General features: G+C 45.2%; 1 non-coding gene across 1 annotated transcript; it reads left to right on the plus strand.

The window, feature by feature from the left end:
* Window positions 1-5,010: 5,010 nt before the first annotated feature.
* On the plus strand, window positions 5,011-5,085 carry Trnat-ugu (transfer RNA threonine (anticodon UGU)). The gene has a single exon. It is a non-coding gene; the product is annotated as a tRNA-Thr (tRNA).
* The last annotated feature ends 139,094 nt before the right edge of the window (window positions 5,086-144,179 follow it).

Consider the following 144,179-nt stretch of genomic DNA (forward strand, 5'->3'; position numbering starts at 1 on the left):
CCAGCGTATACTAAAGAACACGTTATGAGATTTTCACTCTGCAGCGGAGTGTGCGCTGTTATGAAACTTCCTAGCAGATTAAAACTGTGGGCTGGACCGAGGCTCGAACTCGGGACCTTTGCCTTTCGCGGGCAAGTGCTCTACCAACTGAGCTACCCAAGCACAACTCACGACCCGTCCTCACAGCTTCAATTCTGCCAGTACCTCGTCTCTTACCTTCCAAACTCAGAGGAAGTCGTCTGCGAACCTTGCAGAACTAGCAGTCCTGGAAGAAAGGATACTGCGGAGACATGGCTTGGTCACAGCCTGGGGGATGTTTCCAGAATGAAATCTTCACTCTGTAGCGGAGTGTGCTCTGTTATTAAAGAACACATTGCCGGAATGCGCCAAGGAACATTTTATCTCTAATAATTGTTCTCCATGACGTGATCAATGACCTCTAGATGTTAGCTGCAAAGACTCTGAAATACCCAATCATTTCTGGCACTTACGGAGGTGAAAATAACCTGGTTAGTGAGTTACCTAACGCGACATAGCCTTTAGGCGGTTTCTCAGTAGGTAAATGCGGGTCTCTTACTCAGGTTCCGTCTCACATATATGCTAAGCAGACATTCAGAAAATGTTCTCGCACTTGAACAAGGGATTAACTGTAGATGCAGACAAGTGGGGTGCAGAGATTATGTCCTCCGGGGTATATAAGAGACTGATGATTTTAGATGGTTAGCCTCTTCAAATCGTTAATAAATAAATAAATATATAAATATGATACGAATAGCAACCTACACTCATCTGGGAATAGCTTACTCTTGATTCCTCCAGAGCAGAAGGATTTAAGGTCTCGTCATCATTATGGACTAGCGGAATCCCGAATAGAGCAAGAATTTGACAAGCAATTGAGGGTAACACCCCGTTACCGACTTCAACCGACTTATGAAAACCACGGAAAACATAAAATAGGTGTAACTGAGCGACTCCCGTGTCTTAGGCTTCGGTTACGTTGCTCAGTCTTGCTTCGGACTCACTGGAAACTCATACATCCAATGTTAAGTCAGGAAATAAAGCTAAGCGAGCACTGTACAATAGGCGTCAAAATTTTGTCGAAAAATTTTGCTTCTACGCTTGTGTACATTGAGCCGTTCAAAAATGATTCAAATGGCTCTGAGCACTATGGGACTTAACATCTATGGTCCCCTAGAACTTAGAACTACTTAAACCTAACTAACCTAAGGACATCACACAACACCCAGTCATCACGAGGCAGAGAAAATCCCTGACCCCGCCGGGAATCGAACCCGGGAACCCGGGCATTGAGCCGTGCCACTTTCCGCTTTCAGTTATTATACACCCTGTGACGCACTGTAACCGACGAAACTTTTGAGCAAAAAAGTGAGAGGGGTGACGAGAAAAAAGCAAACATTTCTTTCCAACCACAGTCAGTCTGTTGCGGCCACCCAGTAACAGAGAGCTGATAAATGCGAGGCGCAGTGCGCCTACCGACACGGGCCGGCGTGCTCGGCGTGTGACGGGTGCAGGTAGCGCAGATAAATTGCGTGAAACGGCGCGGGTGGGCGGCACCCCCTCCCGTATCGATTTCCGGCGCGCGGCTTCCTGCGGCAGTGGGCCGCCTCCTCTGGACCTCCTGGGAGGGCGGGGGCGGGGGTGGGGGTGGGGGTGGGGCACTGCGGGCTGCTACGGCTTACGGCCCCCCGCAGAATCACTGTGTGCGATACTCTGGCTCCGCGCGCTGTAAGAGGAGCACCCGCATCCGTTAGCTGCGTCACTTGCCGCCAGCCGACGGCTTAGGAAAGGGGAAAGGAAGATTAGGTTCAGCTGAGGCGAAACACACGGACGGAGCACAGGAGTTGGTGGTGTTCTTTAAGAGGGAACCTTCATTTATATCTACAGTAACAAAAGTACACTGAGGTGAAAAAAAGTCATGGGACAGTGATATGCACAAACAGTATACAGATGGCGGTAGTATCGTGTACACAAGCATAAAAGGGCAGTGCACTAGTGGAGTTGTCATTTCTACTCAGGCAAAATGTAAATGTCGTGTGACTAGGGCCTCCCGTCGGGTAGACCGTTCGGTGGATGCAAGTCTTTCGATTTGGTTCAAATGGCTCTGAGCACTATGGGACTTAACATCTATGGTCATCAGTCCCCTAGAACTTAGAACTACTTAAACCTAACTAACCTAAGGACAGCACACAACACCCAGCCATCACGAGGCAGAGAAAATCCCTGACCCCGCCGGGAATCGAACCCGGGAACCCGAGCGTGGGAAGCGAAACGCTACCGCACGACCACGAGATGCGGGCTCTTTCGATTTGATGCCACTTCGGCGACTTGCGCGTCGATGGGTATGAAATAATAATGATTAGGACAACAAAACATCCAGTCCCTGAGCGGAGAAAAGAAGTCTCCAACTCAGCCAGGAATCGAACCCGGGCCCTTAGGATCGACATCCTGTCGCGCTGAACACCTCTTTTTTTTTTTTTTGAGATCTCACTCGAACCCGGGATCTCCTGCTTACTTGGCAGACACTCTATCCATTTTTTTTTTTTTTTTTTTTTTGGATGGTCAGGGCGTGATACACGCCGCACTAGCAGTGGGGTCTCTTCACGGCACTGCCAGTGCGTCGAGACCCAAACCCCTCCCACCCCTTTTTTCATGTCCGCTGTTGGGTCATAGCACCAAATGTGCAGAAATCTTAACACAAAACTCCCATTCTCCGACGTAAGAAAGGCAAAGAAACTTCTCTGGGTAGAAACTGAACACTGATAAAACTCAACAATTCTTCTTGAATCACACGATTACTTTGGAAGTCGAACACGAGTAATTCTGAGCAAAATGCTTTGGAAAAAAAAAAAAAACTATTCGTGTACCATAGAAGTTCCGGAAGCAAGGTAATATTAAATTAAAATAAGTACACAAGTGACTTTTAATTTTCTTCTGTTCGTTCTCGTTCAAGGTGTTCCACATATTTAACCAACACCCAGTCTTTCAAAAATGATCTTCAGCATGCTGCCGTAGTGCTTTTTGTGCTTGCGATACGTGCTGATTTTTGCATATTCACACTTCATGTAAACGCGGAATTCTATCTCGTTGTCCGACCCAAGTTTGTTGATGACATAACTAACATATTTTCCCAGTAACCAACTAATGGCGTTGGTTTTTAATTTCGGAAAGTATGTCATGTCTGACTCAGCTACAGGGGGCAGACATTTCTACCCAGGTGATTCATGTGTGATTATAGCCACACGACGGGAATTAACAGACTGTGAACGCGGAATGGTAACTGGAGTTAGACGCAAGGGACATTCCCTTTCGGAAATCGTTTTGGAAATCAATATTCCGAGATCCAAATTGACAAGAGAGTGCCAAGTATACCAAATTTCAGGTGTTAACTCTCACCATTGACAACGCAGTGGCCGACAGCCTTCACTTAACGACCGAGAGCAGCGGCGTTTACGTGCAGTTGTCAGTGCTGACAGACAAGCAACACTGCGTGAAATAACCGCAGAAAGCAAAGTGGGACGTACGACGAACGTATCCGTTAGGACAGTGTGGAGAAATCTGGCGTTAATGGGCTATGGCTTTAGACAACCGACGCGAATACCTATGCTAACAGCATAGCGATTGGGCATCAGACGACTGGAAAACAGTTACCTGTTCAGATGAGTCCCGATTTCAGTTGGTAAGAGCTGATGGTAGGGTTCGACTGTGGCGCACATACAACGAAGCTATGGACCCAGGTTGTCAACAAGGTGCTGCGCAAGCTAGTGGTAGCTCCGTAATGGTGTGGGCTGTGTTTACATGGAATTGACTGGGTCTTCTGATCCAACAGAACCGATCACTGACTGGAAATGGTTACGTTCGACTACTTGGAGACCATTTGCAGCCGTTCATGAACTTAATGTTCCCTAACAACGATGTAGTTTTTATGAATGGCAACGCGCCATGTCACTGGGCCAAAATTGTTCGCGAGTGGTTTGAAGAACATTCTGGACGATTCGAGCGAATGATTTGGCCTCCCAAATCGTCCGACATGAATCCCGCCCAACATTTACGCGACATAATCGACAGGTCAGTTCGTTCACAAACTCCTGCACCGGCAACACTTTCGCAATTATGGATAGCTATAGAGACAGCATACCTCATTATTCTGCAGGACACTTTCAGTGACTTCTTGAATCCATGAAACCGTCGAGTTCCTGCTAGGCAAAATGAGGTCTGACACAATATCAGGAGGTATCTCACGACATCTCAGTGTAGAAAGCGTTATGTCATGAAGCCCACGTCCATTGTTTATCAATCTTTCTGGAGATATTTATCATGTAAAGGGCGTTAACTGATTAAACTTCCATTCAGAACTTTTGCTCATCATCAACGTCACTATGAGCTGTGCTTCAACGGGGAGGAAACACACTGCAAGACGCCACTTTGGTTACGGCTCAAGTCAATCTGATTTGCTACTGACATCACTGAGTATCTCCCGTTAACAATACAAGTCCCCCATTACAGTCCAGGTCTATGTAAAGAAATTGTGGGAAAGGAAACTGGAGGAAAGCGTTGTGCCTAACACTTGGACCGTAGCCGTGTACCCTGTAAATATTAAAAATTATGAAGTAGTGATGGTGACTATCAGCTAATGTAATGAAACAAGGGCTAAAAATCACGTACATTTATTGGTGCTCGGAAGAAATAAGCACCAAATACTAGCAGGCCGTTATGGCCGTGCGGTTCTAGGTGCTTCAGTCTCGAAACCGCGCGACCGCTACGGTCGCAGGTTCGAATCCTGTCTCGGGCATGGATGTGTGTGATATCCTTAGGTTAGTTAGGTTTAAGTAGTTCTAAGTTCTAGGGGAATGCTAGAAATGAAATGATAATTAAATGATGGGCAAACATCTATTGGGCGCACTACGAATGTAGTGGTGTGGACATGTTGGGAATGTGGATCTCACGGGGAGCGTGCAAGGGATAAGTCCCTGCAGACGCACTATCCTCTGTGCCCGCGGTGGCTCAGATGGATAGAGCGTCTGCCATGTAAGCAGGAGATCCCGGGTTCGAGTCCCGGTCGGGGCACACATTTTCAACATGCCCCCAATGAAGTACATCAACGCCTGTTTGGACCTAGGGTGTCCATTTAATTATCATTTCATTTCTAGCAAATCTGCATGGTCATCCACGGTAACTGTTCTTTCGGGAACAGATACTACCGTTATATATAGTTAAAATATGGCTTCCTGGCCGTTGACCTTCTTGTGCGAACGCACACGCTATGCCCGAACTCATACGGGACTTGGTAGATTAATCTGCCACGAGTAATGAGTATGATGGGCAAACATCTAATGGGCGCACCACGAATGTAGTGGTGTGGACATTTTGGGAATGTGGATCTCACGGGGAGCGTGCAAGGAATAAGTCCCTGCAGGCGCGCTATCCTCTGTGCCCGCGGTGGCTCAGATGGATAGAGCGTCTGCCATGTAAGCATGAGTTCTGGGGTTCGAGTCCCGGTCGGGGCACACATTTTCAAAATGTCCCCAATGAAGTACATCAACGCCTGTTTGCAGCTAGGGTGTCCATTTAATTATCATTTCGGAAAGCGTTGTTCCTAACAGTTGGACCGTAGCCGTGTACCTTGTAAATATAAAAATTATGAAGTAGTGATGGTGACTATCAGCTACTGTAATGAAACAAGGGCTACAAATCACGTACATTTATTGGTTGCAAATTCAATGACTGCTCGGAAGAAATAAGCACCAAATACCAGCAGGCCGTTGTGGCCGTGCGGTTCTAGGTGCTTCAGTCTGGAACCGCGCGACCGCTACGGTCGCAGGTTCGAATCCTGTCTCGGGCATGGATGTGTATGATGTCCTTAGGTTAGTTAGGTTTAAGTAGTTCTAAGTTCTAGGGGAATGATGACCACAGATGTTAAGTCCCATAGTGCTCAGAGCCAAATACTCGTTACATGAGAATAAGTGTGCACACACACACGAGTGCGTGATAATTGTGGATCTTCGGGAAGAAGAGTCCAAAAACTTCTCACACAACAGACAGAACGGACAAAAAATCATCTAAGCTGACTACTAATCGTGAAATTAAATTGGTGGTGACTGCATTGGAATGAAAGTAAATAAACAGAAAGAGAACTCCAAAGAAGAAAAACATGGCCAAGAAGAGGCCATGCAGTGACTGATTAATTAATCTTAAACAACGCGCGTGTCATACAGTACGTATCTGGTACGCTGTTTTGCTGCGAAACTTCCATCAATCGCGGGAGACGTGGGATGGAGAGGTCACAGTCGGATGCTGGCTTGGCGTGGCCCATCCGCTCGCAAATCGACCGCTCCTCTCCAAGTCCAGATTTCGAATCTGCATTAGCGCCAGGAATCGACCACCTCTCTCCAGCTCCCAAGGATGAAGTATTCCTCTCTATACCACAAGCGGCGAAGAAATGCCCTGTTTCTTCGCTCCTTCGACGAAAGTGTCTTTTTCGCCTCTCTGAGATCGCGTAATTTATTTCTCCAATCAGAAGAGTCCTAACAAAATTATTCAGGAACATTCGGTGTCGCTTGCTTGGCACATGGCGAGCGCAGACCTACCACAACTTCTCGTTGCAAAATCTTGTGAGCGTCGCCCTACGGCAAATCGCCGCTCCCAATGATAGCGAGCGCCGATCGATTAAAAGCCTTCCCGCCAAAACTTCCTGTAATTTTACCTTCTCTCCGTTTACAATCGATGTGCTAGCGGCCTGGCAGCACGGGACAAAAGACTCGCATGTGGAGAGGCCACATAGCTACTTCACAATACTGAGATGATATCTTACAGGACATTCAGTTTGCTTGGTTGGCCTGATTCCTTTGCAGAAAACTCCGTATTCGGACTCGCCACTGTGGCGAGGTCTATGGAAGTTCATTGAACTCAGCACGCAAGCACTTTCTTCCGAGAGCGCCTCTAATCCCATCAAAGAAGCACGGCGCTCTCCGCCGCAGTGCATGGGACAGAGGTGGCTGCTCCCTGGAACTGGGGCGGCCGTTGTTAACCTCCGTCTTGCGCGTCCGGTCACTCGCATCGTCCATCGAGTGCAAGCCGAGGCGAGCAAAAACTGTGAGGGCAATGCGTTCCGTCACCGCTAACTTCCAAAAGAGTGAATCCAACACGTGTTTTAGAATGAAAAGAAATTCGAAAGAAATCCACTACAATCATCATGCATTCCCACTCGTAATACTACTACTTTGCACACACGTCGGAAATAATCGATCAGTTAGACCTATCATCTTGTTGTGTACATAGTTCTGCGTAGTCAGCGCGTACACAACTTTCCCACTAGAGCGCGCCCCGCTAAGCACAACAGCGCAGGCGCAGCGCTCGTCCGTCTCCGCACTACAAGATGGCGCTGCCATAGAGACGGACCAAATTCTGCTTCCGCCGATCCGCGTATTAATATGTAACGCAGCCAATGAGATTGCTGCTAACGTAGAACCTTTTCTCCTCGCGGATCACAATCACGCAGTAATACATGAACGAGTGTACAGACCTCCGATTAGTCAGTCTTCATTTGTCTAGACCAGTCTATAGTCAAGTTTCAGTCTACGCCTAATACGATTATCATATTCCTGTACATAGCCATGACGATTAATGTATAGACACATTTGACAAGTATCAGAGATATATGTGAGAATAAGATTAACGTATCAATACCAAAGGAACTTCAGATTGTCAATTGTAAAATAGCATCCAGAACCAAGTTAAGTAATTTTTATGCTTGTTATTATTTTAATAAATGTGTGTGAAAATTAATCAAGTTCTGTTTAAAGTTGGTCATCATCAATCTGCTACTCTAAGCGTGCAAGTGGCATTTCTATCGTCTGACCTAACGGCAGAAGATAAACACGCCACGATAAGACCACGAGACGTATTGCTGACACTCGCCTACTTCGTTAGAGCGACAAGTCAAATAATGTGATTGAGTGTGTACTGAAGGTCTTACAGTACGCACACCACACATCTCGAGGAATTAAGTCTGCTGAGTGGAAAAGAATGAAACAAGAGGTTGGCCACAACCTGATGCGTTTCAACCCACCCGTATTTATTGTTACATGGGAGCAAAAGTTTCGGGATGTCATTTTGAGGAATTTCTTAGCATGACTGAAACACATGTTGTGTTGGTTTATCAGATATACTGGCTGGAGGCTTGTAATGAAGTAGAGGTTGTAATAAAAAGATCTGGCCAGACGTTCAGGAAACTTTTTCACACACCGGGGATTAAAATGTATTGGATGGACATGGACCCAAAAACGATTTATTTTCACATTAGAGTTCATTTTCTACTATGAGTGAGACACTTGTTGCGTCGGTTCATGAGACTTGCTGGCTCGAGGCTGGTAATGGTTCAAATGGCTCTGAGCACTATCGGACTTCACTTCTGAGGTCATCAGTCCCCTAGAACTTAGAACTACTTAAACCTAACTAGCCTAAGGACATCACACACATCCATACCCAGGGCAGGATTCGAACCTGCGACCGTAGCGGTCGCTCGGTTCCAGACTGAAGCGCCTAGAACCGCTCGGCCACTCTGGCCGGGGAGGCTGGTAATGAACTACAGGTTGTAGGAGAAAGATATGGCCAAAGTTTCAGGAAACATTCCTTACACACACAGGAATAAAATGTGTTGTGTGGACATGGGTCTGGAGACGATTTATTTCCAGATTTGAGCTGATTTTCTACTTCTCTTCACAATCCCGCTGATCATGCAAAACTAGAAACAACACATACTAGCATGACATGACACGGTCTCCTACAAGAAATGTTCAAAATACCCTCTTGGTGACGTTAGATTCACCCCCTGTCTCGGTTGATTCAGTTGAAGGAAGGTAATGTTGACATGTGACTCACTTCATTGTTTGTGTTGACATGCGACTTACTTTATTGCTCCAATAGCATTAGGCACATAGCATCAACTGTTACAGTGTTTTTTCATGGGCTTAGTTTTTTGGACAGTGCAACGGAAGTGAACTGAAATACAGAGTTGGCAGATGCCCATTTGTTGTACAGATTAGTGGGTGGTAGTGACCGTGGTGCTTATCGTTTTTATCTTGGGACATTTCCAACGACGGTGTCACGACAGGAGGACGTTTCAAGCAATTCATCGTCGTTTTAGGAAGCATGGGACTTTTAAGCCTACTACTCGAGATGGGGGGAAGCGTATATGGACACCTCCACTGGGGGAGGAACGTCTCCCTGCAGTTGATTACAAACCTGGTGTCAGCGTAAGACAATTAGCTGCGACTGATAAAGTTGACCCTATGACTGTATGCAGAGTGCTACATGGCAACCTGCTGTATTCGTGTCATGTACAGCGTGTGCAGGCACCGTCAACTGCTCGTTTTCCCGCAGGGAATGGTTCTTTCAACAAAGTGCAACACTTTAGTGCAAAGCATGCTGTTCACGGATGAGGCTTCGTTTCAAAGTACGAGGCGTGCTTTTTAAGTAAGTACCGTTTTGAAATAAAAAAAAGACGTGCTAAGATATCTCAATAATTTTATTTTTACACGAAAGCCTGTATCTTAATCTACGCACTGACGCCATTACAGTCTGATTCTTCCTTGTTTACGTTGTGTACTGTGTGTTTAAGATGCCTTCGAGAATCGTGAGTCCCGTCCGCTGTGAAGTACGGGCTGTTATAAGATTTCTTAGTTCTAAAGGCCTAAAAGCGATCGATATTCATCGTGAGATCTGTGCAGTTTACGGAGAAAACATTATGAGTGGTGTAATGGTAAGAAAGTCTGTGAGAGCATTTAAAGATGGCCGCACAAATGTGCATGATGAACAACGGAGTACATCTACATCTACATCTACATTTATACTCCGCAAGCCACCCAACGGTGTGTGGCGGAGGGCACTTTACGTGCCACTGTCATTATCTCCCTTTCCTGTTCCAGTCGCGTATGGTTCGCGGGAAGAACGACTGTCTGAAAGCCTCTGTGCGCGCTCTAATCTCTCTAATTTTACATTCGTGATCTCCTCGGGAGGTATAAGTAGGGGGAAGCAATATATTCGATACCTCATCCAGAAACGCACCCTCTCGAAACCTGGCGAGCAAGCTACACCGCGATGCAGAGCGCCTCTCTTGCAGAGTCTGCCACTTGAGTTTGTTAAACATCTCCGTAACGCTATCACGGTTACCAAATAACCCTGTGACGAAACGCGCCGCTCTTCTTTGGATCTTCTCTATCTCCTCCGTCAACCCGATCTGGTACGGATCCCACACTGATGAGCAATACTCAAGTATAGGTCGAACGAGTGTTTTGTAAGCCACCTCCTTTGTTGATGGACTACATTTTCTAAGGACTCTCCCAATGAATCTCAACCTGGTACCCGCCTTACCAACAATTAATTTTATATGATCATTCCACTTCAAATCGTTCCGCACGCATACTCCCAGATATTTTACAGAAGTAACTGCTACCAGTGTTTGTTCCGCTATCATATAATCATACAATAAAGGATCCTTCTTTCTATGTATTCGCAATACATTACATTTGTCTATGTTAAGGGTCAGTTGCCACTCCCTGCACCAAGTGCCTATCCGCTGCAGATCTTCCTGCATTTCGCTACAATTTTCTAATGCTGCAACTTCTCTGTATACTACAGCATCATCCGCGAAAAGCCGCATGGAACTTCCGACACTATCTACTAGGTCATTTATATATATTGTGAAAAGCAATGGTCCCATAACACTCCCCTGTGGCACGCCAGAGGTTACTTTAACGTCTGTAGATGTCTCTCCATTGAGAACAACATGCTGTGTTCTGTTTGCTAAAAACTCTTCAATCCAGCCACACAGCTGGTCTGATATTCCGTAGGCTCTTACTTTGTTTATCAGACGACAGTGCGGAACTGTATCGAACGCCTTCCGGAAGTCAAGGAAAATGGCATCTACCTGGGAGCCTGTATCTAATATTTTCTGGGTTTCATGAACAAATAATGCGAGTTGGGTTTCACACGATCGCTGTTTCCGGAATCCATGTTGATCCTACATAGTAGATTCTGAGTTTCCAAAAACGACATGATACTCGAGCAAAAGACATGTTCTAAAATTCTACAACAGATCGACGTCAGAGAGATAGGTCTATAGTTTTGCGCATCTGCTCGACGACCCTTCTTGAAGACTGGGACTACCTGTGCTCTTTTCCAATCATTTGGAACCTTCTGTTCCTCTAGAGACTTGCGGTACACGGCTGTTAGAAGGGGGGCAAGTTCTTTCGCGTACTCTGTGTAGAATCGAATTGGTATCCCGTCAGGTCCAGTGGACTTTCCTCTGTTGAGTGATTCCAGTTGCTTTTCTATTCCTTGGACACTTATTTCAATGTCAGCCATTTTTTCGTTGGTGCGAGGATTTAGAGAAGGAACTGCAGTGCGGTCTTCCTCTGTGAAACAGCTTTGGAAAAAGGTGTTTAGTATTTCAGCTTTACGCTTGTCATCCTCTGTTTCAATGCCATCATCATCCCAGAGTGTCTGGACATGATGTTTCGAGCCACTTACTGATTTAACGTAAGACCAGAACTTCCTAGGATTTTCTGTCAAGTCGGTACCTAGTATTTTACTTTCGAATTCACTGAACGCTTCACGCATAGCCCTCCTTACGCTAACTTTGACATCGTTTAGCTTCTGTTTGTCTGAGAGGTTTTGGCTGCGTTTAAACTTGGAGTGAAGCTCTCTTTGCTTTCGCAGTAGTTTCCTAACTTTGTTGTTGTACCACGGTGGGTTTTTCCCGTCCCTCACAGTTTTGCTCGGCACGTACCTGTCTAAAACGCATTTAACGGTTGCCTTGAACTTTTTCCATAAACACTCAACATTGTCAGTGTCGGAACAGAAATTTTCGTTTTGATCTGTTAGGTAGTCTGAAATCTGCCTTCTATTACTCTTGCTAAACAGATAAACCTTCCTCCCTTTTTTTATATTCCTATTAACTTCCATATTCAGGGATGCTGCAACGGCCTTATGATCACTGATTCCCTGTTCTTCACTTACAGAGTCGAAAAGTTCGGGTCTGTTTGTTATCAGTAGGTCCAAGATGTTATCTCCACGAGTCGGTTCTCTGTTTAATTGCTCGAGGTAATTTTCGGATAGTGCACTCAGTATAATGTCACTCGATGCTCTGTCCCTACCACCCGTCCTAAACATCTGAGTGTCCCAGTCTATATCTGGTAAATTGAAATCTCCACCTAAGACCATAACATGCTGAGAAAATTTATGTGAAATGTATTCCAAATTTTCTCTCAGTTGTTCTGCCACTAATGCTGCTGAGTCGGGGGGTCGGTAAAAGGAGCCAATTATTAACCTTGCTCGGTTGTTGAGTGTAACCTCCACCCATAATAATTCACAGGAACTATCCACTTCTACTTCACTACAGGATAAACTACTACTAACAGCGACGAACACTCCGCCACCGGTTGCATGCAATCTATCCTTTCTAAACACCGTCTGTGCCTTTGTAAAAATTTCGGCAGAATTTATCTCTGGCTTCAGCCAGCTTTCTGTACCTATAACGATTTCAGCTTCGGTGCTTTCTATCAGCGCTTGAAGTTCCGGTACTTTACCAACGCAGCTTCGACAGTTTACAATTACAATACCGATTGCTGCTTGGTCCCCGCATGTCCTGACTTTGCCCCGCACCCGTTGAGGCTGTTGCCCTTTCTGCACTTGCCCGAGGCCATCTAACCTAAAAAACCGCCCAGCCCACGCCACACAACCCCTGCTACCCGTGTAGCCGCTTGTTGCGTGTAGTGGACTCCTGACCTATCCAGCGGAACCCGAAACCCCACCACCCTATGGCGCAAGTCGAGGAATCTGCAGCCCACATGGTCGCAGAACCGTCTCAACCTCTGATTCAGACCCTCCACTCGGCTCTGTACCAAAGGTCCGCAGTCAGTCCTGTCGACGATGCTGCAGATGGTGAGCTCTGCTTTCATCCCGCTAGCGAGACTGGCAGTCTTCACCAAATCAGATAGCCGCCGGAAGCCAGAGAGGATTTCCTCCGATCCATAGCGACACACATCATTGGTGCCGACATGAGCGACCACCTGCAGATGGGTGCACCCTGTACCCTTCATGGCATCCGGAAGGACCCTTTCCACATCTGGAATGACTCCCCCCGGTATGCACACGGAGTGCACTTTGGTTTTCTTCCCCTCCCTTGCTGCCATATCCCTAAGGGGCCCCATTACGCGCCTGACGTTGGAGCTCCCAACTACCAGTAAGCCCACCCTCTGCGACTGCCCGGATCTTGCAGACTGAGGGGCAACCTCTGGAACAGGACAAGCAGCCATGTCAGGCTGAAGATCAGTATCAGCCTGAGACAGAGCCTGAAACCGGTTCGTCAGACAAACTGGAGAGGCCTTCCGTTCAGCCCTCCGGAATGTCTTTCGCCCCCTGCCACACCTTGAGACGACCTCCCACTCTACCACAGGTGAGGGATCAGCCTCAATGCGGGCAGTATCCCGGGCAACCACAGTCGTAGTCCGATCGGGGGATGCGTGGGACGAGCTGGCCGTCCCCGACAAACCCCCATCCGGACCCCCACAGTGATGCCCATTGGCAACAGCCTCAAGCTGTGTGACCGAAGCCAACACTGCCTGAAGCTGGGAGCGAAGGGATGCCAACTCAGCCTGCATCCGAACACAGCAGTTGCAGTCCCTATCCATGCTAAAAACTGTGCAAAGAACGTCTGAACTAATCTACAGAGAGCGCAAACAAAACGACACAAAATTGAAGCGGTTATTAAAATACAAGATTGCCTAGTAAATGCAGTAATGCTGCCACTTGTGCACTGCTGACACACTGCTCGGCGGCGGAAGGAGACTACGCGATTTAACACTATTCGAGTACTAAAACGTGATGCTACAACTCTCAAATACTATAATACGCCCGAAATTTATGAATTAAACAATGCAAGTACCAAAAACACGCAAAGAAATTAAGAATTAAACTATGTAACAAATGAGTGAGCTAGGAGTATACGACTTGCTGCTGCAGCTGCTTATCCAACGGCGGCAGGGAGCACACTGACTGTGACCAACCGACACTGGCCGTTCAAAACAAAAACAGTTGACAGACGACTACGCGAATTTACACTATTCAGGTACTAAAACGCGATGCTACAACTCTCAAATACTATAATACGCCCGAAATTTATGAATTAAACAATGCAAGTACCAAAAACACGCAAAGAAATTAAGAATTAAACTATGTAACAAATGAGTGAGCTAGGAGTATACGACTTGCTGCTGCAGCTGCTTATCCAACGGCGGCAGGGAGCACACTGTGACCAACCGACACTGGCCGTTCAAAACAAAAACAGTTGACAGACGACTACGCGAATTTACACTATTCAGGTACTAAAACGCGATGCTACAACTCTCAAATACTATAATACGCCCGAAATTTATGAATTAAACAATGCAAGTACCAAAAACACGCAAAGAAATTAAGAATTAAACTATGTAACAAATGAGTGAGCTAGGAGTATACGACTTGCTGCTGCAGCTGCTTATCCAACGGCGTCCTTCGGTCGTTAATGAAAGTTTGGTGCAAGAAGTGGACAATAAGGTGACGGAAAACAAACGCTTTACGATTTCCTCCTTGAGGGATGACTTTCCTAATGTTCCTCGTAGTGTTTTGTATGGCATTGTGACCGAGCACTTGAATTACCGAAAATTGTGCGCACGTTTAGTACCGAACATTTTTACGGATGAGCACAAAACCAAACGTTTAGACAGTTAATTGACTTTCCTTGAGCGGTACCACAGCGACGGTGATGATTTCTTAAGCCAAATTGTTACCGGCGATGAAACATGAGTGGCCTACGTCACATCAGAATCAAAGCAACAGTCCATGGAAATTAAGCAAGGGCATCATTTTGCTGAAAGACAATGCCCGTCCGCATGTGGCGAATCAGACCAAAGATCTCATCACATCTTTTCGATGGGAAACTCTAGATCATCCTCCGTACAGCCCCGATCTTGCGCCCAGTGACTACGATCTGTTTCTGCACTTGAAGAAGCACCTGGTCGGTCAGGGTCTTCAAGACGGTGACGAAGTCAAAACAGTGGTGATGCAGGGGTTAACAAGTCACGCGGCAGACTTCTCTGAGGAGGGTATTCAAAAACTGGTACAACGTTATGACAAGTGCCTCAGTATTGACAAATTATTTAGAAATGTAGATTAAGGTACAGGCTTTCATGTAAAAAAAAATATTGACATATCTTAGCTCGTCTTTTTTTAATTTCAAAACGGTACTTACTTAAAAACACGCCTCGTAGCTGGTTAATCTATTGAAGAGGTGTAGAAACTGAACTCTGCCACGGAAATAAAGCATTTCTTGACCCTTGTACACACAACGTATTTTCTCCTTCACGTGTGAGGAATGTTTCCAGAAAGTTCGCCCATACCTTCCAGTTAAACACTGTATACGTCATCCCATTTTTAAGCGTATCCCTCCAGCCTCCTCCCATGCTGGTGGAGAGCTCGCTATGCGATTTGTTTCGGATTGAGAGACGAGTCAAGTTAGTTGGAGCAAAATTTGGGCGGAGTGGCTGCTTGAATCGAACGTGGCAGACAAACGCATGACCTGTCGGTAATTATGTCTGTTTTGTATCTAGAAACACGTAGGAACGGGAATTAGTGTCATTATAGTGTCTGCGCAAGCTGAGTGCCGAGTAAATAATGTGCAACTGTGAAATTCAGCGCAAAAAAAAATAGTACGTAACCAACGACCAGTAATCATCAACAGCACCGTGAATCTGGACTGAAATAGCAGAATTAATACTGGGGTAGACTGTAAATTTGCTGGAATGTGACTTTAATAGTATTCAGCGACTGTTTAGTTAACTCGAGTAAAAATATGGTACTCCGGAAAATTTTCTGGAATTACACAATATGTCGTAAATGCAGCTGTGTGTTTTGCACGGGTGGACTCACAGTAACATTTAACAACAGTAAACGGCTATAAAAATAGAACAGACAGCCACATTAGCTGCATTTGTTCAAACAGTATGTTAGTTTACCGTTCAACTGTGGCTAATAAAATTGCTTCTCTTGTATGCACAGTCCTCGCGTGCATATGCCAGTATTATTGCTCCGTACAACCACTGTGACTGGGAAGAACAACGCGAACGATATTTGCGGGCGAACCGATGTCACATGGCGCAACTAAGTGTAACTAAGCACCGGTCGTAGCATCTCCATCGTGATACTTAACTTTTGGGAGCGACGTTACTGTGTGGTGAACTATGGACGTGAACTCCTGAGTGGCGTCGTCTACCAACACTGGAAGATATAACCAGTTGTGCCATATTATGCATATTACATCGTTGGATTTTGTGCTTTTATATCATCTTAATCTTCATTTTATTGTTAGCTTTATTATCGTTTCTCATCTTCTGTTGCCATTAAGTTAAAAAAGAAACTGGATATCCTAATTTGGATAAGTGACGTTGCTACCAAGTGTGACTAATGGGGTGTGCTCTAACGCCTCTGCTGGATCATGAGGTGTGATTCCGTACAGCACTGTACCGTATATCCAGTAAATACTCTTGGAGTTTAGACGCAAGTATAGAGGTATCAATCCTTTCCTTTTTAATGACCAACAACTCTACAAAACTTCTCTTCCTATCAACATTAATGATAGGAACGATCCTGTCCATTTCATCAAATTACTGAATTGGGATTTGAATAGGACTTGAGATCAACTTACTTTCATTTATTCCGCTTCTAACAAGAAATAAGAATATAATGATAAATGAATCATCAATTAAGTATGTTATTGTCCAAGTACAGGCCCTTGTAATTCCCACAGGCCCTTGTAATTCCTTTCCCCTTGGAAGATACAGGGTGACAGTTTTTGGACTATATGAGAAAAAACGTAAATTGGTTACAAACTATGGCGTGCAGACACTTTATTCAACATGTAAACGTCAGTGGAGATATTCGGATTTAGGTTATGATATGTAAGAAACGCCTTCCATCATTGGCGATGATTGGCGCAGGCGAATAGCGAAATTCTGCATGATCCGCTGAAGTGTCTGAACGTCGATGCTGTCGATGACCACCTGAATTTCTGTCTTCAGATCAGCAACGGTTCTGGAGTTATTGCTGCACACCTTGTCGTTAATATAGCCCCACAAAAAGGAGTCGCATGTGTTTCGATCCGGAGAATATGGCGGCCAATCGAGGGCCATGCCATTGGCCGCGGCGTACCCCAGTGCCAGAATGCGGTCCCCAAACTGCTCCTCCAGGACATGAAATACTTTCCTGCTTCGATGGGGTCGAGCTCCGTCTTGCAATAATCACATCTTGTCAAAATCAGGATCATTTTGCATAATTGGGATGATATCATCTTCCAAAACCTTCACGTACCGTTCGGTAGTCACCGTGCCATCAAGGAATATCGCACCGATTATTCCGTGAGTGCACATTGCACACACGTTGAGGGTGAAGAGAGTTCTCGATGGCGAAATGTGGATTCTCGGTCCCGCAAATGCGCCAGTTTTGCTTATTGACGAACTCACACAAATGAATGTGGACTTCGTTGCTAAACAAAACTATGTATGCGCATGCTAATTCCCATAATACCCCGCGGCCAACCGTGCAGTTTGAACATCCTTGTCCGCAGCTCGTGGTCGTGCGGTAGCATTCTCGCTTCCCACGCCCGGGTTCCCGGGTTCGATTCCCGGCGGGGTCAAGGATTTTCTCTGCCTCGTGATGACTGGGTGTTGTGTGCTGTCCTTAGGTTAGTTAGGTTTAAGTAGTTCAAAGTTCTAGGGGACTGATGACCAAAGATGTTAAGTCCCATAGTGCTCAGAGCCATTTGAACCATTTTTGAACGTCCTAATGCATACCGTTCAGAAGTTATGACGATTTTATTTCATATAGTTCAATATTGTCACCCTGTATATTCGTTACGTGTGGGGTCCTTGATAGTTTCGCATCCAGTATTACCCCTATATACTTCATCACCCCTTCTATAGGTAGAGCTTCATCGAGAAGCATAAACTTCCAGTACGGGTGCTGTATATTCTTACTCGTAAATAGTACTACAACAGTTTTCTTAGGGCTGCCCCTTACATTCTGTTTCCCAGGATGGTGAACTACTTGCTTACGGACCTCTGTCAACCCAGTTTCAACAAACACCGTAGAGGGCAAACACCCCCGGCCTCTACAATATTAAGGGCATTTATTTAGTATTTTTGCTGCTCTTGCGTTCTCGAATCCTGTCGCGTGACGCTACAGCGCTCGCCCACTTACACAGAATGTACTTCAATATGACCAGCAGCGCTTCGTCCTTAATGGCTGCTACATCGGCGGTGTGTTAAATGTTAAAAGCAACGGCTCCCATGAGGGCAGTAAGTGAAGCGCTTCGCCCGGGGAGAGGGCGGCCGGCCGCAGTTGTGCTCTTGCTATGATCGCGGGCCACCGCTCGCTCGCACGCACGCACGCACACACGCATACACCCACGCAAGTGTGCAGAATAACGCCAGCGTTGTTTGTTGCCGCGCGATCGACGACGCGCGTCGCCACACCGACAGAACGGCAGCGCGCCCGCGGAAAGTCGCGCAGCCAGTGTAGCGGAGTTTCGCCAGTTTACATTTTTTGTTTTGTTTCGTTTTGGCCCCCTGACCGTGGCGCCTTTTTTAGCAGCAGGCGACCGGCGCAGAAACACAGGAAATTGTCATTCGTGTTTGCATTTCCGTGCCGCTAATGGAGGGCGGAGCGGCGCTCTCTCCATAACCGATTACAGCAACAGCGGCGTCGCTGGGGGCTGGGAAGGGGAGTTCCCGGGGACAGGGCAGCCAACAGGCAAAAACAACACGCCGGCCCGCCCCGCTCTTTAAGCACCTTCTCGTCACTTTTAAGCTATAGAATTCCGACCGTTCGATCGCTTTAGAAGGCGGAGAATAAGATCTTCGAAATACAATCTTGCTGGCAGCGGCGCTATGCTGTCTCCTATGGATTTAGAGCAAATAAGAACACGTGACGGAGATGTAACACGAGCGGAATTTCGCGCTCACAGAGGTGTAATGACACATTTAAGTAGAGATATTAACATACATTTAAGACACATAAAGACACGGCATAATATTCGTTCAGCCAGCCGGAGTGGCCGATCGGTTCTAGGCGCTACAGTCTGGAACCGCGCTACCGCTACGGTCGCAGGTTCGAATCCTGCCTTGGGCATGGATGTGTGTGATGTCCTTAGGTTAGTTAGGTTTAAGTAGTTCTGAGTTCTAGGGGATTGATGACCTCAGAAGTTAAGTCCCAAAGTGCTCAGAGCCATTTGAACAATTTTTTAATATTTGTTCGTTTATTTGTTAATTTCATTTAATAATTCATTTTTAGTTTATTTTGATATATGCATCAGAGTTCTGTTAATGTAACAAGTAAGCTCATATCTTAGTGGCATAGGGAATTGTTTGTACGAACAGGCTAATTTTTTATTCGCAAAAGTTGACAACACAGAAGTAATGGAATGTGTAGTGAGAAAAACAAAAGTGTGTAACCATTTTGCCACTTGTATAAGGAAACGGCACTGCGTCAACAGAGACTTCATTTATTGTAAAACCATCGAATAAAAGTCTGGCTCGCTGGCAATATGGCTGCACATGTTACTTAAAACGCTGTGCTATGGAAACGTAGTGTCTGGAAGAAAAGTGTGGCTTTTGATAATTGCACAGACGGTATATTAATGAAGGAAGAAGAAATATATTACCCTGGATGACGACATGTAAATGTGCCACAGAGATGTCACTAAAGTACGCATTGTGGACAAGAACGACTACCGTACCACGCCCGGGTTCCCGGGTTCGATTCCCGGCGGGGTCAGGGATTTTCTCTGCCTCGTGATGACTGGGTGTTGTGTGATGTCCTTAGATTAGTTAGGTTTAAGTAGTTCTAAGTTCTAGGGGACTGATGACCATAGATGTTAAGTCCCATAGTGCTCAGAGCCATTTGAACCAAGAACGACTACGGTCGTAGGTTCGAATCCTGCCTTGGGCATGGATGTGTGTGATGTCCTTAGCTTGGTTAGGTTTACGTAGTTCTAAATCTAGGGAACTGATGACCTCAGATGTTAAGTCCCATAGTGCTTAGAGCCATTTGAACCATTTGAACAACGACGACGTATCGAACCACCTGTTTTTCAAGAAATACGGGTTTTTTAAAGTACAGCGTTTCAGTGATAATTTCCTTATTTAGTTGATTCATTTATTAAAACACAATGTAGTGAACTCGCTTTCTTTCGTTATGCAACCTATCATCATAAAGCAGTAGGATATTTCGCACTTTAAAGTCGTATAAAGTAGCTTCATGAAAATACACCATCTTCGTCATTACCGTAACAATAATAGATTTCATTACTGGTACAGTAGCTTTTGTTCTAGTAACATTGTTGCCTACGCATCATTAGTAATACACACAGAGCGCACGTCTGCATGAATGTATTATTATTATTATTATTATTATTATTAGCCATGTGATTATATTTTCTCATTTTTTATGCCTTGTACTGAGAAAGTGTATCAGGAAAACTGCAAACCGTCAACCTTCAGTTGACCACGTAAAAAGATCCAATTTCTCTCTAGTTTTAAAATTAAAATTTCTAAATCCTGCAAACACACAAAAGTAAGACTCCGTAACCGTGTGTGAGTCCAGCAATTTCGTTAAAACACGGCGTTGGGAAGTCCAATGCATCAATAGTCACATCTTTTAATTAAGCAGGATAATCAAATCGTAAATTCCGACGGTCGCGTTATACTGGAGACAGGCACGAATCTCAACATCTACAAGGAAGCGGTACGGCTAAATTCTCAGCGTTTGCCTGATGATACTAACATAAGACGAGTTCACACACCAGCACAAAATTTTAGTAATCTGTTTCCGTGATTGTTTTAACGCTCCATTTACGTACCGTTTTTTGTTCTCGGACACAGTATTAATGTCAAATATAACCGATGGAAAAGTTTTAGTTTCAAATTATTGCTGAATGATGGGTGAAAGGTGCCAACGGGAAAAAATTCTTGTCATAAATGATTTGTGGAAAACTTTGTTACACATCGTCGACCAAGAACTTCCGAATCGCCAGACAGCTTCGAGTTCAGGGGAATGCAGTACTGGAAAGATGGACGAACTTGGGTTGGAGGCGTGAAACAATGGTCCAACAAGCACAGGTCCACACCTCGTTGTTGCCGAGCAGAAACAAGAAAAATCTTATAAAATGTATTCCTTAGTCTCCACTTTTGTATCCATTTCATTGACATGGTTGAGTTTGCATCAAGCAAGGGATATTGAAATTAAATGATTAAGAGACAGAAACTTTAATTCTATAAGGCGCTGCGCCTGTAATGTTATTTATAGAATATATGCTATTTTGTCCTCAGCAGTACCTCATTTCCTTTATCTTAATCCACATCTCATACTTGCACATCTCCACCTATACGGCTATCTGCAAATCACATAGAATTGCCTCGCAGAAGGTTCACCGAACCACCTCCACACTAATTCTCTATTATTCCATCCTCGAAGAGTGCGCGGAAAAAACGAACATCTATATCTTTCCGTGCGAGCTCTGATTTCCCTTATTTTATTATGATGACCATTTCTCTCTATGTAGGTCGGCGTCAACAAAATATTTTCGCATTCTGAAGTAAAAGTTGGTGATTGAAATTTTGTGAGAAGATCCCGCCGCAATGGTAAACGCCTTTGTTATAATGATTTCCACCACAAATCCTATATCACGTCCTTAACACTCACTCCCCTACTTCTCGATCATGTAAAACGTGCTGCACTTCTTCGATCTTTCTTGATATAATCTATTAATCCTATTTGGTAAGGACCCCACACCGCGCAGCGGTATTCCAAAAGAGGACGGACAAACGTAGTGTCTCTTTAGTATAAGTCTTTAGTAGATCTGTTGCATAATCTAAGTGTTCTGCCAATAAAACGCAGTCTTTGGTTCGCCATTCCTACCACGTTTTCTATCTGTTCTTTCCAATTTAAGTTGTTTGTAATTGAAATTTCTAGATATTTAGTTGAATTTACGGCCTTTAGATCTGATTGGTTTATCGTGTAACCGAAGTTCAACGGATTCCAATTAGCACTAACGTGGATGACCTCTCACTTTTCGTTATTTAGGGTGAACTAAAGTGAAGTCAATTGAAAATATTCTAATTTTGTTTCCAGTATGTAGTTTACCTTTTATTTTTTAATTATCATTAATTTTTGCGTGGAACTGGAAAAACTGCTGATTCTCAGTTTTGCCATTTAGTATACTTCGACGTATTTGGTACTGTTTATGATGTATACATAGCTGGAGTGGCGGTACATTATTACGAGTCAGATGCATGTTCTAGGACCGCACTCACGATTTTTGTGCTGGTAAATTAGTATTTGGGGCGATTTTTATTTCAGGTCCCTAATAATGGCGTCTCACACAAGCCAACTGCATAAAAAGTTTCAACTTAGACTCCAGGTTGCAATTCTTAATCGAACTGTTTAGAAATGTAAGCCACCAGAGCGTCTTTTCAAAATACAAATAAAAACAAAAACGTAACCAGTCACTAAACTTTAAAGTTTTTATTTACTATACGTTTCGACGCCTTTGTTCTATCATCAGGATCAATTCCGGTATTCAGCTCAGATGAATTACACCTGGAATACCAACAAAGTCGAAATGCGTCCATTGTTTTAATCACTTTGATTGTAGAATGCTTTTTTGTGGATTAGTTAAGACACATGAGTTCCGAATTTTGTATTCTTACTAATCCAGCAAAATTACACTGCAATCAAAGTGATAACTATAGTATTGGACCGGATCGCGTCGGAAGGTATGTTACGCAGAGACAGAGACAGAGAGAGAGAGTTCTGGAGAAGAATTACCGAGGGCGCAGTTCTGTTCATGCGTCGTGCCAGAGAGGGCAAAGATACCTCCTACGTCGTCAAGTCTTACGAAATTTTGCTGCAGGCACCAATAAATTGAGTTATATCGGCAATGAGTCAGGAGAAGAGACACTACCGATCTCCAGCGTTACAGAAGGTGATGTGCCTGGAAGAGGACTCACTCTCCCTGGCTGCGACCTCTTGGTGGGGTGGATACGTAGAACTGGATAAAAATAGGCCTCCTTCTGACGAGGCGCGCAGTATCAGCAACTCAACTGTAAGAGAAAATACCAACACCTTCACACATATTCACGTTCCGTAAATGGTTCAAATGGCTCTGAGCACTATGGGACTTGACATCTGAGGTCATCAGTCCCCTAGAACTCAGAACTACTTAAACCTAACGAACCTACGGACCTCACACACATCCGTGCCCGAGGCAGGATTCGAACCTTCCACCGTAGCAGTCGCGCAGTTCCGGACTGAAGCGCCTAGAACCGCTCGGCCACCGCGGTCGGGGTTCCGGAAATCTCGTTTCGATGTGACGAAACTTTAACCCTTAAATACCGTACCTAAGTGCCCCACACGTCAGCGCTATAACAATAAAACTGTATACCACAAATAATGAAAATTACTACCGGCGAAATTCATGTTTTATTGCTATGAAATTATTGTTAACAGTTCAATGAACAGTGAAATCAATTTTCTTAAACTAAACTCCTCCCGAACAGACCACGAGAACCCAACGGTGCCGACCGACCGCCGTATCGTCCTCAGCCCACAGACGACACTGGATGCGGATATGGAGGGGCATGTGTTCAGCACACCGCTCTTCCGGTCGTATTTCAGTTTCCAAGACCAGAGCTGCTACTTCTCAATCAAGTAGCTCCTCAGTTTGCCTCACAAGGGCTGAGTGCACTCCGCTTGCCAACAGCGCTCCGCAGGCCGATTGGTCACCCATCTAAGTGCTGTCCCAGCCCGACAGCGCTTAACTTCGGTGATCTGACGAGAACCGCTGTCACCACTGCGGCAAGGTCGTTGGCCGAAATCAATTTTCAAATAATTTATCCTGCGTGGTGTAAACAAACCTGCCACATATCTCCCATTAAGTCACTGTCTTTCGGTCGTTCTGTCTGGGATAAACACAACACCTTCCTGCCTCTAGCAGTATTCTCTTTTGGGTGTTTATTGGAGGGGGTAACATGAGGTTTTTCCTAAAATATCAGTTCTTCATCGATAACCATATCCTCTTCAACATCACTGCTTCCACCTTCGTCTGTTTCAGTGCTTCCATACTTGTCTCCTCCTTCAGCGTTACTTTCATCACTGACAAGTATTGAGAAAACCTCGCAATATGATAATACCTTTTCCTGAAATTTACAGCAAATGTGATTGAAAAAAAAATTACTACATCTTGGACCAGTATATTTCGTAATACACTCCTGGAAATGGAAAAAAGAACACATTGACACCGGTGTGTCAGACCGGACACTGCGAGAGGGCTGTACAAGCAATGATCACACGCACGGCACAGCGGACACACCAGGAACCGCGGTGTTGGCCGTCGAATGGCGCTAGCTGCGCAGCATTTGTGCACCGCCGCCGTCAGTGTCAGCCAGTTTGCCGTGGCATACGGAGCTCCATCGCAGTCTTTAACACTGGTAGCATGCCGCGACAGCGTGGACGTGAACCGTATGTGCAGTTGACGGACTTTGAGCGAGGGCGTATAGTGGGCATGCGGGAGGCCGGGTGGACGTACCGCCGAATTGCTCAACACGTGGGGCGTGAGGTCTCCACAGTACATCGATGTTGTCGCCAGTGGTCGGCGGAAGGTGCACGTGCCCGTCGACCTGGGACCGGACCGCAGCGACGCACGGATGCACGCCAAGACCGTAGGATCCTACGCAGTGCCGTAGGGGACCGCACCGCCACTTCCCAGCAAATTAGGGACACTGTTGCTCCTGGGGTATCGGCGAGGACCATTCGCAACCGTCTCCATGAAGCTGGGCTACGGTCCCGCACACCGTTAGGCCGTCTTCCGCTCACGCCCCAACATCGTGCAGCCCGCCTCCAGTGGTGTCGCGACAGGCGTGTATGGAGGGACGAATGGAGACGTGTCGTCTTCAGCGATGAGAGTCGCTTCTGCCTTGGTGCCAATGATGGTCGTATGCGTGTTTGGCGCCGTGCAGGTGAGCGCCACAATCAGGACTGCATACGACCGAGGCACACAGGGCCAACACCCGGCATCATGGTGTGGGGAGCGATCTCCTACACTGGCCGTACACCACTGGTGATCGTCGAGGGGACACTGAATAGTGCACGGTACATCCAAACCGTCATCGAACCCATCGTTCTACCATTCCTAGACCGGCAAGGGAACTTGCTGTTCCAACAGGACAATGCACGTCCGCATGTATCCCGTGCCACCCAACGTGCTCTAGAAGGTGTAAGTCAACTACCCTGGCCAGCAAGATCTCCGGATCTGTCCTCCATTGAGCATGTTTGGGACTGGATGAAGCGTCGTCTCACGCGGTCTGCACGTCCAGCACGAACGCTGGTCCAACTGAGGCGCCAGGTGGAAATGGCATGGCAAGCCGTTCCACAGGACTACATCCAGCATCCCTACGATCGTCTCCATGGGAGAATAGCAGCCTGCATTGCTGCGAAAGGTGGATATACACTGTACTAGTGCCGACATTGTGCATGCTCTGTTGCCTGTGTCTATGTGCCTGTGGTTCTGTCAGTGTGATCATGTGATGTATCTGACCCCAGGAATCTGTCAATAAAGTTTCCCCTTCCTGGGACAATGAATTCACGGTGTTCTTATTTCAATTTCCAGGACTGTATTTAGGCCTAATGCTACTACCACTAGTTGGAACTCTGTCAGAGTTTTATATCGCCATAAAGAAACTATAACAACGTAAGTGTGGAAACAAATGCTTGTAGTAACACTATAATGGGGCATGTGGTATCCCAATAACGTTGCTTCTGAAAAACGTAACACTTCAAACAACTTTTACCTGCTAGTGGGGTCGTTTGTTGATGCCCAAAGATAAGTTGGAATTTCAAATAACGAACTGCTGCAATCTCTTAGAAATATTTGAAAGAAAAATGAATACGCTATACAGTAGTGTCCCAGGATTAATGATATATTAGACTGTGTCTGCAAAAAGGTTTCCCTGTGCCACGAAAGAATAGAGCAGATTTCAAAGCTATGAAATTTTTGCCCTGAACCAGTTTAATTAGTGAAAATTGTAGAACATGTTCTGAAAACACATATGGCCGAGTATTAACGAGACTCATTGTTCGAGTTCACTAATAGAGTGCAGCGTATGAAGAACACTGTGGGCGCACACATCCGAACAAGTCAGCGCAGACATTAGCGGACGGCCCGGCTCGCCGAGTTATTCAGAACGGATGAAAAGGCTAAGTTGGGCGCGCTATTGGGTTTTAGGCGCTGAATGTTCCAACAGCTGAGCTGCGGAGACAACACGGCGGGCTTTCACTCGCCGCTAGTTAAGCCCGCAGCACAACGCAGCAACGCCCCGTCGCGGTTCGGTTCGCAGCCGTCCTTGCCGCGTTGATTCACTGCTCTGCAAAACGTACGGATGAAATAAAGTAACATTACATATCACACTGACGCGCCAAGGAAACTGGTGTAGGCACGAGTATTCAAATACAGAGGTACGTAAACAGGCAGCATATGGAGCTGCGGTCGGCAGCGCCTATATTAGACAACAAGTGTCTGGCGCAGTTCTTAGATCGGTTACTGCTGCTGCAGTGGCAGATTAGCAAGATTTAACAAAGTCTGAAAGTGGTATTATAGTCGGCGCTCGAGTGATGGGACACAGCAACTCCGAGGCAGCGACGAAGTGGGGATTTTCCCATACGATCAGTTCACAAGTGTACCGTGAATATCAGGAATCCAGTAAAACATCAAATCTCCGACATCGCTGCGACCGGAAAAAGATGCTGCAAGAACGGGACCAACGACGACTGAAGAGAATCGTTCAAAGTGACAGAAGTGCAACCCTGCCGCAAATTGCTGCAGATTTCAGTGCTGGGCCATCAAGATGTGTCAGCGTGCGAACCATTCAACGAAATATCATCGATATGGGGTTTCGGAGCCGAAGGCCCACTCGTGTACAATTGGTGACTGCACGACACATAGCTTTACACCTCGCCTGGATTCGCCCATACCGATTTTCAGTTTTTGTTGATATCTACTTCTACATCTACATGGTTACTGTGCAATTCACACTTAAGTGCCTGGCAGAGGGTTCATCGAACCATTTTCATACTACTTCTCTACCATTCCACTCCCGAATGGCGCGTGGGACAAATGAACACCTAAATCTTTCCGTTCGAGCTCTGATTTCTCGTATTTTATTATGATGATCACTTCTCCCAGCGTAGGTGGGTGTCAACAAAATATTTTCGCATTCGGAAGAGAAAGTTGGTGTTGAAATTTCGTAAATAGATCTTGTCGCAAAGAAAACCGCCTTTGTTTCAGTGACTGCGACGCCAACTCGCGTATCATATCAGTGACACTCTTACCGCTATTGCGCGTTATAACACGTGTTGGTGATGTGTACATGTAAATTGTTATTGATCGAACCAATAACAGTTCTGAAGTTGAAAGCGATATGATTATTAACTGAGCCTCGGACAACATTTGATTTGAAATTAGATGACTTTCAGGAAAAGATAGTTGTGTTAAGTACAATAGTTGCGGTACACGATATTATGATCAGACATTGTGATCGATACACTGACTTACGGGTTTTTGCTGTCTCTCGGGTAGCACTAACTCTACCAGTTGACAGCTGTAAGTATTCGTTATTTCGTATAACTGGACAAATAATTGAGGTGGCATCCGTGTTTCTTAAATCGAAAACTTTGAACTCCATTATCACTGTTGAAAATAGCTGTGTTAGAAGCTACTACCCACGGAGAAGCATTCCAATGGAGAGAGCGAAACGTCTTTAGAAGACGTGAAGGTAAGGAAGACTTTCGTCCAACAAACCATCAAGTGCAGACTGTGTAACGGAACTGAAATGATGGTGGGCTGACAGTAATTTGGAGCCCGCGCGTCGGAAACGGGCGCGCTTGTGTGAGACTGCCAGGGAGTGCACCCTGATGCCATCTATTGGCGAAACTGGGAATTAGCGCTACCTGTCAGACAATGCACTAAGCTCTTGGAGTCAAATGTATTCTTTTTCTTGGTAATTATAAGTTATTACTGTATAATTTAATGTTGTAAAGCGCTAGTAGTAAATCATTATGACTGGTATGAACTCCAGGGTAATAAATATAAATATTCTTAAATACTAAATGATTTCGGTAAAAAGGTGGTAGGGGAACGCCCCCACTCTTGGTGATACGAGTGTAGCTAGGGGTAGCTGGAGACACAGGGACTGAACAATGGGATGGCCTGGGGAGTGTTGACGTGATCGGACGTGCGTAACTGTGCTCACGCAAAAGTGATTGTGCAACAGAGAAGAGGCGAATATCGTCGCAGTTTTTGGAGTAAAACGCGACGAATGGTTGTTGAAGCCGCCTCTATGCCACTGGGGCTGACTGTAAGAGTTCCTGCGCCCGGATTTTATGGCGGACGTGCAGTAGCTTATACGAGTGCTACAGCTCGTAGTTCCAGCCGCCATGAAGGGCATGAGGCGTGAAGAGCTGCGTTAGCCACATGCATCTCACCACCAGCACCGACACGTCTACCCAAGGCAAGACTGCTTGCAATTGTTAAGTCGAACTTTGTATACATGTAAAAGGAGAATACCAGTTTTATTTTATGCAAGTGCAGAGGACAAAATATAGTAATGAGTAAAATTACGACGCATGTTGTTCATTGTAAAGTGTAGTAACCTCAAACATAGTATAGTGAAATCAGACTGAGGCCACCATCGCCTCTTTCATTTACAATTCTTTTGGTTGTAGAATACTTTAGCGTATAAGAATGTTGAAAAGAGCAATGGTCACACCAGAATGAGTCGCCTATTTATAGTTACTTAAATTTTTCTGAGTAACCTTTCAAGTAAAGTCACTTAACTAATTCTGTATCAATTGTCCAAAGAGTAAGATCCAAAATCATTAAATAAGTTGAAGGATAGAATTTTGTTAACCCAAGTTGCATAAACTGTCTTGGTAGTAATTACCAAGCCAACTCACAGAAATTGAGAGAGTATTTGCTTTGTAGAATCATCTAGAATGATCAGAAATAGTAATATTCAGAATTAATTTTAAATTCAAATCAAGCCATTTCACTTTGAAACGAGCCAAAAATTGATTTATTCTTTTGCTCCTTCAGAGCTGGCGACCGTAGTTATAAGTATTTTCAGGAGCATTCGACGGTAAGTCTGCTGCTCTCGTCGTGCTGATAGGATTATCCAGTGGTGATTGGATACATAAGCTCACTACCAAGTTAAGTGGGTCAGGTAGGCAGTGTTACCGTGTGAACTGTAGGGCACTGTAGGCCGTGGATCGAACCCGTTCAATCATCACAGCTCTTAGGGAAATAGTCCGGTTAGGAGTGTACTAATCATTAGGTAAATACTGGCGAGTAACGGTCAAAAATGTATAAGCAAGTGAATTTAGCAAGGTCCACATAGCACCTAGTTAATGTGGTGCAATGGCGAGGGTAGGAGTGGAGTAAAAGTGAGCTGAGCTTGTGGCAGCTGTGCTGATTCAAATATTAACAACGTGAATTCACTACTACCTCTTACCATTAGGACTGAGCTATTTACAGTTAAAATACGTAGCAGTAAGCGCAAAGGCGTGACAGCTACAAGTCCGTATTGGTTTTATACATACGGAATTAGGAAGCGGGTCATTCCGTCAGTGGAGGGGGTTAAAACAACCGAGTCAGTTGAGAACATACCCCATTTACTGATGGAAAGATTCGGCGGTTCGGTCGCAACTGTTAGGACTGATCTTCACTATCCATCACAGCATCACAGTCGACGATGGGAATGCATCTGCATACAGCAATAATAATAAACGAAATAGTGTCAGATGCAATTATGGTTTTCACAAGTTTTGTTTCATGATCGATTTCAAAACTTCACGTCTCATCTTCAGATATACCCTAGTACACAACTACGTAGTTGACGGTTACCTGTTTATTTTCCAGATCACAGCAGGTTATCGACCGAATACTGGTAAACATATCCTACGTCCGTAACGCCATGAAAGCGACACTACACCGGCTGACGAGAGACAACCCACAGTCTGTGAACCGGTAAGCATCGAATGTGTAGTGCGTGGAAGCGGACAGAGTAAACGTTTAGCGAATCGCAGGTAGACCGGTAGAAGATCGACGGTTTTCGTCGGCACTGGTAGAAACCCACGACATAAATAATTGAAACGGGCTGCATAAAAAACGCATAAATATCCATTAGTATTCGCTTACACGATTGGCAATAAATCATTAGCAATAGAAAAATGCATAAAATATAACGAGTATCCATCCGGAGGAATCTGAAGAGAAACTATCGCATAAACCTAATTGTGAGAGAAGTAGGTGTCATGCTGAGATTCATTGGAAGTATCTTAAGGGAATGTAATTTCTAAGCAAAAGAGTCAGCTCCCAAAACCCTCGTTTCATCTATTCTTGATCATAGCTCGTTATCCTTGGACAGATATTAAGTAGAGGAGATATATGACGCCCAACCAGTGTTTGAGCACTTCGCCGCGGGTTCATTCAAAAAGAAGTGCTAGATCGTCACGGATATATTTATCAAATTCGCAGCAAGAGTGGCGTCAAGCTGCATGGAGAGATTTGCTCTTAAAATTCCGCGAGCATACATTTCACGGAGAGTCAGGCAACGTTTGGCTTCCTGGTACATACAGTGTGGTTGTAAAAGGACTTCCCAACTTTTAAAAGGCATACAAATTTATTCGCACCACGTGCAGACCTAGCACTGTCGTAATTTTGTTGGAAATTTGACCTAGTTTTGGATCACGTAGTACGCTAGTCCCGAATCACACCACCACGAGCGCTAGCGAAAGTTGCAGACAAGTTAGTTCCGAACGTGCTCGCTCGAAGTGTGGAACAACTGCGTAGCGTTATTTTTCTACCAAACACGGTAAACGCCTGCCCACTACGTCTATTATTTGTGTGTGGCGTAAGTATCTTCTATAAGCTGGGTAGTCAGTAACCCATAAAAAATCCTCATGTCGACCGCGTGTGTCTGAGGCGATCTTTGTTGCCAGTCCTAGAAATCTAACCGGTGACCACCTCGTAAGCTGAGCGTCCCACATGTTACTTTACGGGCTGTGCTAAGAAGGCATTTGCGTCCCAAACCGTACAAATTAACAGCTGTGGAAGAACTAAAACTAAAAGACAAGTCTATATAACTGTGCGGCTGGTGCCGGCGGAGGTTCGAGTCCTCCCTCGGGCATGGGTGTGTTTTTGTCCTTAGGATAGTTTAGGTTAAGTAGTGTGTAAGCTTAGGGACTGATGACCTTAGCAGTTAAGTCCCATAAGATTTCACACACATTTGAACATTTTTTGACTCGACCTAACGTGAAATGCTCCCTCGAGTGGAATAAGACCTTTTTTACGAGGGAAAGGAAGGTCTAATGGAACTGTTGGTCAACATAGTCCAGTTTAAATATTTTCTTGGTCCCCTTTCGTATTTCAACGTCCCCTTCCGATGTTTGTGCCCTCGAATTCATTAAGTCCTTCATTATCTTCTTACTCCAGTACTTTTTTTTCACCCGTCACAAAATTATGCCCAGAGCTCAAGCCATGGTTGCCACATTTCAGGTGATGTTGCTTTACTAATTACGTATTATTCTTTTCCATTTTAAATTATTTGAGACATATTTTCTGGCACCTAGTGAAATAAGCAGTTATGATCTTTCATGAAAGATAAAGTAATTGCTGTTATGAGCCATCTGCAATGATGATTTTCTAGCTATTTCAGTTGACTTAAATAAAGTAAACAGTAACCTGCTAATTGGTATACGCGTTCCTTGTTCCCGGTTTAATGACTGAATGTGTCTTACAGAACCGACTCTTACAACAGTGATAGTAATTTCCACACCCCTGATTTTTTAGAGAACCGAATTCCAATACATCAAATAGGTCCGTTTTAAGAAAAGCTGAATGTTTACAGCGACATATCTCCTGAAGTATGTATCAAATGGTATAATTTTGCAGGTACAGCTCAGTGATTTATGTGGGTAGTGTATGTAGAATTTATAGCGAAGTGGAGTTAGCAGTAAAGAAGTAATAAATTAAAACATCATGGCTCTTGGCTCTGAGCACTATGGGACTTAACATCTATGGTCATCAGTCCCCTAGAACTTAGAACTACTTAAACCTAACTAACCTAAGGACATCACACAACACCCAGTCATCACGAGGCAGAGAAAATCCCTGACCCCGCCGGGAATCGAACCCGGGAACCCGGGCGCGGGAAGCGAGAACTAAAACATCATGTCTGACGCTAAAGTTTTATTGTACTAACAACGAAAATGAAGCAATCTATGAGCTTTTTACCTTTCTTTATTTTGTGGGATTTTTGTCAGCGAGGAAGAGTTTCGAAAATTTTGACATTATGTTTGAAGAATGAGATTCTCACTCTGCAGCGGAGTGTGCGCTGATATGAAACTTACTGGCAGATTTTAACTGTGTGCCGGACCGAGACGCGAATTCGGGAGCTTTGCTTTTCGCTGCAAGTACTCTACCAACCTTTTTTTTTGTCTTATTTTGTTCGATACAGTTCGTTGCGTTTGGTTTGGGCGGACGTCACAAGACATCTGTTCCAGTTGATCGTTGATTCTTTGAGTCAGTTTTTTTATTATAGAGAGCACGCAGCCCTCTGACCGAACACGCTGAGCTACCGTGCCGGCTACCAACTGAGCTGCCCAAGCACGATTGACGACCCCTCCCTACAGCTTTAATTCCGCCAGCCTATCCCCCAGGCTGTAGCTAAGCCATGTCTCCGCAATACCCTTTCTTCCAGGAGTGCTAGTTCTGCAAGGTTTGCAGGAGAGCTTCTGTGAAGTTTGGAAGGTAGGAGACGAGGTACTGGCGGAATTAGAGCTGTGGGGACGGGTCGTGAGTCGTGCTTGGGTAGCTCAGTTGGCCAGAATGGTCCACATCGCACAGGTCCTCCCGCTGCCATCAACTACTGGACGCAGCCTCCAGGCTGCCTTCGGATACTTTCTTAGAACTGGTACGCTCTTTAAGGTCCGCTACGACACGCTTACGCTTCCCCCGCGAGCGGGAGGCCTCGGCCTTGTCAATGTGCGATTCCGAGCGGCGTCCTTGTACGTGTCCACCATGCACAAGCAGTGGACGAGGGCACCTCCCTTTCGCGCAGCTTGCTGGAAATTCTTGTGCCCGCGACCATAACACCACCAGTACCAGTCGGACACATCAAGCACCATCCGACGCACATTTCTGATTTCATCGTCTACTTCAGTTATGCTCATACACAATTACCGACCACGCGTTCTCCTCGACCTAAAGATTTTTACACCTCACTGCTTCGTTCTATATCTAGCAACAATATCGAACAGAGGCATCCGTCCAAGCGGAGGCCCATGGTTTGGCGTCATATCCACCAGCCTTTTCTTCCCTCCAACGTCCGGGCAGCATGGTACCAAGTCGCAAATGAAAAATTCGCCACAAATCAACGTCTTCACGCCATCGGACTAACGGATTCTCCACTTTGTTCCATTTGCCACCTCAAGGATGACGATGTCCATCAACTGACTTGTGCTACCACCAGTGACGTCTGGAAAGTTGCCCGACAGTTCGCTGCATGTTACCTCCGCGTTCCGCCGAACTCGATTGACCCATGGACTTTTATCCATCCTGAGGATACTTACTTTCCCGCCACCAAAAATCATGCGATAGTATGGGTCAAGGGATGGACGATCACCTGCATGTATAATGATGGCGACAAATCACGCCTTGATTTCTGGCAGTACTTACAAACCGCCCACAGTGAAGTGGAACACCGACTGCGCTACCGCGCCTTCTTCACCAATTACCTACATGCGATCTTTACGTCACCCCCGCTCAGTTGGATGGTGCCACACGCCGACAGCACTCTCCCCCCCCCCCCCCTGCTGACATCTGTGACTCCCCGCGCTACTTTCTGTATTGTAACCCACAGTGGAGTAGGCGCATGGACAAGCGCCTCCTTTCTTTTATGCACTATACCAGAAAACACTGGCTTTTCCCCAACTACACTGTATATTGCTTCACACCTCTTAGCTTACATCAGTATTATTATTCTTTTTTTCCTACACCTTGTTCATAAAAAAAATTTCTCGCCTTGTACGAGTGTAATGTCTTGTGTTATTTTCGCCGGAAGGATGGCATTTCTGTTGCATTTAAGTTTGTACCAATAAAGATCCTTTGTTCATTTACCCTGTTCCTGGTAAAAAAAGAGGACTGGAAATGCGCTATAATTCACCCGCTACACAAAAAGGGCGACAAGACAGACATGAACAATTACAGAGGAATTTCCCTGCTCCCAGTCGCTTACAAAACCCTTTCCAAAGCGCTTTTCAACAGGATAGAATCCCAAGCAGATACACTAATTGGTGAATACCAGGCCGGATTCAGAAAAGGACGCTCATGTGCGGAACAGATCTGGTGCTTAAAGATAATATTACAAATGAGGAAATGCAGAAACACAGTAGTTACATTCATCGACTTCAGGAAAGCATATGATTCAGTGGACCGTGGAACCCTGTTTAAAATCATGGAAGAATTTGGGATCGACCGAAAGACACAAAAAATCACAGAACAGTCACTTACAGGAACAACGGCCAAAGTGAAATTCATGGGCGAAGTATCAGAACCCTTCGAAATCAAATCTGGAGTCCGACAGGGGGCCGGACTATCCCCAATCCTTTTCAATATTGTTCTAGAAAAGATAATCAGGGAATGGGAACCTCACGTAAAGGGTATCCAAATTGGTATCAAGAAAGAGAACCGAATTAAAGTCAAGTGCCTTGCTTTGCTGACGATATTGCAATTATCACCAATAACAGAACAGAAGCGATTCACACAGTGGAAAAACTACATGAAATTTCACAAAAAACCGGACTACAGATATCTTATGAAAAAACCCAGTATATGGAAAGGCAGCCAGAAAATAAATCCCCTTTAATAACAAAATATGGTAAAATTGCACAAGTCTGCCATTTTAAATACCTCGGTGACACTATACAGTCCTCAGGATTAAACCGAATTGCCAATGAACAAAGAATCACCAAGCTCCAGAAGGCCTACAAGCTAACATGGACGCGTTACAACAAGAAGTGTATTTCGACATACGCAAAATTAAGGCACTATACAACAGTGATTCTTCCAGAAGCAATCTATGCAGCTGAAACAATGGTGATTGATGGTCACTCAAAAATTAAGGAAATAGAAAAGCAGGAAAGAAAAATTCTCAGGAAGATTTACGGTCCAATCAACAAAAATGGCGTTTGGATGAAGAGACCACAAAACGAACTCTATAGAAAGATCAACATAGTAACAGATGAAATCAGAAAGCGCCGAGCCAAATTTTATACACACATCTACAGGATGGAAGACTCCAGAGCAGCAAAGAAATTATTCAATATTATAATAAGGAGTAAATGTGGCACAGAATGGCTGAAAGAAGTCCAGAGGGATCTACAGCAGACCAACATAAAAAATCTCGAACATCGCACCGAGTGCCGGCATAAAATCACAAGCGTGAAGTTTGGGGAAAGAACATCGCGTCACCCGGGTTAAAAATGGACAGAGGAACGGAAGAAGGAACATTCTGAGAGGATGAGGAGGTTTTGGGAAGCAAAGAAGAAAAACATTCGAAGATGAAGTTATGAATTCAAGTTAATCGCTCTCCTAAAGGGGAACAATCGTTATAATAATAAAATAAAAATAAATCAAAAAGCTACTTTGAGGGAGGGATTCAGGGACGGGAGGGGGGAGACATCGCAGCAGCCTAGGGTTCCAACCCCTAACCGCCTTGCCTCTACCTACTCATAACTGAGCACTCTTTAAAAAAAAATGCTAATCGTCTCGAAAAAAAGAAAAAACAAAAAAAATTGGTAGAGCACTTGCCTGCGAAAGGCAAAGGTCCCGAGTTCGAGTCTCGGTCCGGCACACAGTTTCAATCTGCCAGGAAGTTTCATTATGTTTGTAGGTTGTTGGGAGTCGCTAAAAGCTCTCGATCTCAAATACTGGAAGAATACAGTGTGAGTAATTTGCGCGCCGTGAGTTACGCTGCCTAAAGACATACACACAGTTTCTGGCTTTCATACGTGACCTACTAGGCGTAACCCTTAACGTGAGCTTATAACTCTTAATGAGAATATTGCGACAGCCACCTTCAAGTTTTGTTGTCCTGGGAGCCATTAGACAGGCAACTCGTTACTGATTCCTGCCCGTTTTAGCCGTCTAATGTAGTTCATGAAATAAGTTCGTGGCTTGTGGAAAACAATTTGATGCTAAATCTCAGTAAGACTCAGTTTTTACAGTTTCTAACTCACAATTCAACAAGAACTGATATTTTGATCAGACAGAATGGGCATATTATAAGCGAGACGGAACAGTTCAAGTTCCTAGGCGTTCGGATAGATAGTAAGCTGTTGTGGAAAGCCCATGTTCAGGAGCTTATTGAGAAACTAAATGCTGCTTTATTTACCATTAGAACAGTATCTGGAACAAGTGACAGTTCAACACGGAAAGTAGTCTACTTCGCATATTTTCATACGCTATTCTTCTGATTCAAAAAGGGTAATTTTGGCTCAAAAACGGGCTGTTCGAGCTATATGTGGTGTAAGGTCGAGAACCTCTTGTCGACCCCTATTCAATAGTCTGGGTATTCTGACATTGCCCTCACAGTAGATATTTTCTTCAATGTCGTTTGTTTTAGCAATATTAGCTTATTCCCAAGAGTTAGCAGCTTTCACTGAGCTAATACTAGGCAGAAATCAAATCTGCATGTGGAATGCACTTCCTTGACTCTTGTGCAGAAAGGAGTGCACTATTCTGCTGCATCCATTTTCAATAAGCTACCACAAGAACTCAAAATCTTAGCAGTAGCCCGAACACTTTTAAGTCTAAACTGAAGAGTTTCCTCATGGTTCACTCCTTCTATTCTGTCGAGGAGCTCCTGGGAGAGCTGAAAAATTAAGCAAATTCCAGTGTTACATTATTGTTTTTCTTTATTTAAACTTACGAATTGTCACTTGAATACGTTTCTTGTATTTCATTTTATCCGTTTCTTCCATCGTGTTATAATTTCATGTATTGACTCGTTCCATGACCTTGGAGACTTCTCCTTAATTTGGTCCCACGGAACAATAAATAAATAAATAAATAAATAGTCGTAAAGATGCAGCGTCGGCGAAACGCAGAGACGTCGCCCCCCCCCCCCCCCCTCCTTCCTCCGACACTGCAGCCGCACGCTGCCGTAACCGCGGCGCCGGCTACTCGGGTTGCGCCGCTGGGGAAACATCCGCAGCAACTCGGCCACGCAGCGGCGCTCTGGCGTGGAGCGGTGGACAGCACTCGAGCGCCGCGCTGCGTCACACTTTGCGTTACTCGAGCCGACACCGCGCCCGCACTTCCGGTTCCGGTGCTCCTCAGGTTACCGCCACTACGTCTCCCCTTGCTACAATGCTGCCCTCTCACAGAATGCTACAGAAGGGGCCGAAAACTCGACAAAGCAGACACGCTAATACAGCATCTTAACAATGGACAACCACTTTGACAGCCAAGCACTTTAACAGCCTCGCAGTCCTATAGATTTTAGGCAAGCACAACCATGGGCGACGTCTCTCCTCACATCACACAAGTGGTATCACAACTGCTCTCGATTTTATAGCAAGTCATCACTAGGCGGTCTGTTTAAAAATAAAGACAGCAAGGTATTATGTGAAAATACTAAGCAAATAAAGTCTGTGGCTTTCTGGTCTGACCACATGTAGAGTGCAACCTTTCGTTCGCTGTGGCACTACGAGGGGGTGGGTGGCGAGCCCCTCGTCCCGGCCGCCCTCTAACCCGAGGATGATTCAACTGGCTCTGAGCACTATGGGACTTTACATCTGAGGTCATGAGTCCCCTTGAACTTAGAACTACTTAATCCTAACTAGCCTAAGGACATCACACACATCCATGCCCGAGACAGGACCGTAGCGGTCTCGCAGTTCGAGACTGAAGCGCCTAGAACCGCTCGGCCACAGAGGCCGGCTATAACCCGAGGAAAGATGCCCAGTACTCAGTCTGCAGGTACTGTAGCAGGGAAAATACCCAGCAGCTCGTATCCGGAATTGAACTGGGCACTTTTAGGGCGGAGTCTAGCACTCTACCACTACATCACCACGGCCACTCCAGTGATATACTAGAAAAATTAATCACCAATATAGCTCGCTTCTGTGTACAAATGCACATACTTGAATACGTTAGGTATTAATGTGCCGAAGCACAATTGAATAGGCCAGGATAAGGAGGGAAGATTACGTTTAATGTCCCATCGACTTCGAGGTCTGGCCGGCCGCTGTGGCCGAGCGGTTCTAGGCGATTCAGTCGGGAACCGCGTGACCGCTACGGGCGCAGGTTCGAATCCTGCCTCGGGCATGGATGTGTGTGATGTCCTTAGGTTAGTTAGGTTTAAGTAGTTCTAAGTTCTAGGGAACTGATGACCTCAGATGTCAAGTCCCATAGTACGCAAAGCCATTTGAACCATTAGAAAACGCCGCGATGGTTTCCTTAATAGGGCACGGCCGATTTGCTTCTGCATTCTTAATAAGACTTTCCGAACTTGTTCTCCATATACAGAAACCTTGTTTACGACCGCAAGTTAAACCCTAATATTGTTTTCTTCCGCTTTTTTTCTTGCTCTCACTCATCTAATAGTAGCTTGATTTAAAAATTATTTCATATGACTTTCAGTGTTCTCCTGAGAGATATCTTGCCAAATTCTGTCCAATTGGCACGTTAGATAATTAAAATTCGAACTGGTTAAAGGTTCCTGCCCATAATGCTCTAAAGGTGCTCAATTGGGGAGAGATCCGACCGTCTTGCTGGCCAAAACAGGTTTGGTAAGCACGTAGACAAGCAGTACAAAAATCTCGCCTTGTGTGGGCGGGCATTATCTTGTTGAAATGTAATCCCAATATGGATGGAAGACAACAATTCGGGGCGTAGAATATCGTCCGAGAGGGTGAAACAGATGACAACCAAATGGGTCCTGCTATGAAAAGATATGCCTCCAGAGACCATCACTCCTGCTTCTGGGGCCGTATGGCGAGCGACAGTCGGGCTGGACACCACCACTGTCCGAGACGTCTCCAGACACATCTTTGCTGGTCATCGGGGACTCAGTTTGAAGCGGGACTATTCACTGAAGACAATTCTACTCGAGTCAATGAGATTCCAGGCAGGGGTGTTTTTCGCAATGTCCCAAACGACGGTGGGGTACCATTCTGACTGTCGTCCACCATACTGCCCGACAACAAGGAATGGTGGTCTGGGGTGCCATATCTTTCCATAGTTGGTGCGCTTTGGTTCTAATCGGCGGCAAACTTACAGCACAGCGGTGAGTCTAAAACATTCTATAACTAGTTTTACTTCAGCAAGATAATGAGCGCCTGCAGTCGGTTAGAGTTTCTACTGTTTGTCTTCGCACTTGCGAGACCCCACCTCGCCCAGCAAGGTTGCCAGATCTCTCCCCAACTAACAAGGGAACATCCCCATCGCACCCCCCTCAGATTTAGTTATAAGTTGGCACAATGGATAGGCCTTGAAAAACTGAACACAGATCAATCGAGAAAACAGGAAGAAGTTGTGTGTAACAATGAAAAAATAAGCAAAATATACAAACTGGGTCGTCCATGCGTAAGATAGGCAATATTAAGGGCAATGTGGGGCGAGGAGCTATGTGGTCCCGTGGTTAGCGTGAACAGCTGCGGAACGAGAGGTCCTAGGTTCAAATCTTCCCTCGACCAAAAATTTTAACTTTTTATTTTCAGTTTATGTGAAAAACTCTTATGTTTTCATCACTTTTTTGGAGTGATTATTACATCCACAAGAAAACCTAAATCGGGCAAGGTAGAAGAAACTTTTCGCCCATTCGCCAAGTGTACTAGTTAGGTGGGTCGACAACATATTCCTGTCATGTGACGCACATGCTGTCACCAGTGTCGTATACAAAATATCAGACGTGTTTTCCTGTGGAGGAATCGGTTGACCTATGACCTTGCGATCAAATGTTTTCGGTTCCCATTGGAGAGGCACGTCCTTTCGTCAACTAATCACACGGTTTTGCGGAGCTGTCGCAAAACACAGACACTAAACTTATTAAAGTGAACAGAGACGTCAATGAACGAAAGGACAGATCATAACTTTGCGAAAATAAAGAAAGCAAAATTTTCAGTGAAGGGCAGATTTGAACCAAGGACCTCTCGTTCCGCAGCTGTTCACGCTAACCACGGGACCACGGACCTCCTCCCCTCATATTGCCCTTAATATTGCCTATCTTACGCATGGACGACCCATTTTGTATATTTTGCTTATTTTTTCATAGTTCCACACAACTTCTTCCTGTTTTCTCGATTGATTTGTGTTCAGTTTTTCGAGGCCTATCCATTGTGCCAACTTATAACTAAATCTGAGGGGGGTGCGATGGGGATGTTCCCTTGTAAGAACTTTGTAGCATTATGGGCAGGGCCCTCCACTCTCCTCAGAATATTTATGACGTAAAGCCCTAGTTGAACAGAATTGGGCATGATATAAACCAGGAGGACGTCCAACAACTCTAAGAATCAATGCAATCAATGTCGAATCGAATAACAAAAAATGGTTCAAATGGCTCTGACCACTATGGGACTTAACATCTGAGGTCAACAATCCGCTAGAGCTTAGAGCTACTTAAACCTAACTAACCTAAGGACATCACCCACATCCATACTCGAGGGAGGATTCGTACCTGCGACCGTGCAGTCACACGGTTCCGGACTGAAGCGCCTAGAACCGCTAGACCACGGCGGCCGGCAATCGAATAACAACTTGCATCACAAGGGCTAGGGGTGGACCAACGCGTCACTGACTCGCTCATTATATCAGTTTGTGAAGCTCTTTCTCTTAAAAAATTCATCCAATTTTTCGGAGATTGTAATCATTTTTTGTCTGTATATCGTGTTGCCTTTTTTTTAAATTTTTCAGTGTATGTGCAATTTAATATCAACTCTGTAGTATTATGTAGTTAACTGTAGCCTCCATTCACCAATGAAAACAGTTACAACGCCAGCGCCTCTCCTGGTCTACCGAGAGAGTGTCGCAGTTGGGTGCACATTGGGCTCGCAAGCAGGAGGCCAACGGTTCAAATCCGCTTGTGGCGTTTCAGATTTAGGTTTTCTGTGATTTCTCTAAATTGTTCCAGGGAAATCCCGAGATGGTTCCTCTAAAAGGACACTGCCGATTTCCGTTCCCAACCTTGAAGGTTTCCGAGCTTGTGTGCCCTCTCTGACGACCTCGAAGTTCAAATGGTCAAATGGCTCTGAGCACTATGGGACTTAACATCTGAGGTCAACAGTCCGCTAGAGCTTAGAACTACTTAAGCCTAAGTAACCTAAGGACATCACGCACATCCATACTCGAGGCAGGATTCGTACCTGCGACCGTGCAGTCACGCGGTTCCGGACTGAAGCGCCTAGTACCGCTCGGCCACCGCGGCCGGCGCGGCATTTTCATGGCGTAATATAGGAAAAATGACAGAAAACAAAAACCCGGATAGCCGGACGTGGATTTGATACCTCGTCCTTCAGAATAAGAATACAGTGTGCGAACCAATTCGCCACCTCTCTCGGAGTCAGAATAATAAAGTAACTCACAAGGGAACCTTCCCATCGTACCCCCCCTCAGATTTAGTTATAAGTTGGCACAGTGGATAGGCCTTGAAAAACTGAAAACAGATCAATCGAGAAAACAGGAAGAAGTTGTGTGGAACTATAAAAAAATAAGCAAAATATACAATCTGAGTAGTCCATGCGCAAGATATGCAACATCGAGGAGAGTGTGAGCACAGGAGCGCCGTGGTCCCGTGGTTAGCGTGAGCAGCTGCAAAACGAGAGGTCCTTGGTTCAAGTCGAGTGCAAAGTTTACTTTCTTTGTTTTCGCAAAGTTATGATCTGTCCGTTCGTTCACTGTAATAAGTTTAGTGCCTGTGTTTTGCGACCGCACCGCAAAACCGTGCGATTAGTAGGCGAAAGGACGTGCCTCTCCAATGGGAACCGAAAACATTTGATCGCAAGGTCATAGGTCAACCGATTCCTCCACAGGAAAACACGTCTGATATATTCTATACGACACTGGTGACGGCATGTGCGTCACTTGACAGGAGTATGTTGTCGACCCACCTAACTTGTACACTTGGCGAATGGGTAAAAAGATTCTTCTACCTTCCCCGATTTAGGTTTTCTTGTGGACATAAAAATCACTCCCAAAAAAGTGATGAAAACATAAGAGTGTCACATAAACTGCAACAAATGAATGCAACAGTTTCACAGTCGCACAGTTTTCCCTGTGTTCTGTCAAAACTTTTGTTTTTAACGTTTTCAAATTTTTCCCTGTGTAGACCGTCAAATCCTGCATATGTCCAAGCAAATCTGAACATGTCCTGGAATTTTGGAAAACGAATTGATTATGTGTGAGTGCTTGAACTTTGATAATTGTCTGAAAAATAAAACTTTTCATTCGAGGGAAGACTTGAACAAAGGACCCCTCGTTCCGCAGCTGCTCACGCTAACCACGGGACCACGGCGCTCCTGAGCTCATGCTGTCCTTGATGTTGGCTATCTTGCGCAAGGACTACTCAGCTTGTATATTTTGCTTATTTTTTTAATAGTTCCACATAACTTCTTCCTGTTTTCTCGATTGATCTGTGTTCGGTTTTTCAAGGCCTATCCACTGTGCCAACTTATAACTAAATCTGAGGGGGGTGCGATGGGGAGGTTCCCTTGTCAGTAAAGGAAAAAGGCAACAGACGGAGAGAAGAGGCATCAGACAACACTCCTATAAAGACTCTGTCACACAAATGGTCGATTTTAAAAACCTTACAAGACATCCTCCTCGTATTCGTAAGGATACTCCCCTGTAGCGTTTTGCTGGCTTCCACACTGATCACTGTATTAGCACCAGGCTTTTGCGCATAGCTTTTCCTGCCAGCTGCCGTCGTCGTCGCCGTGTATAAGCCGTGCGGTAGGCCGCCACAGTTGGTGCCGCTCCGCGCGGGCTATTAGCGGTGCTCATCCGCGCCACAAGCCGCTTACCGCCGCCACGCCGGCTCCCGTTGCCTCACGCATGATCCTCGCGAAGCGCTCTCACACCTCACAGACGGCGCCGTCTCGACTTACAGTCGCATACGCTGATATCTCGCAAGAAACAACTCTCTCCTAACACTTTGCAGGAACTCAGTATAACGGTTTAGCGCCGCCTGGAGACACCGTCTTGTCTCTCTCTATCGATCAGAACTGCGACATTTTGCAGTGTTGTAATACACTCCATCAGAGAAAGAGCAAAAAATGGTTCAAATGGCGCTGAGCACTATGCGACTTAACTTCTGAGGTCATCAGTCGCCTATAACTAAGAACTAATTAAACCTAGCTAACCTAAGGACATCACACACATCCATGCCCGAGGTAGGATCCGAACCTGCGACCGTAGCGGTCGCTCGGCTCCAGACTGTAGCTCCTAGAACCTCACGGCCACTCCGGCCGGCTAGAAAGAGCAACAGAAAGAATTGTTAATTACGTTTTTCAAGCAGCTACTGAGTAAGTCTATGAAAATGGACTCTCCCACAATTTTGAGAACACACATAGTATTCATTTCCGCACAAGAAATCGAGTCATACGAACAACAGATGCAGCACATCAAAAAGAGTCAGTAAACAGGATAGAATGTTCCAGATTTTTGGGTGCACATATTGATGTAGACTTTAACTGGAAGAAAACTATTACTGAGTCGCTTAAACCGTTGAGTCCTGATGATTTTGCTCTTCGTCCAATTTTTCGGCTTGGATACAAACTAATCAGCCTCCTAAAGTACATTAAAGGGAAAAGATAGCGACACCAAAAATAATTAATGTGGAATAACGAAATTTCGAGAATACATTTAGCTACGTAACATACGCAAGTGATTAACATTGCAGGATCACAGGCCACTGTAAGCGCGAGACAAGACACAACAAATGTGAAGTGTAACCGCCAGAGTGTGTTGTTCTGGTACCGGATGTCAGTTTGTGGGATGGAGTTCTATGCCTGTTCCACTTCGTCCATCAATACAGGGACGGTTAATGCTGGTTGTGGACGACGCTGAAGTTGACGTCTGATGATGTTTCATATGTGCTCGATTTGTGACAGATCTGGTGACTGATCAGGCGAAGGCAACATTTCGACACCCTGTAGAACAAGCTGCGTTACAACAGCGGTATGAGGGCGAGAGTTATCCTGTTAGAGAACGTCCCCACGTATGCTGTTCATGACTGGCACCACAACAGTTCGAATAACCTGACTGAAGTTCAAATTAGCAATCAGGATGCGTGAGCTAACCACGAGAGTGCTCTTGCTATCATACTACATAACATCCCAGAGCATAACTCCAGGTGTAGGTCCACGCAGACAGGTTGGCTACAGCTCTTCAGCTGGCCTAACCGACAAAACCGACGAAACTACTACTTGAAAACTTGCGACTACGGCAGTGGCAATACACAATTAGAGTCTGGTATGGAACGACTGCTGCACGAGCGCTAACATTACAGCGGAGATGCACGAGCAGGCTTCAGTACTAAGTCATTGATGTCACCACGTGTAGTTGGTGTGTCCTTGTACACTGTCTCTTTCAGCTTTCCACATAGAAAAACGTCTACAGGCTTCAAATCTTTGGAACGGGCTGGCCAAGGTAAAGGTCTTCTGCGTCCAATGCAACGATTTGACGATTCGGAAACAATTCGTGAAGACACGGTGTAGTACTTCGTGCACTATGGGCTGGACAGCCATCATGTTGGTACCACAGGTTCCTCCTAGTCTGCAGAGGAAAGAAGAGCCATCGCTATACACCTGAGGATTACTTACGTTAACCCAGGTTGAACTCGCTGGTCTACTGAAGTACTTCCTCTTTGATCGAGCCGTGCGGGGTAGCCGAACGGTCTGGGGCGCCTTGTCACGGTCCGCACGACTCCTCCTGTCGGAGGTTCGAATCCTCCTTCGAGCATGGGTGTGTGTGTTGTCCTTAGTTTAAGTTTGGTTAAGTAGCTTAGGGACCGATGACAGCAGTTTGGTCCCATAAGACCCTACCACATATTTCCATATTTCTTTGATCGAAGTACTTCCTGTTTGACCACTAGTGTGATCGGTTAGCTACTGAACCTCCGGTCTGCCTTTTAGAGCCGACTTCGGATCAACTCAGCCTATCTTGATGACGAGCCATTTCCTTTCCCTACGGCTCGTCATGCCTTGCTGGCCTGGCGAAGCGTAACTTGTTCAATACAGTATTCCCTTTTATGCCTGTCTGTGAGTGTTCGACCACCGTTTCGTTCAAGAAGCCAATTTTCTCCTCATTTCCCAACGCCTCGTAAACAGGAGCACCCTGAAGCTATGCCTCACTTCTACCTGCACCAAGGCGGCCGGACCTGCCCCGTAAGGGGCCTCCCAGCCAATGGGGCCAAACGCTCATTTCCATTTACCATCAAGGATTCATAAACATGATATTTATGTAAAATGTGCTCAGTTATGCCAGTGGCCGCACAGTCACCCCTGGTTTGCTATTTGCTCTGGATTCTACGTAAATAACCCAAATACGGAGTCTGTCCTGCCAGACAGTGCACAAGACCAGCGGTTGGTTCAACGTGAACAATATGGAGTCTCTCCCTGACATTTCGGAAGAAACAAAACAACCGTCTCCCAGTGGCAGAAGAGCCCCATCTCACCGGCCACAAATCCGTAATACGCTCTCCAGTAAAAATACGATTATTTTCACGAGTTCCAACCATTGAATTTAGTTCATTTGGCCTGCTTCACTTCATCCGTAGATGGCAGTTCTTTCCCTGTCACATAGAACCAGTGACAGGACCCCAAATACTACTTGAAATGCACGAGTTAATGTGCCAAATACATTCGAGCAACACAGTAGAACTGTACCTTGTACTCTACGATAGCTAATCTCTCCGTCAGCAGCCTCATTCTATGCAACCTTGCGCTGGCAGCTAGTCTGTAACAACGCCATTTTATTACTTATACACGTGAAAGTGTGTGAATATGCCCCGCACGTGATTAACTCAAACACCTGCCTTCAGCGCTGTCAAAATTTGCGAAGTCTTTATAAGCCAAGTAAAAAGAGCTGAGTTTTAGAACAATAAAAACCTCTGGCATATGTAAACGAGTAAACTGCCAAAACCCTACATAAATTAGAACGGACGTATCTAACATCAGACAATAATCGGAAAATGAGTGACTTATTGATTTTACCACGTTACTCACCACTTGCAGACCAGAAACAAGCTCATGTGTGTGCATGGAAGCGTATTAACAGGCGCTTTTTTTTGTCAGCGTACTTCATCCTTCACTGCAGTAGGGTAACAGGTAAGTGTCTTGTGCAGTATATTCCGTAACGACATTGTACACGCAAATCTGCTGATAGGGGAACACGGGCAGAAGGCAGTAATCCCGATAACGGAAGGGTAATCGATTGGGTGTTCTCTGTGCCGGCGAGACGTCCCCCTCTCCACGAGGCCCTGTGGACGCCGTTGGGGCACAATGGCTGGTAATTGGCGTAGCGATGGTGGCAGCCCTGGCGCGGCACAATGGCCGCAAACGAACCCCAGGGACGACTCAGTGTTGCCAACAGGCGAGCCGTAGTTGGAGCCTCTCGCGTCGAGTACTGTGCTGTCCCTGCGAACAATGGCCACGTGGACAGTACAGCCTCGGCGCCCGACGACGCGGCTGGCGCAGCAGCTTCTGCTTATCACAACACTGGACTTGCTTCATATTTTCCCTTAATACTGCTTCGAACAAAGGGGGATTCGTGTGGGTCCCGCAGACAATATTTACAGGACGAAAGAAAACAGATATCCATCCACTCTAACACCGTCAGAATTACCTTCACCTGTCCTGCTCTGGAACAATTTACCCTGTACTAATAACACAAATGAGTGATCTGTTGGACTCAGGAAAAAGCTAAAGCTCTTCTTGTTGCCAAACTCGTGAGTTTTCTCTGTGAATTAAACGTACACTACTGGCCATTAAAATTGCTACACCAAGAAGAAACGCAGGTGATAAACGGGTATTCATTGGACAAATATATTATACTAACACCGACATGTGATTACATTTTCACGCAATTTGGGTGCATAGATCCTAAGAAATCAGTACCCAAAACAACCACCTCTCGCCGTAATAACGGCCTCGATACGCATGGGCATTGAGTCAAACAGAGCTTGGATGCCGTGTTCAGGTACAGCTGCCCATGCAGCTTCAACACGATACCACAGTTCATCAAGAGTAGTGACTGGCATATTGTGACGAGCCAGTTGCTCGGCCACCATTGACCAGACGTTTTAAGTTGGTGAGAGATCTGGAGAATGTGCTGGCCAGGGCAGCAGTCGAACATTTTCTGTATCCAGAAAGGCCCCTACAGGACCTGCAACATGCGGTCGTGCATTATCCTGCTGAAATGTAGGGTTTCGCAGGGATCGAATGATGGGTAGAGCGACGAGTCGTAACACATTTGAAATGTAACGTCCACTGTTCAAAGTGCCGTCAATGCGAAAAAGAGGTGACCGAGACGTGTAACCAATAACAACCCATACCATCACGCCAGTATGGCGATGACGAATACACGCTTCCAATGTGCGTTCACTGCGATATCGCCAAACACGGATGTGACCATCATAATGCTGTAAACAGAACCTGGATTCATCCGAAAAAATGACGTTTTGCCATTCGTGCACCCAGGTTCCTCGTTGAATACACCATCGCAGGCGCTCCTGTCTGTGATGCAGCGTCAAGGGTAACCGCAGCCATGGTCTCCGAGCTGATAGTCCATGCTGCTACAAACGTCGTCGAACTGTTCGTGCAGATGGTTGTTGTCTTGCAAACGTCCCCATCTGCTGACTCAGGAATCAAGTGGCTGCATGACCCGTTACAGCCATGCGGATAAGATGCCTGTCACCTCGACTGCTAATGATACGAGGCCGTTGGGATCCAGCACGGCGTTGCGTATTACCCTCCTGAACCCATCGATTCCATATTCTGCTAACAATCATTGGATCTCGACCAACGCGAGCAGCAATGTCGCGATACGATAAACCGCAATCGCGATAGGCTGCAGTCTGACCTTTATCAAAGTCGGAAACGTGATGGTACGCATTTCTCCTCCTTACACGAGGCATCACAACAACGTTTCACCAGGCAACGCCGGTCAACTGCTGTTTGTGTATGAGAAATCGGTTGGAAACTTTCCTCATGTCAACACGTTGTAGGTGTCGCCACCGGCGCCAACCTTGTGTGAATGCTCTGAAAAGTTAATTATTTACATATCACAGCATCTTCTTCCTGTCGGTTAAATTTCGCGCCTGTAGCACGTCATCTTCGTGGTGTAGCAATTTTAATGGCTATTAGTGTATATAGCCATATCTCCATGTGATATAGTAAAACAAATGCTTACGTCTTCTCCCAGTACCCTTCTTTCTCCTCTGGTTTCTCAGTTTGTCCCGCCATTTACTTTTCCACTCTCTTCATCATCTGTTCTATTATGTACCTCTTTCCCGCCCTCTCACACACTTTCTTTCACTTTCACTGCTGCCGATGCCCACAATTTAAATCTATACTGTGCGACACAACAAAGGATTACTTTTTTGAAACCACGTAATTGCCTCCAATTCCGCCTCAAAAGTATGAAATTTGGCTCAAAGGTTTCTCCAGTCTTCCTCTGTAACGGCACAAAACAATTCAACGAAATCTGAACGTGTTTCTTCGTGCCCTCCTGTAGCATTTGTACGGGGGTATTCCCCACTGAAACGCACGTTTATAAAACTGCAAAAGGTTCCGCAAAGGCCCTCAAGTTCGGCAACACCATCGGTACCACCTGCACACCTTTGTGGGGAACTTCAAAAATGTCTCTGAACAAACAAATCCATATATCGATCTCTAACAGCCGCCCAGTTAGGCAACAGTTTCGACATCCCTCTGATTTCCTGGGAATCCAGCAGGCGCTATTCTAGAGCGGCTTGCTTGTCCCGCCTGCATGTAGAAATCGGTGAATGAATATCTCTGTGCGGGACATTGTTAAAGAGCCCAATATGGCATTTCAATTACGTGCGTGTCCATGTCGACCCATCTACGCACACGTCACAGGAGGGCGCGAAAAATGAAGGATGAAAAAGCTTAAACACCCTTTTCTGCTCAGGATCACGTTCCAATTTCGTCTAGTGGTTTTGAACGGTCTCCAGTTGTCACACATTGTGCGTCAAAGCGAAACTTGCCGTCACACTGCACTCCGAAGGGATGACATCATGTTGAATAAGGTTGCAGCCCCCACCAAAGACATGTTTGAGGCAAATTTAAAATTTCTGCATTGCAATTAGAGAGATTTATGGCGTATAAAATAAGTGATCCTTTAACTGTACTGCGCACATTACCTTTATCTCTACCACTGTGCTTCTCACAAACGAGTCCTCTAACATATACTAGATACATCCTACATAGAAGTCCGCCGTTCGTGGTCGTGCGGTAGCGTTCTCGTTGATTGATATTTTTCATTATTGTTATTTGTATATTTATTTATTACTCCATAGACAATTAAGTACAATGGTACCGGACGTGTCCGACACAGTACAGAAAAAATGTATTGATATATAAATCATTAACAGAGCAGGATAGGATTAGGTGAGAATAGGGCAGGAAGTCGCCCGTGTCCTAGTTAAAGGAATCAGCTCAGCATTCACCTTATGAAAATTCGGTACATGCAAACAATGTTAGCAGACAGGCTCTAAAAGCCATTTACAGATTTGAGATTGAGAGGACCCTTTTATTTCGAGACTTTTATTGTAGTGGCATTGAGATATTCGCACTTGCCACGCCGTTATTCACTGTTCATTGAATGCGAATGCGGCCGCTGGAGCAAAAGCAGTGTGAATTCCGAGACAACTTTGGAAGGCACGATGTACGCTAACTTCCCCTTTTGAGCCTAGGAAAGTTGCGATACCTCTTCATTACGAATTGGTCAACGTAGCCCTCCACAAGGAACAATTCACAAAGAAAAACTTGAGCTGTTAGCATATCCGACACAGTAATGTTCACGGCAGGAACGGCCCATAACCCTTCCTAATTGGTTAATTAGTTTTGAGTGAATGGGAACCACTACAGCCCCCTCCTACGGATGGTGGGCCAACTCTGACAAAACACGATACAGAAAAGTGATTGAAGTCTGAAGATCGTGGTAACTCCGCATGCTGTGGAGAATTTATTCGTAGATAGATTCGCCTGCTCGGAGACTGAAACTCAGGTAACATAGCGCCTCGGTCACTGCTGTAACCCCGTTGAAAGGTATCTCCGTGGAAGAAAGCAATTCCTTCCGTGAGGCAGTGACAGTGGGACGCAGCTGGTTCGCCAGCGGAAAGTTTGTAGTCCGGCGTCGTAACGAGACGCGACGCCGTCACTGAAGCGGCGTCTAATGGGGCGACCTACACGCTAAGGGCGTGCCCTGCGCCCTCCTGGCCGGCCCTGGCCCTTCCTTATCCCCAGCCCTTAGCCCTCGTCTCGCCGCGAAGCGCTGCGCCTGTACACCGAACGCCTCCCAAGTTTATTCACCTCTGCCGGAGCTCCAGGGAGGAACAATGAGGCACTTTGCTGGCAGTGCCACCAACTTCTGAAATGATTCTCGTCTAGATCTCATATCTTCTGTAACTTCGTCAATAAATCACTGCATAAGTTTCGCAGCGAGGAGGGGCAAAATGGAATCCCTTCTGGAAACAGTGCTGCCTCTGCAGATGCAATGGATGGCAAACTAATAGGTTGCTGGAAGAGTTATTTCCTCCTTTCCCTTGCGTCAAGGAGAGAAGAATGTAACATTAAACTTCATGTGTTAACGCTACGTCATATACGAAAATAAGACTGAGATAACTTTAGTATCCCGCAAACCTATCTTTGAAGGGTTCTACATATCTACATCTACATATCTACATATATACTCCCCTAGCCACCTAGCGGTGTGTGGCGGAGGGCACTATTCTCGTCAAAGTCATATTTGCCCCCCTCTGTACCACTCGCGGATCGCGCGAGGGAAAAACGAGTGTCTGAACGCCTCAGTACGAACTCTAATGGTGATCATGGCGCGATATGAAAGTTGGTGGTAATAATATATGCTCTACATACTCGGCGAAGATCGGATTTTGCAATTTAGTGAGCAGCCCCTTCCGTTTAGCGCGTCGTCTATTTGCGGGCGTGTCCCACTTCAAACTTTCTATGACAATTGTAACGCTCTCGCCGTGGCTAAATGTACCAGACATGAATCTAGCCGCTCTTCTTTGGACATTCTCAGTCTCTTGAATCAGACCCAACTGGTAAGGGTGGCATACAGACGAACAATATTCTAAGACTGGACGAAGTAAAATATTGTAAGCAATTTTCTTTGTCGAAGGATTGCATCGCTTCAGGATTCTACCAATAAACTGCAATCTAGAGTTCACCTTACCCGTTACTCGTGTAATCTGATCGTTCCATTTGAGATCATTTCGAATAGTCACACTCAGATGCTTGACGGATGTTTTTTTGGTCATCAGTCTACTGACTGGTTTGATGCGGCCCGCCACGAAATCCTTTCCTGTGCTAACCTCTTCATCTCAGAGTAGCACTTGCAACCTACGTCCTCAATTATTTGCTTGACGTATTCCAATCTCTGTCTTCCTTTACAGTTTTTGCCCTCTACAGCTCCCTCTAGTACCATGGAAGTCATTCCCTCATGTCTTAGCAGATGTCCTATCATCCTGTCCCTTCTCCTTATCAGTGTTTTCCACATATTCCTTTCCTCTCCGATTCTGCGTAGAACCTCCTCATTCCTTACCTTATCAGTCCACCTAATTTTCAACATTCGTCTATAGCACCACATCTCAAATGCTTCGATTCTCTTCTGTTCCGGTTTTCCCACAGTCCATGTTTCACTACCATACAATGCTGTACTCCAGACGTACATCCTCAGAAATTTCTTCCTCAAATTAAGGCCGGTATTTGATATTAGTAGACTTCTCTTGGCCAGAAATGCCTTTTTTGTCATAGTGAGTCTGCTTTTGATGTCCTCCTTGCTCCGTCCGTCCTTGGTTATTTTACTGCCTAGGTAGCAGAATTCTTTAACTTCATTGACTTCGTGACCATCAATCCTGATGTTAAGTTTCTCGCTGTTCTCATTTCTACTACTTCTCATTACCTTCGTCTTTCTCCGATTTACTCTCAAACCATACTGTGTACTCATTAGACTGTTCATTCCGTTCAGCAGATCATTTAATTCTTTTTCACTTTCACTCAGGATAGCAATGTCATCAGCGAATCGTATCATTGATATCCTTTCACCTTGTATTTTAATTCCACTCCTGAACCTTTCTTTTATTTCCGTCATTGCTTCCTCGATGTACAGATTGAGGAGTAGGGGCGAAAGGCTACAGCCTTGTCTTACGCCCCTCTTAATACGAGCACTTCGTCCTTGATCGTCCACTCGTATTATTCCCTCTTGGTTGTTGTACATATTGTATATGACCCGTCTCTCCCTATAGCTTACCCCTACTTTTTTCAGAATCTCGAACAGCTTGCACCATTTTATATTGTCGAACGCTTTTTCCAGGTCGACAAATCCTATGAAAGTGTCTTGATTTTTCTTTAGCCTTGTTTCCATTATTAGCCGTAACGTCAGAATTGCCTCTCTCATCCCTTTACTTTTCCTAAAGCCAAACTGATCGCCACCTAGCGCATTCTCAATTTTCTTTTCCATTCTTCTGTATATTATTCTTGTAAGCAGCTTCGATGCATGAGCTGTTAAGCTGATTGTGCGATTATTCTCGCACTTGTCAGCTCTTGCCGTCTTCGGAATTGTGTGGATGATACTTTTCCGAAAGTCAGATGGTATATCACCAGACTCATATATTCTACACACCAACGTGAATAGACGTTTTGTTGCCACTTCCCCCAATGATTTTAGAAATTCTGATGGAATGTTATCTATCCCTTCTGCCTTATTTGACCGTAAGTCCTCCAAAGCTCTTTTAAATTCCGATTCTAATACTGGATCCCCTATCTCTTCTAAACCGACTCCTGTTTCTTCTTCTATCACATCAGACAAATCTTCACCCTCATAGAGGCTTTCAATGTATTCTTTCCATCTATCTGCTCTCTCCTCTGCATTTAATAGTGGAATTCCCGTTGCACTCTTAATGTTACCACCGTTGCTTTTAATGTCACCAAAGGTTGTTTTGACTTTCCTGTATGCTGAGTCTGTCCTTCCGACAATCATATCTTTTTGGATGTCTTCACATTTTTCCTGCAGCCATTTCGTCTTAGCTACCCTGCATTTCCTATTTATTTCATTCCTCAGCGACCTGTATTTCTGTATTCCTGATTTTCCCGGAACATGTTTGTACTTCCTCCTTTCATCAATCAACTGAAGTATTTCTTCTGTTACCCAAGGTTTCTTCGCAGCTACCTTCTTTGTACCTATGTTTTCCTTCCCAACTTCTGTGATGACTCTTTTTTGAGATGTCCATTCCTCTTCAACTGTACTGCCTACTGCGCTATTCGTTATTGCTGTATCTATAGCGTTAGAGAACTTCAAACGTATCTCGTCATTCCTTAGTACTTCCGTATCCCACTTCTTTGCGTATTGATTCTTCCTGACTAATGTCTTGAACTTCAGCCTACTCTTCATCACTACTATATTGCGATCTGAGTCTATATCTGCTCCTGGGTACGCCTTACAATCCAGTATCTGGTTTCGGAATCTCTGTCTGACGATGATGTAATCTAGTTGACATCTTCCCGTATCTCCCGGCCTTTTCCAAGTATACCTCCTCCTCTTGTGATTCTTGAACAGGGTATTCGCTGTTACTAGCTGATACTTGTTACAGAACTCAATTAGTCTTTCTCCTCTTTCATTCCTTGTCCCAAGCCCATATTCTCCTGTAACCTTTCCTTCTACTCCTTCCCCTACAACTGCATTCCAGTCGCCCATGACTATTAGATTTTCGTCCCCCTTTATATACTGCATTACCCTTTCAATATCCTCATACACTTTCTCTATCTGTTCATTTTCAGCTTGCGACGTCGGCATGTATACCTGAACTATCGTTGTCGGAGTGGGTCTGCTGTCGATTCTGATTAGAACAACCCGGTCACTGAATTGTTCACAGTAATACACCCTGTGCCCTACCTTCCTATTCATAATGAATCCTACACCTGTTATACCATTTTCTGCTGCTGTTGATAGTACCCGATACTCATCTGACCAGAAATCCTTGTCTTCCTTCCACTTCACTTCACTGACCCCTACTATATCTAGATTGAGCCTTTTCATTTCCCTTTTCAGATTTTCTAGTTTCCCTACCACGTTCAAGCTTCTGACATTCCACGCCCCGACTCGTAGAACGTTATCTTTTGTGCATACTCAACATAAAATCGTACGGGGATACCGTCTGGGCCAGATGCCTTTCTGGCGTCAAAGTATCTTAACTGTTTTACAATCCCACATACACTAAACACTATGTCATACATCCTTGCTTTCGTTAGATAAGTGAAAGGGGCAATGGTGCTGCAGTCCTCTACCGTAAACGAGTTTCTGAAAGCTAGGTTTAGAGTTTCAGCCTGCTGTTTATCATCACTCGTTACATTACCTGTACTGTCAGCAAGAGAAGGTATTGATTTATTTGTAGCGTTCATAGATTTTACGTACGACCAAAATTTTTTGGGGTTATTTTTAGAATCTGCAGATAAAATATTTCTTTCAAATTCGTTAAAAGAATATCTCATTGACCTTTTGACTGCGGCTTTCATTTCGCATAACTTTGGTTTGTTAGCGGGGCAGTGACTACGTTTTAAACGACTGTGCAAAATACTCTGCTTTCTCAGCAACTTCCTAATATGTTTGTTGAACTCCTATATTTTTGCTAGGCACATATTTCTCTAGCATGTGGTGGACAATACCTTTAAATTCCGCCCAAAGATGCTTAAGATATTTTTGTCCCGCGGTGAATGCTTGAAGCTGACTATGAAGGTTTTCATTAATGACACTTTTTTTTGGTTCCACTGACCTACGAGCCACAACGACGTTACATAAATGTTAACAACTCCATCTTTTTCACTAACGGTCTTATTACCATCGCCAGGCTGCATTCTTGTATCTAGTTCGGTCATCACCATCTATTTTCCTGTCTAAATAACAAAACATATGTACGAATAACTATGGCATTTAGTATCACATTTCCTACTTTTTTGCAAAAATTAACACTCACTAAAAATGTAAGGGAAAGGATGTTGACGGTCAAAGACGCTGGAAATGTGTAAAACACGAGAAAGAGCTTCAGGTTTTCAGAAAAGTTTCGTAAACGTAAACTCCGTCCAGAGACCCATCAGTACCGACCGAATGCCGTGTCGTCCTTTGCCAATAGCGTCGTAGAATTCTATATGGAGTTGTGTGGGGTCAGCACACCGCTCTCCCGCCGTTGTAAGTTTCCATGACCTGGAGCCGCTACTACTGGGTCAAGTAACTCCTAGATTGGCATCACGAGGCTAAGTGCACCCCGTTCCAGGCCTCCCACCAAGGAAAAATCCCTGGTAGCACTGGGAATCGCATCCGGGTCCAACATATGGCTGTCAGCTGCGGTAACCACTCAGCTATAGAGCCTGACAGAAAAGGAAAGAAATATAGTTAAATGTTCTAGTCATCTCAATAAAAGATACTCACAATGGCTGGCATTCTAAGTAATCGAAAGTTTCACATGACCGATTGTCAAAGTGTCAGCCGGATCTTAATCAGCCCACTCTACTCCCAGGAGGACAGAGAGAGAATTACAAAAAGAGAAAAAATAACTATAACATGATCTAAATCGAATGTGAAAGGAGGAGAAAGGAAAGGAATTATTGATATCAGCTGCATCGGGATTTCATGCGAAATCAGCGGCGGTGAGTGGAAATGTGTGCTGATCCAGGACTCGCACGTGGGATCTCCTGCTTACAAGACAATTGCGTTAATCACTGCGCCATCCGGACACAGCATTTAATGCAACTCCTCGGAGTTTCTCGGTACGCCTCCCTGCCGCCCAACACTCCCACCAAGCATCACATATCAGCAGTCCTCATGTCAGAAAGAACAGACACCACACATTCGTGTAACTATAACATTGTCTTCAAGTTCGTTTCCTTTGTATAACGCCTCTATACATCCTTGAAACACGTATACTGTATTGTGTGGCGGCGATGGTGAGGCATTGCACAATCTCTGACCAGAGAGCATAGAGTTCAGTTTGTTGCGAGATGCAGTAGCAGTGAGTAGCGAGCCGCGAGAGGAGGCAGTCGGTTGCGAGTTTACAGTGCAGTTGCACGTAAGCCGTCAGTGCTAGTAGCGCGCGAGAGATAGTCGAGTTGTGTGACGAGTCGGCGGACGCGGACATGGCTCTGGTCAAGATTCAGGACGAGGTATATTTTTAAATAAGCTTTACGCTCAGCTAATAATGTATTGTAATGGATCGCAAGTGTAATTAATTTCTTTAAGAATCGCCCCAATAATAATTTGATTTCAAACTAAGCATTTTTAACAAACAATCCTTTTTTGCAATAATATTTCCCTTGCATTTCCTTAAAGAAAAGTTTCCCTTAAATTAAAAAAAAATAATACTTACGATGCATTTCTTCCAAGCCGTGGCCAACAATAAGAGCAGAACTTTGACATGCAGTTTCGAATGAGGTAAGAAATTAATTATGATTTTTTTACACAGGGCCAAAGACCGATATTTCGCTTTAATTGAAATTTCATTATCACTGAGATTTTCTTATCACTGAATTGACTTTGATTTTTGTTTGTTTGTGAGGAACTTATACTTGGGTCAGATTGCTAATTTTTGTCTAATGGTCATTGTCATTGAATTTATTTGCTGGGAGGTTACGTTAGGTTGTATTCTTGTTAACATTCAAATTATAGTCTTCCTACATTTTTGTGGGAAGGTTACATCCTGTCCACTTTTCAGAGCTCTCACACCCAAACCTCCACATGTCAGAGATGCAAAACGGTACCAAACATTGTTTGTCAATAGAGTACCAAGCGAAACACTGATTTCGTTCGTACTGTGTGCTGTCGTCCAGCAGAACCGGCGTAAACGTTAAGCAAAAGTAACGCCGAAACTACGGAGTACATGAAGAGCATAACTGTGAGTTTTTGACACAAGTAGCTTCCGCGGCGAAGCTGGTAGAGTGTTAGATTCAAATGGTTCAAATGGCTCTAAGAACTATGGGACTTAACATCTGAGGCCATCAGTCCCTAAGACTTAGAACTACTTAAACCTAACTAACCTAACACACATCCATGCCCGAGGGAGGATTCGAACCTGCAACCGCAGCAGCAGCAGCACGGTTCCGGACTGAAGCGCCTAGAACCGCTCGGTCACAACGGCCGGCGAGCGTTAGGTCTTCGTCATAAGAGTCTCGGGTTCAAACGTCGCCGACCCGACAGTTCAGAGTGTTCGGTCAGAGGGTTAGCTGCCTTCTGCAATACCGCACTGACTAAATGGTTCAACGATGAACTCAAACAGGTGTCATGGGATGTCCGTCCCGAACAAATGCAACGAACAATAACGAACAAAATGAGATAAAAAAAAGTAACGACAAATTTTTTTACTGTATTATGTAAGAAAGTGTTCAATCGGACAACATGTTGATAACATGTAAAAGGGCTCTTTGGAATTTACAGCAATGTTCTCTTGGCAGTCTGCTTTCGCTTCGTTTGTTTCAAAGTAGTAAACCTATAGAGTACGTTTGTACCTTCACAGAATATACGAGCAGAACAGAAAAATAAAGAAGCTGTTGCACCACACATGCTGAAGTAATAGTATTAATGATAATTAGTAATAAATAAGATTCGAAACTTCCTTTTGCATACCAGGAATATGTTCTCCTATATAACAGTTTCACGCATTAACAGCTAAAAAGAGATTGTCGTCAGTGGGATTTCAACACGGACCTTTGGTACGACGACCGGATCGCGCTACCATCTCACCAATACGGTCACTCACAATACGCTTTTCCTGTGCTCCGTAGCTTTGGTGATAGTTACTGGACGACAGCACACAACACAAACTAAATCGGTGTTTTGGCTCACACTCTACTGTCATACAACGTTCGGCACCCATCTGAGTGTCTGACATCTGGGTGTTTGGGTGTCAGAACTGTGTACGCTGTAATAATTCTGGTATTCGGATGGCTGAGTTTGCTACGCTGGGGTACGCTCAGAACACGCAAGACTGCGCTAGCTCACGAACTGTAAATCCAAGCCACAAGCGAAGTGCTGAAAACTTCCGGGGCCGCTTGCTCCCTGGACGAGGCGCTGTGGAACAGGTTGTGGAAGAGAAGCACCGGCGCCTCAGCGTAACGGGCGACCGGTTTGTGAGTCACCACAACCTGACCTGGCACGCCTATTCCGGCTCCACGCGCCGTACGCAGGTTCCTGACCTCACAGAAACACACACACACGCACACACACACATATCCTACTGGCAGGTGTGGTGGGACGCCCACTCCCGTTCGTTGAATGGTCTGCGAAACTTAAGGACGCAAGTAAGTTTCGCATGGTGCCTCACTGCCACGTAACATAACTCGCTGGAACACAGGCCATACATAGCGTCATGGGCGTTTGGGACAGGGAGAACATGTCCCCTCCCTCCTCAACAAACGCTGAAAATCAGTTTCAATTTCTTCAGTCTTAGGTGACAAAAAATGACACTTTGAACGAATAAATCCAAGCTTAATCAAGTAGACATTCTAAAAATTCTTCTGGAGTAAAGTAAACTGTTTAGGTTTTTGTGTTCGTAACGCCACGTAGCGCTCTGTATGAAAATCACTGGCTGTGCTGTGTGTAGTCTGTGGCTGGTTGGCATTGTTGGAATTTTCGCTATTGTAGTGTTGGGCAGTTGGATGTGAACAGCGCGTAGCGTTGCGCAGTTGGAGGTGAGCCGCCAGCAGTGGTGGATGTGGGGAGAGAGATGGCGGAATTTTGAGACCGGACGATCTGGACGTGTCTGTATAAGAAAGAGTAAATTTGTAATACTGGATATCATTATTAAATGTAAATACATTGAAACTTCCTGGCAGATTAAAACTGTGTGCCCGACCGAGACTCGAACTCGGGACCTTTGCCTTTCGCGGGCAAGTGCTCTACCAACTGAGCTACCGAAGCACGACTCACGTCCGGTACTCACAGCTTTACTTCTGCCAGTACCTCGTCTCCTACCTTCCAAACTTTACAGAAGCTCTCCTGCGAAACTTGCAGAACTAGCACTCCTGAAAGAAAGGATATTGCGGAGACATGGCTTAGCCACAGCCTGGGGGATGTTTCCAGAATGAGATTTTCACTCTGCAGCGGAGTGTGCGCTGATATGAAACTTCCTGGCAGATTAAAACTGTGTGCCCGACCGAGACTCGAACTCGGGACCTTTGCCTTTCGCGGGCAAGTGCTCTACCAACTGAGCTACCGAAGCACGACTCACGTCCGGTACTCACAGCTTTACTTCTGCCAGTACCTCGTCTCCTACCTTCCAAACTTTACAGAAGCTCTCCTGCGAAACTTGCAGAACTAGCACTCCTGAAAGAAAGGATATTGCGGAGACATGGCTTAGCCACAGCCTGGGGGATGTTTCCAGAATGAGATTTTCACTCTGCAGCGGAGTGTGCGCTGATATGAAACTTCCTGGCAGATTAAAACTGTGTGCCCGACCGAGACTCGAACTCGGGACCTTTGCCTTTCGCGGGCAAGTGCTCTACCAACTGAGCTACCGAAGCACGACTCACGTCCGGTACTCACAGCTTTACTTCTGCCAGTACCTCGTCTCCTACCTTCCAAACTTTACAGAAGCTCTCCTGCGAAACTTGCAGAACTAGCACTCCTGAAAGAAAGGATATTGCGGAGACATGGCTTAGCCACAGCCTGGGGGATGTTTCCAGAATGAGATTTTCACTCTGCAGCGGAGTGTGCGCTGATATGAAACTTCCTGGCAGATTAAAACTGTGTGCCCGACCGAGACTCGAACTCGGGACCTTTGCCTTTCGCGGGCAAGTGCTCTACCAACTGAGCTACCGAAGCACGACTCACGTCCGGTACTCACAGCTTTACTTCTGCCAGTACCTCGTCTCCTACCTTCCAAACTTTACAGAAGCTCTCCTGCGAAACTTGCAGAACTAGCACTCCTGAAAGAAAGGATATTGCGGAGACATGGCTTAGCCACAGCCTGGGGGATGTTTCCAGAATGAGATTTTCACTCTGCAGCGGAGTGTGCGCTGATATGAAACTTCCTGGCAGATTAAAACTGTGTGCCCGACCGAGACTCGAACTCGGGACCTTTGCCTATCGCGGGCAAGTGCTCTACCAACTGAGCTACCGAAGCACGACTCGCAGGAGAGCTTCTGTAAAGTTTGGAAGGTAGGAGACGAGGTACTGGCAGAAGTAAAGCTGTGAGTACCGGACGTGAGTCGTGCTTCGGTAGCTCAGTTGGTAGAGCACTTGCCCGCGAAAGGCAAAGGTCCCGAGTTCGAGTCTCGGTCGGGCACACAGTTTTAATCTGCCAGGAAGTTTCATATCAGCGCACACTCCGCTGCAGAGTGAAAATCTCATTCTGTAAATACATTGTTTGTTCTCTATCAAAACCTTTCATATGCTAACTATGCCTATCAGTAGTTAGTGCCTTCAGTAGTTAGAATCTTTTGTTTAGCTGGCAGTATTGGCGCTTGCTGTATTCCAGTAGTTCGAGTAAAGAAGATTTTTGTGAGGTAAGTGATTCATGAAAGGTATAGGTTCTTGTTAGTCAGGACCATTCATTTATAGGGATTATTGAAAGATTGCGTTGCGCTAAAAATATTGTGTGTCAGTTTAGTGTTGATCAGAATAAGTAAAGAGAGAAATGTCGGAGTACGTTCAGTTTTGCTCAGCTCTTCGAAAATCAAATAACGTAGAGGTTTCCCAGCACTGTCATTCATAAATTTATAATTTTCTAAGGGGATGTTTCAATTTTATCCTGAATTTTAAAGCATCGTCATATAAGTTGGATGATGCCAGGATATTTACCTTATAGAACGTTGGCTTAATATTATCCAGCGAAATTTAACATGAAGATGCGATATATTATTGCGAAACGAGTTGTTGTGCCTTGATTCGGCAATAAACGACGATTAGCAGCTAAGAGTGGACTCTAGAGGTATTTTAAAAGATTTTACCACAATTTTTTTAAAGGATTTTTGAGGCACTGTGTTGGTACGACTACGAATTATGAATCAAGCACAATTTAGTTTCAAAAATCATTCAAGCTGAAATAGTTTTTGCAGTCGCTTAGAACGTAATACATACTAATCACACACACACTGTCGAGAAATTTAAATGTTTCAAAACTCTTACACTCTAGGGAAAATACGTTTTTACCCAGGCTTAAATTGGATTGCCCTACGAGTGTTATGTGCCACTGAAGTGTACGGTCTGAGGCATCCAAAATGCTCCAAAAATTGTTTTTAGGTCTAAAGTTTTTCAGATCTTCTCCAAGGGAGTTTCCGTTTCAGACCCCGTCGTGATCTATACTTTATCTGTTGAGTTGTCATCCACCCTTACCCCCCCCCCCCCTCCCCAATAATTTACTGTTTTTGACGCCAGTCCATAGGATGAACAGCTACAGTATAGTACTGAAGCTAAGTGAACGAAGTATGCAATGAGACGTACAGAAATGACACCTTTTATTCAAAGACAATAACTGTCCTGAAGTCGCAAGGATTTGTTTCGTCCCATGGACACTACAAAATGCGACACATGGTTGTCAGTAGGCTGTGTGATCAGCACGAAAGGCAATAAACGTTCTACAGCGTGCTCCCACGACGGCCACAAAGTTAGTAAGGATTTTCGTAGCAATGCTTGCCATTCCTCAACCAGCGTGATTAACAGCTGCTGTGTGGTCAATGGTGCATGTGACGTGCTGCAGAAGGTATCCCCAACGTATCCTATATGTGCTCGGCTATATAAACTTTTGTAAACGTAAATTTATGTAAATTGCTCTATTACTACTATTGTTGTTTTCATAGTAGCCCTTAAAATTTTCCCGTCATGTGACAGAGTTTTATACGGCTTCTGACTCGAGTAAATTAATAATAAAAAATCTATACCTCTTCAACTGTAATCATTGTACAAATTACGCTTAGGCAGGCAGTCAGATGCACATTTAAAACTACACTACTACTAGAACCGACATGTGATTACATTTTCACCCAATTTGGGTGCATAGATCCTGAGAAATCAGTACCTAGTACAACCACCTCTGGCCATAATAACGGCCTTGATACGCCTGGGCATTGAGTCAAACAGAGCTTGGATGGCGTGTACAGGTACAGCTGCCCATGCAGTTTCAACACGATACCACAATTCATCAAGAGCAGTGACTGGCGTATTGCGACGAGCCAGTTGCTCGGCCACCATTGACCAGACATTTTCAATTGGTGAGAGATCTGGAGAATGTGCTGGCCAGGGCAACAGTCGAACATTTCCTGTATCCAGAAAGGCCCGTACAGGACCTGCAATATGCGGTCGTGCATTATCCTGCTGAAATGTAGTGTTTCGCCGGGATCGAATGAAGGGTAGAGCCACGGGTCGTAACACATCTGAAATCCACTGTTCAAAGTGCCGTCAGTGCGAACAAGAGGTGACCGAGACGTGTGACCAATGGCACCCCATACCATAATGCCGGGTGATACGCCAGTATGGCGATGACGAATACACGCTACCAATGTGCGTTCACCGCGATGTCGTCAAACACGGATGCGATTATCATGATGCTGTAAACAGAACCTGGATTCATCCGAAAAAATGACGTTTTGCCATTCGTGCACCCAGGTTCGTAGTTGAGTACACCATCGCAGGCGGTCCTGTCTGTGATGCAGCTTCAAGGGTAACCGCAGAAATGGTCTCCGAGATGATAGTCCATGCTGCTGCAAACGTCGTCGAACTGTTCGTGCAGATGTTTGTTGTCTTGTAAACGTCCCCATCTGTTGACTCAGGGATCGAGACGTGGCTGCACTATCCGTTACAGCCATGCGGATAAGGTGCCTGTCATCCCGGCTGCTAGTGATACGAGGCCGTTGGGATCGAGCACGGAGTTCCGTATAACCCTCCCGAATCAATCGATTCGGCAGGGTTATATTCTGTTAACAGTCATTGGATCTCGACCAACGCGAGCAGCAATACGATAAACCGCAATCGCGATAGGCTGCAATCCGACCTTTTTTCAAAGTCGGAAACGTGATGGTATGCATTTCTCCTCCTTACACGAGGCATCACAACAATGTTTCACCAGGCAACGTCGGTCAACTGCTGTTTGTGTATGAGAAATCGGTTGGAAAGTTTCCTCATGTCAGCACGTTGTATGTGTCGCCACCGGCGCCAACCTTGTGTGAATGCTCTGAAAAGCTGATCATTTGAATATCACAGCATTTTCTTCCTGTCGGTTAAATTTCGCGTCTGTAGCACGTCATCTTCGTGGTGTAGCAATTTTAATGGCCAGTAGTGTAGAAGAACACTTTCAAGCAATAATCCTTCGCGCATCGGCGGCGATTTTCTACGTTAGGTCTCTGTTAGATGGACACACACACTCTCGCACAACACACACACACACACACACACACACACACACACACACACAAAATCGGATGAACGTAAGGAGAGACGTTGGAAAAGAGAAAAACACTCCTAAAACACGGCTCTCGCAGGGGAAGTCGGCAGGAATACAGCCAACTTCAGAAATTAAAATGCAAAAAGAAAGCACGCGGGGTATAGCGGAGCAGAGTGCGAATCTGGCCCTCCTCATTTCCCCTGAGGAGCTTTGTCGGAGCAGCACGAGACCAATCCCTCCTCTTCGGCGCGCGGAACGTAATAGAGAAATGAAATTTCCCTTTTCTCCGAAATCTGTCAGCAGCAGCCTGAATTATAAATGGCGGCGTGCCACGCCCGGCATTCGGCGGCCGGACAAAGTGAATTAATCATACGCCGGGTTTTCGCCTGAATCACAATAGACTGTCCCGTGCCGAGCCGGGCCGGCCAGTAGCGAATTGCCTCGGCCGGCACAATGGATGGCAGGCGATTAAACAGCTCGTTAATGGTATTACTAGCATTCGGCAAACATGCACTCCATCACGGCGGCGGCCCTCCTACCACAAGAGAGTCAGTGGGGGTCCGGGAGGGACGGAGGGAGGAGGCAGCGCCCGCTGTAGTTCAGACGTCACTGACCACAGAGCTGGAGCGCGTAGCGCAAATGCGTCAAGTGCCATTACTGCCGCCCCGGCCGAGGACACAGCGAGGGCTGCGCCGAAGCGCATCGGGACCAGTACTGGCGATGGAGCTAAAGAGCAGCATTCTTCCGGCACTTCGTCTCTGCCGTGCTGTCAGCTTTTGGTCAGATGCACTTGTCATGCCACGTAAAACTGTTTCAATTACCACCATGTAATTGCACTTCTGAGATCTACATCTTCATACACACGGTGTTTCCGTAAGACGGTGCAGAAATGTAACAGCACTTAGAGAATGGTCCACTGAACAATCTGAGGAAGGGAACATGGGGTCAAAGAAGCCAGCTTAAGGAAAAGTGGAAGTAAACTTGTCTACCGTTTTGTCTAGCATTGCAGTTTTCCACCTTTTTTACAACTAAAGTGCGCGTCATTTACGACGGCGGCCGAGTTTAGGTTCGTTCTGCGCATCTGACGTCACGAAACACAGTCAGCCAATGAACAGAGAACGACGTTGCCAGAGTTCGACTGCAGTACAGAGCACGGACGAGTGTCTTCAGTTTAAGAAATGTTCAGTCATAAGTAAAGTAATTGAACAAAAGCAATGTCTTGATAGCAGACTTTCTATACAAGAAAGTTTGGAAAACGCATTCTTTATACCAATTGCTTCATATTCTATTAATTAATTAAGCCACGCAAGCAAACAGCCTCCTAATTCAGGCGATAGCAAGGAAATTCTTTCTCACTAACCGCTTTTTCGCAGTAAAGAACAGCGGTAATTGTTTATTTCCTATTCTCCTTCGACGAAACGTGAGTAATTCATAGTCATACCAACAGTGTTTGTCGGTATTTTGCGTGACTCTTTAAATTCCTCCAAGAATCCAGTTGAATGCTGAGCTGCGTTAGTGTAATGGTTAAGGTGTTTGGCTGCTAAGCAAAAGGTTGTGAATTCAGATCTTGTTTGATGCTAAATATTTTCTTTACTTAAAAACAATATCGAAGTGTCTTACTTCATGAATTTTATTCGTTTGAATGTAATTTTTTGAAAATTCTAGTAGCAACTAAAATCGACCATACGGAAAGTATACGCTGTGGACTTTTACCTCTGAAAACTCTTCAAAATTTCGTGCAATGGTTTTCTACATTTAATGCTGCACAATAAATGCGTTGAACATCGAAACAAAATTAAGTCATTTATGGGGGAAGGTATCAGTCAAGAAGATGTGTAAAAATTAAATTTTTGGGCCAAATAGTTTTTGTGAAATCGAATGATAAGTGTGTCAAAGCAGTCGGAACACCATGTGTCTGCACAGGCGAGCAGTGCTGTGATGACAAAATCGCGCGGAATGCGGGAAGCACGTCTCTGAAGCAGCGAAAGGGTTAATGCGGCCGTGGTGGCTTTACGTCATAAACTGCGCGCTCGCCCCTAAACGTAAGTTTGCGAACTATACTATACTATGGCGCTGCTTCTCTCGGCGTGTGCAACTGGCAACGCAGCTATCTCCCGCGTCTGGGCGGGCATTTGCGAGCCGCCGAGATAAAAGAATTGAACTATAAACAGACGTAGAAGTTTATACGTACTGTGCTGTTTATTTACATGTACATTCCTTTCTCCTGCAAGGAAACAAGGAGGAAGTCGTGATGCTGGTTTTGTTTACTTTACTTGTGCATAAGATGGCTCTGTTGTGTCATATTAACATTGCCCCATGACAGAACGTGCTGTGAATCAACGACAGACCCATTCATTACTTAATGGTACTCAGAGACGAACAGTACAATACGATGGGGCAGCACCGGCACAGTTTCGCAGAACTCACTGACAAGCACCCTGTGTAAGGGGAAGTACGTTGCAGTGCTCTCAGTGCTGAAAGGCTGTACGGGGAACGATTTCCGAACAGGCTTTATCCGTCACGACCAGTGTTTATTTCTCTCCATCAACGAATGCGGCAGACTGGTTCACGGGAAATAAGAAACGAGGGAGCTGGCAACATGAGGACCACCTGCACACCCGATTTTGAAGAGGAGGTGGTGGAACGTTTTGCAGCGAACCCCACAACAAAAACTCGCCGAACTGTACGTGGAATGGGTGCTGCACGCACTAGCGTGTGAGGTCCACGAACAACAATTATACCCATATTACCCACAACGACAACGAATCCTGGCAAAGCTTGCGACTGACGTTGTATTGAGTCAGTGGTTGCTACGACAATGGATTGATCGACCAGATTTCCTCCAAATCGTGTGTTAGTGACGAGGCCTCATTTGATCGTGATGGTGATTCGAACATCACTAATAGCCATGTGTGGGATGACTAAAACCTTCACGCTGTGCCGGCCGCTTTGGCCGAGCGGTTCTAGGCGCTTCAGTCTGGAACAGCGCTGCTGGTACGGTCGCAGGTTCGAATCCTGCCTCGGGCTTGGAGGTGTGTGATATCCTTAAGTTACTTAGGTTTAAGTAGTTCTAAGTCTAGTGGACTGATGACCTCAGATGTTGAGTCCCATAGTTCTTAGAGCCATTTGAACCATTTGAACCTCACGCTGTAGTGGAGTCATACCAGCAAGTACGCTTTGCTGTGAATATGTGGGCTGCCATAGTGGGCGAAAGTGTCACTGCGCCATAGCTTCTACCTGGCCGTCTGAATCGCTATCTGTAGTTGAAGTTCGCGCAAAGAGTTCTACCTGAGTTGTTGGAGAACGTAGCTTGGCTGCTCGTGAGAGGATATGGATACATCATGGTGCACCACCTCACTTCAGTGTGCATGTCCGCAACCATCTCTGTGTTGTATTTCCTGGTAGTTGTTCACTATGAGTGAGACACTTGCGTCGGTTCATGAGACTTGCTGGCTCGAGGCTGGTAATGGTTCAAATGGCTCTGAGCACTATGGGACTTAACTTCTGAGGTCATCAGTCCCTTAGAACTTAGAACTATTTAAACCTAACTAAGGACATCACACACATCCATGCCCGAGTCAGGATTCGAAACTGCGACCGTAGCAGTCGCGCTGTTCCGGAATGAAGCTCTTAGAACCGCTCGGCCACCGCGGCCGGCAGAGATAGGCCTTCAGTCAGTATAGAGGCAGAATTTCTATGCAAGAAGAATCATGGTCTGTCAAAACCGGTTCCAGATAAGTCTGTCCGAACTGATACAGGTTACTATTAGTATTGTCTGCCAGGTCATTAATATACAATAGGATCCGAATTTTCGAGACTTTCGTACGGTCCTTGATTTTTCACTGCCCACGTTAGGAACAAACACATGACAGAACACTATTGTTCCTTGGTATTTGTCAGCATTTATTTGTTGTTATCACAAATCGGAAAGTGCTTTCTCCTTTACGTTAGCTGTATTCCAAAGGTCCCACGAGAAGCATCAGTGGTATGTGAAAAGAAGTCAAGGAAGTGCAATAAAATAAAATGAATTGGTCATTAAGAAATGCTTTAATTTAGTCTTAAATTCCAACATATTACCCCTAAGACAGATTGTTGAACACATGCGTAACCATGCATCCGACTCATTTCTGTTCTGACGTCAGCCTCTGGAAGACTGTTACGGGAATCGGCAGTAAAGCCGCGAGTCATGAGTATGATGGGCAGCGGCACTATGAATGTAGTGCGGGACAATAAGTTGCGAATGTGGGTCTCACGGAAGGCGTGACAGAGATAAGTCCCTGCAGTCGATCTATCCTCTGTGTCTTCGGTGGCTCAGCTGGACAGAGCATCTGACATGTAAGCAGGACATCCGGGTTCGAGTCCCGGTCGAGGCACACGTTTTCAACTGTGCCCGTTGACTTATATCAACACCTGTATGCAGCTAGGGGTATTCATTTCATTGTAATTTCAGAGATATTTCTATTGACAGAAAGACATTAACATAGATCGTTAGGCAGTTGGGGAAATAGCAGATATTTTTCCCACAGAGGTCTCTGCTGCTCTTCCTAGCACCAACACCAGATATAACTGCCATAACACTCTTCTGTTTTCTGAAAATACTATCTTTGTACGTTGAGGTTCTCCATAAAATGACTCCACAACTCATAACTGACTGGAAATACGCAGGATAAACTACTTTCTTATGTTGCAACGTACTTCGAAAGATTGTGGAGAGTGTATTGAGGAAGGAATCGAGGATAGGAACCCTTATCCGGAAACGTCGTACAGTGACGCTACAGAGTTTCGAAGATACAGGCGCCTGCTACTAGGGTACTCATTCTGCAGCTAGCGTGACTTTGTACACTGACGGACCGTAAGCGGAACGTCTCGCATTGTTTTTTGTTACTCAGTGATCGCGACTGATTGCCACGACGGTCAGTGAAGAAGATGGAGCTAGCTGCTACGCCTTGTCCCCTATTAATGCGATATTCTCAGCGGACGGTTTCGGGCAAGATTCCCATCTGCAGTTTTTTTCTGCCTGTACGCCGAAAAACATGGGAGATTTGAGAGGAGAAAAATAAACCGCGGATGGAAAACCATGTTCGACACCGTCATACAGTTATCCACTGGGGCAACAGAGTGTCATATTCTTGGGAGACACTTCCTTTCTAATAATTTTTTCATAATGTGGGCCACAGTCCTAATATATTTCTTTATAGTCAGTACCACTATTAGACAGTTTTTTATTTGCAGTGTTACATTTACACGATCATGATTTCGGCTTCAAAGTGCCATTATCAAGTGCTATAATTGTTATACAGTGCCTAAGATGGCACACTGTCGTATTTAAAATACAGTATTAGACACATTGTCTAAGGGTCAATATTTCTATTAAAGTCTACTGCATTGTTTTGTCACTGAGTATACCATCTTGACTGCCTTTCAACGCAGCAGCTAGGCTCCACCTTTCCCACTGCCTATCGTGGCAATTAGTAGCGCTCACTGAATAACAAACAACAATGCGAGGCGTTCCGTGTACGTACTACGAGACGTTTGGTGCCAAAGGGGGGTGTAGTGGCAGGTGCTGGCGCCTACAACTTCGACGCTCTGTAGCGTCGCTAGATGACGGTTATGTACACTGGTTCGTATTCTCGGTTTATTCATCAAGACTCCCTCTACAACCCTAGAAGTTTGTCGCAACATTTCTGGAACACCACGTGTATACAAATTTGTACCTTGTCGATGATAAATACTATTAACAAAATCTAAAGTGGGAATTGCGGCCTTTTTGCATACAAAAATATGAACTAGTATGTCGAAAAACGAGCTCCAGATATGCGGGACATCTTGTTTTAATTTTAATACATGATTATAGTGAAGCTACAAATTAGAGGTCGCGGGCGCTACGCAGCATTAGCAAAGAACCAGAAGTCGACATTTCGAGAACTGTTTAAACAAGGACATATGAACTTTCTTTCTTTCTTTCGCGTACGCCATAGTCCAGCAGCTATCGCAAGGTCGGCGTGGTTACAACGGATTTGGCAGTGTTAGCGTTAGGGGTGGCCAGGTGCCCTTCCTGCCGCCATCCTGTACCTTCAGGGATGGAATCAGTGTACCCCAGCTGTCTGCATCTAGTGCAAATTGTGAAATAGTGCGGATGTGTTTCAAATGTCCGACAGGTCTAACCGAGGCGGAAAGTGGGAACCAGCCCGGTATTCACCTAGCGGGATGCGGAAAACCGCATAAAAACCACATCCAGGCTGGCCGGCACATCGGTCCTCGTAGTTAATCCGCCGGGTGGATTCGATCCGGGTCCGGCGCGCCTACCCAACTCCAGGAAGCAGCGCGTTAGCGCTCTAAGCTACCCTGGCTGGTCTAAACAAGGACATATGAACGCACTGAACGAAATGACCTACAAGACAGTGATCGAGGAACGGCGGAACTGAAACGAGCAAAGGGGCACCACCCGTAAAAGAACGAGACCGACTGAGCGAGACCAAGGCTTGAACCAAGCCTTTTGTCCAGTTTAGTAAGCTGCTCCTTTGGACCTGTTCCTTGGAGAACGACCAGGAATGGAGTGGCCTGCGGTATCTGCTTATATGAACACAACTGAAAGGGCTCTGGGCGGACTGAAGCTAAACGGGCGTCGTCGCAGGAAATCTCCTCACACACTGGACGACATGAGGACGGCTGCTTTTGGGACAGGCTTGAGCATACAGGGTATCGACTGTTTCCGGCAGTAGATTTTAGTTTCAGACATGTGCAACGATTTCCAAATCGGCGTGAGGATGTCATAAAGCATGTAGTCAGACGCCTCAGGCAGGGTATATACGGCAGCAGGGTCCGGCGGCGCCTTGTGTGCCCAGCCAGCCACTGTGCGCACAGCAGACAGGCGTTCCAGCGGCGCACGACCGGCGCGCCGCGCATACCGGAGCTGTGGCGGCGCCGCACGCCGGGCGGCAGACGCCGGCCGCCACACGGCCTGTACCGTGTGTGTCCCGGCACGCGTGTGCGGCAAACACGGGCCCTGCTGCCCACGCGCCACGCATCCTAATCACCGCAGGTGGGGACCCGGGGCTCCGGCCGCGCCAGTGGCAGGCGACAGGTCCGGCGGCAACATGTGCAGTGAACTGCTTCAGGGTGAATCATCTGCCCCTACCGGAAGGTTTTATGCAACCTGCAACGCCTTCAAATACCTCGCGCAAGATTTTCATCTCACTTGCTACACGCGCACTATTACTCCAACACCAAAAAATAAACGGACCTTTTGGTAGGAAATTTGATGTAGCTCAATTTTATAGTGGGATACATTTTCGTTAGGGGCTATAGCAGGGCCGGCCAGAAATTCTGCACGCGTGCGGTGCTCCCGCGCATATGCAACTTCCGGGTCACAGTGTGCACGCCGCAGCCGTCAGCGTTCATGTAGTGCATGTTTCTACGCACAGATGTCGCTTTATCCACTTGATGGGATACTCTGTATCGGCGCATTTTAGTGATCTTTCTACAGCTTGCAAGCCAACCATGGGAAGGTATCTCGCGTATTAAACATTTAAAATACTGTCACAGTTTACTCATTGAGACGTCCACTTTTATGTTAACAGTTTATCCCAGTAAGATAAGTAATACAGTTAACAACCGTGGAATTTTATTAAGGCAGCTTGACTGACGGCACGTAAATACGCGTAATGTTTTTGATCTAGTATTTAAGAAAGAGAGCACTTAGCAACTTCCAACGAACCTTATTAATGATTTCAAATAACATTAAACTAATGAAAGGTTTCCCATAACTAATTCTTGGTGCCCTCAGTTACACCCACATAATTTCTGTCTCACTGACATCTGAACAGAATGATAACCGCAGACCTCTCGATGATCATCTGTTATTTCAATACCGTTATTGCTACATCTTTCATCAGTTCCGTCTGAAATCTGCATAATAACCTACAATTAGATGAATGTTACGTTTTATCGACTTCAGCTGAGCGTAGCCCTCCACACATTAAAAACAAAACCTAAATGTAAGTATACATTGGAACAATCGGTTTAATGACCAACTTTCCTGATAATAATGTAACATGGAGCAGAATGAGGCAATAATGCACAGTTAGTAAACAATAATTTTTAATTATGAAAGGAATAAATCCAAACACGTTTATCACTGGTCATGAGAAATGATAATCGAGTTGATGTGTCTCATCCATTTTCTTAAGGACATTTAATTTTGCTTGCCGTTCAAATGTCTCTGAGCACTATGGGACTTAACATCTGTGGTCATCAGTCCCCTAGAACTTAGAACTACTTAAACCTAACTAACCTAAGGACATCACACACATCCATGCCCGAGGCAGGATTCAAACCTGCGACCGTAGCAGACACGCGGGTCCGGACTGAGCGCCTAGAACCGCTAGACCACCGCGGCCGGCTTGCTTGCCGTTCTTCACTGTTAAGTACACTACACTCCTCTTTGTGATATGTATTGTAGTGTCTTTCAATTGAAAACTTACACTGGCCGCCTATTATTCGGCGGCATAGCAAACACTGAGTTTTCACCAACGGCTACAAAAAAGAATTGCAGTTCCCAGTCATTTTTAAACGACTGAGAACATAGATCTCCCGCCCTTTGCTTTTTCACAGTACCTGCCATTCTCAGTGCTTCCCTGTTGAGGTTACGGTTACCGGGGGTAAACGAGACTGCGTATGTTGCACTCCTGCTTGTACCACATAAACTGGGAAATGGAGCCGCCGCCGTTCATTTAGGACACATGTCTAATAACAGATGTCGCTGTCGCACACGTGCGCCCATGTGCAGCACTTCCGCACGTCTGTACACTGTGCAGCGTTTGTCCGGCCCTAGGCTATAGTTTTCGAATTATTCGAGAAAAATTTAATACCCTCAAACTTCAAGAAGAATATAATAATTCCAATCCCAAAGAAAGCAGGTGCTGACAGATGTGAAAATTACCGAACAATCAGTTTCATAAGTCACGGATGCAAAATACTAACGCGAATTCTCTACAGACGAATGGAAAAACTGGTAGAAGCCCACCTCGGGGAAGATCAGTTTGGATTCCGTAGAAATATTGGAACACGTGAGGCAATACTGACCCTACGACCTATCTTAGAAGCTAGATTAAGGAAAGGAAAACTTACGTTTCTAGCATGTGTAGACTTAGAGAAAGCTTTTGACAATATTGAGTGGAATATTCTCTTTGAAATTCTGAAGGTGGCGGGGGTAAAATACAGGGAGCGAAAGGTTATTTACAATTTGTGCAGAAACCAGAAACCAGATGGCAGTTATAAGAGTCGAGGGGCATGAAAGAGAAGCAGTGGTTGGGAAAGGAGTGAGACAGGGTTGTAGCCTATCCCCGATGTTATTCAAGCTGTATTTTGATAAGCAGTGAAGGAAACAAAAGAAAAATTCGGAGTAAGGATTAAAATCCATGGAGAAGAAATAAAAACTTTGAGGTTCGCCGATGACATTGTGTCAGAGACAGCAAAGGACTTGGAAGAGCAGTTGAACGGAATGGACAGTATCATGAAAGGAGGGTATAAGATGAACATCAACAAAAGCAAAACGAGGATAATGGAGTGTAGTCAAATTAAGTCGGGTGATGCTGAGGGAATTAGATTAGGAAATGAGACACTTAAAGTAGTAAAGGAGTTTTGCTATTTGGGGAGAAAAATAACTGATGATGGTCGAAGTAGAGAGGATATAAAATGTAGACTGGCAATGGCAAGGAAAGCGTTTCTGAAGAAGAGAAATTTGTTAACATCGAGTATAGATTTAAGTGTCAGGATGTCGTTTCTGAAAGTATTTGTATGGAGCGTAGCCATGTATGGAAGTGAAACATGGACGATAACTAGTTTGGACAAGAAGAGAATAGAAGCTTTCGAAATGTGGTGCTACAGAAGAATGCTGAAGATTAGATGGGTAGATCACATAACTAATGAGGAGGTATTGAATAGGATTGGGGAGAAGAGAAGTTTGTGGCACAACTTGACTAGAAGAAGGGATCGGTTGGTTGGACATGTTCTGAGGCATCAAGGGATCACCAATCTAGTATTGGAGAGAAGCGTGGAAGGTAAAAATCGTAGAGGGAGGCCAAGGGCCAAGGTATGAATACAGTAAACAGATTGAGAAGGATATAAGTTACAGTAGTTACTCGGAGATGAGCAAGATTGCACAGGATAGAGTAGCGTGGAGAGCAGCATCAAACCAGTCTCAGGACTGAAGACCACAACAGCAACAACAACAACAACAACAACAACAAGAAAAACTTACGAAAGTGGCCTTCAAACATATTTTTCTTGAACAGCTCGATAGCCGTGGCCTGCAGCGATACCGTACCCCGATATAAAATTTAACTACATTAAATTTCCTACAAAAAGGTCCTGTTCATTTTTTCTGTAGCATTAACAGTAAATGCATCCCAACATAAAATTTAATGTAATTTCCTACAAAAAGGCCCTGTTTTGTTTTTCTGTAGGATTACCAGTCTGCACTTTGCGAGCGAGAGAATATGAAAATCTCCCGTGGGGTTTAAAGGAGTTGCAGATAGCATAAAATCCATTGGTAGGGGCAGTAGATTCACCCTGTATAACCTCACTGGTTCCGCTGCTCGTGGTCTCGCGAGCACCGGGTACCGGGTTCGATTACCGGCGGGGTCAGGGATTTTTTCTGGGTGTTTTTGTGTCGTCTTCATCATCATCATTCATCCCCATTATGGTCGGAGGAAGGCAATGGCAAACCACCTCCACTAGGACCTTGCCTAGTACGGCGGTGCGGGTCTCCCACATCGTTCCCCTACGCTCCGTCACGGAGTATGGGGCTTCATCATCATCATTAACCTCACTGGATAAAATACAGATCACAAAAATGTTCAAGTGTGTGTGAAATCTTATGGGACTTAACTGCTAAGTTCATCAGTCCCTAAGCTTAAACACTACTTAACCTAAATTATTCTAAGGACAAATACACACACTCCCATGCCCGAGGGAGGACTCGAACCTCCGCCGGGACCAGCCGCACAGTCCATGACTGGAGCGCCCTAGACCGCTCGGCTAATAATAATAATAATAATAATAATAATAATAATAAAGGTTCAAATGGCTCTGAGCACTATGGGACTCAACTTCTGAGGACATAAGTCCCCTAGAACTTAGAACTACTTAAACCTAACTAACCTAAGGACATCACACACATCAATGCCCGAGGCAGGATTCGAACCCGCGACCGTAGCGGTCGCGCGGTTCCAGACTGTAGCGCCTAGAACCGCTCCGTCACTGCGGACGGCGCTCGGCTAATCCCGCGCGGCTAAATACAGAGCACATAACAAAATGAAACACGTTGAGCTGTCGTCCTGATGTTATTCTATTGCATTACACAGTTTCAGTGACTCAGTACGCAATCTGCTGGCCTTAAGTGACGCTGACGGGGTAAGCTCCAATAGTATACACGACCCAATCATTGGCAAACATCTATACTGTAACAGCAACTACAGACACAGCGTCGCTAATACAGTATTCTGCAAAAGCCAGTTCATAGATGTTTCGCACTGATGAGATCGTGTATTCGAGTCTAGTTCACTCACTCAGCGTCAGTTAAGACCTGAAGATGGTTTTCTGATTCACTGAAACTGGTTGCAATACAATAAAATAACATCAAAACGACGGCTGCAGAAGCTTTGTTTTGTCACGTAACTGAATGGCCGAAAATGCGAATGCCACCAACCAGAAGTATGTGCATTAAAAAAAAAAGATTGTCCTCATAAAACCTTCATTGTTGCCACAATCAATTACAAAAATCTACGAGATGTACAGTGTGATTCTGTGATGATGTTACAAACTTTCAGGGGTGATGGGGAAGGGTATATGTAGCTATTTGTTGTAAGAGACACAAATCCGGAAGTGACTGATTCGAAAGTTATAAGTGAAAATCGTTCTGGTATCTCTGCCTCTTCTCGTGCCAGCTCTTTGCATCCATATTTTGGATGAGGTAGTATGCACCAAAACAAGAAAAACTCTCCAGTAATCATGAGCTTTAAAACACGTACCTTAAAAGCTATGAGCATTTGTTTATCAGAGATTATGTGTTTCACAGTTGCGGAGATGGACGATTTTTCTTTATGTCCATTAAAGCACCCCCAAACACTTTCATCATGAGTCAATAAGCTAAATACTGGATTTTTCCAAGCTGGTTTTGATGCCTGTCTTCCAATATTTCACATACGTGTGCAAATGCCCGGTGACTATATTTGACGGTTGTGTGGTACAGACGACAGCTCATGCAATGATCTGCACCAATTCTGCTGACAGAGGTTTATTAAATTTTTTCTCATCCACCATCATAATTTTTTAACATTCAGGGATCTTCCGCTGGTAAAGGGAGAGTTTGACATATGGGTCACCGATATCGATCAAGTGAAAGACCAGTGCTTTTCTTTTTTTCTTGGCCTTCCCTAGTTTCTGAAAAAAATCGATGACGAAGTTAATGGCGGAAAATCTTATTTTCAATGCTATGCATCGAAAGATCCTCTGAAAGCAGATTTTTTTCGTCGGTGTAATATACGGTCTAAAGTTATTAATGTACGAGTTATTAATGCCTTGTGTCTTCATGCTGTACCTAAGTAACCGTCATTCTACACGTGTAGCAGAGCGAGATCGGCGGTCTAGCGGTATAGGTGTTTGACAACCCAATAGTTGTGTCTGTTCAATTCTTGGTCGTGGCTTTTTTTCATTAATTTTTTTCGGTGTGTCTGATAATATTCGGGTAGTGTCATATGTTTGCCTCTTTTTGCACTAAAACATCTGGAGGTGCGGTTACTAACCAAATAGGTGTGCATAATGTTTGACAGTTGTTTTCATGGTCATACATAGTACAAAAACACCCAAAGTATATTACTGCGTAATCCTAGCTGAGCGTCTATTCGCGAGCATTCTCGTAGTTATCTGGCTGAAACTTACCATAAAGCCAGGCGATCCACAAATATTTCTCGCACCACGCGCAACATACGAATGAAATTTCGCTGCACTGGTATGTTTTCCGGTGGAAGACATATCTGATTCATGTTGCTAAAAACAGATCTACTAGAGGTCAATTCGGATGCGTACCAAACGTATAAAAGCATATGTTGAAATACACGCGCAGAAAACTTGTTACGGAGCAATGCATGAATTCTTATAACATCCGCCCTATGTTGTAATTCTCTGCTGTGCTGTGATGTCGCAAGATTTTGAGAAAAATCAAATGGGGGACTTTATATCTGAGGTCATCAGTCCCCTAGACCTTAGAACTACTTAAACATAACTAATCTAAGGACATCACACACATCCATGCCAGAGGCAGGATTCAAACCTGCGACCGTAGCGGTCGCGCGGTTCCAGACTGAAGCGCCTAGAACCGCTCAGCCACACCGGCCGGCCTCGATGTTTTAGTTTAAAAATGGACAAAGAAAGGGTATTCTATTATCACAATATTATCAGATACACTTAATAAAATATCGAATGAAAAGAAGAATCGAACACGGACATGCGGTTTCGTGGCCGAACACCTCGACCGATCCATCACTGAACTCGCGCTACCGTATGCGTGGAATGACAGATACCGTACCTACAGCGTAAAAACACGATTTTCCGTCATCAAATTTGATGTCAGGTTTTTAGATACTAGGAATCGCTAGCAAAAAGCCGAAATACCTGTCTCTTTACCTTAATTATAGAACGTCCTTGCGAAACCTGTTCAAAATCGATGGTCCACATGTCAGACGTCCCCTTGCGAGTGAAGCCCAACGGAAACCATAATGCAGGAATTAGTTAAAAGTTGCTGCGTATGGACTCTGAAAAAAGTTATAGACTTCGTTTCGGCTGGAGCAATAACTTTACATTTCTCCTAAACTACAAAGCAACGTCCTTGCCGCAGTGGATACACCGGTTCCCGTGAGATTACCGAAATTAAGCGCTGTCGGGCGTGGCCGGCAGCTGGATGGGTGACCATCCAGCCGCCACGTGCTGTTGCATTTTTCGGGGTGCACTCAGCCTCGTGATGCCAATTGCGGAGCTACTCTACCGAATAGTAGCGGCTCCGGTCAAAGAAAAGCATCATAACGACCAGGAGAGCGGTGTGCTGACCACACGCCCCTCCTATCCGCATCCTCACTGAGGATGACACGGTGGTCGGATGGTCGCGATGGGCCACTTGTGGATTGAAGACGGAGTGCTTTAAACCACATACTCTTCCAATTTCTGTAAGACCCAACATATCAAAATATCTGTATTGAGGGCTCAAAACAAAGGGTAATTAAACTAAATTAGGCAGACGTACCAGTTTTTCTGGCTCTTCAGTGCATACTTCTTTAATGCAGTAGCTATCCTTAGAACTGCACAATAGGTTGTGACGTCAGAGCGTTTGACCGTGCTTCTAAAAACCTGTGGCGGCTGGCAGAGATCCTCACATGCTCCCCCGGACGGTGACGTGACTATTGTACCTGTAGAATTGATCAGAGATGAATACAACTCTTAATACCACTACCATTTCGTGACTTCTGGATGGCCGCTCTCGGGTGATTCATCTAACGCGGCGAGGAGCGGCCTTGGAGAGGTGTTCTGGCGCTTCGCTCCCGATACCAGCAACCGCCAGCCCGGGCCGCAGACAATTCTTTTGGACGTCACGCGACTTCGTCCCGATCCCTCCCCCACCTCCGCCCGCGTCTCACTGACGTATGGCACGCTTTGTACTCGGCGAGAAAAAGTCGAGCAGTCATGAATCTCCTAACTTACTTTCAGACGTCATTGTTACAGGCGCCTTTCTTCCCGACTTGTCTCCCTTACCCCCTCATCCCCGCCTCCCCCATCCAACCTTTTTTTTTTTTCTCTCCCTCTCGGTGGCAGCCGATGCAATCTGCCTCCGTCTCACTCAGTAGCGCCGTCGTTCGGGCCGCTTTTGTTCTCCCCTCCAGCGCAAAATTTTTCGTCTCGCAGAGAAACTTCGCGACAAAAAATAAGAGCGAAACAGTCGTTATCTGGCGCAGGGCGCGCTCCGCGGCTGTCAGTCGGTAGCGCGGACAGACGGACAGACAAGAGAGACACATTCCCGCCCGGTCTGCGGTCACCGCGGCGGTGAAGTCTGCCGTGCACTCGCCCGCTTGCTTCTTATACGGTCAGCGTCAGCGCGACTCTCTCTTTCGGACGCTGAATAATTCATAGGCAGACCGCTACAAATACTTGCACAGTACTGACGTCTCCGCCCTCCGGCGCATGACACTTCTATTGTCTTCGAGTCAGGATTCAAGAGCTGAGAGAATGGCTGGGAAATACGATATGGCGACGGAATGAAGTACCGGGTGATCAAAAAGTCAGTATAAATTTGAAAACTTAATAAACCACAGAATAATGTAGATAGAGAGGTAAAAATTGACACACATGCTTTGAATGACATGGGGTTTTATTAGAACAAAAAAAAAACCAAAGTTCACAAAATGTCCGACAGATGGCGCTGGACAGCAAAACGTCAGTAACTGCTACCGTGGCGGGTGAGAGGTACGCCGATATCTTACAGAATCGCATCATCCCCAGCCTGGCTGATAAACACCTGCTGGAACGTACGATGTTTATGCAGTATGGCGCTCCACCCCATATTGCTAGACGCGTGAAAGATCTCTTGCGCGCGTCGTTTGGTGATGATCGTGTGCTCAGCCGCCACTTTCGTCATGATTGGCCTCCCAGGTCCCCAGACCTCAGTCCGTGCGATTATTGGCTTTGGGGTCACCTGAAGTTGCAAGTGTATCGTAATCGACAGACATCTCTAGGGATGCTGAAAGACAACATCCGACGCCAATGGCTCACCATAACTCCGGACATGTTTTACAGTGCTGTTCACAAATTTATTCCTCGACTACAGTTATTGTTGAGGAATGATGGTGGACATATTGAGCGTTTCCTGTAAAGAACACCATCTTTGCTTTGTCTTACTTTGTTATGCTAATTATTGCTATTCTGATCAGATGAAGCGCCATCTGTCGGACGTTTTTGAACTTTTGTAGTTTTTTGGTTCTAATAAAACCCCATGTCATTACAAGCATCTATGTCATTTTGTACCTCTCTATCTACATTATTCCGTGATTTATTCCGTTTCCAAATTTATACTGAGTTTTTGATCACCCGGTATTTTAACGCCGTTATTGATGCAGTTACGAAAACGGAAATATGCAGTGCTGTACTATGTTTCTAGATGACGGGTCCACACACACACACACACACACACACACACACACACACACACACACACATCCACATGCACACGCATTATACACTGAGGAAGAAAGGCAGGATGATGAAATACCGGAAAATATTTGTCTTCGTAACATAATTATGCGATTAACCTTTCGAGGTCACAGGTTAATGTCAGCGAGAGATATGCCACTGCAAATGTGAAATTCTAGTACATTAATAACCGGTGTAACCACCTGAATGTTGAATGCAAGCATGTAAACTTGCATGCATTTTGTTGCACAGGTGCTTGATGTCAGTTTTGTGGGATGGAGTTTCATGTCTGTGGCACTTGGTCAGTCAATGCAATGACGGTTAATGCTCTTTGTGAATGACGCTCGATTTGATATAGATCTGGTGATCTAGCGGGTGAAGACAACATTTCGGCACTCTGTACAGCATGTTGGCTTACAACAGCGGTGTGTGAGCGAGCTTTATCCTGTTGGAAACACCCCCTGGAATGCTGTTGATGAATGCCATCACAAGAGGTCGAATCACCAGACTGAAGTACAAATTTGTAGTAATGGTACGCTTGGCGGTTGTTGGCTGACGCTACTGGTCAGAAATTTTCTCAGTTTTTATAACGTACGCGTGCTGCAGTAATACTAGCAGCACGCGTCTCATTTGGATTGTCATGTTTGTAAACACAGACCAATAAGCGGTTGCGTAACGACCAAGGTCAACGCTCACACAGAATATCTCGCATGTGGCTGATGCAATAATATAATTAATATTTTTTTTAACTTCTATAATAATGGGTAGGGTCACGGATTCATTTCTTTTACGATGATTCGTGGTCCTCAGAACGAACAGCATTGAAGGCAAGTAAGATGATTTGCCCATGTCTCTATTGTAGACCTCTGCAACGTGAAACAGTGCTCCTGCTGCTATAAGAAATCGCAGCCCAGACCATAAGTCTAGTTGTAGGTCCAGTGTGTCTAGCATGCAGACAGGTTGCTTGCAGGCCGTAAACTAACCTCCTTCTACCCAAACACGATTATCACTGGCGCCGAAGCAGCACCAGCTTTCATTAGAAAATACAACATACCTTGAAATACACTCCTGGAAATTGAAATAAGAACTCCGTGAATTCATTGTCCCAGGAAGGGGAAACTTTATTGACACATTCCTGGGGTCAGATACATCACATGATCACACTGACAGAACCACAGGCACATAGACACAGGCAACAGAGCATGCACAATGTCGGCACTAGTACAGTGTATATCCACCTTTCGCAGCAATGCAGGCTGCTATTCTCCCATGGAGACGATCGTAGAGATGCTGGATGTAGTCCTGTGGAACGGCTTGCCATGCCATTTCCACCTGGCGCCTCAGTTGGACCAGCGTTCGTGCTGGACGTGCAGACCGCGTGAGACGACGCTTCATCCAGTCCCAAACATGCTCAATGGGGGACAGATCCGGAGATCTTGCTGGCCAGGGTAGTTGACTTACACCTTCTAGAGCACGTTGGGTGGCACGGGATACATGCGGACGTGCATTGTCCTGTTGGAACAGCAAGTTCCCTTGCCGGTCTAGGAATGGTAGAACGATGGGTTCGATGACGGTTTGGATGTACCGTGCACTATTCAGTGTCCCCTCGACGATCACCAGTGGTGTACGGCCAGTGTAGGAGATCGCTCCCCACACCATGATGCCGGGTGTTGGCCCTGTGTGCCTCGGTCGTATGCAGTCCTGATTGTGGCGCTCACCTGCACGGCGCCAAACACGCATAATACCATCATTGGCACAAAGGCAGAAGCGACTCTCATCGCTGAAGACGACACGTCTCCATTCGTCCCTCCATTCACGCCTGTCGCGACACCACTGGAGGCGGGCTGCACGATGTTGGGGCGTGAGCGGAAGACAGCCTAACGGTGTGCGGGACCGTAGCCCAGCTTCATGGAGACGGTTGCGAATGGTCCTCGCCGATACCCCAGGAGCAACAGTGTCCCTAATTTGCTGGGAAGTGGCGGTGCGGTCCCCTACGGCACTGCGTAGGTTCCTACGGTCTTGGCGTGCATCCGTGCGTCGCTGCGGTCCGGTCCCAGGTCGACGGGCACGTGCACCTTCCGCCGACCACTGGCGACAACATCGATGTACTGTGGAGACCTCACGCCCCACGTGTTGAGCAATTCGGCGGTACGTCCACCCGGCCTCCCGCATGCCCACTATACGCCCTCGCTCAAAGTCCGTCAACTGCACATACGGTTCACGTCCACGCTGTCGCGGCATGCTACCAGTGTTAAAGACTGCGATGGAGCTCCGTATGCCACGGCAAACTGGCTGACACTGACGGCGGCGGTGCACAAATGCTGCGCAGCTAGCGCCATTCGACGGCCAACACCGCGGTTCCTGGTGTGTCCGCTGTGCCGTGCGTGTGATCATTGCTTGTACAGCCCTCTCGCAGTGTCCGGAGCAAGTATGGTGGGTCTGACACACCGGTGTCAATGTGTCCTTTTTTCCATTTCCAGGAGTGTACAAGAAACAGCAACGCCAAACGTCGCACTGAACTGGTTCTCTACAGCCTTCGTTAAACGATACCATAACTGTAGTGCTCTTCGATGCAGCACAAGTGTAAGACGCAGAAACGCGACCCATGAGTTCATGGTTCGCGTCCTCGTAGGCCTCTGCTTGTGATGACTTATATCGATTCCTTGAAATAGTACAGGAAAATACAGGATCGTATCATGAGCCCTCGCTTGACACCAGTGAAGTCGCAAATGGCGGTGGTTTGGGGTCTGAGGAATACTCACTAGTCATGCAGTTCGTTGTGCGTCTGTGGTGCAACTGGTGCTCAAATTGGAGCTTCAGGTGACCAGAGCCATGCGCCGAACACAGTAGTCTTCCCTATCGGTAGTGCCACGTGAGCGTCTTCTTGCGACGTTACATTCTCGTCAGCACCGCTGCCAGCCATCACGTACAGTGGCTACACTCCCGCCAAGTCTTTCTGCAGTATCGCAGAAGTAACAACCAGCTTCTCGCAGATCTATTACACGATCTCGTTCAAACTCTGTGAGGTGTTGATAATGGCGTACGTTCTCTCCCTAAAGGCATTCTTGACCAGCATCAACTCCAGTCTCAAAGCTAACTAACGCTCAAGACCGTTAAAGCGTGGATTTAAAGCAAACGTGGTATGTATCCTCATGGCGGTGCTACTAGCGCCACTCTACGCGACTGGTGCCAAACTTGGTGAGACAAAATCTTTCAGATGTAGAGAAACGCCTACCAAATTTCGTTTATGTCGCAAAATTCCTTCTTGGTTAATGCAGTTCTTTTCGTCAGTGTATATAACTTTTATTGGGTGACATTTCTGTTCCATTCTATGAGAACCTGATACTAATCGTACGGAACCTGGAAACATGTGTGTTCAAAATTTGAAGAGACTGCACTGGGGCAAGTGTGTTACTAACATCATTCACTACCGTCGCACAAATGAACTGAAGAGCAAGAAAGCAGCTAATATTTATTCTAAGACTTCACAGCACCATACTAAAGGAGAAAATGTAAAACATGAAATGTGTTACGAACTATTTCTTCCTTTAGTGACTTGCCATTGGCCCTATTTTGTAGAGCGCTCCATAAAATTTGTTTTTTACACCTAGTATATGTAACATCACATATGAAATTCTCTATTGCGGCATTTTTTTTACTTCCAGTATTCCACTTTTCTTGGTTTTCTACACTGTTTATTTCTCTGACAAAGTACTACTTCAGCAAACCAAACTGTCACGCCATCTTCTTCATCTCTACCTCTTCCAAATTTTTCTCTACCTCCTGCTTCTTCTTCCTCTTTATCCTCCTGCTCCTCCTCTATTTCCTCCACCTCCTCTTCCTTTTCCTCCCCCTGCTCCCCTTCGTCTTCTTCCTCCTACTTCTTCTTCTTCTTCTTCTCCATCTCCTCTTTCTCCCTCTCCTTATGCTCCTCCTCCTCCTGCTCCTCCTTCATCATCTCCTTCTTTTTCTCTACCTTCTCCTCTTGCTACTTATTCTTATTCTTCTCTACCTCATGCACTCTTCCTCTTTAACCTTCTCCCCTTCTTCCTTCTTCTCTACCTCCTCTTCCTTCTTATCTACCACTCACTCCTTTTTTTCTACCTCCTTCTTCTCCTTTTTTCTTCACCTCCTTTTCTTTCTTCTTCAGTACATCCACTTTATTCTTATTCCCATCCTTCTTCTGCTAATCCTATCCTTTCTCTAATACCTTGCTCCTCTTTCCCTCCTTCTTTCTCTTTCCCTTCGTCCATTCCTTTCCTTTCCTTTACTTCCTCTCCTCTTCCTCCTCCTCTCTCCTCCTCTGTTTCTCCCTGCCTGCCTGCCTCTGTCCCTGCCTCCTCCTTCCCTCTCTCTCTTCCTGTCCATCTTTTGCAGAGACAACTCAGAGAAAGACATCTAAGCTCTTTCTGTCTTACCCACTGTCTACTGTACGAACGTGGTGATAAACTGCAATCCAAGCGCGAACCCCTCAGTAATCTAGAATGCCTCAAACTGTCTTTCACAACAGGCGAGGGATTTCCGCCGGGCTAGGAATTTCCGTAGGTCCTGGCAGCTCTCGGCGCAAATCCGCAGCTGACGTCCGGAGTTGGGAACAAAAAGAAAGCAGCCGTGGTCGGCCACCGGACAGCTTTATTTTGGGCACCGGCGAGATGAGGGCCTCGCGTCAGCGCCGAGCGCGCTGGCCGCCGCCCAATCACGGCTTCGCTTTTCTCACTAGGCCAATCGCGAGCCTGTGTGTGCACCAGGTGCTCAGTTGCTTTTAACGTCAACTGCGAGATGTTTTTCTTTTTGGTTACAGTTTAACGCCCCAGAGAAAGCGAGGTCAATAGGGACGGAACCCTGGCTCATGTGGTCAGAACAGGGGATGGGAGGGGAGGGAGGGGGAGATGGTCAATAATGGACGTTAGAAAAGTGAATGATCGACGTTAAAAAAGTTATATCGTCTACAGAGCGAAGTATTTTAGTGAAACTACAGAAAACGAAAAAAAGTCTGACGGCAAGCGACATAGAAGTGCAACATTTTACAGTTCTAACATCAGCTACTACGACCGCATATGCTGTTGCATCATCAACAGCTGGCGATCGGCTGTGGCGGGAAAAGTATGAAGAGGATTAGCAAAATTGCATTATTAAAAAATTTTTCATGTCTAACTCGACGCTTTACATAGACAGTGTTTTTGTGTTCCACGTTCTTACAGGAGGTAATACTGACCTGAACTACAACAACAAAAAAAGTGTGTGTGTGTGTGTGTGTGTGTGTGTGTCAGACAGACTTGCTAGACCAAACAAGTCGAGATCGCCTTCACTTTAATCATTGCAATATCTTAATCCTTACGATCCTCGATGGCTAAGTTGTTCGCCCCGATAGCTGAATGGTCAGCGTGACGGACTGCCGTCCTAAGGGGCCCGGGTTCAATTCCCTGGGTCGCGGATTTTCTTCGCTCAGAGACTGGATGTTGTGTTGTCTTCATCAGCATTTCATCCCCTTCCGGCGCGCAGGTCGCCCAATGTGGCGTCGAATGTAGTAAGACCTGCACCAAGGCGGCCGGACCTGCCCCGTAAGGGGCCTCCTGGCCTATGATGCCAAACGCTTCATTTCATAGGAATTCCTCTGGATCATTAAATTGTTGACGGTTGCAGTACCTCCTGAAACTGTAAATTGAATTCTGTATCAAAATGAGAGACACGTTCTTAATACTCTACTGGGAGCTCGCCATGATACACTCCTGGAAATTGAAATAAGAACACCGTGAATTCATTGTCCCAGGAAGGGGAAACTTTATTGACACATGCCTGGGGTCAGATACATCACATGATCACACTGACAGAACCACAGGCACATAGACACAGGCAACAGAGCATGCACAATGTCGGCACTAGTACAGTGTATATCCACCTTTCGCAGCAATGCAGGCTGCTATTCTCCCATGGAGACGATCGTAGAGATGCTGGATGTAGTCCTGTGGAACGGCTTGCCATGCCATTTCCACCTGGCGCCTCAGTTGGACCAGCGTTCGTGCTGGACGTGCAGACCGCGTGAGACGACGCTTCATCCAGTCCCAAACATGCTCAATGGGGGACAGATCCGGAGATCTTGCTGGCCAGGGTAGTTGACTTACACCTTCTAGAGCACGTTGGGTGGCACGGGATACATGCGGACGTGCATTGTCCTGTTGGAACAGCAAGTTCCCTTGCCGGTCTAGGAATGGTAGAACGATGGGTTCGATGACGGTTTGGATGTACCGTGCACTATTCAGTGTCCCCTCGACGATCACCAGTGGTGTACGGCCCGTGTAGGAGATCGCTCCCCACACCATGATGCCGGGTGTTGGCCCTGTGTGCCTCGGGCGTATGCAGTCCTGATTGTGGCGCTCACCTGCACGGCGCCAAACACGCATACGACCATCATTGGCACCAAGGCAGAAGCGACTCTCATCGCTGAAGACGACACGTCTCCATTCGTCCCTCCATTCACGCCTGTCGCGACACCACTGGAGGCGGGCTGCACGATGTTGGGGCGTGAGCGGAAGACGGCCTAACGGTGTGCGGGACCGTAGCCCAGCTTCATGGAGACGGTTGCGAATGGTCCTCGCCGATACCCCAGGAGCAACAGTGTCCCTAATTTGCTGGGAAGTGGCGGTGCGGTCCCTACGGAGCTGCGTAGGATCCTACGGTCTTGGCGTGCATCCGTGCGTCGCTGCGGTCCGGTCCCAGGTCGACGGGCACGTGCACCTTCCGCCGACCACTGGCGACAACATCGATGTACTGTGGAGACCTCACGCCCCACGTGTTGAGCAATTCGGCGCTACGTCCACCCGGCCTCCCGCATGCCCACTATACGCCCTCGCTCAAAGTCCGTCAACTGCACATACGGTTCACGTCCACGCTGTCGCGGCATGCTACCAGTGTTAAAGACTGCGATGGAGCTCCGTATGCCACGGCAAACTGGCTGACACTGACGGCGGCGGTGCACAAATGCTGCGCAGCTAGCGCCATTCGACGGCCAACACCGCGGTTCCTGGTGTGTCCGCTGTGCCGTGCGTGTGATCATTGCTTGTACAGCCCTCTCGCAGTGTCCGGAGCAAGTATGGTGGGTCTGACACACCGGTGTCAATGTGTTCTTTTTTCCATTTCCAGGAGTGTATGATCCTGTATTTTCCTGTACTATTTCAAGGAATCGATATAAGTCATCACAAGCAGAGGCCAACGAGGATGCGACCCATGAACTCATGGGTCGCGTTTCTGCGTCTTACACTTGTGCTGCATCGAATGACTTCTTAGAGCACTACAGTTATGGTATCGTTTAACGAAGGCTGTAGAGAACCATACATCCAACAATACAGCACATTGTTCAGTGGGACGTTTGGCGTTGGTGTTTCTTGTATTTTATACTTGGTGACTCATCAAATTCTACAATAGCAGTTCTTCCACCGAAAAACTCTTCTGAAGTGTCATCAGACTTTTTTTTAACAGTTAGCCATACGCAGTCTAAAGGTATGGTAGTGTTTTCGAAGTAAAAACAGATTTTTTGGCTACCGCTCTATCATCTTCGGCTGAAGTCCACATCTTCAACCATTCGCCTTATTCTGTTTCCTTAATGAAACATAAAAGCAATGGGTATTAAATTTCGAAAAGAGTGATTCGCCATAGAAAAACATTAAAGCTCTAATAACAGCCGCGCGGGACTAGCCGAGCGGTCTAGGGCGCTGCAGTCATGGACTGTGCGGCTGATCCCGGCGGAGGTTCGAGTCCTCGCTCGGGCATGGGTGTGTTTGTTTGTCCTTAGGATAATTTAGGTTAAGCAGTGTGTAAGCTTAGGGACTGATGACCTTAGCAGTTAAGTCCCACAAGATTTCACACACAATTAAACATTTTTTTTTTCTTTTGCTAATTACAGAGAAATTCCCTTAACGTTTGAGAGCAAAAAGCTTCTGTCCACAAATCAACACAGATTTATTTTGTTTTATTTATATTTTGCAAAATGTGAATGAAGGACAACACACAGATTCCACATTCGTGGATTCCCGGAAAGTGTTTGACACAATGCCAGGGCGCAGACTGTTAACGTAGATCCGAGCATACGGAATAGGTTCTCAGATGTATGTGTGGTGGGAAGACCTTTGCAGTACTAGAAGTCAGCAACTTGTCCACGACGACGATGGTTCATGCGATGTAAAAATATACTGTCAGGAGGACGCCAGGAAAGTGCGACAGAATACGTCTTGTTCTATGTATATGCTAAAGATCTGAAGCATAGGGCGAGCTGCAGTGAGCGACCGATTGCTGATGACGCAGTAGTGTACGGGAAAGAATCGTCGTCAAGTGACTGTAGAATGGTATAGGATGACTCAGACAGTATTTCTGTTTAGTGTGAAGAATGATAGCTTCTTCTAGATGTGGAAAAACTGTAAGTTAATGCAGGTGAGTACGAAAAACCTTCCTTCAGTATTCTAATAGGGTATTCGTAGTGTGTACAGTTGTTGCTGTTGTGGTCTTCAGTCCCAAGACTGGTTTGATGCAGTTTTCAGACAGTGGCCGAATCTATTTTCGCAATAGTCGGCAGCTGAAAATCCACACTGACTCAAAGAAATGTATAAAAACAAAGCTCTTGGTCTATCAAAGTCTGGTGCGCGTTTTTCAAGAATTTATTGATGGAACTACAAAAACAAGATATGCTGCTGCCGCACTTATTGGAGGACATCCCACTGGACGTAAGGCAGTCAGCGTGGTACCAACAAGACTGGCGTCCCCTCTCATTTCTCACATGAAATGACAGACATCTTAAGAGAACATTTTGAGAGCGTCGGAATGGTCATTCACGAAACCTAAAATTGTCTGCACAGTCGCCAGACTTTACGTTTCTGTACTTTTGTCTGTGGCGAAAGTTAAAACAAGAGATCTATTAGGAGACACTGACGATTCCCGAAGGCATGAAATGTTTTATAACACGTGTCTGTGCTGCCGTTAACTCGAGATGAAATTGAAAGTGCAGTATTGTTACTCTAGAATCACTTCACAGCGTGTAGCAATGCTCAAAGTCAACATTTTGAGCAAACACACGAATCGTACCTAGGTTAAGTATTGCCCGCCGGGTTAGCCGTGCGGTCTAACGCACGGCTTTCCGGATTGGGAGGGAGAACCTGGTCCCCGGCACGAATCCGCCCGGCGGACTTGTGTCGAGGTCCGGTGAGCCGACCAGTGTGTGGATGGTTTTTAGGCGGTTTTCCACCTGCCTCAGCGAATGCGGGCTGGTTCCCCTTATTCCGCCTCAGCTACACTATGTCGGCGATTGCTGCGCAAACAAGTTCTCCACGTCCGCGTACACCACCGTTACTCTACCACTCAAACATAGGGAATACACTCGTCTAGTGTGAGACGTTCCCTGGGTGGGTGGGTGGGTGGGGTGGGATGGGGGGTGGGGGTTCCACCGGGGGCCGAAACGCACAAAAACTCTGAGTGGTTCGGTGTGGGGCGGCGGAGGGGTGAAGTGGACTGCGGTAGTCGTCGTGGGGTTGTGGACCACTGCGGCTGCGGCGGGGACGGAGCCTCTCCGTCGTTTCTAGGCCTCCGGTTAATACACAATACAATACAATACAAAACAATAAGTTAAGTGTTTGCTTACATTTTGTATAATATGGCAGACGTTTGTTGAACCTCTTCTCCGGAAGGCGGGACAGTGGTTTGCGGCCCTCTTACCTTGGTACTGTTTTCTAAAGTCCCATTCATGTTCTGTCGTTAAAATTTTCATAGAAGCTTCTTTCAAAAGTCACAGAAAAAATATATAGTTATATTAGAAAAAATCAAAGTTGGTGTCGCAATTCGTCGGCCTGAACGATAAAAATTGCTTGTGAATGTCAAGAAATTCGTCATTGGTCAGCTATAATATGAAAAAAAAAACGCACCTCGATATTTTTCATTCTGGAGTGTTTACCTGCACAATGCAACGTGGTTTGTTGGGGTGAGAGTGACGTCTGTGGCTAACGAATCCGGCGCCAGAGACAAAACCACATTTTACACGGAGACGGCTCCTAGACACATCCCATCACTAACACTGTCCGTCTACGAGTGGTCTCTTGTTCTGTCTCGGAAACCGTCGCCCTCCCTTCCGCGATTTGCTTCACATAATATGCTGCGCTGGCTCACCCAGGTTGGCAACTCAGTTGGTGTTGCGGGCACGCTCCTCCTAAAGGAACCACGCAAGAATTTATCTCTCTTAAATTTCCTGATAAGGTGGCCACTGTACAAAATTCCTCCGAATACATGATCGTGAGCGACGTGTCGGAAGAAATGCACTATCCCGTTCCTCTCCCACCTCCTTGGCTCATGTCACTGCGAATTTTAAAAATATATCTATAAACACCTAACACTGTCACAGTATTACGTGTCCAGTTTTCCGGTGACGAATCGAGATACTCGCTAGGGCACTGCAACTATGCTAAGGCTGACAGTTCAGTAATTGTGTTGATTGCAGTAATCAGCTGGCGCAGCATTTCGGCATCGCATCCGCCCTCGGTCAGCAATCAGCGATGTAACTGAAATCTGGGACGCTTCCGCAGCATTGCGCCAGGATAGTTATGTGGCACCTGGAGCATCTGCATATCGACACACCTGACCCAAGCGCGTATACATGCCAGATACCGATCACGCCAGCCGGGGGATCGTAACAGCGACAGCTGTGGAGTGGGTTACAGCTTTGCGGCCCTGAGAGGTATCATTATCGCTGTACCGCCACCCGCCACTACAGCCAACATTGTCCCATCATGCTACGAGATCACCCGCCGTACAATCCAGAATCAGCCCCTGTGAGCCGAGGTTCGAACTAGGATCCCTCTAGTCAGTAACCCACTTATCGTCTACGTTGTGAGGTTCCGCCAGCCATATTCCGGGGGCCGAGGTTCACACCCCTGATGTGGCACTTCTGAGCACCGCCACTGCTGGGGCAGACCACCAGCACATCCTGCTCGTCACAGCAGTCTTCATCGCCAGTGTGATGGTGAATGTTCACCGTGCAAAGTAATTCTGCTTCTGGGCTTCGTTGAGTCATTGCGGCTGCAGACTATAACAATACGACGTATCCCCTTTGAAGACGTCGGGTCCTAAACCGTCCCCCCTCTTGCTGGACAGGGACACAGTTTCTCCTTTGTAGGGTGTGGCTAACAAATACATAAGAGCCTGTCTTAGGTGTCCACCCTGTACGTGAATTGTGTGTGCGTGCTGAGTTAATGAAGAGAAGACATACAGGCTGGTCATCTCCCAACCACCAAATGGTCCATCGACACTAACGTCCCAGTTCGACATGTTGACCACAGTCAAATGTCCACACCCGGTAAGACTCTGTGGAGAGCCTTGGACTTTATCTCATCACAATGGCGCAAAGACTCAGGATCAGGAATTTCACTTCCTGGCCAAATATTGACGTGGGATGTTATTCTGTCATCAGGGTTCCAACCAAGCCCTGCACCACGGAACGAGCGAGTATCCGCCACCTTAAGCGTGGAGGCGAGTGCTGCTGGTGACTGCGTGTTCCTCATGCAAACGTCTGTTTGCTACGACATAGCTGCGTGTAAAAAGCTTCGCAGTCTGTACGCAACACGCGTCTCTTCACGAGGGAGCAGTGGCATAACTACGACAAAGGCACATTGGGCTCGTTACAAGCTATTGCTAAGGTTCCTCATTGCACCACGACACAGAGATGACGCAAGTCGCGAGCAACAGCGGTCACTCCATGCGACGACAAACTAAAGGCGACCACACTCACAAGGTAGCGGTGCTAACTGCCTAAGCAGAAGTGCAAGCGCCTTAACGTCATGAATGTGACGTACTATGACTACTTGGCTCGGACCAGTTCGAAATCACCGTCTCTATATACATACTCAGCAAGGCGGAGAGTACCTTGTACCACAATTAGTCGTTTCCTTTCCTGTTCCACTGGTACACACAGCGACAAAAAAAAAAAAAAAAAAAAAAAAGAAAGAAGGCTCTTGAGGGGAAATAAACTGGTGGGACGTATTGCCACGAATAACATAGCAGAAACCCTGACCTGGGAGATGACTGTGGGGATGGGATTGCATTTGAATTTCACTTCTGTACCTTTTTCCTGAAGTAACTTCATAAACGTGGCCTCTACCGAAAACGTATCCCAGCACAAAATTAACCAAATTAAATTTCCTACAAAAAGGTCCTATTCATATTTCCTGTAGGAGTAACAGTTTACACGAAGAGAGCGAGAGAATACTGAAAAACTTGCACAACACATGCGCACTGTAACTTTAGTAATTGTAGGCCAATTTTAGATAGTTTCCCGACTTGAGAGACACATGTTCCCTATGTCAAATTGTTCGTCTCTGCTTCCTCTACACTGTTGTGGTGCATTGTAAACAGCCGACGTTTACACCCTGTATTTCTGCTCTTGATTTGAAAAGAAAATCTCAAATTGCAACGGTCAATAAATGTTGACATACTTTTGAGCCAGTTGCTACTTCTTATCCTCTGACTTCAGCCACGGAGCAGATCACAAGGTGACTCAGTAGTCACTCTGCTTCCAATGGCTCACACAGAGTAGCTCGCAAAGCATTTCAGGAGTCGCTCTGCTCTCTGCATTCTTGGCTCACACACTGATTCAACTCACTGCTCGCTTCCTTGAGTCAACGCCTCTCCATCCAAATTTTGTTCTTCTGGATATTGTTCCTTATCATAACAACAGTATGTACTTACATAATAATTTCATATGTATTACAGTGCACGAATAGTGTTGTTCTTATTTTTTTATTTTTTATTTAACCTGATCAGATTAATGCCTTCAGGGCCTCTTACAACAGACCAGGGTTTTATGTCTTATTTCAAAACTTATTACATCACAGTTACTTAAAAAATCAAATTATTTTTAATATGAGATGCATTCTTCTTTCTGCATACATTAGGTATTTTCCTGTTACACCCTCTTCACTGAAATTATTGATCTTCACACTTTTCCCTCAGAATTCTTAAAGACCTTCTGCACACTGGGTAATAATTCATTATTAATTCAGGTATTCTGTCATCTTCCATTCTTGTAACATAGTCTTTTAAGTTGTTTCTGTATTCCTTAATCTGCTCATTTACGTTTTTAACTCCCAGTACTTCGGTGATAAGTCAGCATTCATCCTCCAGTCAGACAGTGTGTGCCCAGGTTCTGTTCTGAGGAATCGCGTCTCCATTGCTTGCATTCTTTGTTCATTTCTTTTTGTTCAGTCGATAACTCAGTTCCAAATGTCACAGTTGGCGCTGGAATCGTTTCGTACAACTTCGCTAGAGTTTCCTTCCTTACTTTATTTCTGTAGGTTACATAGATTGAATTACTTCTTTCTACTTTCTTTTGAATGCCCATGTCTGTCATAAATGAGATAGAATTTTGTAAGATTTTGAAGAAGTTTACTTTTCTATTTTCTGATCATTTATTATTATTTTTTGCTGGGAATCGACGCCTGGCTGCTGAAAGGCATAACTGCTGTTTCCTTTAGATACAAACATAATGCGTACCTTAGATGTTGTGGATAAAATATGAACAGCTGTCTGAAATGTGTTGTCAACTGCAAGAAAGTCACACCCCAGGACATGTGTCAAGTGTCGAACTTGGGAAATGTTTGTCTATTTTCATAGAAATAGCGATCCATTAAACTGGTGGGGAACAAGTAAATTGCTCTAGCCAACGCTGTACTAATTTATTCTGAAAATATTATGTATTGCAGGTACGACAGGGTGCAATGACCATGTCTTTTCAAAAGCAGGACAAACATGCACCAACAAATGAAACTGGCTGACCTCCAGGATAATAGATCAAATTTTATTTCTAAATCATAATACTGATTAATTTTTCCTTCTTGGGTACGTATAATGTCATACTGACTGTAAATGATGACTGTCAGTACTTAAATTAATTACAGTTATGCTGTAATTCTGATACTGTATTTTTCGTGCAACGAAAGTATGAAAACATAACAATAATCGGTTTTATTTTTATAATTTTTTCACTCGATAAAAGATATGTTGGACTTCATTTTGTAATATTATTAACTTTTGCAGCAGACAAAATGTGGAACATTTAAATTTAAAAACTGTTAGGGATGTAACATAAATATGTTGCTTGTTTTTCTTTGGTCTGCGAAATAGCACAAAATCAGATTATAATACTGGTATACTGACCTGAATTAAAACAAGGTTCCTCCCTTTGATTCATTTTTGTGAGTGAATGGTGAGTGGCGAAAAACTGATAAATGCTGACCTGATCATTGAAAAGAACGGTTTTGCTCGTCTCTAAAATAAATCAACTACTTCACAGCTGAATGCGACTGCATTTGACCCTTTCCTGTGCAATACAAAATCTTGCGCCGTTACAGTACGAAGTAACATCCAGTTTCGCTAGGACACCAATACACCCGAAATTCGAACATTAAGCGACATTCTAGATACCATGGAGCAGCTAGTTTGGAGTTTAAGAGATATCATCTGTAATAAGCATCAGCCATATGTTATCTGAACAAGCCCTTCACTCCAATAGTTTTCACTAGGACCGAACACCATTGGTTGCCTTTTTTTTTATCGAGATAACGACCTGTTAACAATCACAAAGCGTTTGATTAAAATCCGATGACCTAATTAAAAGGAGGAATTGCATTTTCTGCAGTTAGTTCGGTCCAAACAGTGGAGGGGCGAATGAAAGGTCGTAATTACGGTTGTCGCGCCCGGCCGGGACGCGTGTGATCGGCACACGAGCAAACGAGCGCCACCGTCACCGTGATCGAAAATTTCATTAGCCGCCCCACTGCACGGCCTGTTAATTTTATGCGCGGCGCAGGAAATGCCTTTGCTAAGCGCAGCGCACACGGAAACGCACTGTTTTCAAATCACGGCTGCACAGAAAAAATTCGCGTAGTGTCAACCTACAATCACACTTCGATTCCAGCTTAAGCCTTGTCAATAATGGGGAAACAATCTTTAAAACATTGCAGTTCTGACATGTGTTTTTCAGTAACCGCAGTTGCAACATTACGAAACCTGCATGTAACAAATGTCAAAATAGCTTGAAGTCATAATACCAACCACAGATGAGGCCTACCTACAGAATCTCAAGCTTACTGATAATAAACTCAGACCAGGCGGATCATTAATTGAAAAGACGTAAAACTTAACCGATCAATTTATGCAGTTACGAGGGCTCTTCGGAAAGTTAAGTGCGATCGGTAGCGAAATGAAAACCACAGTGAAAATCAAAAATTTTTTACTCGCAACAGTTAGCCACATCTTCCAGCTACCTCTCCAAATAGTCGCCGCTCCGAATTAGACATTTGTCGTGGCGTTGTCCAAACGTTTCCAGTCTCCGAAAGTAGACGCCTGTGCTTTCCGCCAATTCTCTACGCTGGTGTGCCATTCATTGTTTGTGACAAAATGTCTTCGTAGCAGGCGGTTCATGTGAGCAGAGATGAACAACGGAGGGAGTCAATTAAGGGCTGTATTTTGGGTGACCAAACACTTCCCATCGATAACGCCGCAGGAGCGTCGTCATTGCCCCTGCAGAATGCGGCTGAAAATTGTCTTGAAGAAAGAAATGTATGACCGAGCGAGGTGGCGCAGTTCCTAGACACTGGACTCGCATTCGGGAGGACGACGGTTCAATCCCACGTCCGGCCATCCTGATTTAGGTTTTCCGTGATTTCCCGCAGTAATTTTTTTAATTTTTGATGTAGAAATTGCACTAATTCTTTCAATTGTAATTATTTTCAAAACCTCAGACATTATAATCTGAACAGTATCAACAATATTTTTTATTCTAGTCCTATCAGTCCAAATCGCTCCAGGCAAATGCTAGGAGGGTTCCTTTCAAAGGGCACGGCCAACTTCCTTCCCTAATCCGATGAGACCGATGACCTCGCTGTCTGGTCTCCTTCCCCAAACAACCACCAACAACAAAGAAATGTATGACATTTATGTTATGTGGGCTGCATTGCTTCAGGCGAAATCTCTCACCAGGTCCACATACTTGGCGGGAGGCACTGTTGTTTTAAGCATTTCTACTTGATCACTTTGCACTATGAACTGAAAAGAACGACGTGTAGCGACAGACAGGCACACAAAAGACACTGCCCAACACATCTGTGCAAAATGCCATCAGACTTTCACAGTGGTTTCCATTTAGGCCCTAATCGGACATTACTTTCCGAATACACCACGTAGATTAATTTCCCCAGCCAGAAAATAACACCGCTGGATTTCCTGCATGGAGAACCATCGAATGAAGGGGGCGAAGTAATTTCCACATTTCTAACGGAAAGTGCTCAGCACGGTGCAATTCTGTAAAGTTCCTGGCCGATAGATTTGGTTTTAAGTTGAAGTCTCGCGCTAGGAAAGGAATACCTGTTTCTCTCTCATAGCCCTCAAACAGGTGTCTCGACCTGGGAGTCGAAAAGACCGAACCACCCACCGGGGCGAGGCTATATGAATGTTTCTTTTCTCTGCCCCCCTCCCTTTTCCCTGTCATGATGGCTTCGGGGACCTACTTTTGGCGTCCCGAGTCCAGATATGTCATGGAGAAGCACTCTCCACCCTATTCGGCTGCCGATCTTTGACTACATCACAGGTAGTACGAGTGCGGCAGTTATCGCCGTTTTGGTTTGCAAGCATCGCCTCTCACTGGGCCGGCCGCTGTGGACGAGAGGTTCTAGGTGCTTACGTCCGGAACCGCTCTGCTGCTACGGTCGCAGGTTCGAATCCTGCCTCGGGCATGGCTGTATGTGATGTCCTTACATTAGTTAGGTTTAAGTAGTTCTAAGTTCTAGGGGACTGATGACCTCAGAAGTTAAGTCCCATAGTGCTCAGAACCATTTGAACCATTCGAACCTCTCACTGCACTGGGAACAGCCTTGTGTTAAGACCATCTGGATTCGTCAGTATGTCCGCGTTAAGAAACACGCATCCGCTGCATTGATTGACTCTGTGAGATCACACGCTTTTTCAGCATAACAGTCTGGCATCGTGACTCCACTGATCGTAGTGACGGATGGTTTAAGTCCCAGCGTTCGTCCCCTGCCTCTGCGCTCGTAATACGCAACTCGTCAGCATCAACTCTCAATTTCTTGATTCTTTTCAGTTAAACATTCCTCGCTCTCTCCAGAGATCAGACGTATTCTCTTTAGACTTCCATTTTGTTCTTTTTTATTGAAATTCTCTTTCTTACAGCAAGGCGACACCTCGCCAACTCATCGATAATTGTGGATGCTTTCTATAAAACACTGTGCTAAGCTACCTCATATTTCTTTGTGTTCCTGCACTATATATACGTACGAAGCTTTTATGGACACACTTCTACATCTATTCTAACATCATCTTCTCTCTCTCTCTCTCTCTCCCCCCCCCCTCTCTCTCTCTCTCTCTCTCTCTCTCTCTCTCTCTCTCTCTCTCTCCGCTCTCCCACTTGTTACAGGTAGCATAATTTAGGAGTCCTGCCGTTACAACGCAGTTTAGAAGTGCCTATGGTAAAGATCAGCCAGATGTGAAGAGCACCACCATGAAAAGTTTAAAGAGACTGGCGGTGTTGGTGACAACACAAAAGTGGTGGATGTCGAGTGATTGTTGACACCGTTGTCCACAGGGTTTGCTGCACCACAGGATGGAATTCTGAGTGAACGTAAGATGTTTCAACTTTTTAACTAATAAGTTGCAGAACCGAACCAAGGCTGGCCTGACTGCAGCTCATAATCAAAATGTAATCATGAAGGGAAGCCAATGTAGTAAATAGCGATGCTCATTCCCAACACAAGCGAGCAGAGAGAACAGAGTGAGACCGCATCAGAACGATCGCATCATAACGTCATTCTGACAGCAATTTGCTGTACCAACACGCAAATCATACGTAAGAATGATTTTCAGCCCGCTGACATGGCAGAAAGTTCAAATCTGAAGCACCGAAAGCCACAGATGGGACACTGCAGTATTGTGTGAAGCTTTTAAATTGGGGACAAGTCCGCTGATCGCTACAACTCGATAATATCATCAGCACAACCCAACTAGAATGAATACTGGAACTTGAAGCGCACATACCCATACTATTTGTTTGCGAGCAGCAGTCGTAGTGATAGTCTTGTGAGTTACAGTGAATCCATATCGAGGCTGTTCCATGATATGTGCCTAATACTTATCTGGTGACTTCAGCTACGATACACCAAACAGGATGATGCACTCCACTAACGTGGCATGCCGCCACTGCCCACTTTGCTGCTGTGTGATGTGAATATCCTGCTGGGGGTCAACGGAGGTTCAACTTCCCGGGTGCCAGCCGCACACACTATCTGGGAGGGACCCATTTCGTGCTGCCCCCTGGCTGTACCTGTGGGCAGTTAACGAAGTCTTGGCTGCCTTTTGTTGGGAGGCCATGGGTACCAACACCGATGTCTTCGAGAGCGCCTCAATAAGGCAAAGCGCCACTCCTGCGGTGTCCTGGCTGGACGGGCAACGCCTGCAGACCTCCAAGTCGGCATCCCGCACGACACCGACCCTGCTGAAGATGCGGTTTCCGACCTCTGACATGCAACGTAGAAGGCGCTGGGCTGGATGAGTCAGCAAACTCCCTATCGCGTGTACTGCTCTGCCGCCTTCCGTCAACGCCACGAGAAAGCTGTCTGAATTGCACGAATCGTGGAACTAAATGATTTAGAACCGACACAGTTTTCCTGATGCCCTAGGTTGTCTCACCGGACCACATTCTCGCACTACAAGCTCGGTATCCTTCGCCATTACAGATCACAATTACAGGATTCTCCACAATTTAAATCTAGTCTGCAGAAATCGATGAGTCATATTTTTACGGAGAAACAGGCATACTTCAGAGCACTGCCGTAAAGAGACTTGGAGTTCGTTGCATACAAAGTGTGACTCCTGTAAGTACTGCAGCCAGGTGATAGGCCCAGACGGACTGATATTGCTAGAACACGCCAGAACGAATCGATAAAGACAACGACTACCTTCAAACTTCCTGGAAGATTAAAACTGTGTGATCTTAGCGTTTCGAGGACAACTGCTCTACCGAATGAGCTACCCAAGCACGACTGACAACCCCTCGTCTTGCCTTAATTCTTCAGTACCTCATCTCCTGTGAAACGTGCCAGACTAGCATTCCTGGAGGAAAGGATATTGTGGAGAGACGGCTAGCCACAGCCTGGGAGATGTTTCCAGAATAAATTTTTACTCTGCAGCGGAGTGTGCGCTGATATGAATCCTCCTCCCAGATTAAAACTGTGTGCCGGACCAGGACTCGAACCCACATGTTCTGGCAGAAGTACAGCTACGAGGACGGCTCATGAGTAGTGATTGAGTGGCTCAGTCGATAAAGGAAGTCAAAGGCCGTGAGCTCGAGTCGTGGTCCACTAAACATATTTAATCTGCCAGGTGGTTTCATATCAGCGCACACTCCGCTGCGGAGTGAAAATTCTTTCTGTAATGACTACCTTACTGTAGTATTTTCCGATAAAGCGACTTTTGACACCTCCGGGAAAGTAAACAGACATCTTGTCCGTATCAGGTGTCGAAGAACACACATATGGTGATACAGCAGATAAGAATCAGCCTTAAAGTGAATGGGATGTGTGAATTAATTCACAACACAGTTACTGGACTGTTAATTTTCACTGAGCCTACGATTACAGCAACAGGGTTACGTCAATATGTTGGAACATTACATTTCACTCAGTTACAGGAATTTCAACTCTGGGCGGTGTTTGAACTAGATGATGCACCGTCGTATTGGAAGTTATTTGTTTACCAATTATAGAGTGCAACCTTTCCGGAAGTATGGACTGGAAGAAGTGGTCCAATATCATGGGCACTTTTCGTGGGATTGCGTTAAGGATAAAGTGTTCACTTCACCAGTTCTTAAAGTGAAAACTCTTACGGCACAAATACGAGATGATGTAGAGGCGGTTTTGGAAGAAATGTTGGCAAAGATGTGGAGGGAGATTGAGTACCATATAGACGTTCTATGGATCATTTGTGATAGTCTATCCAATAAAAAAAACATCTTATGTGTTCTTCTATAATTTGCAGTAAACCGCTTAGCTGTATCTAGCATAACTCCTCATAAACAGATTTTTGTAATCAGGGGTTGAGTCTATTCTCATGCTGTATACTGGATATTGGAATAGATCTCTGAATGTGGAACGCTGTGGCAAGACTGTTCGTCTTTTTCGTATAATTTAGGTAATTATTTTGTTGAAGTTACGTTTTGTAAATTTATTTTCGTAAAATTTGAACTTCGGAGCTTGCAGGTCTTAGTCTGATATACGAGAAATGAGCAAAGTAATCCCCTCTTGTTAGCTCTTCAGTTTTCATTCTCGTTTCATGCTCATTTTAGAATAGCCCTTAAATTGGTTTCCTCATCGGCGTGACATACGGCACCGCGTCCTTCCTTTACCGACACGAAACAGCAGACTGTGCCGGAGGAAGACACTCCGCTGGTGCATGCGGTCCCGGAGCGATGCATCCCGGCGTTAAAAATACAGCGCGTCTGTTGCCTCTCAAAACACCGCCTTCGCGGCTGCGTCTGGTGACTTCGTCACCGTCGAAAAATCAATAGCAGACTCACTAAGCCAACGAGGCGACGCTGAAATTAGCGTCTGCACGGACGCTTCATCCGCATGTGCGAAACGGCCGCTGAATAAACACTTCATGCAGACACCTACGTCCTTCTCGCCGCCTGCGGGAGACGCAACTCTTCAGATGACAACATTCTGATTGGTCCTCTCTTCTGTATCTATTCTGCACTGGTGTGCAAAACTTACAGAAGAAGTATTTTTCGCATGGTTAATCGCTGCCAAGTAGCATACCTCGATGGAACTTGAACCATTCATAAAAAGAACTGCTGCAGTATAGCATGGAAGATAACTGAAGGAAATACATACTGAAACGAACATAAATATCACTTTTATTCAATTATCCAATAATTAGACAGAAGGCACCGCAGTTTTGGGTTCTTGATTGGGTGTGTGTTCACCATGGACGGCAATACATGCTCTGCAACATGTTCCCATGCTCGCCATAAGGCTGGTATTTGGTGGTCGTTGGTGCATGTAGACGTGCAGCAATACGTCTCTCAAACGCATACACTGTGCCTTGTTTACTAATGGACAAGGTGTTGAGACGCAGTGGCCGAAGAATACGGTATGCGGTCGAATTTTTACCCGGCAGCATCCCAAGAGACATCATTCCGCCAATAGAAGTAAGAACCCCGAGAGAGGTCACCCGGTCAATGGCAAGCTTGAACGCCACTGTAGAGAAGGCACACTTTGCCCCCGGCATAGAATCATGGTGATAATTCTCGAAAGTTCGAGGTTTATCACCAGTTTGACACGGTTCGTACAGCGAGAATGTTTTATGCAAGAGATGTGGTATTTGAGTTTCGCAATGGATTTGGTTCTTCTACGCAGGAACGGTGAAAAGCTTCTAGAAATGGTAGAGGCGATCGATACTACTAGAAATGGTGATGGAATGAAAATAAAGGAAGAGAAAAAATTATGTTAAAACAAGGGGATGAAAGGGTAAAATTAATGATGAATACAGACAAAGTAGGAAATATTCAAGATTTTAAGTAGCTAGGAACTAGGATAAAAAGCAATTGTAGGTGCAACAACGGCATTTTGTGGAGAATAGTAATGGAACAACAAGAATTCTGTAATAAAGAGAGAGATTTTTCTGTAGCTGCGTGGAAAAGAGAGTAATGTAATAGTTGATTAATTATTTTGTCTGTTGGGTCCTACTATTCGGGGCTTTAGAGAGAAGTGAAACAGTGTTTTGACATTGGGAGGAATGTGGTTCAGTTTCGTTTCTGGCCATTCATTTTTCGGCATTCGTCCGTTTTTCTACATTGCTTAAGTTAAATGATTCAAATGGCTCTGAGCACTATGGGACTTAACAACTGAGGTCATCAGCCCCCTAGAACTTAGAACTACTTAAACCTAACTAACCTAAGGACATCACACACATCCATGCCCGAGGCAGGATTCGAACCTGCGACCGTAGCGGTCACTCGGTTCCAGACTGAAGCGCCTAGAATCGCTCGGCCACAGCGGCCGGCTCCTCATTCTTCACCAGCCCGGATTTCTATCCCGTCTCTAACGATACCGTTGTCGAAGGGATATTAAACCATGTTGTTTATTTCTGAATGGCGCCAAAACTTCGGCCTACAGGAGGGATTACGAAAAGGTTGGAGGCCTCTGCAACTTGAGCATGGTGGTGAATGGATAAAATCAAATAGAGTGACAGAGTAAGATGTGTTGAAGAATATGAGAGAAGTAAGACCGTTACGGGCAATAATTCAACGAAAGGAAGAAACCTCGCAACGGTACACACTGAGGAATCATGGGGCGATTATAAAAACTGATTTAAAAGGATACGTGGAGAGGAAAATTAATTAAAGACGGAAGAGAACAAACTACCATTTGGTGCAAGTACCTAAAGAAGGAAGCGATTGACGACAAAAGGTGCAGAAAGCATGGACTAGCTCAAAGACCAGGAACTGATGATCATCTTAATGATAATGATAATGACGAATGTCAGCGTGGTTTTGTTCTGTCGGCTTACTCCACCAACTTATTGGCAAAGCGCCAGCGTAACGTGAATTTACTGAACGTCGCTGTCTTTCCCAAGAGAAGAGTTACGTATTCGCCCGCTTGTAGTGTATCAAGCCCAGTCATGCCTCGCGTTTCAATCGTATCCTTACGTAACGCAGGCCAATACACGTAACTTCAACATCGAAATGAAAAAGAGAGAAAAAAGAGCACCCACCACTCTGTGTATGCAACTTGCTTCGAACAGAAAAAAATATAGCAGCAGCTCTGATACGGCGGACACGAATACTGTCGCAAACTTTATCTCTCGAGCTAAAGTCGAACTTTCGGCGGCGGTTCCTTTGTGTCCGCATTCTCCGCCCCCTGGAGCTCCACATTCTGCCTCGTGGCGGACAAAAAGATTTTTAACGGAAAATAAATGGCAAGAAACGAAGAATAACATACTCCGACACAAAGTTTTGATAGCTTCTAATTCGAGGAGCTATCGTGTGACACTGATTTCGGAATAATTGATCAAAAAAATGAACTCTTAAAACTATGTATTATTGCACTGTCCATGGCCAAGAGGAATCTTTCTTTCACGCTATAAAAGGGAGTTGAGCAATACTGAACTGCGACCACTCAATAACAGTTATGGACCTTTTAACTTCTTTTCCATATGCTCGCACGGTGCATATTGTCTCGGCCAACAGTCTTGCAATAGCGCAGTGTTATTCTCGGTGAGGAAGGAGTGTGAAACGAACGGCAAAATTCCGTGATTAATGGCGGCTGTGGCACGCGCTGCCTTGGAAGTCGTGCCAGTTATTCGGGCGTGAGCGCCGAAGTTAATTCTCCACCCCACTATCTGGGAGCATTTATTTTCACTCAGGGCGGCAACGAAACGGTTTTCAAATTACTCCGACTTGCCGACGGGCGGCCCGAAGGCGTAAAATTTTTGCTTAACGACTGGGCTGTTCCACAGAGCGAAAGCTGACCATACGTCAAGGCTCTGACACGCAACAGAAATCGCCTCCCGTTCCTGTGGTGGACGAATTTGCAACGCTTTCTCGGTCAGCGAGAAAAGAAACTGATGATACTTTTTTTATTATTCCTTTTACTTGAGTAAGGTCGCGCTCTCTCCATCAAATTTTCATCATCATGCCCTCCTCGCCGTGTCCGACGACAGCGACTCCATCAGTCGTTTAGCCCGTATTGTGGCGGGCTCGGATGTGGCTTGCAAAACCGAGCTTTGCTTTGAATATCCGGACACACGAATACAGTTGCCCAGTGGAGTTATACGTATAGATGTACACTCCTGGAAATGGAAAAAAGAACACATTGACACCGGTGTGTCAGACCCACCATACTTGCTCCGGACACTGCGAGAGGGCTGTACAAGCAATGATCACACGCACGGCACAGCGGACACACCAGGAACCGCGGTGTTGGCCGTCGAATGGCGCTAGCTGCGCAGCATTTGTGCACCGCCGCTGTCAGTGTCAGCCAGTTTGCCGTGGCATACGGAGCTCCATCGCAGTCTTTAACACTGGTAGCATGCCGCGACAGCGTGGACGTGAACCGTATGTGCAGTTGACGGACTTTGAGCGAGGGCGTATAGTGGGCATGCGGGAGGCCGGGTGGACGTACCGCCGAATTGCTCAACACGTGGGGCGTGAGGTCTCCACAGTACATCGATGTTGTCGCCAGTGGTCGGCGGAAGGTGCACGTGCCCGTCGACCTGGGACCGGACCGCAGCGACGCACGGATGCACGCCAAGACCGTAGGATCCTACGCAGTGCCGTAGGGGACCGCACCGCCACTTCCCAGCAAATTAGGGACACTGTTGCTCCTGGGGTATCGGCGAGGACCATTCGCAACCGTCTCCATGAAGCTGGACTATGGTCCCGCACACCGTTAGGCCGTCTTCCGCTCACGCCCCAACATCGTGCAGCCCGCCTCCAGTGGTGTCGCGACAGGCGTGAATGGAGGGACGAATGGAGACGTGTCGTCTTCAGCGATGAGAGTCGCTTCTGCCTTGGTGCCAATGATGGTCGTATGCGTGTTTGGCGCCGTGCAGGTGAGCGCCACAATCAGGACTGCATACGACCGAGGCACACAGGGCCAACACCCGGCATCATGGTGTGGGGAGCGATCTCCTACACTGGCCGTACACCACTGGTGATCGTCGAGGGGACACTGAATAGTGCACGGTACATCCAAACCGTCATCGAACCCATCGTTCTACCATTCCTAGACCGGCAAGGGAACTTGCTGTTCCAACAGGACAATGCACGTCCGCATGTATCCCGTGCCACCCAACGTGCTCTAGAAGGTGTAAGTCAACTACCCTGGCCAGCAAGATCTCCGGATCTGTCCCCCATTGAGCATGTTTGGGACTGGATGAAGCGTCGTCTCACGCGGTCTGCACGTCCAGCACGAACGCTGGTCCAACTGAGGCGCCAGGTGGAAATGGCATGGCAAGCCGTTCCACAGGACTACATCCAGCATCTCTACGATCGTCTCCATGGGAGAATAGCAGCCTGCATTGCTGCGAAAGGTGGATATACACTGTACTAGTGCCGACATTGTGCATGCTCTGTTGCCTGTGTCTATGTGCCTGTGGTTCTGTCAGTGTGATCATGTGATGTATCTGACCCCAGGAATGTGTCAATAAAGTTTCCCCTTCCTGGGACAATGAATTCACGGTGTTCTTATTTCAATTTCCAGGAGTGTAATTAGCCTTGGGCTTAGATTTGTGGAGCTTTCGTTTATCGTCCAGGTTCTTTAGGCGCATATGCTCGAATTGTTCCACACTCTTGTGTACAGTTAAGCGCCACTCTGATCGGCGCAATGGAAGCTCCTTCCAACGTTTGCTCGGAATGCCACAGGCTGTGAGGTGGCGTTTGATGGTGCTTTTATACCGCAGGTGTTGGCCACCTTGTCGCCGCTTTCTGCTCGAGAGCTCTGCGTAGAATACCGCTTTGTGAAGTCTACTGTCGTCCATGCGTATGATATGGCCACTCCATCTCAGTTGGTGTTTCATTAAGAGAGCTTCAATGCCAGGCAGTTTCACGCGACGCAAAATCTCCGTGTTTGGAACACGGTCTTCCCATTTCATGTGGAGAATTGATCTCAGACAGCGAAGATGAAAGGTGTCTAGCCTCCTAATATCAGCTTTATAACAGCACCAGGATTCCGAAACGTAAAGTTGGTAATATTATTGATTTGTAGACCGCAATTTTAGTTCGTAGTCTGAGATCGTGTGATTTCCATACTCGGTGATTCAGTTTGCCGAAAATTGAGGCTGCATTGGCTATACGAGCTGCAATTTCTGTTGTCGCTTCTAATTTGGCTACCTAGATACTTAAAGTGTGACACGTTTTCAAAATGTTTGTTGTCCAAGTTAATACTGCAGTCGTCTGTATTGGAACCCCTAAGTGGTTGTTGAAGGAATTGCGTTTTGGTGATGCTTATAATTAAACCAAGCCTTCTGCAGGTTCATGTATGTTTGGAGAGAGTCAGGAGAGTTAGCCATCATGCATACATCGTCTGCGTAAAGAATTTCTAAGATAGATATTTTATTTACGCGACTTTTTGTTCTGAGGCGAGAGATGTTGAAGACACTTTTGTCTGTCGCGTTTCTCATAACAGGTGCGAAACAAAGTTAGGAGAGTGTGGGAGCCAGTACACAGCCTTGTTTTACACCGCATGTCACGGGAAACTGGTCTGAAAGCTCGTTTTCATGGCGGATTTTTGCCATCATGTTGTCATGAAACTGTCTATTGAAGTTAATAATTTTGTCAGGGCAGTATAATCCAAAGAGCTTCCCGTGGGACTCGGTCGAGTGCTTTTTCCAGGTCTACAAATCACGTGAACAGAGGCTGATGTTGCTCCAAGCTTTTCTCTTGCATTTGTTTGACCACAGATATGGCATCCACTGTGCCTCTGTTCGGGCGAAAGCCACACTGGGTCTCTGGCAGCACTTTTTCTGCAAGGTGCGTTAGCCGGTTGTTGAGTATGTGAGCCAGGACTTTTCCTGCTGCTGAGAGAAGAGAGATTCCCATGTGAGAACTGCAGTCAGAAATGTCACCTTTGCCTTTGTAAATCTTGCAAATGCAGGCATCTTTCCAATCTTGTGGAATTATTTGGCACTCCCAAATCTTTGAAATTAGAACAAACAGTGGGTTCGTAAAGTTTGGTCCACCATACTTATAAAGTTGCTATCTTAAACTGAGTACTTGGAAACAAGAAATGGATTGTCGCAGAAGAATATTTGGTTTTTATTTACATTTACAGCGTACACCTGATAGCAACGACGTCAGCTCATAGCAAATGTGCAAAGTGACCACTTCAGACCTCAATTCCGGGTAATCCATTGAACAGAAATGAAAGACACTACAAACAGCGTCAGCTTGTGTGTTCACTACCAATGCATACTGAGTTTTCCAAACATTTAGGGCCAAAATTATTACAGTTGCTATGTTGAACTGAGAACTTTGAAACAAGAAATGAATGGTCGCAGAAGAATATTTGGTTTTTATTTACACATACCTGACAGCAACGACGTCAGCCCATAGCAAACGTGCAAAGTGACGCCTCCCATCCTCAATTCAGGGTAATCCATTGAACAGAAGTAAACTCTGGTTTTAAAATTATTTGGCCTCGTTGTCTGCACACGTTGTTTATAACTGGAATGTAACCGCTGTTCCACCAGTTCTGTCCATGGCGTATTCTTAAAATGTGACTTCTTCGGGAAACTTGACGGCTGCTTAGTGACGAATCATCTCCCACAGCAGCTATCACTAGTTCCGGTACAGAGATACTACGCGATTCCAACTTGTTGTCGATGGAAGTCGCCAGAACTGGAGACCGAACCACCATGTCTCTTATGATGTCTCACTGGGTGTTTGATGAATATTTTGGCAAGTTACTTGTTTGTAGTGCTGGCGTGTATAAAGAGATAGGTTTTGTAATATTTTTGGGTAACTGGTCCTACGCTGATACCTGCCAAATCTGAAATGCAATGTTGGTTTATTGGGAGACAGTCATTCCAGCCAAATAACACGGTATATGGTTCAAATGGCTCTGAGCACTATGCGACTTAACTTCTGAGGTCATCAGTCGCCTAGAACTTAGAACTAATTAAACCTAACTAACCTAAGGATATTACACTCATCCATGCCCGAAGCAGGATTCGAACCTGCGACCGCAGCGGTCACGCGGTTCCAGACTGAAGCGCCTAGAACCGCACGGCGACACCGGCCGGCACGGTATATGGAAACTTTAATGTTGTGAAATATAAGATAAACTCACCCGGACCCGGGCAACACACACTGCGCTGTGACCATACACTGAGTTCATGTTCGATCACGTGAAACGACTGAGAGATACGTTTCTCGTCTCCAACTGGCTATCCAGAGCACGCCCTTATTAGGAAGCGTCGCCTCTTCTGCCTTCTGACCGCATTCAAGAATAGAGAATTTTGAACGGTAGAACGGCGTGACGCAAAGGGATGGCTAGGCTGTCTGAGGGTAACTGTGTATGCGGAAAGATGCACACAGTCCAAGGTTGTGTTTCAAAAAGTACTGATTTTAATAATGTTTTATTTAAATTGTGTGTTAATATTATTCAAACTGACTGTGAATACAGCTGGTATACATCCCGTAAAGATAGTCTCGTGATAAATACACGTGTTTTGGCGTCCCAAGGGAAAAAATAGCCATTAGAAATTGTAGGCGAAACTCTGCGACAGAAAAACAATAGGTTTGTTTATATAACTTTTGATAGTTTGTCACATTTTTCTTTTCTTTACTAATTTTTTGCAAGGCGTGTTTAGGAAATGATTACCATCTAAAAGTGCAGTTTTTCGTGTGTTACGGCATTTACGAATGCTGTTTTACATGTTTGAGGCACTGCATTATTCTGTTGCCTCCACTGTAATATATAAACGGGCACAATTTTGTAATTGATGGTGAATCTGTGTACATAGGTAAGAGCGAATTTAGAAGACAACATTTACTTATGGTTTTCTCATAGTCTGCTTACGCAGAATCTCATTAAACATCACTCACACAATTGCAGGGCACACAACCCATCGAAAACAGCAAACGTAAATGACCAGCAGTCACGAAGATATTTGTACTTATAGTCTACAGAGATTATGCTATAGAGCATCGACAGAGTATGTATAGTCAACAGAAATTAGGCAGTATGTTCTCCACAACTCCGTGCAAGAGCGGGGAGAATGCATACTCTGTGGATGAACTATTGCGTAATGTCTGTTGACTATATGTAAAAATATCTTTCGAATAGTTTGTTGTTTACGCTTGCTGTTTTCAGTGTGTACTGTGCTCTGTAAATTTTATGAGTGTGTTTAATATGTTTGCGTTCCAGAATAAATGAATTACAAGAAATTCGTAAGTAATAGGTTTTTTGCCAAATCTGACATTAATTCCTTATAAAGATCCGTCATTAATTACAAAATTGGGCGTGTTTATATAGTACGGTAAAGGCGACTGAATAATGCAGCACCTCGCACATACAAACCATCACGCCTTGCCCTGCAGTGCATTGAAAAACGCATTTGAAAATGTGAATTATTTCCCAAAGCGCTCGTGTAAGAGATAAACAAAGAACATAAGAAAACTTAACCATCAACAGAAAAAGTTATTTTGTAAACAAACCCATTCCTCAAAAATGTTTTAATACTGATTGCCAGCAGCCAACCAGCCATCTAACCATACGTAGCGATTCTTGTTGAAGACAAGGTGAGTGCTACAAGCTTGTGATATCTTCTGCGTTATGGACAGATCTAAAGAAGAAACAAAGTGAGTGGAAATAACATTCACAACGTGGTCTTGAACAGTATATATCCACCTGCAAAGCCCGTATAAAATGTCTGGCTGTCACAACCAGCTTACATCCTCACGTTTCCGGGAGTAATGACTATGAGAGATGTTGCCATTTCCTATGCATACAGAAAAATCAAACAATATAAAGACAGTTCTGAACGCAATCGAGAAGGTATACGCCATTTTTTGGCCAAACTAGTAACTTCGGAGCTGCTGAATTCTTCTCGGGTTATCAGCCGAGTTAACGCGTAGTTCTGCTGCAACGTTTCAGCAAGTTTCCTACTTGGCATCTTCAAGCGGCTGAAGACGACAAGTAGGAAACTTGTCGAAACGTTGCCGCAGAAGGGCACCTTGATTCGTCTGAAAACCCGAGAAGACTTCATCATTGATATTCGCCGAGAAAGTCTAAATTCGCATATACCACATCTTCGGAACCATCGCTATTTATTTTTCTACTTCACAAAGCTGCGTGCTGCAATAACAAAAAGGTATTTAATTCATACGTCAAAACATCACAAAAATGCAAGAAAAGAATCAGTTGTGAAGCTATCGGAAGCGGGTTGTAACTCTGAGAACACCGCACGTCTTTTGGGCTTGGCTTCTTGTGAATGTCTTCAGCTGAATATGGCATAAATTTCCTTGTACGCATCCACTGTAAACTGTCACCATAATGCAGGAAGTGTTCTGCGCAGCCAGCAGCGGTGGCCGTGCGGTTCTAGGCGTTTCAGTCTGGAATCGCGCCACTGCTACGGTCGCAGGTTCGAATCCTGCCTCGGGCATGGATGTGTGTGATGTCCTTAGGTTAGTTAGGTTTAAATAGTTCTAAGTTCTAGGGGACTGATGACCACAGATGTTAAGTCCCATAGTGCTCAGAGCCATTTGAACCATATTTTTGTTCTGCGCAGCTGCCTGCTTCGACACCCACGTTTGGCTACCTGTTCCAGATGGAGGCCGTTTCCGAAAATAATTTCTAGTACGTAGGCTAAATAAAACTGACCCGGAAAATATTTCACGCACCTTAAGACAGGCAACGCAGCTTACATCATGCACACCTGGGATGGATGACGTAAGCTGTGCTGCCTATCTTAACGTGCGCGAAAAATTTTCTGGGCCAGTTTTATTCGGCAAAAAAATTTGACCTTAATTATTGGTCAAACAAAAGAATGGAGAAGAATTTACTTTGGCAGTTTATCTGTACTTTTTTCCAGGCGACGGTGCAATGAAAAGTCATATCCTTCGTCCTAAAACGGTAGGAATGGCAAGGAAAAGGAATGCATACCATATCCTTTACTGTTCGGTGTTCCCTCAACATAGAGCAGAGGTGAAAATGAAATGACCGTATGAAATTGTTGGACGGAAGGTCCCGTTCGGGCTCGGCCGCCAAGTGCAAGTCTTATTTCAGTCGGCGCCACATTGGGCGACTTGCGGCTGATTATGAGGAGGAAATGATCAAGAGGACAACACAACACCCTGTCCACTAGTGGAGAAAATCTCCAACCCAGCCGGGAATCGAACCCGGGGCCAGCACATGGGAGGCAAGCACGTTAATACCCAGCTAAGCAGGCGGACAGAACAGAGGTGTACAATAATTATACGTCTCCAAAGGTCTCATGCACAGAGTTACTTTGTATATTGAAATCTGATATTGTCTGATAGGTACGACACTCGTAAGTAACGACCAATGGAAACAGCAGTCATTGCTAATCTATTTTCCCCCTGTTGTTCTTTACAGTAGCGCCTTTCGTTATACCAATAGAGTCGGGATGTTTGGCGCCTATCTAGAGATTCTCTAGCTCGCAGTCCATCTTCCAGAAAACCAATTCTGACGGGCCTTGTTGATACTCTGGTCCTAAGTCGGGCTGCGGTCGGTGTCCGATCAGCAGCTCCTGCTGGTCTATGGAAGCCCATGTGTAAATACACTCATTTAATAATTTTTTCATAATGCGGGGCCACAGTCATAATATATTTCTTTAAAGTCAGTACCGCCATTAGACTGTTGTTTATTTACAGTGTTACATTTACACTTACACAATCATGATTTCGGCTTCAAAGTGCCATTATCAAGTGTATTAAAGTACACTATTCGACACATTGCCTAAGAGTCGATATTTCTGGCAGAGCCTACTGCTTTGTTTCATTACTGAGTACACCATCTTGACTCATAATGGCACTTTGAAGCCGAAATCATGATTGTGTAAGTGCACATGTAACATTGTAAATAAACAACAGTCCAATGGCGGTACTGACTGTAAAGAAATACGCTCCTGTTCAGAAATCCCAGAAGACCTTAAGCGACTAGAGACAGGAGGTTCATATTCATGGCACACGTACATTAATTAAATGTTCAAATGTGCGTGACATCCTAAGGGACCATACAGCTGTCATCGGTCTCTAAACACTACTTACACTAACTTATGCTTAGAACGATATACACACCCATGCCCGAGGGAGGACTCGAACCTTCGGCGGAAGGGGCCGCACAATCCGTTACATGCCGCCTCAAACCACGCGGCCACTCCAGCCCTCGAAATCAAGGTCAACACTGAGCAGACGTGCAGGATACCTCGCAGACGCATGCGCGAACCGTACCTTCAAATCAGTGAGTTGTAGAATTTTGGAACACGTATTGTGTTCGAGTATAATGACTTTTCTGGAGTCTAGAAATCGACTCTGTAGGAATCGGCTAGGGTTTCGAAAAAGACGGTCATGTGAAACCCAGCTCGCGCTATTCGTCCACGAGACTCAGAGGGCCATAGACACGGGTTCCCAAGTAGATGCCGTGTTTGTTGACTTCCGCAAGGCGTTCGATACAGTTCCCCACAGTCGTTTAATGAACAAAGTAAGAGCATATGGACTATCAGACCAATTGTGTGATTGGATTGAGGAGTTCCTAGATAACAGGACGCAGCATGTGATTCTCAATGGAGAGAAGTCCTCCGAAGTAAGAGTGATTTCAGGTGTGCCGCAGGGGAGTGTCATAGGACCGTTGCTATTCACAATATACATACATGACCTGGTGGATGACATCGGAAGTTCACTGAGGCTTTTTGCAGATGATGCTGTGGTGTATCGAGAGGTTGTAACAAAGGAAAATTGTACTGAAATGCAGGAGGATCTGCAGCGAATTGACGCATGGTGCAGGGAATGGCAATTGAATCTCAATGTAGACAAGTGTAATGTGCTGCAAATACACAGAAAGATAGATCCTTTATCATTTAGCTACAAAATAGCGGGTCAGCAACTGGAAGCAGTTAATACCATAAATTATCTGGGCGTACGGATTAGGAGTGATTTAAAATGGAATGATCATATAATGTTGATCGTTGGTAAAGCAGATGCCAGACTGAGATTCATTGGAAGAATCCTAAGGAAATACAACCCGAAAACAAAGGAAGTAGGTTACAGTACGCTTGTTCGCCCACTGCTTGAATACTGCTCAGCAGTGTGGGATCCGTACCAGATAAAATTGATAGAAGAGATGGAGAAGATCCAACGGAGAGCAGCACGCTTCGTTACAGGATCATTTAGTAATCGCGAAAGCGTTACGGAGATAATAGATAAACTCCAGTGGAAGACTGCAGGAGAGACGCTCAGTAGCTCGGTACGGGCTTTTGTCAAAGTTTCGAGAACATACCTTCACCGAAGAGTCAAGCAGTATATTGCTCCCTCCTACGTATATCTCGCGAAGAGACCATGAGGATAAAATCAGAGAGATTAGAGCCCACACAGAGGCATACCGACAATCTTTCTTTCCACGAACAATACGAGACTGGAATAGAAGGGAGAACCGATAGAGGTACTCAAGGTACCCTCCGCCACACACCGTCAGGTGGCTTGCGGAGTATGGATGTAGATGTAGATGAGTTTGAAAGAGGGCGCAGCTCGTGTGGAACGAAGTGTTTCGGCAGTGCAACGACGGTGCGCAGAATTGTTCACGGAAGCCCACGGAACACGACGAGATGGGTCAGGTCATACCACCCGGACCCGCCCCCCCCCCCCCCCCCCCACCCTTCCAAAAAGATCGACGTCTCATTTGAATGGCATTACAGGACAGGTCTGCGACTCTTCGGCTCTGTTGCAACAGTTGAGCAGTATAACACACTGTACACTATTAGAGGTGACAGTCCGTCGCCATCTATTACGGCACGGGTTACGTGCACATCTTCCACTTCTCCGCCTACCTTTGACGAACGTGCAGAAACATGCTAGACGGCAGTGGTGTACGGAACGACGGCACTGGGGACAGGAATAGTCTCAGATAGTGTTTCCCCCACGAATCCAGGTTCTGTTTGTTTGAAAATGATGGCCGAATTTCGTTTCGTCGTAAACAGTGGGAGCGGCATTACAGTGACTGCATTGGCTCTAAGCACTATGGGACTTAACATCTAAGGTCATCAGTCCCCTAGAACTTAGAAGTACTTAAACCTAACTAACCTAAGGACATCACACACATTCATGCCCGAGGCAGGATTCAAACCTGCGACCGTAGCGGTGACGCGGTTCCAGACTGTAGGGGCCTAGAACCGCTCGGCCACACCGGCTGGCTCTATTAGATCATTTACATACAATATAAACAGTAATGGTCCTGTCACACTTCCTAGGGTTACCGGTACTCTGGAAATTACCTTCGCATATGTCGATTTTGTTGTATTACCTCAGCGTTTATTGTACTCGACATACGAACCTTACTTTCCACAAGCAGAAGACAATTGATATGCTTTTAGTATTTTCATTCTTAACTCTTGGTTTCCTTTCCATCCACAGCACGGAGCCTTGAATCTTAGAATTTGAAGGATACCGCAGGTGGTTTCGCCGCGTCTTGTTCATAAAGGCAGTACTGTGATATTCATCTAGAGTTTTTCAGACAGAACAAGGCAAGATCTAAATTAGTATGACCAATTCTTAATCAGAAACTCCCTCTCCATCAGCGACACTGCTTCTGGGTTTATCTCGGCGTCGATCTGTGTGTTCCTATACACGACTTTTCCCTCAACACTCGACCCTGGACGGGTAGCGCTCCATCGATGTCAGCACGGAGTGCGCTGTAAGAGCGCACTTTCTCGTCTCCGCCATCAAGGAGCCGGAAATTTTAGATATCCCCCGCCATTAGCTCGCTGATCAGCGCGCTGCTGGCACCAGATGGGCGACAGGTTAATTAAGGCCCCGGGACACGCCTCCCATAATTGGCAACTGTGAAACGGGGCAACGGTTGCCAAGTCCGCCGCTCCTCGCAGACTGGCCAGCGTCAACACACGCGGGCATAATCCACAACACGAGCTACCGGGAAGTAGGGAGCTCGACACGTTGCAAAGCAACGTCATACACGAGGACGAATAAAACAGATTACGCGTACATTCAGAGCCGAAACGTCCACTAATGATGTCTAACATTATACACCTCCAGTGCTGAGTATAGAAAGATATAATATGGACGTAGAGATCTGTGTTCATCGTTTCTTGATACAGCTTCTACAAATATCTGTACACGACGTTTTTATATTCTATCCGTACATTTAAGTTACACGGGTTGTCCCAAACCTCGGAAGGTGTTGCTGTTCGCAGTATTTACGTACACGCGAACGCTAATTATTATCAAAATATTTGTCACAGGATCACCGAGAGACATAAGTAGCAATTCTAAACTGAGCTATTCTTCTTCTGTGTAAAAGTGTTCACCGACTGTACGACACCAGTACTTAACAACTTTGTCGCAGAACTAGATTGCAAAAAGTTTTGAACATACTCGTACAATAATAATCAATAAAGATTTAGTTTTAGCCACTCACGTACTATTAACAATGTAAAGTGAGCATTTTCAACTTCTCGCGGCGTAATGAATAATCCATTAAATTTCGGGCATGCAGCCGCGCAAATAAAATTTCCTCCACTGATATTTCGGCCGCATATCGTCCGGCCATCCTCAGAGTGAGTCACAAGGCTGACGACAAGATGCCAAGCGCGGCCTTATATCCTCCACCGCGGCGGTACTGCGCATTCGGGTCACAGATGCTGGTCGGCGGCAGAGACATACGCTTACACATGCGCCGCCTGTGGCGAAGGCGCACAGACATTCGATTCGCTTATCGATATATGATCGACGGCGGTGACACGATGACAACTTCTCTGCTGTTTAATTACTCCAAGAGCCGGATTACATGCTTTGTCCAAATTAAAAGCTTTATCTCTATTTATTAAATTGTTAGCTATTCTAATTTCTATAGCTTCCTTGAAGACAGATTCCCAAAAAGAAGAGGTGGATGTTAAAATCTTCACATCACTGTAATTCATGGAATGGTCTGTATCAATACAATGTTCGGCCACAGCTGACTTGTCTGGCTGTAATAAGCGTGTGTATCTTCGATGCTCCACGCATCTCTCATGAACGACGCGTGTTGTTTGAGCTATGTAAGACTTCCCACAATTTCCGCAAGGAATCTGATACACACCCGCTTTACGAAGCTGTAAATCTACATCTACATCCATATTCCGCAAGCCACCTGACGGTGTGTGGCGGAGGGCACCTTGAGTACCTCTATCGGTTCTCCCTTGTATTCCAGTCTCGAATTGTTCGTGGAAAGAAAGATTGTCAGTATGCCTCTGTGTGGGTTCTAATATCTCTTGTTTTATCCTCATGGTCTCTTCGCGACATGTACGTAGGAGGGAGCAAAATACTGCTTGACTCCTCGGTGAAGGTATGTTCGCGAAACTTCAACAAAAGCCCGTACCGAGCTACTGAGCGTCTCTCCTGCAGAGTCTTCCACTGGAGTCTATCAATCATCTCCGTAACGCTTTCGCGATTACTAAATGATCCTGTAACGAAGCGCGCTGCTGTCCGTTGAATCTTCTCCATCTCTTCTATCAACCCTATCTGGTACGCATCCCACATTGGCGAGCAATATTCAAGCAGTGGGCGAACAAGTGTAGTGTAACCTACTTCCTTTGTTTTCGGATTGCATTTCCTTAGAATTCTTACAATGAATCTCAGTCTGGCAACTGCTTTACCGACGATCAACTTTATATGATCATTCCATTTTAAACCACTCCTAATGCCTACCTACCAGATTTTTTATGGAATTAACTGTTTCCAGTTGCTGACCTGCCATATTGTAAATGATGAAGGATCTTTCTTTCTGTGTATTCGCAGCACATTACACTTGTCTACAATGAGATTCAATTGCCATTCCCTGCACCATGCGTCAATTCGTTGCAGATTCTCCTGCATTTCAGTACAATTTTCCATTGTTACAACCTCTCGATATACCACAGCATCATCCGCAAAAAGCCTCAGTGAACTTCCGATGTTACCCACAAGGTCATTTACGTATATTGTGAATAGCAACGGTCCTACGACACTTCCCAGTGGCACACCTGAAATCACTCTTACTTCGAAAGACTTCTCTCCATTGAGAATAACATGCTGCGTTCTGTTATCTAGGAACTCTTCAATCCAATCACACAATTGGTTTGATAGTCCATATGCTGTTACTTTGTTCATTAAATTATGTCTAACATCACACACCTTCAATGCTGAGTATAGAAAGATATGATATAGACGTAGAGATCTGTGTTCTTCGTTTCTTGATAGAGCTTCCGCAAATACCTGTAAACAACGTTTTCATATTCTGTCCGAATATTTAAGTTACACGGGTTGTCGCAAACCTTGCAAAGTGTTGTTGCTCGCGGTATTTACGTACACGCGAACGCAAATAATTATCAAAATATTTGTCACCGAGCCGGCCGAAGTGGCCGAGCGGTTAAAGGCGCTACAGTCTGGAACCGCACGACCGCTACGGTCGCAGGTTCGAATCCTGCCTCGGGCATGGATGTGTGTGATATCCTTAGGTTAGTTAGGTTTAAGTAGTTCTAAGTTCTAGTGGACTGATGACCACAGCAGTTGAGTCCCATAGTGCTCAGAGCCATTTGAACCATTTTTTTGAACATACTCGTGCAATGATGAACAATAAAGCTTTAGTTGTTGCCACTCACGTACTATTAACAATGTAAAGTGAAATTGGTTATTTTGACTGAAGGATTCTCTGAACGTAGTGAGACTGTATTTTCGAGTTTGCGGTATTTTATTACGTTCTCACCTAGTAAAAACTTTCAGGAACGGTTTGTTTATTGCGGCCTGTGTACCATCGAAAGGTGAGTGACTTTGCTCTGACTGGATATCAATGAATGTAAAAATGCGCGACACACGTTTTATTTCGTAATGCACCGTGTACAAATGTAGACAACACGGTCAAATGTAAAAAAAAAAAATCAGTGCTATCATGCCGGTAAAGTAAGAGGGGCGCTTACAAGTCATTAAATCCTTTTTAACTGAACCACCAGACAGTTTTCGTAAGTAACTTTAGGGAAACCGAAGGTGACTGTAAATACCGGTACTTCCTCGTGAAGAGAAAAAAATGGTTCAAATGGCTCTGAGCACTATGGGACTTAACATCTGAGGTCATCAGTCCCCTAGAACGTAGAACTACTTAAACGTAACTAACCTGAAGACATCACACACATCCATGCCCAAGGCAGGATTCGAACCTGCGACCGTAGCAGTTGCGCGGTTCCAGACTGAAGCACCTAGAACCGCTCGGCCACACTGGCCGGCTCGTGAAGCGATTCAAATTTTGTAGAGACTGATGGCACCAAGGCATACTTACATACGTGGAAACTGCAAAAAAAAAAAATCGAAAAAGATGGAAAAAATGCCACATCGAAATATGCGCAATCAGCGCACAGCAGACGGTCAAATCTTCAGTGTTGTTTACATGTCTGTATGGTCGCGGAGGAAAAAGTAACATGCAATTTCTTTCTTACTACGTAGCGCAGTTGCAGCTCCACGTATTTCCTTTGAAACGTATTACAATAACTGGGCCGAATTGCGCCGTAATAGTGGACTTCTTCTACGTTTCGATGCAAACATTGACAAATGCTGTACTGTCATACTTTTCCTTCGAAATGTTTTGAATGCCCTTCGAGACTTATATCATTCCTTCTATGTCCTGACACACGCAAAACGCCAGAGTATTAACCACACAGCAAAATATTGTCCATTTATGTACTGTCACTCGCTGAAAACTCTTTTAAGATATTTTGAAAGATTTATTAAATATTTCAGGGCGTCACGTTACACTGGACCCCTACACAGACCGAAATTATTACAGACTGGCAATCGAAATTCGGTGCCTAATGAAAACAGATAATGTGTGCACACAGCTCGTATTCAAAGTGACATGGCTTTTAAACCAGTATGATTTTGTTCTAGCTTGCCATTGCGAAAGACTCCAAGGAAGCGCATAAAGTGTTGGACTTACATACTGTTTATTGTCTCACGTATACGGTGCCCGCAGCGTCTACCTTACATCGAATGATGATCAGGCTCGGTCGTCTTGTCCTTACCTGAAACAAAAATGTAATATGTATCGTAAGACACGAGGAAAAGTAAATAAATCTGTAGCAAACTTAATTAAATATTCATTATTCTTACAATTATTGCATAAAATTAGACACAGACAATTAACAATATTGCGTTTGAAGCCAAGCAAAAATTAAGTATATAGGCTGTTAGATAATCTTATATTGTACATAGACGGGTATTAGATCACACATTTGTCTTCTCATTTTATGGAGCTGAACGGTGTTTAGTTTTTCACTTAAAATCAAAGCCTAAGTACGAAAGGTTGTTGCGAATTTCTTATTTTGACTATTTCCGATTATTCGTTAGTGTCTGCTGAAACCGCTAATATAGAACGAAAGCTTTTAAAAATTCTAAATTTTATCCGTTTTAGAGAAGATGATGCTAGTGCCAATCCTTCTTATATTTATATGCTGTCTATACGTGTCACTGTAGTAAAATGCTCAAAAACTTTTGCACCACTTGCACATCTGCAGACGTGTGTAGGTTTAGATCTAAGGGCAAAAAGGTATGAAATAGAGAAGTAATATGAGACTAAAATTACTCTAGTGTGTAGAAGTTAAGGACAAAAGCAACTTTCGCATAATGTGTCACTGACAAGTAACATAGCTCGATGAATCTAGATCTATACATAGAAAGAACTGCTACAGTACAGTACAGAAGTAACTAACAGAAATACGTAATGAGTCGCACAGAAATTACAGTTTTATTCAAAGACAACCTGAAGTCACCGCAATTTATAATGGTCCGCTGGACATTGCAAAAGGCGGGATATGGCTCTCAGTACGGTTCAAGAAGAATATAATAATAAGAAGAATATAATAATAATATAATAATTCCAATCCCAAAGAAACCAGGTGTTGACAGATGTGAAAAATACCTAACTATCAGTTCAATATGTCACAGCTGAAAAAAAACTAACGCGAATTCTTTACAGACGAATGGCAAAACTAGTAGAAGCCGACCTCGGGGAAGATCAGTTTGGATTCCGTAGAAATACTGGAACACTTGAGGCAATACTGACCTTACGACTTATCTTAGAAAAAAGATTAAGGAAAGGCAACCAACGTTTCTAGCATTTGTATACTTAGAGAAGGCTTTTGACAATGTTGACTGGAATACTCTCTTTCAAATTCTAAAGGTGGCTGGGGTAAAATACAGGGTGCGAAAGGCTATTTACAACTTGTACAGAAACCAGATGGCAGTTATAAGAGTCGAGAGGCACGAAAGGGAAGCAGTGGTTGGGAAGGGAGTGAGACAGGGTTGTAGCCTCTCCCCGATGTTATTCAATCTGTGTATTGAGCAAGCAGTAAAGGAAACAAAAGAAAAATTCGGAATATGTATTAAAATCCCTGGAGAAGAAATTAAAACTTTGAGGTTCGCCTATGACATTGTGTCAGAGACAGCAAAGGACTTGGAAGAGCAGTTGAACGGAATGGACAGTGTCTTGAAAGGAGGATATAAGATGAACATCAACAAAAGCAATACGAGGATAATGGAATGTAATCGAATTAAGTCGGGTGATGCCGAGGGAATTAGATTAGGAAATGAGACACTTAAAGAAGTGAAGGAGTTTTGCTATTTGGGGAGCAAAATAACTGATGATGGCCGAAGTAGAGAGGATATAAAATGTAGACTGACAATGGCAAGGAAAGCGTTTCTGAAGAAGAGAAATTTGTTAACATCGAGTATAGATATAAGTGTCAGGAACTCGTTTCTGAAAGTATTTGTATGGAGTGTAACCATATATGGAAGTGAAACATGGACGATAAATAGTTTGGACAAGAAGAGAATAGAAGCTTTCGAAATGTGGTGCTACAGAAGAATGCTGAAGATTAGGTGGGTAGATCACATAACTAATGAGAAGGTATTGAATAGAATTGGGGAGAAGAGCAGTTCGTGGCACAACTTGACGAGAAGAAGGGACAGGTTGGTAGTACATGTTCTGAGGCATCAAGGGATCACCAACCTAGTATTGGAGGGCAGCGTGAAGGGTAAAAATCGTAGAGGGAGACCAAGAGATGAATACACTAAGCAGATTCAGAAGGATGTAGGTTGCAGTAGGTACTGGGAGATGAAGAAGCTTGCACAGGATAGAGTAGCATGGAGAGCTGCATCAAACCAGTCTCTGGACTGAAGAACTCAACAACAATATTATTGTCATTATAACAGAATAGTGTATAAGATCCTGATCACAAACGCATCCAATCCTCTCGCTATGGTACCCAGAATAAGACTGACGTCACCCACATGACTGCTGTACTTATAAAGGATCAGGAGAAGGGGTTAGTTAGAATCAAGGAGGGAGGGGAGACGAAGAGATGAAGGAGGAGCAGGGTGTGTATCGTGACACTGAAGGCCAAGGCCATCTAGACTCGGCAGTGTCTCTGGTGCAAGGGCAAGCCTTGAAGGGAGGGGTGAGGTGGTGGTGGGGGTAGAGGAGGGGATGACCTAGAATGTATCACACACAAGTATGCGGACAGACCTAGGGGAAAGGGGGGCGTGGATAGCCCAACTCGCTGAGTTGCCTCAGGTGTAACCTGACACCTGAAGTGCTTGTCATTGACCTTCAGATAAAAAATGATTGAAATGGCTCTGAGCACTATGGGACTTAAAACATCTGAGGTCATCGGTCCCCTAGAACTTGGAACTACGTAAACCTAACTAACCTAAGGACAACACACACATCCATACCCGAGGCAGGATTCGAACATGCGACCGTAGCAGTCTCGCGGTTCCGGACTGAAGCGCCTAGAACTGCACGGCCACCGCGGCCGGCCCTTAAGATAGTTACTGGCGCTCGTAGCTGCAATGCAAAACTACTGCCGTGGTGGGGAACAGCTCGATGAATTCCTAAGATATCTAAACAATTTCTATGCCAATATTAGATACTGTGGGAGTAGATAGGGGTCAATAGCTATCCTTTCTAAATGTGCCGATCTTGAGGAATGGTGAGAATCTGGTCCACTACTTGCACCGAAAACCGACACACACAGACCGATACCTGCACCATCTTTCAAATAGCCATCCGACCCAGAAAAGAGGTACGATTAAAACGTTCGTAACACCCAGCGAAGGGAAACGTCAGAAGAAGAAATGTCGGGTTCGGCATTCCTGTCAAACATCGCTACAATAACGGACAGAATTGGCAAAATATTGCGCATACACGACGTAAAGACTATTTACAATGAACCCAGAATATCAGAGTGTCTTAGATCGGCGAAGGGCAAAAGGGATCCGCTCGGAATGTCGGGAGTACACCGCATACTGTTTACACGTCTTAGAATAAAGAGGACGATTCATCAACTCCAGGATCAACAAACATAAAGGGTACTGCAGTTTAGAACTGGTGGAGAAATTAGCTGTGGCTGAGCAAGCGCTGTGAGGGCCTGACCGAGTAATAAATTTGCCGACACGTAGGTTCTCGCTATGGGGAAGAGTTATCACGCCCGATCGTTCAGACAAGCCATTGAAATTCATTATCATGACAATAGTTTTAGCAGGAAAGAAAAAAAGCTTCAAGGTAAACGGGTTCAGCACTCCAGCGCTGCAGCGGACGACCGTTGCAGGTAACAAGCGGTCAACCGCAGCGATAATGATGAGGGAACAGCCTAAGACGTAGTCGCAGCAGCTACGTAATAACTGTAGGCTATTATCACCCGTCGCAGGCTCGATTTAGCAGACAGCAGTGAATCGTGGATCTGTTACGTCAGAAACTCGTGTTGTTTAAAAATTGGAATAACCATCAAACAAATGTCCGCCGAATGATCGTGTCGAAAGCGAACGGGCAATCCGTCAAAGAGGGACCACATAAGCTCAAAAGTTAAGTAGAGGATGTATAGTTCTGTTTTTGTGGTCTTCGCTCCGGAGAATGGTTTGATCTAGCTCTTTACGCTAGTGTATCGTGTGCAAGCCTCTTCAGAGCTACATGACTACCGTGAGCTACATTCATTTGAACCTGCTTACAGTGTTCAAGCCTTGGCCTCTCTCTACAGTTTTTACGCTCCACATTTCCTAACAAAAGCAAATTCACAATTCCTTGAGCCTCAGGGTGTGTCCCATCAACCAATCTCTTCTTTTGGTAAAGTTGTGCTATAAATTCCTTTTTTCCCCAATTCAATTCAACACTTCCTCATTACTTATTTGATCTTCGTATCTAATTTTCAGCGTTCTTCTATAGCACCACATTTCCAAAGCTTCTATTCTCTTTTTGTTTGTACTGCCTAGAGCCCACGTTTCACTTTCATCGAAGGATACTCTACACACAAATAACTACGGGAAACAGTTCCAAACACTAACATTTATATTAGGCGCTAAGAAACGTCCCGTTTTCAAATGCACTTGTCTTGCTATTGCCAGTCTACAATTTATATCTTCCCTACTCCTGCCATCATCAGTTATTTTACTGCACAAATATCAAAATTTATCTACTACTTTTAGTGTCTCGTTCCCTAATCTAATTCGCTCAGCATCGCTTGCTTTCATTCCGACTATATTCCATTACCTTTTTTTTTTCTTATACTGATATTCATCGAACAATGAACAACCTCTTTTCAAGATATTGTTTATTTCGTCCAAATACTCTTCCAAGTTCTTAGCCGTGTCTGACACAATTACAATACCATCGCCAAACCACATAGATTTTATTCCTTCTCCCCGAACTTTTGTTACCTTTCCAATTTCCTCCTTGTTTTCCTTCACAGCTCGCTCGTTGCACAGACTGAATAACATTATGAATGAGTTACAAGCCTGTCTCACTACCATCCCAACTAACGCTTCTTTTTCATGTTTTTCGACTCGTATACCATTTGGTATTTGGATCTGTGAACAAGTTATAGATAACCTTGCTTTCCCCACATTTAGGCCACGCTACTTCAGGATTTCAATGATGTAATCCAGTCACAATGTCAAAAGCTTTCTCTAAATCCACAAATATTATAAACGCGGGTTTGCATTTCTGGAATCCATCTTCTGTGGTAAGTCGTATGGGTGGCATTGTTTCTCCTTTTTTCTCCAGAATCGAAACCGATCTCTCCGAAGGTTAGCCTCTACCAGTTTTTCAATTCCACTGTAAAAATTTTTTGTCAATATTTTGCAAATCATAATTCAAAAAAATGGCTCTGAGCACTATGGGACTCAACATCTATGGTCATAAGTCCCCTAGAACTTAGAACTACTTAAACCTAACTAACCTAAGGACATCAAACAACACCCAGTCATCACGAGGCAGAGAAAATCCCTGACCCCGCCGGGAATCGACAAATCACAATTAACTAGAGTGAAGTTACGGTAGTATTCGAATCTCACACCAACCGCCTTCAATGCAATTGAAATTATTACATCCTTTCGTGAGATTGACGCCTTTTCACCTCCTTCATACTGAAAAGTGGCAGTTAATCTACCTTTCGTGTGTTTCTTTAGATTTACCAAGTTCTGCAGAATGTCTTTTATCTGCCTGTGTTTCTTCATATTTCTATAACACCGGCGAGAAATCTCTCTGGGAACCGAATCGATTGATTTTTGTCTTCATTTTTTTACGATTGATATTCAGCAACCCATGTGACTTTGACCAACGTTCCTAAACATGAATGACTTATAGAGTGTATGAATGTGGGTGTAATTGCAAACGGATGCAGCAGGTGAACTTTCTTGGTTCAGCTCTGTCGCGGGACCTGGGAACGGCCGGTGAATTTAATTTTTCGGAGCTGACTTGGGGCGCCAGTTTGGCAAGGCGTCTGTTTGTCCGGCCTTTCTTAAATCACTGCCTCGTAATCACTTCCCTCAAAACCACGCGCAAAGCACGAGCTAGTTGAAATTTTAGAGGTTGAAGTGATGGAAAATTTTGAGCCGAAGAATCGCTTTGTTTCTCCTAACTTGGAGGAGACGCCAGGTACTGAAAAATTCGTCTTCTCGATTGGTCACTTCGCCAGCTACAAGTTTCTTTCAGTCTCTGTCCAGGGAGGCGAGCTTGGATTTTGTGAAGATTTAGCCGCTGTGCTGGAGTCTGGTGAATATGACCTGCTGCTTCCGTGCACACGTGGTAAGTGATTTTGGATTGGACTAAGTTCAGTTTTCCGTGCTCGGAACCGTCTGTAACTTTTCAGGTCACTTTTCAGAAGCATTATGGGGTTCTCGCGAATGATAACTTCGCTGTCGTTTAAGTAGATGGAGGTGGGGCCAACTTTTCTCTTTATTCAGTCACGATTCACGGCGTCCATCGTGACATGTCTTTTCCTGTGATTTAAAAGCCAGTTCTGACTACTCAACTCTTACTAGAAAATGGTGAGATTGCACTTCGGTTATTCTTTGAATGACTGCATCCTTGTGTGTGAGCACATAAGTGTCCATGTTACATTCCCCAGTTAAGCTAACCCTTGGTGAACAACGACGATTAACGCAATTAAAAATAGTTTCCCCTTAAGGGACTGCTGCATTAAGATTTGGTGCGTGTTAAATGTTTACAGAAGTTGAGGAATACGTTCGTAAAACTTTTCCGCAATGTGATTTCCAGCACGCCGTTCCACCCCCTGTCGTCATTAAGCTCATTTACTCTGTAAGAGAAAGGTACCAGGAAGCAATTAGTGAAATTCGCCGGCCGCGGTGGCCGAGCGGTTCTAGGCGCTTCAGTCGGGAACCGCGCGACTGCTACGGTCGCAGGTTCGAATCCTGCCTCGGGCATGGATGTGTGTGTGATGTCCTTAGGTTGGTTAGGTTTAAGTAGTTCTAAGTTCTAGGGGACTGATGACCTCAGATGTTAAGTCCCATAGTGCTCAGGGCCATTTGAACCATTTTTGAAATTCATTACCTGATCGGTCAATCTGAACTCCGGTAGTTAAATTTCTGTTGCGCGGCTTCCTTGTAATAGAACACAGGACCAAATTCGATTACTATTGGTGTGACTTCAGACGGCTTGGCATTAAGTGGCATAATTGTAGCATGATAAGCACTGTTGTGTTCAACAGGAAAATCGTGGCAGCGAAAACGTCTGAGTTACATGCCAAAAGTTCGCCCCCCCCCCCCCCCTGAAGATTCAGTTATCAGCATTTAGAACTTTTCAGTATTCTATAAACAATGGACGGCTTTTATCGTGACTTACACACCAGTTTGAGTCTTGCGTAATTCAGAATACTCGTACCAGTTTTACTCGTCCCAGGCTGAGAGATGTGCAGCACCATGTCAAAGGCTGTCAAAAGCGTGCACTGCTGAATTGTTGACTTGGAACACAGAGGGCTGGCTTACAAAACGCAGCAGCAGTAGCGACTCTGGTCAGCGCCTGACCGCAGCGTCGTCTACATTATTGAGGGAACAGTGCGAGAGACAGAGAGAGAGAGAGAGAGAGAGAGAGAGAGAGGGGGGGAGGGAGGGAGGGAGGGAGGGAGGGAGGGAGGGAGAGAGGGAGGGATAGAGGGGGCGGTGATGGGGACAACGCCCGCGGGGTCGCCACTTAGTGGACACCAGCTCCGGCTGGTCGCCACTCAGCGAGCACGACACGGACAGCCCTTTCTGATGCACGGCTCGCCCCGGGGCTTTTACTGCCCTCTGCTGACACCACCAGTAAAGCGCCCAGTCTCACTGGCCTTCAAACGCTGCGTCGCGTCTAGACCGCAGTCCGAGCCGACACCTCGCTCCAACAAGCTCGAGTCCACGTCCACATCCTAACTCTTAAATTTATAATCAAAGTCAACAAAACTCTCTTTTCCACAAGTAAGTTTTTCTCCCCGTTGCCAGTCTACATATTATATCATCCTTCATTCTTCAGCAGTCAGTTATATTGTTGCCCTAATTGCAAAACTTGTCTCCTAATTTCAGTCTCTCAGTTCCTTTTTTACACTGAAGGGAATCCCTGAACGGAAGACGACGTTCTTTTTTGCGAGGCCCTATTGAGAAAATTTAGAGAAACGGCGTCTGAGGCCGACTGCAAAACGATTCTACCGTCTCCTAAGGAACACGAAGACAAGATGAGTGAAATTAGGGCTGCTAGGGAGGCTTATAGACAGTCGTTTCTTCATCGCTGTATTTGCGGGTGGAGTTGGAAATGAAACGACATGTAGTGGTATGTGGTACTGATTCGAAATGTGGTGAGGTGACAGAACACGACCTGAGGTACCAAGGAATAATGTATTTGGTAATTGGAGGGAGGGAGGGGGGGGGGGAATACTGGTAAAAATTGTACAGCGAGACCAATGCCGGCTGTTGTGTAGGAGCACAACAGAGAACACAGTAAATTTTGACACCTTGCGGATTTTTTCTTTTTCTTTTTTTTTTTTTTTGCTAAGTCTACCTTGATACGCTACATTGTTACTCCTCTACTCCTCTAGATTCCGTGAAATTTGGTACCAGGGTCGTGAGCACGCCTTCAGTTGCGCACGTTTTAAGGAGGTCTTGTCCATGCGCACCTGGCGTGACGTAATTGCCTTACAAGCCAAATACGTACAGATTTGATAAACAAATTGCACGGTTCACGGTGTGCACAGCTAGCCCTTACCACTGACCTACAAGTTTACACCAGTGCTATCAGGTGGTAGCACACTGCAGCAGACTTTTATGCCCATTTGCTGGCCACAAATCCCGCTAGACGACAGCAATTCACTCACTATACAGTTAAATTAGATCGGGCATCAGAATATGTTAAACTGACAGGAAAATCTATTTTATGGGATCTTGAATGAGACATGGATTTTATCATAAAGTAATCCATCTGAGGTGCTGAGAACCATAAAGTACATCATTGTTGACTGTGAGACTGTAGCATTTGGGGGGAGGGGGGTTGGGTTGGGTTGTTTGGGGTTGGAGGCCAGACAGCGAGGTCATCGGTCTCATCGGATTGGGGAAGGACAGGGAAGGAAGTCGGCCGTGCCCTTTCAAAGGAACCGTACCGTCATTTACCTGGAGCGATTTAGGGAAATCACGGAAAACCTAAATCAGGATCGCCGGACGCGGGATTGAACCGTCGTCCTCCCGAATGCGAGTCCAGTGTGCTAGCCACTGCACCACCTCCCTCGGTTGTAGCATTTATTAATGTTTTTGACATCTGTTGATCTTATGGTGGGCAAGGTTTATCTGTGCTGTAGGCTCACATTTTACAGATGACCATTCACGAAAAGTTGTCTCATTAGTTTTTCTGACATTCACTTAAATGTGGGATCGACGACGGTGTGCTTTAGGCCCTTACAGTTCTCAGCGCATCGTTTGTATTCTAGTCAAGTGACAGTACTACATGAATTTAATCATCTCTACAAACGGCAGTTCGTTTCTGGAGTTGGCTGCTTACTTTGTAGGAATCGGCTTTCGTATGCAGTATCAACATGAACTCTGTTGGATCTGTCTGAAGTGCCAACAGAAAAGAAAATTACGTGGATAAGTTAGCTGGATAAGAAATATGCCCTCTTACACCAGATACGAGGAATGAGGAAATAACGATATCAAATAAGCGTGACCACAAGCAAGCATTTAACAGAGAAGTGTATAATAAAAGTAAGTTATTGTGTGGGTGAAAGGTAAGAATGATTTTCTGCCCGGAAAGTAATTCGTTAAGTAATACATATTTTAGAGTTACTGTATATTTGACCGAAAAATTAAAAAAGCACGAAAACTGCTACACACACAAAAATGCGAAATGGAGAGTAGCGAATTATTTCGTTCTTGCCCTAAACTGTACTTCATTACGTACAAAACAACAATAATTCTTTACGTTTTCAGACAATTTATGCATATTATTACGAGACATATTCCGAAAGTAAAGTCGGATCGATACCAAAATGGAAACCACATTGAAAATCAAAAGTCTTTTATTTGCAGTAACTAGCCACACCTTCCAGCAACATTTCTACATAGTCTCCGCTACGTCTGTGACATTTGTCGTAGCGTTGTACCAACTTTCCAATACCCTCGACATAGAAGGCAGCCACCTACACTCTTCGCCGATTCTCTATGCTGATCTGCTGTTCGTTGTCTGGGCCAAAACGTTGACTTCACAGCCAGTGGCTCATGTCAGCAGAGATGAAAATCAGAGGGAGCAAAGTCTGGGCCGTATCGAGGGCGATCAAACACTTCCCATCGAAAACGCTGCAGGGGTGTCCTTATTGCCCCTGCAGAGTGCGGCCGAGAACCGTTATGAAGATGGAAATGCATGACAGTTGTGTCATGTGGGCTGCATCAAACCAGGCGAAATCTCTCAAGGGCACTCATACTCGATGGGAGACACTGTTTTCTAGGCATCTTTCCGTGCTCACTGTGCGCTTACAACTGAAAAGACAGATGCGACGCAATCAATGGGCATTTTAGAGACACTGTACAACACATCTAGGCAAGGCTTTATCGGATTTTCACTGTGGTTTCCATTTCGCGACCGATCGGACCTTACTTTCGGAATACGCCTCGTATTATTACAATTATTACTATTATGGGCAGTGGCTGTATCTGTATGAGGGACCTTTTAAAAATCCGTGCAAAATTAAAAACTACTTACATAGTTGGGATAAACCTTTTTTTATTTTTCGACATAGTGTCCTTTTAGACTTATACAATCCGTCCAACGCTGTTCTAATTTATTGATCCCTTCTGAATAAGAGGAATTGTCCAAGTCTGCAAAATGGCTATCAGTTCCTGCAATCACCTCCTCATTTGAATAAAATGTTTGTTCCGCCAGCCATTTCTTCAAATTGGGAAACAAATAGTAGTTGGTGGGAGTCAGGTCTGGAGAATAGGGGGAGATGTGAAACGAGTTGGGATCCTATTTCCATTAATTTTGCGACCACAACTGCTGAGGTGTGTGCTGGTGCATTGTCGTGATGGAAAAGGACTTTTTTGCGGTCCAATCGCCACCGTTTTTCTTGCAGCTCGGTTTTCAAACGGTCCAAAAACGATGAATTATATGCATCCTTTTCCAGACAGTTGATGAGGATTATCCCTTGCGAATCCCAAAAGACTGTTGCCATAACTATTCTGGCCGAAGGAATGGTCTTCACCTTTTTTGGTGCAGATTCTCCCTTGGTAACCCATTGTTTAGATTGTTGTTTGGTCTCAGGAGTATAGTAATGTATCCATGTTTCATCCACAGTGACGAAACGACGCTTAACGTCGTGCGGATTCTTCCTGAACAGCTGCAGACCATTCTTGCAACACTCCATACGATTCGGTTTTTGCTCAAGCGTTAGCAATCGCGGAATCCATCTTGCGGATAGCTTTCTCATGTCTAAATGTTTACGCAAAATATTACGTACCCATTCATTCGAGATGCCCACAGCACTAGCAATCTCACACACCTTTACTCCTCTGTCATCCATCGCCATATCATGGAATTTGCCAATCATTTCTGGAGTCGTAACCTCCACAGGGCGTCCAGAACGTTGCAGCATTACTTGTGCCCATATGGCCACTCCAAAAATTTTGAAACCACTTATAAAGTGTTCTAATCGAAGGTGCAAAGTCACCGTAATGTTTATCAAGCTTCTCTTTAGTCTCCTGAGTCGTTTTTCCATTCATAAAGTAATGTTTAATCACAATTCTTTTTCATCCATTTTTTGACCATCACTCGACTTCCTTGATTCACACGAATGCCAAACACAAATAACTGGACCAATATGGCTGAAACTTGGTGTGGTTTCTTTCCAAAGATGCTACTCACTAAACTTGACCACGATACGCGCCGGTGTACCATCTCTCGGACTTCGTACGTACTTTTCAAACGACTCTCCTATAAACATGTCGATAAGAGCTTGCTATTAATTTCACGCTCTCATATTTATCTGAATCTGAAAATTTTTAACACCCAGAATGTATGCTCACGTGCTGTCACTGAATGAGACCAAAGTTTAACTACCTCAACCAGTTTCAAGTTGACGTAGATTTCAGTAGTTACGTAAAGATGAAGAGGTTTGTGCAAGATAGTCTAGTGCAGAGAGCTGCATGGAGCCAGTTGTCGGACTGAAGACCACAACCATAACAAGAAAGCAACAAACACCTCACGAGACGAAATTATTGGCGTAATCGGTGGCACCCACCCACACACACGGCACCCCTGCACCCCTACTGGTCGCTATCAGGGTCAGTCGGGCACGACCGTCGCTCCCATGATGCAGTCGCCGCACGCGCTGTGCCTGCCGCGAGCGTGAAGGGTAATTCCGGGGCCGTCCCCTGGGGAGCCCCTTAAGAATTCGGCGGGCGTGTTCTCTGGAATGAGAGCCACCCCCTACCCCCCTTCCCACTGCGCTGTTTATTTTGCGGCGGACACGGCGGGCGCTGTAGCCGGGGCCGCCCTGGAATTTCTCATATCCGACGCGCCGCGCAGCCCTCCGCATCGTCGTATCCCTAGGCTAGGGGCGATTCGTGGCCCGTTTCACAGCCCGCCGACTACTGGCCCTCTAGCGACCGTCACGCGGAGACACTGTGCAGGGCGGTCAACACAAAACTGGTCCCAAACGTGTTTCCCGACATTCCTTTCATGAAATCCAAATATTTCTTCGTTCCGGCGGAAGTATGAATAATAACGTCATTAGTGACTACTTCCTTCGTGCTTTATTGAATCAAACGATGCATTTCGGATCCTGTGCATCCATCGTCAGGTGCAAACCGCTGCAATATACTGTTTACGTCTGTTCTTAAGCGAGGAAATGCGAAACGTATCTGTTGTGAGAAGGTGTAAGGTGGTCATATCATTTTGATTTTTGTATGTTACCGATGTACACGTCAGAGAGTGAGAGAGCGAGAGAGAGTAAGTTACGACACTGTTAAACAATTTTTGCTCTTGTCGTGGCATAGTCTTTCCCTCTGGACAGTCTGATACATTCTTATTTGAAGTGTGGTGGGTGGTGGACGTATTCTGTAGTGCTGTGCTGACTGGTGATTGTACCTTTTAGACGAAGAAAGGCTGATTGTAAAAGACAGTAAGGATGAATAAGATGTATATGTTAGGAAGCGAAGACAATATAAATTTTCAATAACGTTTTTATTTTTTAAGAGAATAAGTATGAGATAAGAATGCAGCATTACGCACCTAATTTGAAGAAATGATTATTGACAGCTATTTAACTTGGTTCGCTGGCCGCTGTGGCCGAGCGGTTCTAGGCGCTTCAGTCTGGAACCGCGCTGCTGCTAAGGTCGCAGGTTCGAATCCTGCCTCTGGCATGGATGTGTGTGATGTCCTTGCTAAGGTCGCAGGTTCGAATCCTGCCTCTGGCATGGATGTGTGTGATGTCCTTAGGTTAGTTAGGTTTGAGTAGTTCTAAGTTCTAGGGGATTGATGACCTCAGATGGATAGTCCCATAGTGCTTAGAGCCATTTGAACCATTTAACTTGGTTCACCTGCCCAAAGCTGAGAGAAAGACCATCCCACATCCCTAAGTCGTGCATTAACGTATTAATTGATTACGTTGTTTGATTTTTATACAGATTCTCTGTTGATATTGTAGCCTTTTCACTTCATTGCTGACTTTGTCAAGCATAGTTTTGCTGAGACCTATGTTACGTAATAAAATCAAGCGAAGTTTTGCTCGATCTTCTTGAATATACACTCCATTCCAAAAACGTTATCTCGGAATATCATTTCGTAGGTTCAAAAATGGTTCAAATGGCTCTGAGCACTATGTGACTTAACTGCTGTGGCCATCAGTTCCCTATAACTTAGAACTACTTAAACCTAACTAACCTAAGGACATCACACACATCTATACCCGAGGCAGGATTCAAACCTGCGACCGTAGCGGTCGCGCGGTTCCAGACTGTAGCGCCTAGAATCGCCCGTCCACTCCGGCCGGCCATTTCATAGGAATAGTTACTCTACACACCCCACTATTTATCATTACACATTACCACTTGTGGTACGCAACAGCTGGAAATTTTATTTACAAATAGGAATCTAACTTAGCCGCTGTCTGTTTGCTGTTACACTTTCGAGATATCTGTAACAATGTTGTCAAGAAGCAAGGTAAGTGCAATTTTTAATAAGGGCCAGATAATTGTTTTACTTCAGTTATGCATTTATAATATATAGACAAGTTACATTCAGATCAGTTACAGTTCAGTTGATATTAGGTTCTGCTTACTCAAAGGTTAGCATAGGGGTTTAGGTTGGACAACAGCTTATGGGGGCAAACATTTGGTAAGAAGTAGACGTTTGTAGAGTGTAGGGTGAATCTGGGATAGAGTTCATACAGAATCAAATATGGTGGGGAGCTTGCAAAGGTTAGATGTCCAAGTTTCGTAATTCGCCACTCAAATAACGGAAAATATGACGAGACCAGTGAAAAACTTATCGAGAAATCCAAGGAAAATATCTTTAACAATTTAATGTCAGCAGGCGTTAATTTCTGCATTGCCTACCTGGATAGCCGTGCCTGTTAAAGCGCAGCTTCCGGTACGGAGAGGTGCGCTGAACGCGAATCGAATACACCGGCGAATTGAAAACGAGGGTCGGCGTACCGGCCAGCCTTGGTTTTTAGGCGGTTAGCCACATCCGACTACGTTAATACGGGACTGGCACCCAAGTCTCGCCTCACTTATACGATTCGCAAACATTCAGAAAACTTTCGTACTGTTTGACATGAAAAACATTACATTGGGGTACGGTGCACGCATTCCGTCGCGGGTGGTGAGAGGTTGGGGGGGGGGGGGGGCTGTAACGTTGTAGCGATAGGAAGGGCATCCGACCAGCCCTTAATGAACCATGTCAAATCCGTTCATAACCATCCCGACCCTGCGTACATGTGGGACAAAGGTACAACGAAAAGAAGAAGACGTATTTAATGCATTCTGTATCCAAAAGTAATTGCTGTGTTTCTTTAAAAAAACTTTGTACCTAACGAAGCACCCAAAAGGTTGGAAATTCATTGTGTGTTTTGACCATATACGAAAAAAATGTGTGACTGAAGGAGTTATATATACTTCCTGTGCACTGGAAGCACTCGCGTCGACAACTGCAAAATACGAATAAATCTAGGTGCCCCCCCTCCCCCTTGCTACGTTATGTTAAAATCACTGCAGTACACATGCCATCAAACCACTACCACTGCATTTCTTATTAAATAAGGGTTACAGACATTCGATCTCTCTCCCTCTCCCTCTCCCTCTCCTCTCTCTCTCTCTCTCTCTCTCTCTCTCTCTCTCTCTCACACACACACACACACACACACACACACACACACACACAAAGACAGAGAGTAGAATGAAAGTGTAAGTGTGTATGGGGAGGGGGGGCGGAGTGTGTGTGTGTGTGTGTGTGTGTGTGTGTGTGTGTGTGTGTGTGTGTGTGTGTGTGTGAGAGAGAGAGAGAGAGAGAGAGAGAGAGAGACTGACAAACATAAACAGGACAAGACATGCCAAGTGAACAGTCGCTACGTTTACATGAGACACAACTTCCGGAAGATGAAAACCAAATTTCGGAATCCGTACATGTTATGGGCTGAAGCGGTTTTGCTAGAGCGGTCAAATATCGATTGGCGATCGTCAGTAGTTTTGTACTAATTACTTTTTATAAAAATCAATTATAAATCCTTCAAATCTACAACGGACTTGAAGATGGAGACTACTGATGAACACGAAGGGCACATCAGTAAATTCTCAGACAGTATTCTGAGGAACGAAACTAAAGATCGAAAATAAATATTTAGTTTTTCGTTAGGTTAGGCAACTTATTTACATCTTACAGCAACAGCTTAAGCTCATCGTAATAGTTTAATCTAGCAATCGTCCATCTCGATGCATAATTTGCAATTGTAATCTGAAGCCATATTGACTTAATCGACCTTGAGTGTTTCAAAAATATGAAAAAGTTTTCAAATACCACTACCAATCACAAAATTTGTTGATAAATACATTAAAACAAAGGGTTTTGCCGTTGCGACGGTATCTGCTAATGAAATTTCAATCAGTAGTTTTCTCCTCCGATTGCGAAAACATTCTGTTGGCACCCACACACATTGGGTGAAATGGTCATTACGATAAAAAAATTAGAAATCAGGGCTCGCACAGAAATATGTAAGTGCTCGTTTTCCCCGCGCGCCGTTCGAGAGTGGAACGGTAGAGTGACAGCTTGAAGGTGGTTCATTGAACCCTCTGCCACGCACTTTATTGTGAACAGCAGAGTAATCACATAAATGTAGATGAACATTTATATAACGACGGGTTTAGAAGTGATACGTCATCATCAGGGAATATTGGCATTAGACAATCATTTAACACATGTTCATAAACACGTGTTAAATGTTTTTGTAATGTCAAGTAGTCTGATGATCATGTATCACCTCGAAACATGTTGCTAAACAAATAATTTAGCCGCCAACAAATTTTGTGACTGATAGTGGCATTTGAAATCTGTTCATTACAATTATGCCGCACTCCCCCAAATATTTCTACTGTCTGTTGTACAGTGATACAGGCCTATGAAGCAGGAACTGGGGTTTCATACTCGAACGACTTCATGTAAACCAGTTCGACAAAATCCACCGTGGAAACATTGCACGCAGTGCTGTATAGGCTTTTTAAAGTCGCTCTGCCAACGATGTTTGTACGTGTTACTGCCCTTCGAAGTAGTCACAGCGATGTCCCCCTAGAACTTAGAACTACTTAAACCTAACCAACCTAAGGACATCACACACATCCATGCCCGAGGCAGGATTCGAACCTGCGACCGTAGCAGTCGCGCGGTTCCGGACTGAGCGCCTAGAACCGCTAGTGTATGACCTTCTTGCAATCGTCTTCACAGATACCGTTAGATGATCCTGTTCTGTTGATGGTGCGTGCGAATGGAGCGGTCTAATGCCTGTAGAATCTCTGGAACAATTCTGAAGCGAAGGCCACGAAATGGTTCCTTCATCTTCGGAATCAAATCAAAGTCACAAGGACTTAAGTCGTATTCCTGTTTGTTTTTGGAGCACCACCTGCGACCAGCTTTGCGAAAGAAGCGGCGACACTTTCTGTATCAAGATACAGCTCTCTGCACTTCCCGTCTGGTGCTCCTGGTACTTCGAATGCCAGGACAAGACCAAAGCTCAATTAACTGACTATATCCCCACTTGCTACTCTGCAGAATGTGGAACTCTCATCCTCTAAATATGGTACTTATCGATCTGGGAAAATATTTAATTTCCTATAAGCAGCTTTTAAAATAATTGTCACAGGACATACAAAGAACATTTTATTATTATTTTAGATACATAGTCGCTCATATGGGCTATATTGGGAATAGCCCAAATGTGTACCAACGGCGATTTATCGTTTGGTCTTGATTTAGTAGTAGTAATTTTTACAGTATACTACCACTGTACATCCTGTGTTCCATTTTCGTCTTATTTTTTCAGTATACTCTGATTGTAAAACTTGTTTTATGTCGAATCAGTCCTTTGTTAATCCTTTTACGTCGTACATGGGTACGACTTAAAATAATGTCACCATTAATTGTCACAGTCAATTGTAATATAACATTTCCTGTGTGTGAATGGTTGAACTGCACGTTCCGAAAGTCAATAAATTAAAAAAAACTGTTAATGGAGAAAACTCCACTATGAAGCCATATCGCAGTTGTTGCGTTAAGCCTTTGTCCTGGTATCGTGTCCAACTGTGAAAACGCTGCACATGGTGCTTCGCTTAATATAAGTAATCACGAGATGCGGAAAAAAATTTTATTGTTTCACAGGGGCAGGGTTTTTGTATGACCTTGGTTCAAATGGCTCTGGACACTATGAGACTTAACATCTATGGTCATCAGTCCCCTAGAACTTAGAACTACTTAAACCTAACCAACCTAAGGACATCACACACATCCATGCCCGAGGCAGGATTCGAACCTGCGACCGTAGCAGTCGCGCGGTTCCGGACTGAGCGCCTAGAACCGCTAGTGTATGACCTTCTTGCAATCGTCTTCACAGATTGATGGGAGAAGAGGCTACAGAGAAGCAAGAGGAAATAAACAAAACGTGTGTGTGTGTGTGTGTGTGTAAGATGGCGAGAAGGAGGATCGGAGGAAGGAGAGAGAGAGAGAGAGAGAGAGAGACTACGCGTACAGATGTCACAGAAATGCAAACGTTGTCACCTCCTAGTTAGCAGTCTCGTTCCATTTCTTGGAGGAAAGGCAACAAAGCCAGGACCCGTTGGAGGGACTCTGGGTAATGAAGTGACTTCGTTAAGGCGGCGGCCGCCGTGTTTTAACTAACTACTACTGACGTTTTTATTGCCGCCCGGCGCGCCACTTTTCTCTCACTGCTTCTCAGGTCCCATTATGTTCCCTTCTCCGAAAATTCGCCATTTCCTGCAGCAGAGGGCGTCCAAAGCATGTCACAATTAACCGCCTAGGTCACAATGAGGAGCGCTAAATTAAGTCATTCCGAATTACATCGGCTGGCAGTCCACTGCACGACGTCATTAGCGCCCCACTTTGCTCTCTGAGAGTTGAACGAACGGTGTTAGAAGTACTGAAAGCTTTTGAAAAGCAATTGAAATTCGAACACATGATATAGTTCCCGCCTTTCTCAACCTTCTGTTCACGACGACGTGATTACAGATGACCCCCAAGATCGAATTCAACAATGATGGGAAAGTAACTCTCTTGGAAAATGTCTTTCCGAGATTGATGTCTGAAATACTCCTCCGTGATACTGACCAGGGGGAGATTGAGTCAATACTTAAATCATTGAAGACTAAGAACTCGCATAGATATCATGGAATGCCTAGCAGAATATTAAAGAACTGTGCTCCACATATTTGCCCTATACTTACCCATATTTGTAATTTTTCCTTTAAGGGGAGCTAGAACGTCTAGATTTTTGGATTTTTATCTCATTATAAAATTTGCAATTTTCGGAATAAAATGATATATATATCACTTATAAACTCACATGGTAAGCATTTTCTTTTATTTTTTACACATAATCTACACCGGTTGAAAACGTTAAAATTTTTACGTGCATTACTTCACGATCTAATAAAATCGGTAATTTTTTTATATAGAAGGCTGGAATGTGTTGGTCATGTCCGGAAGAGGATGGGCACCAGGCTGAGGATGCCGAAACAAAGTCTGAGAGGCAAGAAACTTTCTTGATGGTAAAACCATAAGAGGCAGGTTGACAGACAAAATGATTGATGAACTGCAGCAGTATTGTGGGATGGCCATTAGAAATAATACTGAGGATTTGTTGAAAATTAAGCAGGCAGTATGGGCTACCTTCTTCCACAGACTGTCAACTGATGAAAAACCAGGACATCACCACGCCCGGGTTCCCGGGTTCGATTCCCGGCGGGGTCAGGGATTTTCTCTGCCTCGTGATGACTGGGTGTTGTGTGATGTCCTTAGGTTAGTTAGGTTTAAGTAGTTCTAAGTTCTAGGGGACTGATGACCACAGATGTTAAGTCCCATAGTGCTCAGAGCCAACCAACCAGTACACCACCTTTGCCCTCCTGGACCTGATTCATGGTGCAATTCCCGCAATGCCCAGTACTCAAACAGTGCATACAGCCATTAACATTCCACCCCAGCATCAGTCATGGATATCATAAAACCTATTTACAGAGACCTGGCAGATCCTGAATTACTGAAAAAGTGTCTGCATGTTCAGACTCAAAATCCCAATGAGTCGTTCAGTTATCTGATATGGACCCGCTTACCAAAAAATGTTTTTGTTCTAATGAAGACATTAAAGTGGGGGTGTCAGTGATGCTGTTATTGCAACATCGGTAGGTGAAAGTGCTACAGCATATGGGAATTAATCCAGGAGAAAACTGCAAATGGCTCTGAGCACTATGCGACTTAACTTCTGAGGTCGTCAGTCGCCTAGAACTTAGAACTAATTAAACCTAACTAACCTAAGGACATCACACACATCCATGCCCGAGGCAGGATTCGAACCTGCGACCGGAGTGGTCGCTCGGCTCCAGACTGTAGCGCCTAGAACCGCACGGCCACTCTGGCCGGCGGAGAAAACTGCATCAGAGAACTTGAACGGATGGACAAGGTTCGCACTGATAAAGCAGAGTATGCACCACAGTTGGCCACTAAGGAGTGCAGAAAGAAGAAAAGAAGAAATAACTGGGAAAAAGATCAAGAGGATAATATAAAGTATAGTGCAGGGTGCTTCTGAGGGACTAAAAATAAAAAAAAATTAAGCATATATTAAGTGATTTACAGTCTTTTGAAACTATAGAAGGCGTTCCTGAAAATTTATGTTTTCTATTGCATATTTCCCTAAATCTCAGAAAGCACTTCGAGTAGAGTATTGAAATTTTCTGGGAGTAATAACATACATATCCTACTGAACTACATAATGCTATGTATAATTAAAATTATCTAGAATAACGTAAAAAAAGTACACAAAATTTTAACTGGGTAATTAAAAATGGTATTTCCGAAAGCAGTGTTTGAAATGCAATTATTGTAGTTCAGGAGACTCTGAACATACACTTTAATGTCCTTTAAAAGTTTCATGTCAATGGCTACAGTGGTTCCTCAAATACAGGGAAGCCATGTCACTAAATTTAACATTCTCGGGATAGGGCGTTCCAACTACCCTTAAGAATGGTCAGTTTTCTGAACGATTAAAGTACTCAGTGGTAAAGCCACTTTATAAAAAGGAAGAAAGGGATAATGTAGACAGTTTTAGACCTGTTTCTATGCCATCAGTGTTTGCTAAAGTTATTGAAAAGGTTTTGTATGTAATGATAACTGATCATTTTGTGTCACATAATTTGCTATCAAATGTATAGTTCGGAATTAGCAGTCGTTTAACGCCTGAGAACGCTGTATTCTCTTTTCTCTGTGAGGTACTGGATGGATTAAACAAAAATTTTCGAACGCTAGGCACATTTTTGATTTAAATGAGACATTTTATTGTGTTGATTACGAAATATTTCTCCAGAAGTGGGATGATTACAGTATATGGGGAGTAGCTCACAATTGGTTTACCTATTACCTTAACAACAGACAGCAAAAGATCATTATTCATAGTGTTGAGAATGACTGTGATGTAGCCTTATAAGTACAGTAGTATCGTAGTAAAAAGGGGCCAGACAAAGGAAACGACTTGACTGTCAATTTTATGCTTTTAAAATACGCAATATTTTGAGGTGAAATGTACACAAACATAAAATTTACATTTTTGGAGTGCAAGAGCAGGGTATTTTTAATATTCAAGGAAGATATTTGCCAAAATCTGGCATGGTGCACATACACTGTAGATTAAGCTTCTTTTTTAGGGCAATTTGAGGCTGTTTCCAGGCTTAATAGACAACAGCTATCCTGTATCATTTTGCTCGACTTCACGTACGCTACTGTCATAGAATAATGCGTTTAGGTTTCGGTCTGATAGTAATATAGTAATAGCTCCTGCTAAAACGGGAAGTGGAAGAAGAAGAAGAAGAAGAAGAAGAAGAAGAAGACGAAGAAGAAGAAGGAAGTAAAAAGCTACTGTTTACTCCCTGTGTAGCTTGTTACAGGGCACATAACATGATGGCTTATTATATCGAAAATATCTATAGTGACAGCATTACACCAACTCTGTACTAACGACTACCGTGAACGTAAGACATAAGAATGATCAGGTATTTGTTATAGTTTTGGTTTTGACGGAGTAACAGATTCAAATTCATAATTGTTTAATTAATTTATTGCGCTGCTCGTTCTTAATAAAGACCTTGTGCACAGGGCACTGACTTCGTTATCGCTTGTTACCGCTTGATGGAAGCGTCTAAGGAATTAATCGTTTTCTCAGTTCTCCGGTTGGACTTTTGAGCGCTTCAGCAATTTTCTTCAGGTGTATTTTTCTTCAGCATATGTGCTGGGTAGCTCTTGAATCCTGCAAGCATCTACGACAAATGTTCAAAAAGTAAGGATACGAAACATTTATATTTTTTTAGAAAAGTGAATTTGAAAAAAATTACGTGATGTTGTTGACATAACTGTTGACTATTTTTCCGCATAATCGCCATCCCATTCAATGCATGTGGTGTTTATGGCATCCTCGAAGAATTATCCCGCCAGTTAGCCGCGCGGGATCAGCAGAGCGGTCTAGGGCGCTGCAGTCATCGACTGTGCGGCTGGTCCCGGCGGAGATTCGAGTCCTCTCCCGGGCATGGGTGTGTGTGTGTGTGTGTGTGTGTGTGTGTGTGTGTGTGTGTGTGTGTGTTTGTCCTTACGATAATTTAGGTTAAGTTGTGTGTAAACTTAGGTACTCATGATCTTAGAAGTAAATCCCATGATATTTGACACACACACACACACACACACACACACACACTCCCGCCAGCTCCTTCCTCCACTTCAGAGCCTGATTCTGCAGCTGTTCGTATGTTAAACATTTAATTCCACTCATGTGTGCCTTCAGTGAGGTGAGTTGATACTAATGTGAAGGAGCCATGTCAGGGGAATACAGGGGTAGTTCAAAATATCCAGCCCTACGAGCGCCTTGGTGGCTAAGACTGTGTGAGGACAGGTGTTGTGCAACAAACCTACTCCTATCGTCATCACTCCCCTCCTTTCGTTTTGAATTCTCCTTTGAGTATTTTTTTAGGGTCCCACAATATCATTGTGCATTGAGGATCTTCCCCTGAGGCAGAAAGTCGACCAGAGTGATGTCTTTTCGGTCCCATAACACTCATGCCACGATTCTTTGTCTTCCTGTCTCAACAGTGTAATGAGCCAACGACGTTTCATCTCCAGCCACGACAGCTGTTTTCGATCGCACCTTGAGCACAGCTTCCGGTGTCCCAGCGTTTCTGCGAGGGTCTCGTAAAAGTTAGTTCTGGGGAGTTATGGACATGCAGCAAAAATTCCATCCACTGACAATCGACGGTCTTCACCCACAGTTTCCTCGACTTTTCGCGCCAACTCATCAGTCTAGTTGGAAGATCTTCCACTCCTCTCTTCGCCATGAACATTTGTCTTGCCTCCACTATACTCCCTACACCACCTGAACAAACTTGTTCTGTTCGAAATACCTTCACCATATGCCGTTACGATTCGCGAAAATTTTTTCATAGGTGTTACTGCATCCGCGAGTAGCAAGTGGATGCTCACGCTTTGCAGGATTTCTTATTGACATCTTTCACGCAACTGGACACTACGTCGTGAATTTACATGCTACTGTTATCCTGCGATGCTCTCTCTGGTCAGAGGATCCTCTCCTCTACCACTCAGTATTGCCAACACCTCAACAAAAAAAAAAACTACAGGCCGATTTGGTCACATTAGACTTACTTTCTGAACATGTCTCGCTTGCCACCATTCTATCCGTACCACACTATCGCCCACGCAACTCGTATCAACGACAAGAAATGTTCCCACACTGAACAGCAGCATACTACTGCGCTGCTAGCGCCGAAGCGCAGAGGACGGAAACTTTCGTCGACGGTTCGCAGAAGGACAACCAGCGGAACAAGAGTGAGCACCAGCGGTTCAGAACCGAACACAGCCGAATGCTGTTCGCACACGCTCGCCTGTCATTCGCGCCAAGGAGAAGAGGCCATCGAAATCCGACTACAGGACGATCTAATAAATAAAGATAGCGGCCTTCAACTTAGTCAGCCTTGGAACCCTGCACTCAGCCTGGAGAGAAAGATGCGGTCCCAGAGATCGAGGACCGCCCCCGACGGCGGCAGCAAGGAGATTGCAGACTCCAGGTTCAGACCCAGGCGCTGCTTCCCCCACCACCTCCAGTAGCCGCCGCGCCGGCCGCACCGAAGACACCAGGAGAGGAACGGTGGAGGGGGTAACGGCTAGTATATATAGGGAGCCGAGAGGAACAGCACAGCATTCACGCACGCGACGCACGCGTCGCACTCCGCTGCTCGACTCGCTGCGGCTCACACCGTTACCGTCGCTCGCGCACGCCAACGCCACTAGCCCAACGCCATGGCTGGACAGAAAGGGAAGCAGATTGCAGCCGCACTGGAAATCCTCATCCGTGCGATGGGGAACAACAGCGGCCGCCAACGGCAGCCAAAGCGCAAGCGCACTCAGCAGAAGAGCAAGATTCAGCAGTGCTACAAGTGCCAGCAGCTGGGCCATACTGCGCGTGATTGCAAGAACGTCGTCGCGTGCTTGAAGTGCGCGGTGGCTCACGACACTTTTTTTTTCACTAGCTGCTTATATTTTATGACCCACCGTCTAATTTCTTATGGTGGGTCGTATATTGCCACTTAGCAGCTGTGACTGGGTCCGGGGTCCGCACTGACTGAAAGTAACACCACACCGGTTCCCGTCCCCACTCACACCGTTGCCCGTGTCCCGCCACGTGGAGGCGGGCTCTGTTTAGATCCATTTGATATCTTTTTCTTTTGTGCAGCATTAGAAAAACGTATAACTAATACAAAATCAAGTAAGATATTAATAAACAAAACGAAATTAAATATTTAGAAAGAAGGAAGGAAGAGAACTGAATAGAGAAGTTATAGGTATAATATTCCCCGTCACCTGGTTGTGGGCAGCGGCCCGGGTCTTGGAATGAACCTCAAAACGTTGGCCGTTGCTCACCATGCCTTTAACATCTACCATCCTAAAAACTACCTTAACTAGAAGAGATTAGGGTACGTTAAAGCTAGAAACTAAGACTTAGACCTCCATGTCCAGCCTACTAAACTATTTACGATATACAATAGAGAGGTAACTGATTTTGTGCTTGGCTCAAAATTGAAAATGAAAGGGTACTCGTAGTAAAAGTAATAAGGTAACGACGCTAACTGTTTGTGTTGAGCCTACAAGGCTCCTAGTAGAGTACATCAGGCGCAAGCACCTCCCGGCCCCGCCGACAACACGACCTGAACGGTGGTTTTCCCCGATCTACCATAGGTATCCGTCGGGTTGGGCTCAAAAGAGAGGAACCACAATTAAGATCCTTCCATCCAGGACGTGCGCCGCCTCTTACCAGGGGGGCGTGGGTCCCTTGAAGAGCTGCCCAACTTTAAGCTTCAGATGAGAAGTTCTCACGACACGCGCAGTTGCACGAAGCCTCCTGGGGCGGCCAGCACCTGCGCGAACTGCGGCGGGCCACACGCCGCCTACTCGCGTAGCTGCGGCTACCTCCGGGAGTCACGTCGTCAGCCCGCCGTACCACGCGCTGCGGCGGTGTCAAGCGCCACGACGGCTGCCCTGCCCCACCGCTCCGGCGAGGGGTACGAGCCGCGTCGTCACGAAGCAGAAGCCGCCACTGACGACGCCATGGCAGGCCTCCAAGCTGCCTTTGCGGCAGAACGGACCGCGCTCAAAGAAGAAGTTGTCGCAGTTCATCGTCAGCTCCAGCAGCTGCGCGAGGAGCTGCGGGTTCAGAACAAGAAGATGGTTCCCGCCCCCT

Source organism: Schistocerca cancellata, chromosome 1 (genome assembly GCF_023864275.1).
Source record: "Schistocerca cancellata isolate TAMUIC-IGC-003103 chromosome 1, iqSchCanc2.1, whole genome shotgun sequence".
Lineage (NCBI taxonomy): Eukaryota > Metazoa > Arthropoda > Insecta > Orthoptera > Acrididae > Schistocerca > Schistocerca cancellata.